Below are 144,179 nucleotides of genomic sequence, written 5' to 3'. Positions count from 1 at the left end.
ATGTCCTCCCTAGACTGGGTGATGATAGACTTACTACAATTGCATTCCTCACTTGAATCTTGCTTCCGTGACACTCCCAGGCATCAAAAAATGGTGGAAATGTTCTTTGCACTTATCCTTTTTCTCCTGGTAGCCTCCTGCTAAGGGGAAGCAAAAAGCCTCAAGGAGAGAGAAAGTTCATGTTCTTAAAGAGGCTACTTAGGGTTAGAGAGCCATTTTGGTCAAAGCCCCAAAATTTGTAAAAAATAGTACCAAATGAAACATAACTTCATGGGGAAGCTTCAATTAAAATTTTAGCACAATTATAGATGTGGATAAAAGTTATTGATGTTTCGATTTGGAGCATTTTGGGGTGCTCAACCATCTTTTCGTTAAATAATCCACCTGATGTGACATGTGTCGTCCTCTGATCTGGCTTAATAGTGTCCTCTATTTTTAACTAAAGGTTAAAACTCTATTATAAATTTTATAATGCAATGTACTTTCGAGACTTTGTGGCACAGTCTATTATCTAATGGATACTCCAGTGTACCTTCAATATTTTGCAGTACACACTCCATTATTGATTGGATAATGCCATGCACGTCCAATTTTGTGTGTTTAACTCTATTATCCATTGGATCATGCCATCTAACATTGTTTCATGTAATTTTTTGTTAAAAAAAATATGAAAAATTCCTGAAGACCCCTGAAAATTTGGATCCACATATCTCTCTTATTCCACGTCCTTTTTACTCCAAACCTTTCTCCATTAGATCAAGAATTCATTCCTCTGTATTCCTGAACCTTAAAATATATAAAATCATGAAGCAAACTAGGGGTTTAATTAGATTGAAACCAACCTATAATGGATTAGGCTCTGACCTTGGCTCCTCTCTACCGATAGGAAATTGACAGATTTGACTTCCTAGATGCATGGATCACCATAAATAGATATCAATGATCCTTAAAATATTTGCAAACCTGATTTGATACTGCACTGAAGTGGATGGCATGTCCAGCCCTCCTAATCCTCATCATTATTGTTGCATCCACACCATGATCTTTTTCTATTCCCTCACATCCAAGTACTCATCTAAAATGTGAGAAATGAACCATTTGACTATAGAGAAGTTAAATAGGGTTAGTATCCAAAAAATAAATATACAAAATGATGAATTTATGTAAATGTAGTATTTCATCTTAAGGTAATCATAATTGCATGATTTCATGATGAATTATCTAAAATAAAATTTTGATCCTATGTCGATAACAGATGGGAGAGGAAGAGAGGAGAAGGTTCCCCCGGGGTAAAAAGAGAAGAAATGGGAATGGTCGGGGTAGGGTGGATGTCGGCTCCGCAGTGAAGATGGCGCGTCGACCTACGAACCATGAGAGAGATAGTGAGTGAAAACCTGGAGAGGGAGGTAGGGAAGGAGAATGGAAGCCTTACTATCTGAATGCCTAGCTCCCCTTGTCACATGAGAGGTCCTTAAGTAGGCTTAGACGCGGGCTGGGCCGGTGCTTGCAAGATGGGCCCGGCCCGTGGCTTCCTCCGAGCATAGACCCTTGCAGGAGCATATCAATACTCCCCCTTATCTCGAGCAGCTTGTCCTCAAGCTGGAAGGAGGGAAATTGATCCCAGATGATGGACGCAAGCTCCCATGTTGCTTCGGATGATGAAAGGCCCACCCAATGAGTGAGGACTTGGCACCCCGTCAAGGAAGGGCGTAAGGCAGTGATCTTGAAGGGCACCACGTGCCAAGTATGGTCTTCAGTGAGTAGGGGGGAAGTGGCTTAGGAGGCACGTTGCTGGGCATGATGTGCTTGATTTGGGACACATGGAAGACGGGGTGAATGTGTGTGTCCTCTGGAAGGGTGAGGTGATAAGCCACCAGACCGATGCGCTTGAAGATGGGGTAAGGCCCAAAGTAGCGCAGCAAGAGCTTCTCGAAGGGCCGTTTGGCCAAGGACTACAAGTGGTAGGGTGAAGCGTGAGGTAGACCATCTCACCAATCTGATATTCCACAGGGTGGTAGCATTGGTCAGCTTGGGCCTTCATGGTGGCCTTGGCACTGTCCAAATGTTGTCGCAAGAGATCCAAGTGGGTGTCTCGGTCGTGAAGGAGATGGTCTACTTCATCAAGCGGAGAGGGTGACGACCCGTAGTGAAGGAGGGTGGGCAGCGGCCTGCCATAAACCACTTCGAACAGGGACATTTTGATGGTCGAGTAATGCGATGTGTTGTAGTTGAACTCGGCCCAATGTAGCCAAGTACTCCATCGGCGAGGTTGGTCGCTTGCAAAACAGCGGAGGTAAGTTGCGAGGCTCCTGTTGACCACTTTCGTCTGCCCATCCATTTCCGGGTGGTAAGCGGAGCTGTGGTGGAGTTGGGTACCTTGGAGGGTAACTCCCGCCAAAACCCACTCATGAAGATGCTACCCTGATCGGAGACGATGGACGTCGAAGTCCCGTGCAGTTTAATGACCTCCTTGGTGAACTTGTCTACCACCTCCTTGGCCGAGAATGGATGACAAAGACCGAGGAACTGGGCGTATTTGCCGAGGCAGTCCACCACTACCAAGATCGTGTCGAGGCCATTGGACTTGGGCAGGTGATAAGCCTAAAAATGATGTGTAAATACATCATTGTTTGGGCTTTTACACTTGTGCAATAAAATTTAATAATACCCTTAATCACTAAATATAGTGTATAGAGCAAGCAAGGGGTTGAACCACAGGGAGGCAACAAGCAAGAATTTTTATCCAATTTTAAATATATTAATTCAAGAATGAAATAATTTTGTAATTAGTAAACCTGAATTATATTAATTATGTTTTTAATTAATCAAAATTAAGTAAAAGCTTAATTTTGATTTTAAATATCTTCAGTCAAAACACTCAAGATAGGATAATTTTAATTATCAGATCAGATTACTTCAGATTACTATTTTCCCAATTATTATAATATTTTAAAAGATTTTTTATGAATTAAAATTGGGAATTAATAATCGAGAAGGGGGTTTTGAAATTGGACTTCAAGATAGACGAATTTTTGGATGAAATTTTATATTTAGGTTTTTTATATATTGAATTAAATTTCCAAACAAATAATTTTGAAATCTAGAGAGAGAAAATAGACGAATTAACCTAGAGAGAGAAAGTGAAGAATTTGGGGAAAAAGTGAAATCCGACCCTAATTGAAAAAACTAAAAACGCAGAAATGCTCCAAATCTATTTAAACTAAAGATTAAAAATCAGATCTCGAATCAGAATGGAATTGTAATGCTAATTTCATTCAAAACAGCTTATAGGGCATGTACATTGCGTTTTAGAATCTCTCAAGAAGAAGTTCAAAATACAAATCAGAAATTTACAACTTTGAATGTATAATCAAGCTCAATCGACTTCCAAAGCAACCCTTGTGTCCTTCCTGGCCAAATCCTTGGGGAGAGCTTCAAAAAGTGAATTTCAGACTTCTATTTAAATATCCAACTGTATGGATCGTAGAGGGGTAAAAGACAAACATACCCTCAAAAATTCAGCTCAATCGGACATCTAGATCTCAAGATATTGCCATTTTACTCGCGTTTAATCTCAACCATTGGATCTTTTATCTCTCTTCAAAATATTTCGTAAAATGGTGTTTTATGATTGGTTGGCGCATTTTTTTCTCGTTTTCCCCCTTCTTGGATCGCGTTCTGACACGTTGCTGTGCGCGTCTACAGCGTGCAATCATTGGAGAATGATTGTTGTGTTTAAACGGCTAGAAAAGCGCCACGTTACCTTGTATTTTTTTTTAAAAAGAAAAAGACAAAACAGCTTGCGTTAGAATTAATGACACGAATCGATTTCCGCGTGCATTTAATGCACGTGGCAAATTGATTGCGGGCGTATATTAAATACGCGTTCTTTTTATTAAAGTTCGTGCATCAGTAGTCGAGTGCAATCAATGCACGCAGATACTTGACTGTACGAGGATTCCTTTTGAATAAATGTGCAAAAAGAATCACTATAAAAAACTTTCTCTTGTTCTCGCCTACCGCGCCACGCATATATGATTCGCTCATTATGGCATCACAATGCACGATGTCATAATGAGCCTACCATTGATAAATTCGGCGCTTCCAATCATTCGCCCAAATTTTCGGGTGAATGACGTGGACGCCACCTATTTACTAAAAATGTGTATTTAAATATTAAATAAATTAATAAATATCAATTCTTTTAATTCTAAATTCATTTATTGACTAAATAATGGTCAGAAAATTATAAAAAACATGGAAAATTCCAGAAAAATTAGGAAAGCCCTTACCAACCTTTAGCCAAGTATTTAAGGCCCTGTAAAAAATATTTATTCAATGAAATGAGGTTAAATACCATGTAAAAAATAATAAAAAATTAGAAACAATAATAAAATCAAAGTGTAAGTCATTTATCTTTATTTATATATGATAACATGCAAATATGGCCATTAAAACACATAAATATAATGTAATATTCATCAATTAAACATGATACTTTTCAAGTTATCAGCAGGCCTTCCACAAAGTCCATAGAGATGTCTTCCCAAATACACAAGGGGGTGGGTAGAGGTTGGAGGAGCCCCGCCGGAGTGAGATGGGAACCTTGTTCTGCTGGCAGACGTGGCAGCCGTTCACAAATTATTTGATGTCATGCTTCATACCCAGCCAAAAGAACTATTGAATGATGTGTTTGTACGTCTTGAGGAATCTGCCATGGACCCCCGTGGGCGTGGAGTGGAATTCCCATAGGATGGCCGAAATGAAGGTTGAGGTCTTGGGAAGTACCACCGTGCCACCGTAAAGCAACGTTTCATTGGAGATGGTAAAACGTTGCTTTACGGTGGCGTTGATGATGGTCGCTAGCTCGGGGTCTTCCAAAACCTCATGACGTATCACTGGTAAGTTACCCCAATGAGACCACGATATGGCCCCAAAAGCGAGGTGGTCGTGGGTGGGGATGCGGGACAAAGCATCTGCGACTACGTTGGAGCGACCGGCCTTGTACTAGATGGAGAAACTGTACCCCAAAACCTTGGAGAGCCGTTTGTTGTAGTTGCCTTGAACTTCGCGTTGCTCTAACAAATGCTTGAGGCTTTGTTGATCCATGGGTATGACGAATGGTTGGAAGAGCAAATAGTGGTACCATTTGCGAACGGCTAGGACAATAGCCATAAGCTGTCGTTTATATGCCGAGCTAGTACGGGCACTGGCCGGAAGAGCTTGACTGAAATAAGCGACATGCCAGTTGTGCTACATTAACACAGGGCCCACTCCAGTATTCGACGCATCTGTTTCCAGCACAAATTCAGACACAAAGTCCGGTAGAATAAGGATTGGGGCAGTGGAGAGAGCATGCTTGAGCTGGTTGAAGGCAGCTTGAGTGCCAGCCAACCACTCGAACATGCCCTTCTTGAGAAGGCATGTTAGGGGACATGCAATAGTGGCAAAACCCATGACGAATCATCGGTAATATCCCCCCAAGCCCAGGAACCCGTGGAGGTCCCTTAAGGTGAGGGGGGTCGGCCAATCTTGGACTGTGCGTACCTTGCTTGCATCCGTGGCCACACTCTCCAAAGAGACCCAATGACTTAAATACTCAAGCCGGGTTTGGAGGAAGAAGCACTTTTTGGCGTTGTTGTAGAGGGTATGGTCGTCCAAAAGTTGAATGACTTGTACAAGGTGTTCCATGTGTTCGTCTCAGATGCGGTCATAGTGCAACAAATGTGTCTTGAATACCATCTAGTCGATGTCACCATCATGCATTCGGATCTGATGATAACCAGATTTTAGGTCCACCTTGGAGAAGTACGACATGCCATGTAGTTTCTGGAGCAGTTCATCGACCAACAGAGCTGGAAGTCGGTTGGGGACTGTTATTGTGTTCAAAGCTCGATAGTCGATGCAAAAATGCCATTGGTTATCCATCTTGCCGACCAAAAATGTCAGGCTTGAGTATGGACTGCGTGAGGGCCAGATAAGGCCCCCATCGGGTTGCTCTCGGACCAACCGCTCTAGCTCATTTTTTTGACAATGAGAGTAACGGTAAGGATGAGAATTGAGTGGGCCCATACCTGACAGCACAGTGATTCGATGGTCCAACGTGCGCTGGGGAGGTAGGCCCCCTGGATGGTGGAACACCTGAGGAAAACATTGCGCTAAGAAGGCATGGGCGTCCGTCGAGGCGGATGATGTTAGCAGGGAGCTAGATGGAGAGATGTACATGACGTTCAACGTGTCGGGCGCTTGGGTGGGCTGATGTCGAGCCTCAAGAGAACTGCACTTGGTGGGGTCCCCTTCCAAGGTATGCCATACACCATCGACCTGAAATTTCAAAAGGAAAAAGTTCCAATGCGCTTGGGTCCACCCAAGCATGCATAACAAGGGATATCCCAGAATGACGTCAGTGCTGAGGTTGAAGACAGGTAGAACAGTAACGACAACAGTGTAGCATTGGAGGTCAATGGGAACCATTGCCGCTTGGACGTTCCCTTGTGTGACGGTGTTATTTCTATACCGAATCTGATAGGATGGCCCACTACTGAACGGGAGCCCCAAATGGCGTGCGAGGCGGCAGCAAATGAAGTTAGACATCGTCCCGATGTCAATGAGGACTCCCATGGCGCGTCCCCTTATTGCCCCCTGTATCTGAAGAGCATGTAGGGACGTGATTCCGAGGGCCGCCAAGGACTCCAGGCACACCACATTGAGTTGGGCATCCTCGATGGGGACTTCCTCCTTGTAGTCTGAGTCCTCCAGCTGTAGGGGAGCTTCTTGGTGAAGGTGAAGATGTGGATGCGGAGGTACTTGTGGCAATGATGACTCGGGGTGAAAGCTCGTTACATAGGAAGCACATGCCCTGAGCGCGATGGCAAAGGAACTCCTCCTCCGTAAGGTTCAGGTGGCGAGCTAGAGGAGGTCTTTCTCGCCTCCATTTGGCCCCCTTGGTGCAGCAGCTAGTGGACGGGGCGGCACAGGCTTGTGAGCCCTATAGGGTCATGCCACTCGAAGAGCATAGATTCCACTTCGAAGGCACAATCAATCAATTCTTCTGTGGTGCAGGGTCAGAGCCACTTCACTTCGGCACGGAGGGTGGGACGAAGGGTGGGACGGAGGGCGGCATGGAGAGCAAACATGGTGGTGTCATCCACGAGGGCCAATAAGTAACCTTGCAGCTCCATGAAAGACGCCACCAGCTCATCCACTAGCCAGTCTGCTGGAGGCGGACTAGACGTCGATACGTCACATGGGGGTGGAGCCCAAAACTATAGTTGAGCTGTCGTTTGAAGTCCCCCAATCTTGGAAGCTAGTGCGGTCATCGATGTAGCAAAACCAAGTTGCCGCCTTGCCGTCCAAGTATGATGATGTGATATCTAGGTGCTCATCGTCCGCGGGCACGGAGCGGAAGTATTGCTTGAGACCAAGCAGCCAACAATACAGGTCTCCCTTAGAGAACACGGGAGGTACCATCACACGGGGTCGAGGCTGACCCTTATCACGGTGGCCCTTAAAGAATCTCGAGAGATCCCGCTGAAATTGGTGGGGCAAGGGGTGCCAATACGCGTCCAAGGTTGTGTCAAACTCACCCTCTGTGCCCCCCCACCCAAGGTCTACTAGCTCATCATGCCAAGGAAGTAAATGTGGTAAACAACGAGGTGCAATCGCGGCTTGATGTCCCCCTTCATCGGTGCCAAAGCCCTAGAGGGCGTGGCCATTGGGCCATAGGTCTCCGTACTGGCCAAGGTGCCCCGTCTTGGTGGGGCCCCATTGGACCCACTTGGGCTTCGTGTTGACCCTCCCCGACCCATGCAAAAGGGTCTCGTTTGGGCCCAAGGCAGGTCGAGTTGGGTTGGCACGACCTGCCTAGGTAAAACTCGAGCCCGCCCCAAGGGTAATGGGCCCCCCCAAAATGGGCCCGACCTCCCACAAATGGGGAATGGGCCCATCTCCCTGGCCCGAGAAGTTTGGCCAGGGTCGCAGGGCCCTTTCCCCCTTGTCGGCATGGGGAAGGCAGATCGGCCCTACGGGCCGACTATGGAGGTGGCAGGGGCAGAGCCTTGTTCTAGCGGGCCATCGGCTCATCCATGGCCAGCGAAGCTGGTGGCTGCGTGGCCGTAGGTCGCCTGCCCGCCCCCCAGCGCCATCAACAAATCCATGATTGTGGAGGGGAAGCAACGACTACAAGGTGGCGGTAGCAGGCTATTGTCCTCGTCAGAGAAGGAGTCTAACACAACCAAGTCTGACGTGCCCAGGGGCAGCTGTTCCACGCCCTTGTTGGTCGCTGCTGTGCAAGTGCCCTCGTCTCCCCGCAGGGCCTACGGCAGCCATGGCTGCCAACACTGTGTGGATTGTTGCTGGTGAGCCACAATGAGCAGCTGCAACTGAGCGGTGATGGGCGCTAGGACGTCAGCGAGGGCCTTCGCCCATGGTTCATTGCTGTAGGCTGGGGATCCCTCCTCCAACGTGGGCTCCATGACGATGGTTGTGATACCAGTTGATATGATCCTACTCTGGAACGTATCCTAGAACTCTTGTATCTCAATGATCAATAGAAATTGTTCAAGACCCAATGTCGATAACAGATGGAAGAGGAAGAGAGGAGTAGGTTCCTAGGGTAGAAAGAGAAGAAATGGGAATGGTTAGGGTAGGGCGGCTGTCGGCACCACGATGAAGATGGCGCGTCAACCTACAAACCACAAGAGAGAGTGAGTAAAATCCCAGAGAGGGAGGTAGGGAAGGAGAATGGAAGCCTTACTTTCTAAATGCCTACCTTCCCCGGTTACAGGAGAGGTCCTTTAGTAGGCTTAGATGCGGGTTGGGCCAGTGCCTACGTGCGTGATTGGCCTTGCCCGTGGCTTCCTCCGAGCATAGACCTGTTGCTGGAGCATATCATAACCCCACTTGATTCCCTTGAATCGGGATTTCCTTGAAGCTTTAGTTATAATAGGACTTAGGTAATTGGAATATTAATTATGGAGAAGAGAGGGACCTAAATTACAATCAAGCCCATTATGGAGCAAGCCCAATCTTGATCCCAAAAGGAGCTTAAGCCCAGTCAAAGGAGATATCTATTTTTAAGGAGAAATTCAAGTACGTTTTTTATGTTTCTTTCCGATACAAGGGGTCATAAAATTGACTGGCCAAATTACCAATTCTTGGCTACATATTCTAGGTCTATCACATTGGGAACCTAGGATTCTTATTTATATCCCTTTTCTCCCACATTTTTAACTATCCCTGAATTTATGTCCCTAACTTTATTTTGTCAGCCTTGAGCACAGCAGTGTTTTTTGGATTCACTCAGTTTGAGTGTTAGGTTGAGTGAATAAGGGAATAACATCCCAGGTTTGGAGGAAACTGAAGAAGAATCCATATTTGTCCCAAAAGGGAGTGACACCAGAGGTTTGTGCATTCTCGGAGGTTGCTGCCTTCCACACTCAATTTTTCTAGCTTGATTATTCCAAGTCTTTCTAATGCCGTAAACGATGCTAAAAAAATTTTCCTACAGCTCAAGTTATTGTATTCTCGGAGATCCACCAAATGTCAAGTCCACGGTGCTCTTGTGGGAAACCCTAGCGTCCACTACCAAAACAAATACTGTAAGATATTTGTAGTTATTCTTTTATTTCTTAATATTACAAGATTCAAATAAAGTTTATCTTTGAAGTTATTCTAACCATTATTTAGGTTTTCCTTCATTTCATTTGCTAAAAAACAAGAAAACTATTGATTCTCTTAGAGTTAGTTTTTGTTTTTATCTAAAAAACTATACATATATAATCATATGGATAAATATTCTAATCAATTTCTAGCTCTCTGTGATTAGAACCTTACTGAAATCAATACTTAGTAAGGAAAAGAATATAAATTTATTTTTTAATCCAAGAATTAATGACAACTGATTACTATTTTTCTAGATTATCTCTAGGCAGTCATACCCAAGTTTGTTAGTATCAGATATTGCAAGATTCTTACATATCTAGTTGAAGCTATCCTTTTTTTTAGTTGAAGCGGAGACAGCTTTTACAACTACACATACTCAGGACACTACCTCCCCAAGGGAGATCATGCTACGCAGTATGATGAGTCTATGGAATATATGTATTCATTAAAAACCTAGTTCTCTCTATCCATTTTAATCACACAAATGATAGTAAGAACCGCTTGCACAAGCATATTCAAGACATGGACCACACATGCCATATGTTGACCAATATTGAATATAAGATTCACATGATGTGGTCTAATCGCCAAGCAGCGCATCATCATTAGATTGTTCACAGTGTTATCAATGGTGATAGTAGCAACATACATGTTTGTATTTGTTGAGATATTCATACTTTCTTGTTCATTAGTATTCATAATAATATTTTATTTCACCTCCAACTAAAGTTTGAAATGTTCTATGACTTGTCCAATGAATTGTCTCATCGTCTCCCCATTGTGCACATCTTCAAGATGTCGTAGGCCAATGACCTGCTCTTGAAGCCATCTAGCATCATTCCAATGGGTAGTTATACCCCAAATGGCACAGACATTCTCCATTTTCAAGTGTCAACTATGAGGGACATGCAGGGCTAATGATTAAACCTAATAGAAAATTTAGTCTTTAACTGACTGGACACTTTCTTACCAGTCTCTTAAATTCCCTTCCACCTGCCTCTTGAATCATCATGTCCACCAAAATCCCTTTAATTCATCAAACGGCCATGCTAGAAAATTTTAAAATTAAGTCATATAATCTCTTCCCATCATCTAGTGTGGCACAAGTATAGTACTTTGAAAATTGATGTCCAACAGACCATTGTGGACTCACTATGCTTTTGAGATCATCATGTAGCTTATGATGAACTACATGTAGTTATCGCCCAAATGAATTTGTGCTCCTATCTTTACATTATTGAAAGTAAACTTTGTTCTGAAATTTTATGGCACCACATATTTTACATGTACTTTGAGTTGATGATAAGTCCCAAATTTAGAAATTTTATATTGTTGTTTTGATATAGACTTAAACAAACATTTTTATGAGAATTTTCCACTTTGATACTCTATAATTAATAGAGGGCAAGTAAGGGGTCAATCAACAGAGTTGCAGAAATTTAATTTCAGAATTATTCTCAAGCTTGGAATGAAGGAAGCGAGTTTAAAAGTGAGATTTATAATTTCTTGATTTTTATGGATATTTAATCAATTTATATAAATTCCTATGATCTAAATTGAACCAGAAATACAAAAAAAAACACTAAAATTTTCATACTTCCAATTAACACTAGAAATAGGACATAAGTTTTTTTTGAATTTTCTTGAATTTAATTAACAACAAAAAACACTAGACATTAAAAATGAGAGTTAAATACTTTTTTGGAATTTTTGTAGATGTTAAAATTATTGAATATTGATTATATCAATTTTACGAATTTTTTGATTTTTTTGGAAATTTTTAATATATAAAACAAGAAAAATACCTTTTCCGTCTATCGCCGGCGGCGGCGGCGGCGAACCGGATGAGCCGGTGATCCATGAGCGGCCCGTATAGGGCTGGCCTTAGTGGGTCAGCCCACTAAGGTTCAGCCCAATTCAGCTTAGTCAAGACTTAGCCCAATGGGCTAAGCCCTATTGGGCTTGACCCAATATGGTTAGGACTTAGTCAATTTGACTAAATCCTCCACTCTCCACTTTTTTTGCCCTAAATGATGGAATTCAAACACGATTTTTTTTTGAAATTTGAAATGAATAATGAAGGATGATCTAGAGAGATACTGGAATTGATTTTAGAGAGAGAAAGAAAATTTTTAGAAAGAGGAAATAACTAAAATGAAGAGATAGAGAGAGAAAATAAAGAGAGAGTGAAGAATACTTTTTATGAAGGTGAAAATGAAGTTTCAGATGGAATTTGAAGGTGAAAAGGATGGATACTTTTTATGAAATTTCTATAGGATGAACTAGGAATATGTATGAAGATCTAGAGAGAGAATGAAACAATTCTAGAGAGAAAAAGTAGGGAAATTGAATATTTAGAGTGAGAAATGATGAGTTTTAAGGGTAAATGGATGGATGATGATGTGAAAATAGAAACCTAGGTTTCTAAAACCTCAATGTAAGCCTGGAGATCCCTAAATGCTTCCTCTCAAGTCTAGATCCTTATATTTTGCCAGGATCAGACGTTTTTCAATGCAAACAAGAGATGAGATTGAACGAAAACTTTAACAAACTTACATTAAGCAAGTTGAACAACCTGGATCCTGAAATATGCCTTGTCCTTCTGGCCAGACACTTGCTAGAGCACACCCAGAATGAGGGGAAATGAGGGAGATAAGATTATTTATGGATGTGATCCGTGGAAACGTACCTTGTTTCAATGTTTTTGTTGATGCCATTCGATTCGTTCAAGTCTTCCGTTCCAAATCGTTTTCATTTATTCATCCATGTCAAGGCCTCTAGAACCCAACAGACACCACAATTCATCAAGATTCAGGAAGTTAATGAGAATGTGATCAACAAGAAATTATTCATTGAGCTCTCACTTAGCTCTCAATGAGGGGAAATGAGGGAGATAACCTGGATCCTGAAATATGCCTTGTCCTTCTGGCCAGACACTTGCTAGAGGACACCCAAAGATGAGATTGCATTCACGGATCGCATCCAGCTCGACTTGTCTAAGTAGGATATATATGTAATTATATATTGTGTAAGAAAAACAGATTCAACATTCATTCATACAAAGCATATACATTTTATTCATGTGGGATGCTTTTACTAAAGTCTGAGTATTTGTGCAACGCTATGAAAATTTTGATAAGATCATAATATAATAACTATGGATATCTAAATACATATCCTGAACATTCCTACACAGAAGATATTCAATTTAGACATAAAAATCCAGATAGAGTACAACTATCTTTGCTTGCCCTTATATTGAGTATGGTTGATGAATCTCTTGTACCTTCTAGAGAAAGTGATATTACTCTCCACCTCATGTGTTGGTGACTCATGAAATGGATATAGGTAATTAATTAGGATATTCATTACAGAGTTATTGGATTGATGGATTCATTAACTAGACTTGTACATGGGACTTGAGGGTCACATGCATAAGGTTTATTAAATGTTGGAAGATATACTGAAGTGATAAGATTTTATTTAAAATATCCAAGCAGAACTGAATGAAACATAAAAAAATATGACCATTCCAGTCTTTTTATTTGGTCTCTCCCCCTCCATGTCTCCTTTGCCCTTCTACCCTTGAATTTGACTGAAAATGTGAGAAGAATACGATGAGATATGACATGTTGAGGACCACATGTATATGTTTTGGGCCCAGAAATGTATGGCTTATGCTGACTCATCCAAAGAACCGAAAATGATGGTGGATTCGATTATACACAAGATGATATGATCATTGCGTTTTGACTTAGACATAAAGACTGATATGATTTTGTTTCAATTTTTATATGTGAATCTCAACAACATTAACTCCAATTAATCAATAAATATCTTAGAAAAATGATTTTCAAGACACTCGTACATCGTTCTAGAGGTGAAGGAGCCATTTTGAATGGTCCGCAGAAAAAAGATGCCTTGGACTGCATGTTGGAGAAAAACTATGTGATCGTAGAACAAAAATAGCATCAGGTCTGCCAATTTTTCCCGAATTCCACATGTCTATAGATAAGCTTCTGATATAATATTACATTCAACATGTGTCACAGAAATAACAATTTCATTATTTATCAAGGTATTCCATCATCGTCTTGGATAAAATATTTCCACTATCAGTCAAAGCCACCTCTTCCCCATTGGTTTTATTCAATGATTATTAGTAGGTTTCATTCAAAATTTTAAAATATTAAATGATCGCCTCTTGTAAAAGCAAAAAAAATCAATTAGTTCCAGTTGAAAATCAATCAGCGAGAAGCTCTCCAAGTACAGAGCCTAGGCTTTGAGATAACATGCATTTAAAATTTTTGAATTTTTAGATTTGCAAGTTATGTTGTACCAATTTCACCAGGAGACTATGAAGCACTACTTGATGATAGTTGACAACTTATACCTCATGGTTCTTACAAGGATAACTGAGGGCATATGGAGGTAAGATTTATTTATAATAGCGTGCCTCCCAAAACCTTGTCAATGAGAGCTCTTAGGACAAAAAAGGCTTCAATATTTCAAGGCTTTCACTGGTTTTTTTCCAAGAAGCACTCAGCCAAAAAAATCAATTGGGCATAAAATTTAGGTATACTTACATATGTCTGAAGCTCTTAATGACACCCTGATGATGTGGCAACGAGATGAATGCAATTACTTGTGTCAAAGGACTTCATTTCCATGCTCTTAGAAACATTTTGATGTTTAATATCAAATTAAAAGAAAACATTGTAATAATGGGTTTGTATTATGAGAAAAACATTTGTGTGCGAACATGAATCAATAGATGTATTTTTGTTTGTTTTTTTAAATATCTAAAGTCTCTCAATATATTCTTAAACTCTTTCTAATGATATACAAAACAGCTTGTATTAAGGCCTCACAACTCACCAATATATAATTGTGGGCAGGTTGTATCTGTTGTATATTGTATTAAAAATTTTCAACCACAATGTAGTTGGCATTTCATCAGTAAATGGTTTCTCAATTAAATAAATGGTTTTTCTCATTAAAAATACAACACCTTTTACTAAATTGAGATTGGAATTATTTATTGATAATCATTCTGATAAACTGATAATCACTTTGTATATTGTAAGTAGGAATATCTGGATAAATCTATAATTACCCTTACTAGTTGAGGAGCTATCTGTCTTTTGTAAACTTATTTATGACATGCTACATTTGGTCATCTTTTTTCTGAATTTATATGTTTTAAAATATGCTACAAATTGGGTTTGTGGGTTTTTGGTTTTGGTTTTGTGAGATCAGCTAAATGATATTTAATTTGATTTTTCAGTTTCTTACACTTAACCGATAAGAAACTAAAAGATACATACATTTAACTCACAACCAGCTATTTTGAATATTTTATTCAGTAAAAAATTAAAATATGCCTATGTTTAACTCGTGAACTTAATAAAAATTGATTGATTATCTTTTCAATGTTATGATTGAAAACAGATGGGTTAGACTTTTTGGATTTCATATTATAGTTTTTTGAGACTTTATTCATATTAGTAAATTTTATATTGAGTTTTAAAATACTGACTGATGGAAACAAGGATAGTAAACTTGAAAAAAGAAAACTTCTTATCATGAATAGATAAATCGGAACGAGCTAATTTGACTTTTGAGATTAAATAAGACACAATTGAGATAATATTTTTTATATTTCATAAAATATAAATAATTCAAATAATAAAAAGAATAAGTGAAAGAATAATGAAGGAGAAGAAAAGATAATCATGACCCAGCCCATCAATCCAATATTCAAGTTGCACACATCCATATTTGGTAGTTTGAACGATATGGACTGCTAATAAAAGTGAGAATCATTGGTTTTAATGACTACATGAACTTGTTCATGGATGAACCATGGATATCAATTCTAAGACAACCACCAAATATCTAATACACATGTTATACTAAAGTAAGATCACATCATTCTAGTGCAAAGTATCAGGATATGACAGAGATATCTTATAATCATAAATTTCTTTGACACGGTATTTTAAATTTTAAATTTAATGTATGCATAAGTTTATATTCATTTAAAAATCCTAAGTGTAGGCTATTTAACCCGAATATAATATACTAATTTTTTCAATGAAGTTCTGATTTTCCAAAGTATCTTGGTATTTTTTCCATATTTTTCAAAATTAAATTATTTTTTAACTCGGAATAATAATTTTGCATTTATCTAAATACTTTTAGCAGTTTATTATGTGTTTAGAGTTGTATTCTATTTTTTCCCCTGATCATCTGGTATTTGGAATTTTCTGACATTAATTTATAATTTATTTTGTGACATTAAGTTATTTTATTTTTCCTCATCCAAAAATGTCATGCCACTTTCGCAATTTTCTACAGTTATCGAGGAGAGAAAATAAGCATGTGATAAGGATTATAATTCAAATAGTATGCCTAGTGCTACTGGGGTTTCTGCGTGAAATTTTTGGGGTTACTACATCTCCCTTCCCTCTAGTCATCCATAACCTTTGGGCTTTAAATAGACACATCCATCTATTTAAAAAATTAACCTTGTATTTTTTTCCAATTATGATTAGTAGATTAATTAGCTCATCAATATCTCATTTTGATCAAGACTTGAGAATAGAAAGCTCCGCTTGGCCCATTGGTCAAATGATGACAACTTTAGTGTGATGTTCATCATTTTTAGACTGACATATTCACCCTTTTCTTATAGTATCATCATTGAGTATAGCCTTGGTCTTCACCATCACCAATGCCACCTCTAACACCCCCACTCGTTTGTTGATAATTGCTTTCATCTTCATGACCCATGAATGATGGTGAACCCAAACCACTCCCCTGCTTCTTCGTCCTTCGACACATGTATGACACCATCTTCCTCATGATTAGTGGTGGTACTTATTTCATATGCATTTACCCATTCATACCACAGTGATCAACATTCACCCAGCACTTAAAAATGTGGCTAAGATATTTTATTATATTTAATTGTTAGTGTTGTCATTCCTTGCTTCAGGTATCCCCAGTTTTCTCCTATGATATTTCCAAAATTTCCTCTCCAAATATGATAGTTTAATTCAGTATAAATAACTATCATTGACTGTATTCCCATTGATAGATGATTCTATATTTAAGAGCTTTAATTTTTTTATTTATAGTGTTGAAAGTTCACTGACAGAGAATCCAAGAACAATCCAGCGAGCAAAAATTCAAATTTGAATCAATATTGTAGACCAATTTGAGTAAATTTCATATTGGGTTCAGTAGATGGTATTTCAAAGAGTAAAAGTTAATATGTTTTTAATGAATTAAAATTTTGTATTAAATTCCTATTTAATAATTTCAAAAATATTGCATTAGCTAATTTCAAGTTTAGTTTTTCTGCTGACTCAATGCCTGCATATGGAAATTTTAAGAAGAGATAATTTACAAGGTAATTAAAATTTTCATGAATTACATAATATTAATATTTGATAAAATCAAAAAAAATGACAACATCAGATTTTATCAGTCTTCTGAAATTAGTAAAAGCTTGATATGTGGTAGAAATTGGAGAGATGTTATTCCACTAAAGAATCATTTAAGTTACTTTTTCAATAAGATTCCATATTAAAGAAATACCTTGCGCTCAATCACAATGCAAAAAATAAATACATATTAGAGAAAATCAAACCATAAAATACGTATAAAATAAATACATATTATCCTACAATATAACAAAGAACAGAAAATCAAACCATAAAATTTGTTCCTGGTTGTGCATCATCTAGGGACAGTTAAATAAAGAGTATAAGATCTTACTTGAGAGCAGATCTTTAGAAATAAAAGATCATGAGGTGCAATAGACTGTCGGAGAATAAGAACATTTTAAGAAACAATGAGAACAGGTTGTGATAGAAAAAAAACAGTTTGTGAGGGAACAAAAACAGATTGCTATGAAGAAAGTAATGTGTAAGAAACAAGAACAGTTTGAGATAGATCAAGAAAATATTGTGGGAGACATAAGAATAGTTAGAGATATATCAAGAAAATTTTGTGAGAGAAGTAAGAATACTTCAAGAGAGACCAAGAAAATTTTTTCAAGAAACGCAAACAATTCGAGAGATATCAAGAACAGATTGTGGACTCCAGCAACTCACAAAAGAGAAAACATAGATCATGAACTCCAGAAGGTCGTGAGCCCCTATAGGCCATGAACCATAAAAATGTGGATCATCAACCTCACAAGATCATGAGCAAGAATATGCAGTAGCACCCTTTCCTGAGGCGTGCCCAAACAAAGAAAAAATGCCAGGAAGCAATAGAGAGAAAAAGAAGTTACAAAACACAGTATGAACATACTGATAGGTTCTTACACAAAAAAGATATGCCATTTAAAAATATATAATTATTTAATTTTTTTGATATGGGTGTTATCAGATATTAGGAACTTCTCATTAAAAATAATGATTCATTTTAATTATTTTTACTTTTTAAATAACCATTTCAATTATAAGATTCTAATGTTTTAAAATCCTTTAAAACTTGTTATTAACTTTCTCAAATTTAATCATTTTCTTCATTCTACCCTGAAAAATCAACTGAGATACAATTTTATTTTTTTCAAAATGAGATAATTCATGTAGTCAAAATACTCAAAATAATAGAAATAATCAACTAAATAATATCATAAAAAATAATAAGTAATATCCACAACACTAATCGTTTTTTTAATGTAATTGGATAAGATTTCTTAAATTACACAAATATCTCTCATTTCCACTATTATATAAATGTATAAATAGTTCTCACCGTGCTGTAAAAATAAAATAATAGAATCTTATACCAATTCATTTGAATCTAAAAAAAATCAAAGAATATATGTTTCTCATGTTAACTTCTAAATTTGAGTTTGTGTTTCCCTATGGACCATATTTTGGTCTTCCTTTTAGAGACCCTTTATTATTTATAGAGTATGTTAAAGCATATTTTTCTGATTTATAAAATTGCGGCTAGTACAAGACTATGGCTATAAAATAAGATGCATTATTATAGTTATAGAAGTAATCATATCCATTTGTCATTTTTATAAGGCCAAAATTAGACAACTAGGTTTTTAATAGAAAATGAATATTGAAAATCTCTGAAGGGAACTTGTGGATTATATAGGAAAGCAGATCCTTTAATAAAATTTCATTGATTTTGGCTCACAAATTTGTTCCATCCATTTGCTCTCCAACATTGTTTTTGTTTCTTGATAGAGAAGAAGGAAATTTTCATAAAACTTTCCTCCCGCTGACATTGTCTTTTTTTATCGGTAAAGACATTCTTCTATAACCATCTTGCCCAAAATCAAGAAACATCTAACAACAGAACAGGCTAGCTGAAGATATGTCGGAAAGCACATGTAGGAAAGCATTTTTACGTTTCTTATTTTTGAAATTGCACATGTTTCAATATGATTTTTTGAAGAGAAATGGATATCAACAAAATATAAATTCCTCATATTATTCTCAGGCTGAGTTGGGAGTCAACCTGGTTCATAGATGTGCCAACATGTGTACTTGAACAGTTGACTAAACGTGTAGTTAAATCACAAACTGCTTGAAATAACTGATCAATTTTATAAATTGGGTTCAACTGCACTTCGATCATCCCACCTCTTATAGGATTTATATTTCTTACATGGAGGTTGAGGGCACCATAATATGCATCAATTTTTGAAAAAGTTTATAAGATTTTGAAGGATTCATTCAAATATTAATGCATAAAATTTTATATCTACTTACGGCATTGATCATCTCTTGTTCCTTATCTCTCAATCCTGCATAAATTATTTGGGAAATTTCCCGTTCTCGTATACCATGGTCCAGAAATTTTCTAGGGCATTCCATCTTTTTTCTAGCACTTCACATGAAGATTACAAAGAGGAAAAGTTTTCCAAATAAGAGTGAAATCTTTTAAATGTGGTTCTTCCAGAGATAAACCATTAAAATTCAGAAGGGATAGAATCATATGATGATACATTTGAAATTTCAATCCTTAATCAATAGGAGTATTATTTTTTGTCAGAGGTTCATACCATAAGGAAAATGAATATTCATTTAATCTTTGCCTTTAGTTTAATGCCCTTGTTCTATAATTTATCGTGTTATCTTCTGCATGATCATCAGTATCTCTATCATTATAACTGTTTCCCCTATCCTCTTTATTTCTCAAATCATAATGTCTAAGTGGTTGTCTAACATTCATTAAAAATGTATATAGTCAATGAAAATTCAATAAAGAGATAGGAGCACAAATAAATTTGAACAAAAAATTCCTACCGCTGAAGCTTTTCAAAAATTTCATGTACTGTTTGCACTCTTAGAAGAATTTAGTGGAATATAGGAAAATCACAAAATCAGGATAAATATAATCCCTTATGCCTAACCCAGCAAAGTCGCCAACTGATAGACTCAAAAGTTGAGTTTATATTATGTCGCTGAATCAACTTAAGGCAAGAGTACTCAACATAGGTCCTTATGTTTTGACTGGGCCATGGTGACTTTCTGTTGTTGAAAAGCCACTCCTCTTCTATGATGATCTTCTCTAAGCACTCAGGGAACCATGGGACATTTGATGTATCTTTAAAACCTCACTATATTTTAATCATCCTATCATAGGAGGAAGGCATTACAAATAAGTTCATACAAAGCTCAATGGCCCATCTCATAGATCCAACCATACAGATGGACAGAAGATAGGATGATGAAGGTTGCCTTAAAATTTCAGCTCAATCAATCCTCTGGGTTGTCAAGTATCAAGCCATGAAATTGGACAGATGTTGACTATTGATTTAAGGTGATATTTCTCTCTCCTCATCATCATCAATGCTAGCATGTCTCCTCATGGGTTATTCCTTAACCTCTCCAAAACTCCATCAAATGGCTCAGATTTTTACACATCATTCTCAATCAACCGTTCACATTATGCCACATGTCCTTACGTACAAAAAAAATAAAACATAATAATAAATACCATCTTTTTGATGGGGAAACATGATAATACTCTCCATTTCCACACACTTTTATCATGCACCAATAAGATTAATATATGTATGTACCATGTATACATGTGTGCTACGTGTATAAGTGATGGTGTTACCCCTGTGACACATAGTCAGCGCCCTCATTTTCTACCTTTAATTGCTTAAAATAAATAGTTTGACATCCATCCAAGAGACGTAATTAATTGCAAATAAATTCTGTCCTTTTCCATTGAACCACATCATCCCTGTAAGTAAAAAAATTAGAATGCTTTGGTGATAATAGGTCACTATTGTGATGCCTCAACTGCACATTTTTGCAGTGGTTTGTGGCACCAATCATAAATGAAATAACTTGTGGTCGCCGTTTGATGGATCAAAAGGTGACGCATGCCGCCGTAGATGATTAAACCCGAAATTCACTTTATAAATTCAAAATAATTAAATATAAGTGAAAAAATTAATTAAATGTATTTTCTGAGTGGATCAAGATCATGTTAAAAGAATACAAATTATGATTTTAGATAGCATGTATGAGATTCCCCAACCGGTGAGGATAACTAGTGGAATGAGTTGGGTGTTGAAAAATCAAAAGGTTGAAATTTTATGAATAAGTACTGAAGATATTGATTGAAGTAGCGTAGGAACACTTTCACCCCACATGATGGATAACCAATCATGTTTACGAGTCTAATCTCATCATTAAATTGCATTCTAAGTGAGGTGCGGATATACAGATGTTCATGTCCAAGGCATAGAATCACCTCTCTTTGAATCACTTTAAACCATTTTATTTTCCTTTGTGACCTATTTTTTCCTATTCACCTTACAGTCTTGCACTATAACCTTTAGGTCATGCTAATTCTCTGCATAGAAACCCATCTCATTTTTTTTGTTACTAAGAATATGCTTTACTCCCAAGTCTCTCTCTTATTTTGAAGATGTTATGACAATGATATATTTTTCTTTTTTGTTCCTTTTTCCTATTCTATTGAGGATCATCTTTGGCACTCTTTTTATCTTTCCACATTCTCCTTCATTCTTAGGAGTAAGTTATCTATGTAATCTTTTCACCTTTCCACCATCAGCTATAACCAGTTTTTGCCCTTATTTTCTTATCCATGCATCCTTTCTCTATATTCTTCTACCCTAGAGTAGATAGGAAACTGATCATCCACATTGTTTCACATTTTTTCTCTCGTGTTTAGATAGTAGGAGAAGAATAAATATCCCCTACTCTCACCAAGTAGGAAGACAGCAGAGATGTCTAGTTATGAGTAGTGACAATTGACATGGAGTGAACTTGTTGACGAGGCGGCCTATTTTTCCCCTGAGAGCAATGATATCATAGAGTTCACTTATATTTTAAATGCATGTATCTGAATTTTTGTCAAATTTATTCATTCTTGGATTTTTATTGATAATTTAAAACACTCTTTTCTCCTAGTTTTGTATACTAAGTGATGCAGGACGACGTTCGAGACGAAGTCCGGCCGGCTCCGAGGGTTCGTACTCGGTGCCGGGTAGACGGTACACGACGAATGCCGGGAGTCGTCGGGCACGGTATCCTATCGGGGCGAGCTAGAATGACGATGTCGGGTAGGAGTATAGCACGTGCAGCTGCCGACGAGCAACGGGTAGCCAATGACCGGGGTCGACGGGGTCGCCCAGAGATGGGAGGGGACCTTCCGACCCTCGTCCGGTGGGACGAGGTTGCTAGGCCGCCGAGCGGGAACTGCCTGCCGGAGGTTGCCTGCACGCGACGGGCGAGCCGACTCGTACCGGAACCAGGTGTGACACTCGGTATAACATGTGTTTTCACTCGTCCTGTCTCGCTCACCTACGTCTAACCCGAGCGCGGTAGAGGCAATCAAAAGCGTACTGAAAGAAATAAGAGACGAGGGAGGAGCGGCGTACCTCGTCGTCGTCAAACCTCGTCCGGACGAGTTACGGCGAGTTCTGGGCGATGCAGGCCGAGGGGCGTCCGGAAACCTCGCGGATACGACGGTGTTGCTGTGCGGATTCTTGCGGCGGCGAGATCGATGGCGGCTGGCGCAACGCGCTGTGGGGCAAGGCACGGCACGCGAGGGCGCACGAGCGGTCCAGAGGGGGAGGGGGAACAACCGTGCGGATGCAGGCTATTCGTTCCGACGGCAACCGTGCGGCGACGGGCGGTCGGCAGCAGTCCACGAGGTCGCAACTCGCAGAGTCCACCGCTCGGGCTCGTGTGGAATTACCCGGACCAGCGGGGTGCAGGACCAGGAGTGCAGTACAGACCATAGCGGGGAGCAGGGGCACGGCGCGGAGCAAGGCTCGTACAGTGCTGGGGGAAGGGAGACGTCGCCGCGACTGGCGAGCAGCCAGGAGCAACGCTCGCCCGCGAGCTTAGTTCCGTCGCACGCGCGCAAGTGGATTCCGCCCGAAGGTGGGCGGGAGTAGGGCGTACGGCGCAACCTCAGCCCACCACGGACGCAGCAGGGCGTCGGGACAAGGGGTGGTGCACCCAAGTCGTCCACCTGCGTGGAGGACGGCAGCGGCGCGCCCGTCGGCGCTAGACACCAGGACAGAGTTGGGAAATAGCGTGGCGCGGGCGCGACCGACTGGCGGCGGGGCGCTCGCGCGGTGCAACTCCGCAGGGGCGCGGTGCAACTCCGCAGGGGCGCGATGCAGTTACGGCAAGACGACTCAGGAGGAGTCTACGAACAAGTGACGGGAGCAGGGGGCACTGCGAATGAACGGCGTCCGGCGAGGACGTGACCCGCAAGCGGAGGCACTGCGAGCTTAGCGGCGCGGTCACGGGCGCGGCGCGGGAAAGCCGTGTAGGCGCGCGCGGGCGTCGGTCGACGCGCGCGCGGCGCGGGGGCGCGCCCGGCAGGAGCCGGGGTGATGGCGACCTCCTTCCGCGGTTCCCGTCAGCCTGGGCCCTCCTTCCCGTCGACCTTTCTTCCCGTCGACCTTCCTGGGCCCTCATTCTCCGATAATCCAATGAGGGGAATAATTTTCCTTTCAAAAAAACAACCGTCCTCTTTAGGGCAACCCCGCTTCCCTTATATAGGGGGAGAAGTGGGTTGGCCCATTAAGCACAAAATAACCATAAAATGAGAAAACTAAAGCACTAAACCTAGGACTTCTAGGAGACGAAAACGACTCGGAGTCAAGGGGCAATAGCAGGGGGAGGGGAGATCCTTATAGGATGAACCTCCCTCCTTACACGCGACCTTATGGTTAAGCAAAACAACGAACGACGATGACTCAAAGCAAAACAGCGAGTAAAACAAATACGTAAAGAAAATGATACGATGTCCCTTACCCAGAGTACTTGAATCTGGGTGTGCGTACCGATGCCTTGGCTTGCCGGGCGGGCTGAACGCGGACGGCCGGCGCTGTCGAAGGCAGCGATGACGTCTCCGGGGACGTATCTGGAGCTGGAGCAGGTGCTGTTGGGGACGGTGGTGACGACTCCGACGGCGTGTCTGGGGCTGCGCCATCACTAAGGACAATTGAAATTTCAAGTAGAACTTAGAGACATTGCAAAGTTACTAGCAACAATATGAGTTGGGGGCATTTGATGCATCAAATTAATAGCGATAATTTTTACGATTATGCAATATTTAATTTTTTATACTTACATATCATAAAAATATACAATTACTAATTTACAATTGAATCCAAATTTATTAATTTATTTTTTTTGAGACAACCCTGAATTGATTCTCTTGAATCAAGTCAATTTTGCTTAGTACTTTCTCGGAGATTTATTAAAATGCATGATTAAGGTAAATAAAATATTTAAATTATAGATTAAAGTGGAAGATAATCAGAAGACTAAACTATTAAAATTAGGATCAAAATAAGATGCCCGATATTGAAGAAGGGGGAGAAAAGGCCCAATTTAATCCTTTGAGTGACCATATTAAAAGGAGGCATGATTTCTGGAACTAACTCCATATATTAAAATTTGGAAACTGCATTCCTATCTGAGGATAAGGGAAAATGTATATCAAGTCTGGATTCCTATACTTTTTTAGGTTGGCATATTTAAATATAAATACTCCACATCCGTTGAGTTGAAGAAGAAGAAGAAGAAGACGATGAAAAAAGAACACCATATTGGACCTTGGCTATGTGACATAAAAGTTTTGCTTTATTTTTTGCATTTCATGTTTCTCTTTTAATTTTTGCTCATCCTGTAGGATTCCCTAAATTCAAATATTTCTAATGCATCAAATCACGCAAAAAAAAAATTCATGTAACAAATGTGACAACCTTTTTGTACAACCCTTAAATGCATCCCAAGTTTACCACACTCAGGTTACCGTGTCAACAATGGCCACTCACTTTGCACAGTGACACCCAACATCTGTCTGCAATGCACAGGTTAGGTTAAATAAATGTTTTCTAATTCAATTCTTACTTTAATTATCCCCAAACAATCCTTAAAATATGACAGCTCTCATAGAATTTATTGAAAATAGGAGTTATTTTCCTAAAATTAGTTGAGTTTTCGTTTTTGATTGAAATTATTTGATAAAAATAAAACATACCAAAAATATAAAAGTACTTCTAAAAACGTAAAAATATTGTTAACTAAAAAATGACTTCTTGAATACATACGCTATATGAAGTCGACACTAAATATGTGCATAGTAAGGAAAGTATTATAAAATGTGTTTCATAAAATAGAACCCCACAATCGCATTTTAACCCTAAATTATTTTAATCGAGTTCATTTGATACAATGATTTTCAAATTAACAAAATGAGTTAATGAAAATGACATATGTTTGGGTAATCAGGTATTGCAAAAATATTACTTTTTACTTACAAGAGTAATGCCTTAAAATATATTTCGGTTATACAGTAGAGAAGGCAAAAAATGTAAAACTGGATAAATTGTATTTCAGAAATCATGGAAAAATAAATTCCAACATTAAATTTTTTGAATTTGGTATAACTTAAATCTTGTTTATGTCAAAATGGATATATTATTTATGTTTTATTTATTTTAGGATATATCGAAGATTCCACCTAGTTGATATAAAACAAGAGGTGTACCCGCCATCGAGAAAAATCTACATCTTTGTGGAACTTAAAGATCTCAAGATGATGAAACTAGATTAATATGATCTGTCAGAGATTCAAACAATTAATTTTGGAGATATTTTAGTATATAGGTCAATATTTTTCAAGGGATGAAAGTTTAAAAAAGATGTTAAATAATCTATTTTTTCTGGAAACAAATATTTGAATATCCATTACAGATTTCATGGAATGACCACGTGGTTCATTAAGTGAGTATAAAGAGAAATATAAGGGTGTAATCAGAAAATTTCCTAATCATAAATTTATTAACTAGTTGCTAATGAAAATATTGATTCAATAAATGATAAGTATAGAAAGATGATGCAACTATAAGTATATAAATGTTTAAATAAAATATAATGAAGCATATAAGTTTTATGTCGTATTCTTTAGTCTAATATGTATACATAGACTGAATGAAAATTTCAAGTATAAAATTAGGCACTTTGTCATAGAAACATGGTATTTTAATTGAATTTATAAATAATTTTCAAAACTATGTTATAAATATGAAATAATATAATTTATATCTAATTTTCATGCTTAGAAAATGCTACCCACTCCTTTATGTATACATTCTGGAGATAATTTCGAAAGTGTTCAATAGTTAATGATTATGAAAATATATCACAAAGCCCTTTATTGCATGAATTTTAGGCGGAATTATTTAAATTATGTTTGAAAATGTGACCAAATTCATTCCAACCATAGCCATACTTTCCTCAAAATTTAGGTTTGTATATAAATTGTATCCTAAAAATTGGGTTTGTAACCAGTACCTGTGGATATGGCCTCACTCTCATTACACATATATTTGAGTGAAAATATATTTTAACAAATTTATTTTATTTAGGCAAATTAAAATTACAATGACAGTAAAAATACACAAGCAATTTGCCCTCATCAAGGGCTAAAAAGTTTTTTTTTATTTTTTATTGTTTCACTCCCTCTTCTCACATCTTTGACTTATTTTTTCCATCCGATGAGACTCCTTCAGACTCCGATAGAATTGGCTCTGATACCATAGTAGAAAACAAGAGTAGTATGAATGATCAGACGACACTAAGAGAATAAGGAAAGACAATGGTAATAGTTTTTCTATCTCTTTCAGAACATGTTTGTGCAGAACCTCTGACTTCACAAAATTTTATGTTGAAACATCAAAACTTTCTGGCTTCATACGTGAATCTGAATCTTCCTACCTTTTGTAACTGATACCAGCTACAAGCCTATGATATCACCCAATATGCTGATAGTTCACTAGGAATCACAAATGATAATGATATCTGATCCCTAAGATAATCTAAGAAATTCACAAAGTCATCATAATTTAATGGTAGTTAACATTCCTCAGTCCTTTTTCATTATCTAAGTTGATTAAATTAATAAAATTTAAATTAAATTTATTTTATGTTAAAATGAACTCTTAAATATTCATTAGGTACTATGTTAAACATAAGGAAGGAAACTTGAGCAAACATTTTGAGTTTTTTTTTAAGATTTATGCGATTTATCTGAATTTATAAATATAAATATCATGAAACCATTTTACATAAATATTAATATATACTTATCAAGCCATAAGATTATAGGTTAATTAAATTCACAATACTGGAAATATGACTCAATTTTAAATGATTAGATGAGATTACTTGCACTGGAATCACTACACTATCTACTTTATTAGGATAAATATCCAAAATCTTATTAACAAAGGACATAAAAGAGACCTTGTGCAATATGCAATGGAGGAGTTTTTCCAATCAGACCTTGTGCTCATGTATGCGCTTCAACAATGGAACAAGGTAGGTATCATTGAGTGCTGAGATGATTTGAAGGTGGTGGAAATGCTCCTAAAAGATATTGAGTTCCCTCAACATGAATGAGAGAGAATCATTGGTAAAAAATAGTACATTTAATGTGAATTTTGACTTCCGTACCATGGGATCATACCGCATAAATGTTGACAGAGTTCTTTAAATGTTAGATAAGTGGTTTAGAAGACTGAGTTTTAATACTTAAGATGACTGTTTTTTTCTTAGCACAAATTACTTGTTTTATTATATTTTGTAATTCATGTTTTTCTTTTCCTCTTGTTTTCCTCATTTTTTAGATCAATAGTTTAATGAGAATCAGAGACTAAATATTTTATTTTGATAATATTTCTGGCAGCGCCCCTTAAATAATTTTCCTCTTTTAATAAACTAACATTGAGTTGAAGGTATCTATTAATTCATTCCTCTATTTATTTTTTTAAACTCAGATAGCTCCAATCTTATACCTTTATTGTCTTTCAAAAATTGACCGACAGTATATTTCTTAATTCTTATTTAATATCAAAATTATTTTTATCGTAAACATTTAAATTTTACCTGAATTTATAGAATTAAATATTCTATTAATCCCATAGTTATTTATCAAATTCATTCTCTCAAACCAAATTCTGAATCATAATTATTTCTGTCTCAATTTGTGGTATTTTACTTATTCCTTTCAAATTTCCATTCTAGAAAATTTCTATTTTCAAAGTCCCATTGCATTCAAATGCATATTCAAATAAAATAAGTAAATATTCTCAACCTATTAAATTTATTCTCTCAAAACAAATTGTGAATCTTGATTATTTCTCTCTCAATTTGCGGTATTTTACTTATTCCTTTCAAATTTCCATTATAAAAAATTCCTATTTTCAAAGTCCCATTGCACTCAAATGCATACTCCAATAAAATAAGTATATCTTCTCAACCTATCAAATTCATTCTCTCAAACCCAACTGTGAAAGCTTGGCTATTTCTCTCTCCATTTATGGTACTTCGCTTATTCCTTTAAATTTTCCATTCTAGAAAATTTCTATTTTCAAAGTCCCATTGTATTCAAATGAGTATTCAAATAAAATAAATCTATCTTCACGACCTATTGATGGCGCGTCACCACCGGACGTCATCGAGCCAGCAGCAGAGGAGCAGCAGGACTTCCCCGACCCAACACCCGAGGAGCCGGCACTACCCAGCTCGCCACCGAGACGAGTCCAGCCACCACGGCGAGCCGCCGCAGCAACACGGGATTCCGCATTCCGTTACTCGGCATGACGCGGACGCCGACCACCGGAGCACACCGACACCTTCGGTTACCTTATTCTATAGCTTTTCGGTTTTATCGTGTTGTCGTGTAGCGGGGAAGGCTCCACATGAGGAACTCTTTCACCCCCCCCTCGTTATGTTGGGCCTGACAAGCCCATTTTCATTATTTCCTTTCCTTACTTTGTTTGTTTTGCTGTTTTTGGACTTAAGGAAGGGCCTATCTTCACCCATATATAAGGGGAAGAGGTGGGCACTTCCCCTTACTTTGACCTAAATTTGAAGATTGGTATTTTGAGAAGAAGGGTCAGGTCGTGGAGAAGAATAGAAGAAAGAAGAAGAAGAGGGGAGGAAGAGGAGAAGGGGGAGAGGAAGGAGGAAGGGCAGCCGCCGCCGCCCGCCACGCCGCCGCCGCCGCCGCGCCGCCCGCCCGCGTGCCGCGCCGCCGCGCGCTGCCGCGCCGCGCCGCCCGCCGCCCCGCCGCCGTGCCGCGCCGCGCGCCGCCGCTGCCGCAGCCCGCCGCCGCGCTGCCGCGCCGCGCCGCGCGCGCCGCTGCGCGCCGCCGCGCGCGGCCGCCGCGCCGCGCCGCGCCGGTCGCGTGCCGCCTCGCGAGCTCGCCGCCGCGCGCGCCCATCGCGCGCGCCGCCGCCGCGCGCCGCCCCGTGCCGACCGTGGCCGCCGCGCGCCCACCGCCGCGCCGACCGCGGCCCGCCGCCGCGCCGCCGCGCGCCCGCCGACGCGCGCCCGCCGACGCGCGCCCGCCGCCGCACCGACCGCGCCCGGTCGCGTGCCGGCCTCGCGTGCCCGCCGCTGCGCCATCGCCATCGCGCGCCGCCGCCGCGCCCGCCCGTGCCGACCGTGGCCCGCCGCCGCGCACCGCCGCCGCCGCCGCGCGCGCGCGCTGCCGTCCGCGCGCCGCTGCGCGCTGCGCTCACCGCCGCGCGGCCGCCGCCGCACTGACGCGCCCGGTCGCGTGCCGGCCTCGCGAGCCGCCGCGCGCGCCATCGCCGCGCGCCCGCTGCGCGCCCACCGCTGCGCCCACCGCTGCAAGCGCCATCGCCGCGCGCGCCGCTGCGCGCCACCGCCAGGCGCCGCCGCGCCGCTTGCCGCCGCGCGCCCACCGCCGCGCCGTCGCTGCTGCTACGCGCCGCGCTGCGCGCCGCGCCGCCGCGCCGCGCCGACGCCGCGCCGCCGCGCGGCCGCGCGCCACGCGCCGACCGCACGTCCACCACCGTCGACCACATCTCCCCGCGTCGCTCCGCGCTGACTGCGCACGACCGCCCCTCCGCACCAGTCAACCTCCGGCGCACCCGACTACTCCCTCCTCCGGAATTCAGTTGGTGCGAAAATCCTGTCGCCAGCGCGACGAAGGTACTCTGCTTTACCTAGCCTCTTTACGTCATTTATTTCCGTCAGTATTCTTTCGTATTGCCTCCACCGCGCTCGGGTTAGATAGGTGAGTGGGACAGATTGAGAGAACGACGAAACAAAGACGAGCGTCTTACCTGTCCGATGCAGTGGGACGCCCGACGCGTGTGAGCATTCCAGTGGGAGTTGCCCCATTCGACGGCGTGCGCGCCCTCGACCCACCTCGGACGACTTGGAGGGCTGGACCGACCCAGCTTGGCGACCCCGTCCCCGCTCCGGGTTGGCTCTCGTAGCTTGTCGGCGCATTGCACGTACCGTTGTAGAATCATCGTCCTCGTCATCGTCATACATATATTTCTGTTCTCCGCATATCCATCGGTTGACGTCGTGGACGTAATCCGATCAGTTAGCGATACGACACCGAGTTCCTTCCTTCGGTGGCGGTCGGACGCCGTTGAGACGGCGTCGGCATCAAATTGGTATCAGAGCCAGGCTGTGGTCGCCCACAAGACGCCTCCGACCGCATCGCATCGCATCGCATCGCATCTAGTGCATCGCATCCATCGATTTTACGTGCATCCATATCGGTACCCAGGGAATGGCCGTAGAGACGCGATCCGCACGGATGGCGCAACGCGGAGGTTCTACCTCCCCGCGACGAGTCGAACCGTCGCGAGACGAGAGAGGCAACGAGATTGACCTCTCGGGACCTCAACCGGCCTCGCCGGTTGCGGAACCTACCTTACCCCATATCGAGGACACGCCGGTCCCACCCGACGTCACGGGTGCTCCAGGCACATCGAAATCACCGGCATCGCCCGGTGGTTCACGCCGATCCCAGCACTCCCCACGCGGCACACCGCGCGTCCTCGACGACTCCCGGTCGAGTGACTACGAAGACCGGGATACTACGAGGCGACGACCACGCGGGAAATCTCCCGTCGTCGAATACTCCCCTAGAGCGACCCCTGCACGGGGTAGAGGACGAGGACGACGAAGCGCCACTCGCCAGTACCCGCCAAGAGAAGAACCTCCGGAAGACCAAGGAGCTCAACGTCGTGCATCGGCAGCCAGGACGGAGCGCTTGGAGCGGATGCTCGCCGACACCCGAGTGTCCGAGCACGGAGTTGAGGCGGGGCCGGTTGCACGAGGCCCCCCTCGCCCCCCTTACGGGGCTGGTAGACCCGAATACCGTGGTCACCCCGACCCGGACCTTGCTGATGATTACGAGGCCCCTGAACGCCCGTTTTACGGCGTACCACCACCGTACGCCAGCCAGGAGCCCATACGCGACCCACAGGATGTCCGCGCTTGGGACATGCATCGCCCGCGGATGACTACACTGCGCCACGACGGGTCCCTTATGCTCGACCTGATCTCCCTATACGCCAGTACGAGCGACCGAGCCGTGACTATCCGGCCCGCCGGTTCGACCCGTTCCTCCCGTGGTCCGCGGTTCGACGAGCCACCGGCACGACGCGAGGTCTACCTACGGCCGCCGCCCCCGCCATATTACGGGGTTGACGGTGCATGCCCACCACCACATCACCCGGTGCCTTGGGACCGAGCACCGCGGATGGTCGCTCTACCACGGACGACGCGACACGACCCATTCCCGCCCCGTCGCCCCATGGACCCGCGACGAGGAAACTACCCCGTACCCGAGCGGCACTATGATGACGACGAGCGTCGGCGTGAGGAGCATCGTGCACGCATCCAGAGGAGCGTGCGCGCCGACGCATTCGCTCACGAGGGCTCGAGGAAGCCCAAGGAGTTCATTGACTGGGAATCAAAATGAACTCGTATTTCAGGTGGTACAGGATGGATGGCGACCTTTGCGCCGAGCACGCAGAGACACGGCTTGACGGACAAGCCAAGATCTTCGGGAGAATGAGCAATTCTCGAACGAGCAGGACAGCCCATTATGTCATGGGCAGAAACGGCGCGGAAGCTAAGCAACAAGTACGTTCCTCGTCAGTACCAGATGACACTCTTTCTCTCGTGGCTCGACCTTAAGCAAGGTCGACTCCCGGTGTCGGAGTACATCGAGGCTTTCGAGGACTGCCGGATGCGTTGCCGTTCGTGGAGGACCCCGCCATCATCGCCGGCCTCTTTGCCCACGGCCTTCGCCCGCCTTGCGCAGCAGCAAGGTCCTTGACTGCCAACCGGCAGAGGTCGATGAGGCATACCACCTAGTGGAGCACATGGATCCACCTGTCGAAGACACCCCGGCGCCCAACGCGCACACCACGCCGCGAGTTCCTACGGTTCGGCTTGCACCCGCTCGTTCCACCCTACCCGCGACCACTCGGGTCGCACCGGTCACCGGGGGCCAAGGAACGACCCCAACCACCTCAGTGGGGTCTACCCCGCAAGCCCGGGCCTCGACCGGCGATGCCCCGGCCCGTAGCGCTGCACCAAGTCAAGCACACATCACGTGCTACAAATGCCAAGGACGAGGGCACCGGGCACACCAATGCCCATCTACACTTTTGATTGATGTCGGGGAAACCGAACAGGATTATTGCGATGGAGCCGACGCACCGTGAGGACCACTATCACGGAACGAGGAATGCGCCTGAGTACGAGGAGCCCGATGGACAGATAGGGTTCATCCAGATCATCGAGGCGCGAGGAGCCCCACCCGTGACAGGCCGTCGTCCGTCCGGCCGTTAGCCAACATCGCTGCCGACACCCCGCAGCAGAGAGATAGGATATCACCGCGGGTTGACAACTCCGCTAGACTGCCACGGGCCGCTCAACAGCCGACACCGTTCGATGATGCGGCCATCCGTACGTCGATCTTCTACACGTACATCAAGATCAACGGCAAGGCATGTAAGGTGATCGTGGATAGCGGTAGTTGCATCAACGCGATCTCAAATACTATGGTCAGCGCTTAGGTTGACTTCGATAGAGCACCCCACGCCGTCGACGTTTCATGGATCGACGCTTCATCACTATCTGTGAAGCGTCGGTGCGCGGCCCCCGAAGGTGAACACATACGCCGAGGACGTGCTACGTGATGTACTACCCATGAAGGTGGGTAGCATCATCCTCGGTCGGCGTGGTTATATGATCACGACGTCACCTTAGCAGGCGGCGTGAACACCTGCTCCTTTATGCACCGGGCGACGAGTTACGTGGCACCCGTACACCACGGCCGGCCAGCAAGCCGCCGCGACCCGACCAGAGGGTTAGTGATAGTCCGAGGACCCTTATTCACTCGCGACCTTGGCCGCGAGGGTGACGATACACCTATGTGTCTGCGTCACCCTGACGCCCTGCTGACAGTGCAGTGACCTCGCACCCCAGAGGTTGAGGCTCTCATCGGAGTTCGAGATATCTTCCGGAAGAGCTACCAAGCGGATTACCCCGATGAGGAACATACAGCATGCCATCGACTTGGTGCCCGCGCGCCGCTCCGAACCTACCGCATTACCGCATGGAGCCGCTGGCACGAGGAGTTGCTACGGCAAGTGAGGGAGCTTTTGGGGAAGGGCCTCATCCAGAGAGCATGAGCCCTGCGCTGCACTCCGCCTCCTAGCGCCGAAGAAGGATGGCACGTGGCGCATGTGTTGCGATAGCCGTGCCATCAACAAGATAACGGTCAAGTACCGTTTTCCCATTCCGCGTGTGCAGGATCTATTCGACATGATGGCGGGATCCACTATCTTCTCCAAGATAGACTTGAGGAGTGGGTACCATCAAGTGCGGATCCGTCCCGGCGACGAATGGAAGACCGCCTTTAAGATAAAGGACGGTTTATATGAGTGGAGGGTTATGCCTTTCGGCCTCTCCAATGCGCCCAGTACCTTCCAACGTCTCATGAACGAGGTACTGCGCGCCTTCATAGGGAAGTTCGTGGTCGTCTACTTCGACGACATCCTCGTCTATAGCAGATCCAGAGACGAGCATGCAGACCACCTTCGGCAGGTCTGCACCATCCTACGGCAGGAGCAGCTCTACGCCCACCCCAAGAAGTGTAGCTTCCTAGCGTCCGAGGTTGCCTTCTTAGGGTTCATCGTGTCCGCCCAGGGCGTAGCCGCCGACCCGGAGAAGGTCCGGGCCATCACGTCGTGGCCGACCCCGGCAAACATGCACGACGTTAGGAGTTTCATAGGACTGGCGACTTTCTATAGACGATTCATACGGAACTTCAGTTCCGTTACAGCCATCACCGATCGCCTCGGAGGAGTCGTCGCCTGACACCGTGGCAGAGAGCTTTCCAGCAGATAAAGCTCATGATGACACAGCGCCGTACTACGGCTTCCGACTTTGGGAAAGTGTTCGAGGTTACATGCGATGCCTCAGTATCGGCATCGGAGGCGTCCTCACCAGGAGGGCCACCGTGGAGTTCTTCACAGAAGCTGAACGATGCCAGGCTTCGATACTCCACGCACGACAAGGAGTTCTACGCGGTCATCCAAGCCTTACGGCATTGGAGACACTACCTCCTATCATCGGAGTTCGTGCTCGGATCACGAGGCGCTCAAGTACCTGCACTCGCAGCAGAAACTGAGCGATCGGCACGCCAGGTGGGTCGAGTACCTACAGGACTACACCTTCGTCATCAAGCACAAGAAGGGCAAGGACAACGTCAGAGCCGACGCCTCACCGGAGAACTCACGTGCTCAACGCCATGAAGGTGACAGTCTTGGGGTTCGAGACCATCCGAGATGGGTACGATAACTGCCCTGATTTCGCCCCATCAACGCCGAAGTCCGACGAGGACCATCCCACGATTACAAGGACTATGTCTCATCGACGGATACCTGTTCTTTAAGAACAGATTGTGCGTACCTCGCACATCACTACGCGGACTTCCTCACTTGGGAATGTCACGCCGAGGCCTTAGCGGTCATTTTGGCCGCGACAAGACGATCGCCGCCATGGAAGGCCAATTCTACTGGCCTTCCTAAAGCGCGATGTTGGCAACATAGTTGCCAGTGCCGTATGTGCCTTGGCCAAGCAAGTCAAGAAGAGCGCCGGACTTTATACCCCATTGCCGACGCCGAGGCGCCCTCGACGACGTGAGCATGGACTTCGTCTTGGGACTGCGCACCGCGAGGCACCACGACTCCGTCATGGTAGTCGTGGATAGGTTTTCGAAGATGGCCCACTGCGTTCTCGCGCGAAGACGCTCGACGCCGTGAAGGTCGCCAGATCTTCTTCCGAGATCGCGCCTCCATGGCTCGCCATCCTCGATCGTGTCCGATCGTGACGTGCGCTTCACGAGTTACTTCGAGGACCTGTGGAGCCTCTTGGGCACGGCTCAAGTTCTCGATCGCCTACCATCCGCAGACCGACGGTCGACGGAGGTGGTCAATCGTAGCTTGGGCAACCTACTACGTTCCTCGTGAGGTGAACACCTCGCGTCTTGGGATCTTGTCATACCACGCGCTGAGTTCGCATACAACTCCTCGGTGAACAGAACCACCGGGTTGAGCCCTTTGAGATCGCCACGGCCAGGCACCCCGTCGACCCCTAGACCTAGCTCCCATAGATCCTCATGTTAGGGTTTCCGAGGACGCACTTGCATTTGCCCAGCATGTCTCTGCATTACATCATCGCATTCATGATAGGATCACGCAGCAAAATGCATTGTACAAGCAAGCCGACTTGCATCGCCGACCCTGCAGCATTTGACGTGGGAGACCTAGTGATGGTCAGACTCAGGCCGGAGAGATACTCTCCGGACGCAACGGCTGCATGCTCGCAGCGCCGCCCGTTCGGATCCTCCGTAGAGTGGGCGACAACGCGCACGTCGTCGAAATTCCTCCTACGTGGGAATAGGCTCTACATTCAATGTGGCGGACCTAGCTCAAGATCGGGCCCCTTCTTCCCCACCCCCAACCTCTCTAGACCCCTTCAACGTGAGTGAGTTTGCCGACACCACTCCCAATTGTTTCACTCGATAGGCACGAGGCAATCGATTGTATCGCAGGAGGTAATTGACCATGCAGGTGGGGAAGCATCGAGAGATTCCTAGTACGTTGGCGGGCCACACTGCGCGGGACGACACGTGGGTTCTGTAGCAGAGCTCCGACGCTCCGTCCGACCTACTTCCACCGTCGCCGATCCTCCACCCCGACTCGCCGAGTCGAGTCCTTCCCACCCCGAGGATTGATGGCGCGTCACCACCGGACGTCATCGAGCCAGCAGCAGAGGAGCAGCAGGACTTCGACCCAACACCCGAGGAGCGGCACTACCCAGCTCGCCACCGAGACGAGTCCAGCCACCACGGCGAGCCGCCGAGCAACACGGATTCCGCATTCCGTTTCGGCATGACGCGACGCCGACCACCGAGCACACCGACACCTCGGTTACCTTATTCTATAGCTTTCGGTTTTATCGTGTTGTCGTGGTAGCGGGAAGGCTCCACATGAGGAACTCTTTCACCCCCTCGTTATGTTGGGCCCGACAAGCCCATTTTCATTATTTCCTTTCCTTACTTTGTTTGTTTTGCTGTTTTTGGACTTAAGGAAGGGCCTATCTTCACCCATATATAAGGGAAGAGGTGGGCACTTCCCTTACTTTGACCTAAATTTGAAGATTGGTATTTTGAGAAGAAGGGTCAGGTCGTGGAGAAGAATAGAAGAAAGAAGAAGAAGAGGAGGAAGAGGAGAAGGGGAGAGGAAGGAGGAAGGGCAGCCGCACCGCGCCGCCGCCGCCAAGACGCCGCGCGCTGCCGCCATGCGCCCGCCGCGCGCTGCGCCGTCGCGCCGCCGCCCGCCGCCGCGCCGCCGGCGCCGCCCGTGCCGCGCCGCTCGCGCGCGCCGCCCGCCGCGCGCGCTGCCGCCCGCTGCCGCCGCTGCCGCGCGCCGCGCCGCCGCTGCCGCCGCCAGCCCGCGCCGCGCGTGCCGCTCGCGCCGCTCGCCGCCCGCGCTATCGCCGCGCCGCCGCCGCCCGCCCGTGCCGACCGTGGCCCGCCGCGCACTCCGCCGCGCCCGCCGCCGCGCTGCCGCCCGCTGCGCGCCGCTGCCGCCACGCCAGGCCGCCGCCGCACTGACCGCGCCGTCGCGTGCCGGCTCGCGCGGCTCGCCGCCGCGCCATCGCCGCGCGCTGCCGCGCCCACCGCCGCGCCACCGCCAGCGCCGCTGCGCGCGCCATCGCCGCGCCGCGCCGCTGCGCCACCGCGCCGCGCCGCCGCGCCGCCGCTGCGCCACCGCCGCGCGCGCTGCCGCTGCCTCGCGCCGCGCCGCTGCGCCGCTGCGCACGCCGCCGACGCCGCGCCAGATCGATCGCGTGCTCGCCGCCGCCGACCGCACGCCCACCACCGCCGACCACATCTCTCGCTGCCGCTCCGCTGATCGCGACGACCGCCCCTCCGCAGTCAACCTCCGGCGCACCCGACTACTCCTCCTCCGAATTCAGTTGGTGCGAAAATCCTGTCGCCGCGCGCGGCGAAGGTACTCTGCTTTACCTAGCCTCTTTACGTCATTTATTTCGCCAGTATTCTTTCGTATTGCCTCCACCGCGCTCGGGTTAGATAGGTGAGTGGGACAGATTGAGAGAACGAGCGAAACAAAGACGGCGTCTTACCTGTCCGGTACGAGTCGGACGCCCGACGCAGCGTGTGAGCATTCCAGTGGGAGTTGCCCCATTCGACGGCGCGGCGCGCCTCGACCCACCTCGACGACTTGGAGGGCTGGACCGACCCAGCTTGGCGACCCCGCCCGCTCCGGTTGGCTCGTAGCTTGTCGGCGCATTGCACGTACCGTTGTAGAATCATCGTCCTCGTCATCGTCATACATATATTTCTGTTCTCCGCATATCCATCGGTTGACGTCGTGGACGTAATCCGATCAGTTAGCGATACGACACCGAGTTCCTTCCTTCGGTGGCGGTCGGACGCCGTTGAGACGACGTCCGGCATCACCTATAATTTGATGGAAATATATATGTGGCTGGCGAGCCAATCACACGTTCCATAAATAGAACATACTAGTTTTAGTACATGTGAGATCCTCGTAATGAAGTCCACAAATACATGATATGACTTAGTGAATTATGATGAGATCAGAATAAAGAGATCACTAGTCTTTAAGTATGTGTTACAGACATTCTGATTCAAATGATCTTGAGAAGGACATCGAAGTATCATGATAGAATAACATTTTCTAGCCTCACTCATATGATGAATATATCCGGTCCTCTAGTCATTAGTGAGGACCCACTAAGGGTAGATAATGGGTGTTTTTTAGTAGAAATAGTTCACTAAATTGATATGTAAAAATCCCTGAATGGTATGATTCCAAACCATTAATCATGTTGGTTCATGTCATAGTTGTGTAAGTGGTCCTTAAACTTGAGACACCAAAGACATCTTGTGGACAAACAGTTGTACTTTGACTATGACTTACGAGTCTCCAATCATAGGATTTTAAAGAGTCTTAGTTCAGGTGCATCAAGAAGTTCATGAAGACGATTGAGTGGTCAAGATGGGCTCATCCACCCTTGATAAAAGAGATGACAACTCAAGGAAGATGATGCGATGAAGTCCTTGGCCAAGGCAGTTAAATATTGTAGAAGAGTTCTGCAATGATTTTTGAATGCATCAATGCTAACTCGAATGGCCGATTAGGGTTTGACAGTTGATCATACCCTAAGTCATCCTAGGATCATCAAGTGGATGAGAGACTATAAATACACGGTAACTGATGATGTGCACCTTCCTTGAGTGAGTCGATACACACTCCTTTATATCTTCTAGAGCACAAGGTGTAGCTTCGCAACCCACGTAGGCCCAACCTATCGATTGGGATAAATCAATCCAACTTTAATTAATATATATGATGATATAGTTAATTCGTTTGGAAGGCCACTAAAGATTATTAGGCCGTCGGAGTTATTATCTAAACTGATATATAGGCCTAGTGGGTCACACGCAAATAGTCTTTGGAAGTTAGAAGATATACTTAAAGTTTGAGAGTTTAATGAAAAATACCCACTTAGTATCAATGGGGGAAGGCCTTGAACAAAATTACCCCAGACCAGAATTTCTCAAGGGCCTCCTTCCTTCTCCCCATGGCTCTCTTTATTCTTGATGTGATCGAAACAATGTAACAACGATGATAAAGGTTGAAAGGGGTTCGTCAAGCAAAGGAGGAGATTCAACATGCCATGGACTGTGAATGTCTGGAGGGTGCACACAGTAACAACTCAACTCTTCTCAATCGAGGATCCAAAAAATCACAGATATGATCAGTGCACAAGGGATTTGTTTCATGTTGTAATGATGTCACAAGGATTCTGTTTAAGTCTTCCACTATGAATCATTTTGAATTCATATTCAAATATATATCTACCCTTATCTTATAACCAAGATTATTGCCAAATCCATTATTTTATCTACATGTGCGCCTGTATTAAAAACAAAATATCTCAATTCACATTTTCTCAAAATAAAATTTTCTTTATAGAAAATGTTTTAAACATATATTTTTAGTGTAAACCTGCTCTTTTTCACATTTTTGTCTTATAGTTTTACTTATATTTTCACATACAACTTAGAGCCATATTGTAACACATAGTCTCCTTATATTATTTCAAATTTGTTTCCAAGTTTAATTTTGATTAAATATATAACATGATGATCACTCCAGAGTATGGAATTTTTGTCATGGCATTTATCATTCTCTTCTCATAATCTCTAAAGTCTCTACAGCTTAGGTGCTTAGAGAGTCAAAATTAGTTTGAATGAAATTATTAATTCATCTATAATAATGATTTTTCAAAAAAAACACGGAGATAAATTCTGCAACCTCAGTTACCAATTACTACTTTTCTGATGGTTATGGAATTGACTTGGCCTTAGAAATTTAATATTATTTGTTTGTCTTTTTTGACTTCATAATGTTTGACTGTTTCTTTTTATGTTAAAAATAACATAGCCTTCCCTAATGAGCACTGAGATGAATCTCATGCTTTAATTAAAGGAATGACTTTTGGAGTATTCACATGCGGGACCAAAGACGACATAGATTAAAGGTCTGAGATTAAATTGTCGAGAGGATTTAATAAATAATGTTATCTAGAGGATAAATGAAAGAAAAGTATCTTGAAGATAATGCACAATCTAATGAGTGGGAGTAGAGCAGAAACGACATAGGGAATGAGATGCTAATCAACATTAACTAATGGATAACTAAAGCTCAACTTGAGGATAAAATATTTCTTCAATGTGAGACTTTAAAAGCAGATCAAAAACACAAATTTACAGGGGCAATATTTTATGCCTATTGGTTCAACGTTTTGGACTTCCATGCAAATTGATGTAACACTACGATTGGGATAGAGTGGCTCATTTTACACTGTAGGGGAAAGGCGAATGGAGGGAATGCAATGAGTTGGGTGAATGTGGAAGCCGTGAAAATTTAATGATAAATTCATAGAACCACTAACTAATTGATGACCCGATAACGGTGTGGAGGGGTCTAGGCAACGGTCAACCTCCGAATGATCCAATAGTTCAGCTAAAAGACCAGCGAAGTGGGGGACAACTAGTGTCCAAAGGCATCCACCCCCTTCTCCGAGAATAACCCTAATTCAGTACCCAAAAGAAAGTCCTATCTCTCCATAGAGGTGACTAATCCTAATTATGTTGTAATATATAGGCAGCAGAGCAATCGAGGACGACACTGAAAGAAGTAATGATACTACGATAATAAAGGGGAAACGATGGAACCCGATGGGTTGAAACCTTGAAGTCCGAGGCGATGGGGCGATGTTGTTGAAGCCACAATCGTTGACGACGCCGAAGTTTGGATGATGTTAGTATGGAGCACGGGGACACAGCTCGAACATTGTTGCACCCTGATGAGTGCAGTTAGCGGTGGACACACATAGTGTGCAGATCTTGGTGTGGGGGGGGGGGGAGGTGCACGACAGACGTGCGGTCGCGCAACGACCACGATGGCACACGGGCACACAGTAGTCACTCAAATGTGAGACGGGTACACAGGTGCACGGAAAGCGCACCATGCGCAGGTGGGCGCAACTGGTGGAGGGATGTATGGCGGTCGAGCGAAGCGCAAGCCGGCGCGATGCTCGGCGGCCACAGCTTGTGGGTGGTTGTGGCGTGCTGGCAGGTGCACAACATCGTTGCATCAGACAATAATTCTGGCACGAGGGGCAGTGATGCCGGACGTCATCGATGCATCATCTGACGGGTAATTCACAAATGAGAATGTAACTACGTGATGCGATGAAACCCTAGATGTGAGTATGTGCAGGCCTTGACTTGTGGAATTTGTCTAGTTCTGAGCTCCTAGGCGGGTGATCGATGACAATGACGATGACCTTCTGACCCTTGTCAGGGTGACGACGATGACTACGATGCCTAACAGAATAATTCTGAAGGGGCTCGCATGTAACGGATAGGCTCGACCCGTACCTAGGGAACAATCAATTCGTAGTTTTCTCATTGTTTTCTTTCACCTAATTCTAACCCGATCGAGGTGGAGTGATGTCAAAAATATACTATAAGAAGTAATATAACGGACAAGCAAGGGGAACGACGTACCTAATCGGTGGCGGCATTTGTCGTTGGTGTCTTTGGCGGAGCACGGACCAGTGCGGGCAGGTAGGTGGAAGCGTGTCATTGGCAGAGGGCACGGTGAGGCTCTACCGGCAGCGGTGTCACTGTGCAGGAGTGAAATGATGAAGATCTGAGGAGGATGAAGAGGCGAGGCGCACAGCGGTGAGGCAGCTCAATTGGTCAGTTGAGCGCGACAGACACGGCAGATTCAGGCGGTTGCAAAATGGCACTATGGTTTAGTGATGCGACAAGGGCTACGGAGTAGGGCAACACACAACCAAATAAAAGATGCACATGCAGCTAGAAGTCTGGGTGCGGAAAGTCCACAAGTGCAAGCAGAGGCGGCAACATCTCATAACTCTCATTGATGTGTACGCGCGCAGGGACAGCACTATCTACACTCGAGCGGAGCATACGATCACAGTGATGCGGCTCACGTGCGACTTGGCGGCGCGTTTGGCACGCACTGGTGGTTGTGCATCTGATAACAAAGTGCAATCGTGCACAAAGGCTTGGTGACGCGCTGAGGAAGCCCGAGGGGTTTTGCCGGCTTGCAGAAGCGAGAAAGGGCGGCTTGCGGCGTTGCACGCTCGCCTGGCGACATGCAAAGTTGAGTGTGGCTTTGCAAGAAAGATCACAACTCCAGCATTGTCACGTAGCTCTAGCAGTGCAACAATCGTGCCCCCCCCCCTCGCGATCATGTTGACTGTTGTGGACTGAGAGTGTCAACCAAGGATCGACGGTCTGACAGATTTCGAACAATTCGGGATCCATCAAAAGATTCCTCGGGCGAGATTCAATGAATGGAGTCGGTGCCTTCAGGTCGAGTAAGGGTATTCGGATTGTCCACGGCCGAGTGAACCCTATGATCGATACGGGAGAAGCAACCCTAGCACCCGAACACATGGTTTGCCAGGGATTTTGGCATCATGGATTGACCTATAACAGTTGGCAGACACCTCCTTTCTCTTCTCGTGCTTCTTCCTCCTCGTGCTTCTTCCTCCACTTCTTCTTCCTCTTCTCCTTCTCCTTCTTCCTCCTCGTGCTTCTTCCTCCACTTCTTCTTCCTCTTCTCCTTCTCCTTCTTCCTCTCTTCTCTGGGGTGAGATCTGAAAACGGGGAGTAACTGCAACAAAACACTTCTAGATCTACTCTTGAACATGCCCATCATGGCCTTATATAGGGCCATGATAGGCCCCTTTATATAATGGTTCAATAGGGGGGCTAATAAGGGACCCCTTTTTACAACACTTAAAATGAAAAAACAAGGGAAACAACCTAAAATGATTCGAAATAAAATGACGGGTAAAACACGATGATACTCATGCGTCATGACGAGTATAGTGAACTCGTCGTGACAAACATGAAACATGGAGTAGATGAACGAAAATGGAAAGTTAGAACATGAACATGTGTGCGGACGTGCTCTACCTGGTGTATTTAAACCCGGGCGTCTTCACGGACGCTTTGGCGTGCCGGTTGGGCTGGACACGGACTGGCGGTGTTGCTGATGACAGTGAGGGTGGCTCAGATGATGTATCGTTGATGTCATTTGGGCGTGCTCCATCATGCGGACCTCCAAGATCCAGTGGTGGCTGGTTCTTGAAGGCAAGGGAGTCGCCCAAGATCTTTCGGAGGATGCAGATTGGCGAGGATCAATTAGTATGACAAATCGGTGAGGGCCAGTCGATGCCGACTAGTCAGCGAATGGCGAGTCGGTGACAGTGTTTCCAACAAAGGTGAGTTGGCGCTGGCATTTCCGTATGGCGACCTAGGATGATGACGTTTTTGGAACTGATCCAAGAACTTCAAAGAACAGCTATCATAAGTAAGAAGGGGCAAAGATGGTAGTGATTGTCGTTCTTCCGGCAGAGATAGTTGCTTGACGACGGTGAATCTAACGGTTGCCGCAACATGCAGCTTCCTTCACAAATCGATCTAGAAAATGGTAAAATAACTCCCAAGGGGAGAAGGGTGGGAGCCCAATTCAAGAAACATCTCATCTTCAATGTCAAATGAACTCTAATTGTCCCCTTTGGGCATGCCTCCCTTTATATAGGGTAAGGAGGTTTCTCAAATGGGCTAAGTTATGGAAAAACGTCATGTGATGAGGGTTTCCCCCTAAAGCTCCTGATGGAGCGCGCCCAAACGACATCGACAAAACGTCATCGGAGCCATCATCACCATCATCAGCATCACCGTCGGTCCGTGTCCTGCCCGTCCGGCACACCAAAGCGTCTGTGAAGACGCCCGAGTTTAAATACCCTGGGTAAAGCACGTCTGCGTCCGTATCACCGTGTTTTAATTATCTGTTCTCAGTCGTTTGATTTCATGATCGTGTTCGTCATGACGAGTTCACCGTACTTGTCATGATGCATCCGTATCATTGCATTTTCATCCGTCACTTTATTTCGAGTTGTTCTATTATTGCCCCATGTTTTTTTTTCATTTTAAATGTTGTAAAGGGGTCCCTTATTGGGCCCCTATGTGTACTGTGTATTGGGTCCATCATGGCCCTATATAAGGCCATGATGGACCACGTTCTTGTTCAGATCTGGACTTGTTGTTTTGCAGTTACGTTTCTTACATTTTCAGATCTCAAAAGAGAGAAAGGCGAGGGAGAAGAAGAGAGAATGACCACCTGGGATAGGATCGACGTTCACTTTGGCATCTGCACATGAGAAGATCCATTTTTGTGCCGTCGAAAAAATCAACCCGGTTGCGCTGGTCGTCTCCCGCTCTGCGCCAGGCATCGCAAATTGATTATTGTCGATTGTCGCCAAGTGTGTCGTGGATCATCACCATCGGTCTGACGACAAGGGTCAAAGCCCTACCGTTGGGCCCCCGTTTGAAGCTTCGATGGACATACGATCTTTGAAAGGAATCTGTTGACCGTCTGCCAGCCAACCGCCGCGTGGAGCATTTGCCCCTTGCGGTATCAACTTTGGCCGATCCGGCATCGCCCTACTCGGATCATGTGAGTAATCCAGGCTACCGTGGAATGTTCACAACGGCAACATCTGGGGCTATCGATGTTGTTGTGTCACTCTCTCAACGGTGGATTGTTTGCAACGGCAACATTAGCGTGCTACTACGTCCATCACTGGCCGATCTGCCCAGCCTCAACGTCACAGGGCCTGAAGAACCGGTTTATCGATCGGTGTTTAGCGCATGTTTGCCTTCCGCGTAGCGGTTGAACTTCTGTCATGCAACCCCGACGAATATCGTTGAGTCGGCAGTGACAGCCAACCAGAAGTGCAAAGGACTCGCCGGATTGTCCCCGCACCGTCGTCGAGTCAACCGAGACTCAGTCTGGCTCGTTGTGATACCTGTTGCGTCGACATTGCTAGGAACCCGCTGAACCGGTGCAATCCAACAGTGTCTCTCTCATGCGCATATTCCCTACGCCGTGTTAGATATTTTGCGGAGCCGCTCCACGGTTATGATCGTGAGCCCAACAGCCATCGCTCAGGCGTCAACAGCTCTAGCACACGACTATTCCATCATGCTGGTTCGCACGCGTCGCCGCATCGGATCGCTGGGACTGCTATTGCCAAAACCTATGCGCCCCGCACTCGAGTTTCGACGTCACCCTTTGTGGAACCTGAGCCTTGCTCTGGCGAACATCATTGTCTCACTCTGCCTCTCCCTCCACATACGCTCATGCGGTGTCTTCGCCGTTTGTCGAGCTATCCTGTGCTGCCGCCAGCATGTTCTGCCTACCTGCCCGCTCCACCGTTCACTATCAGAGACATTGACGACAATCACCACTACTGACAAGGTACATCGTTTCCCCTTGTTTGTCCATTATATTATGTCTTTCAGTATATTTTTTGGCTGCACTCGACCACGGTCGGGTTAGATTAGGTGAGAGAAAATTACAATTTGAGTGTCTTCCTAGCTACGGGCCGAGCCCGCCCGTTATGTGCAAACCCCTACGAAATTATTCTGTTCGGCGCCGTAGTCGCCGTCGTCGCTCTGACGAGGGTCAAAAGGTCACCGTCCTCGTCATCGGTCGCCTGCTTAGAAGCTCAGAACTCGGCGAATCCCCCACTCTTCAGCCCCTGCACGGCACATTTCACCTAGGTCATTCGCATCACGTAGTTACAATTCACTTAGTAATTTACCCGTTGGAGGATGCCATTGACAACGTCTGACATCAGGTCCAACAACATACAAAAAATAAGACAATAATGGATGGGGGCCCAAAACACAATGCTCGTCCGAACAATTCATTAAAGACAAAGTACGGAAAAGAGAATCAAACTGCGAAGGCTCGTTGTTAGGCCGTGTACTTGAAGCTGGGATTTTTGGTGTCGGCTTGCGCTTCATGCCACGGTTGCTCACCAACAATGGCTCAGTTTGCTGGATGGGTCCCCCATCACAAATGGAGCAGCCTTTGATTCCTTATCATAAACTGACTTTGTATTTCATACAGCTGATGTGAAATAACTAGATATGCATAGATGATGAACCTGATATTGAAATAAATATTCTGATTGAAGCAAAAAAATTATAACCTCATTAGTTAGTACAGTGATAAGTAAGGCTTGAAGCATATGGAGAATGTATTATAAAAATGAACTTTCATCCAAAAAAATAATTAAAAGTAATTAAAATAGATAACATATTTTACTATAATTTTAATAAAGGATACTAATTTATAAGTTTTTTATTGGAATTTGTAAGGCAATGAGTAAATTAGAAATAGCTGTTATACCTTCATTTGCATTTTAGGAGTCACAGTTGCATTGGAGAATGAACAAAGCGGGCATTAGTTGTGGGTGTAAGTGCATGGTGAGCAGAAAACTTGGACTGCATAATATCGTGGATGAAAATTTTCAAGTTGCGGTGCATCAGGAATTCTTAGGCATGGTTAGTGACATTTGAAAGGTGTGGGTTTAGATTATCTTCTTGGATGATTATCTTCAAGATGAAATGAACATGTAAAGAATAAAAAGTGCACACAAATAATTTTTCACACCGGATAGGGCACAAATTGATGTTTTTTCTTCATCTTTGGATCAACAGATCTGCCTCATTGTACGCAGTATCTGATGCAATCTAGAGAAAACGGATCAAAGAAAATATGTTTCACTAGAGAGAGCCAATAAAAGTTGAACACAAAGATCAGGGATGAGATACAAAGAGGGGGAAGAGGAGTTATAATAGAAAAGCCCTAATATTATGAGCCTGTTGATATAACTCTTCAAAATTAGAGGGCTATATTTTCTTGAATTATTCTTTGATCTGTTTTATTATTCCTCCTCCGTAGGGAATCAGCTTTCAAATTCAAATTATGAAGTAGTTCCACAAAACTTTCTCTCTTTGAGCTGGCCTTCAAAATAGGCTTGATTTGGGGTATAACTTTTCCTTGCGTATCGAGCCTTTTTTGTCCAACTTTTGACCTAGTCTTCTCCTTCTATCCCATTAGCATCCAGAATTTAATACTTTATTTTCTAAAATATTAGATTTTAATAAAACTCCACAAAATTGTAATAATAGTTGACGTTATTGAAGATAACAAGTGAATTAGGACAAAAAATTTAGTATATTAGGACTCAATAGCCTATTCTTTTTTCCCGTCTAAAACATAAATAATTGATAATATGTAGGTAAACCCGAAACAAATTATTAGATGAGACATAACAATACATGAGTACGAATATATATTTTATGTTATCAATTGAATATTGGGACATCACAGAGTAAAATATGGTTGCAAAACATTAAAATATGCTGAGCTTTACCATAAACACATTTTTTTTACATTGGATCAACACCTTTAACTTATATCATTGACTAGTTAAATTTAGTATTATTGAACTACTTCATGAATAAGGAAATCACATGTATAAACTCGAACCGATCGCTGTAAGAAACCAATCAAATTTTCTCATCAGTCTGTTGACTTACATAACTGAATATTTATACTGTGGTGCACATTCAAATATTTTCCTGAACCTGGAGTAGTTCTGTGTTCTCCACGGTACATATTTTGATGGATCGTAGATGACTTCCCTCCTTGGGATTCGAGGATTCGATGAATTTTCATTTGTGCTCCTTTACAAACTTAGAATAATCATCAGCAGGGTCTTGTGTCTATTTCTTTATTCCCTTGTCAGCTTAGATGTCTAGAATGGCAAGCCCCATCCATGATGTGTCATGTCAATAGCCGGAGCGACAGATAACTTGCACAGGCTTCTCGTGGAGGGCTGCCGAAAACCATCATTTCTAGTGTGGCAGAGGACTGGGACGAATCGTATAAAACAAGTATAAACCCCCCCTAAAACCCCAAATGAAACAGATGCGACCCTCAAAGAGAGACCTGCAAAAAAAATACTTAGCCTCGCTCAGCATCTTGAGATCTCTATTTTTATTTCTAAGGTAATATTGTGAAGAGGCACAACGTTCGAGCCAGAAGTCTCATTGTTCCAGCCCAACTAGCTACTGAGTTGAGCACTACCAGTAGTTTCATTTATACCATTTTGGCTGTGTTTGCAGCAGTGGTCTATTTTTTAATACGAATTAGAGGGGTATTCTTTGTAATAGTCCTCCGAAGGTATGAAGTTGGGACAACCTGAGATGGGCTTGCACAGTCTTCTGCTTGATGTTGTCGTGCCAGAGGTTTAGTGGGTCTCCTTCCATTTACTGGTCTCACTGTATGTCATGAAAGTAAAATTGAGAGACGGAAACAGATTTGGCCCTGTGAAGGGAAAGCTTCTAACTGATCATGGAGACGTAGAGCCAAGGTGAGACAGACTGCCGTCTTGGGTCAGAGTCACTGTAGAGGAGAGGGTGCTTACGATACTTTTCTGATATCTCTACATGAGGTTTAATGGGACGTCCGGCGTCACCTGAAATGCGTCAATCGAAGCTCATCCAGTCACGGACGAGGCCCATGATGAGACTGTGCATCCGTTGAGCGAAAATGGTGAGAGAACGAGCGAGAGACATTACTTGAAATGGATAGAAAAGAGGTACTCGATGAGAGAGAGAAGAAGTTCTGGGATGGAAAAGAAGGGACTGCCCACGCATACTCACTGGAGCGAAGAGATTCTGCCACTTGAGCGTCAAATCTCTGTTTTTAAGGCCCCTTAAAAGATGGAGAACTTCAGCAGAACCTTTGCAGTCGCCATTAATACCCACGTAAGGTTGGACTCTCTCACGTCAGCCCACGATCTCTGCTTCTCGCTCCTCCGTGATAATACCTCTCCCTCTGTGTCTACAAGATATATTCTCTTTCAGAGACCAGTCAAACAAGCAACATCAACCTGTGGAAAGAAATTTCTCAGGCTGGCAGAGAGCCTGAGGAAGAGACGGCCCATTTCCCGATGCCATCTCTAACGTTACCACATCCTTTTTCCATACTTTTCCTATCTTTCTCCTCCTATCCTTCTCTGTCCAAAGACCGGTACTTAGAGCAAGGGCAAGAGACATAATGCCATTGTACAGATATGAGCCAAAAACGAGCACCCGTCCAGGAGAGTCGCTCGATTACGCTAACCAGAGGCCACCTGTGCACGAGGGGCAGCGTAGCTCTTTAGTAGGGAGAAAATATTTAGTGGAAGCTCTTCCGTCTTCTTTTCTCTAGGTTTCTGTGCCGCATCATAGACAGCCTGCCCTACAAAGGCCGGTTCACATCAAATTATCAATATTTTCTCCCTACCCTGTTCGTAGATCGCCATGATGGTGCTCAGTCTCTTCTCCGGCAAAATTTCCAGTGCCGAAAACCAGGCACCAAATATGATGTCGCCTTCGTAATAACAAGGTTGGGAAACAGATGACGGAGAATGGGGGTTCCGTTCTGTTTCTCGTTGCTGAACGGATTAAGGAGCTTATCTGGTAAAGGGTCGCGTACCGTACCCGCTCGGAACATTTGCGAACTCATGGGATAAGGAGAAAAACAGCGAGATCCGACAAAAAGCGAAGACATGATGAGAAGTTATTTCTAGTTCAACGAGCTGCTGCGAGACCCGTCTAAGGTTCCCCTGTACACCGCGAGATGAAATTTACGTCGCGCCGACTCCGAGGAAATCGAAGAAGGGAAGCTTGGGAGGATTGCTCATCTCGTCCTGGCCTCTTAAATCATCGCAGGCGTAGGCACTGGGATCCGCCGCCGGCCAGCGCTGGGGATGGAGATGTGCGGTAAAGCTGCCGGCAAAACTCGCCGGACCCACGGCCATCATGAGCGGCGGAGCGCGATAAAGCCCGTTTCCATCCGTGCCTGCACCAACACGATTTAAAAGAAAAGGTCTCGCAGATCAGCTCTCGAGTGCGTATCTGTACGCTATCTATAGCTAACGGCAGAATTTATGTTTCATTATCCTACCGACAAAAACGTAACCGAAGCAGGGACGTCGATGAATGTATCTCTACGATATCTAATATAGGTAATGGAAAGATTCATGATTCATGTTCCTCCGACAAGAGCGCAACCGAAGATTTATAATATCTAAAGCACCGACGGACGTATCGTCCGACAAGAGCGCAACTGAAGAGTTCATGAATCAAAGCACAGAAATTAAACGTACCGACGAAAGATTCGAGCGGCGAAACTGGCTGGAGTCGGTGGCGAAGACCGTGGAAGAACATCCCCTGACCGGGCCTGTTTGACGAAGAGTTTAGGGAGAGATCATTTCCAGTAGAGGCCGCCGACTCGTCTCTGTTGCTGGTAGTGGTTGATTCGCCGCTGCATGCGTTATTGTCGGGCAAACACGCCTTTCTTCGCCTGTAAACGCTGGACTGCTCTCGGTGCTTCCTGGCCATGATAACATGCCAGTGGTTCTTCACCGCGTTATCCGTCCGGCCGGGGAAAAGCCTCGCGATAAGCGCCCATTTGTTCCCGTATAGACGGTGCGCGGCTAACAGTCTATCTTCTTCTTCCTCGCTGAACGCCCTACGGTTGATCCGCGGGTCCAGCTGGTTGAACCATCTCAGCCGGCAGCTCTTTCCTGCAAAGCATCACTGCCCGTTTAAAGATGAAATCTTTAGGCGAGAACTAAAGAATAATTAATATGTCTAACCTGATCTTCCTTCGAGCTTCTCGGCGATCAGATTCCAGTTCTGGGGGCCGTAACGGGCGACGAGTTCTCTAAGCTTAGCGTCCTCGGCAGGCCTCCAGTGGCCTCGGGCGCAGAGCTTGGTCTGCGATTCTTGCTCTTTAGTCCCAAGTGAACTCTCCCCTTCGTCTTCTTCTAATCCTTTCTGAAGAGATATCCGTCCGCCATTGATGACCTCAATGAAGCTCATGCTTCTTTTGGGATCTTGAAAGCCCCATCCTTGGCAACCAAGCGATGGCTGTTCAATGGCGAAGCTCGGCGGCGGTGAAGAGAAGAGACCCATCTGCTCGTTTAACTCGTCTGTGCCGCTGTAAAAGAATACTGAAGATGAGCGTGAAAACAACGAGGGGGCTTCTACACTGAAGAAAGGAGTTGCAGAAGCGACAGAGAGAAGAAGACAGATGTTAAAGAGCAGGCGTCCCACATGAGGGGGAAAGAGGAAGCGGTTAATCCCTCTTCGGCGGAGAGGCCAGTTACGAAGGGGAAACGCGTGGAACTGTCGGAGAAAGAGGTGGTGGAGATTTCAAACGGGGAAATCAGCGGCCGATGATGGGCGAGTGGGCGATTGGGGAACTGGTGGAAACTGTCCTCAGGGAGAGAAGAATAACCGCAGGCGTAGGAAGAAGACGACTGTTCACTGCCTTTCTCTCTCTACACTTCCGTTCCTCACTTTTTTTCTCTCTAAAGTTAACTTACTTTGAGAATGATCGCTGCGCCTCAAGTCGGAAGAGAGGGAGTCTTGGTTTCTGCAGCATGTACCAGCGCCGATATAGCCCCTCTCGTGCGCGCAGAGAGAGAGAGAGAGAGAGAGTTGAAGAGAGAGACTGAGAGAGAGAGAGAGAGTTGAAGAGAGAGACTGAGAGAGAGAGAGAGGAAGAGAGAGAAGATAGGAGGTAAAGACGGAAGTGGAAAATAGTGGGTGGGGGGTAGTCCTCTTATACCATCGCAGCTGCTGTCCCTCTGGGCATTGACAAAAACACAAGAACCGAGCTTGTCTGCTAGCTACGCCCCACAGTCCTCTCTCTTTCTCTCCCTAAAAATCGCAGCATAAACAAAAAACGAGTACAGTTCTCCACCCAATCTCTGTCCAGAACTTGGCCCAACCCATTACTGTTTCCCCTGCAACAGCTTCTTTCATCGTTGCTTTCCGCCTTCTGCGGCCCTCTCTTCCCTCCCTCCCTCTTTCTCTCTCTCTTATTGATTGTGCGGACCCCACCCGCCCCTCTTCACCAGCTTTGAATCCGCCGGGCTTAGGTTAGGATCCCAAAAGGACGCCCTCTCACTGTTCTTCAGGAAGTGCTGATTATACTCTGCTTGAGTTAAGGTCCGTCTCTCGACCCCGTCCTCTCTCCGTTCCATTAATTCACAGATGGGTGTCTCTCTAACGGCGAACGGCGGGTCAATGTTTTAATAATGCGCGACGTGCCATCAGATTCTATCGCCCTCGCTTCTGCTCCCACGTTTTCTGCTAAGTATTCCGCTGAAGGGTCCTCCTTTCGCTTGGACTTGTCCACAGTAAAAGGCTAATTGCCCCCGTAGCAGCCAGCAGCTACGAGAATCCGATGCTCTCTCTTTCTCTCTCGCTGTCTATCGATCTATCTATCTTTCTTTATTTCTTATGTTTTCGAAATAATGGCGGTGGCTTTCTTTGAAAGACGGGAAAGAAGAAGACCAGGCGCCGGTAACGGCTGCTGAAAGATAGAGCATTTCGGGGCTCCATCGAAGGAGAAAGAAGGCAGCTTGCATAGTTGCATGGGCGATGTTGACGGGACGTGACGACGAGATGGGACGTGCCCCACGAGTTCTCGGCCGCCCGTGTGCAAACCGGCGGGTCTACCGGCTCTACGCAGGAGGAAGAGGAGGGGTAAATTAATTAATCGCGATTGCAGAAGTATTTGTTTAATCCGTAGTCGGAGAGACGTAGACGACGAAATAATGTTCTCCGGCGACTGTTCGATACTTGACCTGCCATGGGGAAGTTTTTGGTAGTAAGACTGTTTGCTCGGAAGAGGAAGATTCGCAGGCGGCTCTCTTCTTCGTCGTGTGCTTCCTCCCCGTGGCGGTGGGGCTTTCTCGGCTGCGTAACGGTCGCTGTTCGCCTGAAAAGGACGGCGAAAGCCGCCCCCGCACGTGCATCCCCTCCGCGTAGAGCCATTCTTCCGACCACTACCCCCTATCTGGCCTGTGTAGTGTAGGACAAAATACCACGCACACGGTTTACAGGGAACTGCTTTCTTTCTCTCTTTCTCCCCCCTCTCTATCTCTCGCTCCATCTCTACTTTCTCTATCTTTCCGTCTTTCTCTCTCTCTCTCTCCCTATTTTCTCTACCTTTGCTTCTCTCTAAACTTTCTCTCTCTTTCTCTCTTATTTCTCAGTCTTTCCTTATCTCCATCTATTTTCTGTCTCTCTCTCTCTCTTCTCTCTCTATTTTCTCTACCTTTCCTTCTCTTTCCATTTTTCTCTATTTTTCCATCTCTATTCATTGCTTCTGTCTTTCCTTCTCTGTCTTTCTCTCTCTCTCCCCGTCTCTCGGCTGCGGTCTCTCTCATAGTTTCGTCCTATCTCTCTCGCTCAATCCCAGTCTCCTTCATTTTATCTCTTTCTCAAAATCGCTATATTCCTCTTTCTGATGTTACCTCTTTATCTTGCCCTATCTATCTTTTTTATATCTATCTATCCATGTATCTTTCTCTGTGTATATCTATCCATCCATTCATCTATCTATCTTTCTTTCTTTCTGTCTTTCTTGCTCTACATCTATCTATCTATGTAGCTAGCTTTCATTCTTTCATTATTTCTTCTTATCTATGTATCCATCCATCCATTTATCTGTCAATAATATTTTATCTATCCAACCCTTTGCTGAGAGCAGCAACGGAGAGAAAATTCGCTCCAGGGACCAGTGGGATTGTACAGACTTAACTTCGCTTTTGAATTTATGGAGTAACAGCGACGGGTCTCGAGTCTCATCCCCTTTGATGGTCTGCTAACGGACGCGAGCGTGACAGCTCGTCCATTGACCTTTTCTATCTAACTCTAACATCATCCGGAGAGACCCGCCATTAGGGCTTTCCTGTCCGGCAACGAAAACGACGTCCAAGGTCACGTTGTATTTGACATTAAACGCAAGCTTGACTAATAACTTTCACATCGTCTCCGCTTCCCGAAGTTTTTACTGCTCCTGCAACGTTTTCCGCTTCTCTGCCTCAAGTGCTTGCCTCCAATATCAACGAAGATGTCAATATTTAATTCACGTTATTTTTTACGCCATCCGCCGAGGCTCTGCTGCAATCGTTCGTCTCCATAAATTTAAAAACGAGGATATTTAGGTCCAACTAGAATCGACATATTAGGTTATCATATGATGAAAACCCTACCCTATCTTCTTTTTCCAGCGGAAAATAGATCTCTCGGGTGTTTTTCTATTTAACTTGCAACGATAACTAATGAAATAGAAAATTTGCCCTCGGTTTCTACGAAACTGCTTTGTGGCTGTTTCAGTTCAGTCTTTAACCTCCGTTTGAGACTGGGCTCGCTAAATAACTCGAATTAATACATAATGCAGGGTGATTTCTCGAAGAAGACGACGGGTCATAAACAGATGTTGAACAGTCGACATGGTGGCGGTGAAATAGTGGCCGTCGGCAGCCACTTATCCAGTATCCACAGCTGTCGGATTCCGCGCCGAGGACATTCTTTAATTAGGTGTTACAGCCCGTCTCTTTGAAATGGAGATTAGCTTAGAAACGACTGTGATGGATAACCCTTGAAAGCGAAGGAATTGACTGAACATCAACGTGTCGGAGGATGCTTCAACATGGGTCTATACACTGAACTGAATGGACGATGGAAGAGACGATGGCTGAGACTATACCTCATACGTCGGTCCATGGTGAAATCGACAGCCAGTGAAACATGGCGAGCCATTATCATTTGATTGAGACAAACATCAGACCATACCCCACGTTCGTCCCCAATCAGCCCAGGAGACGATGGGGATATTCCAACTCTCTCTTGGTCTCCCTACTTATGTAACTCTCTTCTTTAATATTCCTATCTCTCTCAATTGACATAGTTTTCTAACTATCCTTCGCTTTCCATCTACCCACAGGATCTATCAAATATTTTTGTCGATTATGAAATACGTACGTATGTACGTATGCAACTATATAGCATCTAACAGAGTAACAGCTATCGGCACATCACTTATCCGCCTTCTTCTTTTCCATAAGGTATAACCTATTTATCTCTCTTTTCCTTTTCCCATTTCTAAGTTACATCGCTACTATTCCCTTCCCATGTGCTCATGGGACTCTATTGATTTACATTTTCTATTTGTGTATCTTTCTGTCTACAAGTAGGCATGTATGTTATGCCTAAGAATCTGTCAGTCAACCATCTATGCATCTTGGTATCATCTGCGAGAGAGGATGGCTGTAAGACAAGAAAGTTAGCCCACGGGAATCGATTGTAGGGACACTATGAGGGCTTGGAAGATAAATCCGACCACTGAGGCGCAGACGTGTCCTCTCCCGTTCTCCCTGACCATCTCTCTATCCTTCTCAATCTCTTTCGACGACCCGGCATCAACCATTCCCGTCAATTTGTCATCTCCAACTCTGGTCCAATGACTTCCACCCATTTTTTCTGACGACGGGCATAGTTTACAAGAAAAAAAAAAATCAGCACAAAGGAATCTACATCCTCGCGTCTTCAAGCTTCATACCAGACCAAGAGTTAAGAGCTATTGGAAGGCGAAATATCCGGTCAAAAAAAGCAAAAAAAAAAGGAAACACCCGGTCAAATGGCGCACGACCCACAATTTCCCACGTCCCCTTTGCCAGACCCGCGCAGTCAAAATCGGATCTTGTTCGCCGCCCATGCCGTTGCCGGCGTCTGTCAGGGCGGTACAAGAAGAAGGCTTCGCAATTCGCATCTCTGCATCCTTCCAGGAGAAAACCCTAAACGAGAAAGAACAGTGCCGTACATCGTTAATGAAACTACGTAATGGAGAAACGAACTGCTAGATCTTCGTCCTTCCGAGTGTTAATTCTATGCCTTTCGATGGATGGGCCTCTGTTCTTTCGGATTTGGAGGCCCATTTGTGAAGATTTGCCCATTATCTATGAAAAGATCTTCAACGATAACGTGTGGCCATGGGAGGAGCTAGCTGGAGGCCCAGCCGGGACATTTTGGGCCCGGCCATTATCCATAAGTTATCTGATGATCTTCGTCTTCCGAGTGAACCCCCATGGCGGCGACAGCACCGGCTACAGCGGCGGCGCTCCCTCAGAGTCATGGAAATGGGTGGTCTCTACGGCCGATCTCTCTCCCTTCCGTTGCGGTTTCATATTTTTCTCCGAAGATTGCACCGATCTGTCTCGAATGTTCCTGTTCAGGGATGCAATTGGGTAGAAATCCCAAAGCCAGAATAGGGGGCCTGCGCGGGCTTACAAGTGTCTCTGTTGCGAATTCTTCCGATGCTGAAGCAGCGCCGAAGGATTCTGAGAGGTGGCTTCTGGAACCCGTGGGTGAGATTGCCTTCTTGTATAGCAGTTCTTCCTTGGCGAGGCCATCTGTTTGTGGGGATTGGTGGAAAGACATCTCTTTTCCTGGTTACCTCACCCATTTCTTCGGCCGCTGAAAATGTTTTGACATTTTGGAATATTCATCAGACCAGAACTTATGAATTTATGATTCTGATTCTTTTTTTGCTCTTCGGTTGGATTATTGCTTGAGTTATTCATGTTGAACGTTTCTTTCATGCCGAGGCTTCTCATTCTGGTGGTCTGTTTGGTTGGAATTGGTTGGAAGAAGATAATGCCTTCTGATATTTCCTACTTTAACATATGAATGTATGCTTCTGATCTCGCACTGGGGCCCCCTGAAAATGTTTTCCATATTTCACTTTCCCTCTGTTTGTTTCAATAATTTGATAAGAAATCATTCGAACTGACGATCTTAGACTCATTAGTTGCACATCAAGGGATAGTGATTTTTCGATTAAAACTAATTTTCTCCCGTGTCTCTCATGCTCATTGTCGTTCAGGCGATGGGGACACAAGACACATTGGATTTCGAGTACCAATGCCAAGCGCGTTCGAGATTGTTTCAGTAAGCGCGTCTCACTTCTCCCGACTAGTTGCCTCCTTTGATGGGATACTACCCAACATAGAAATACTCTATCTCAGGATGTGGTGACAGTCGGTCGCCTTCCTGAAAAGGTAGACACGGTTATCGCCGTCGCCACAGGTAATCTTACTCATCATGATCTCTTAACGTGCATATGTTTTCTACCCGTGTCTGAACGATTTCTACTTTGGTCAGTTTCTGGCATCCACGCGCGGCTGGAGAAGAGAGATGGGCTTCTTCTGGTCACCGACTTAGACAGCACAAATGGAACTTTCATCGACGAAATCAGGCTAAGGCCCGGGAGAGTCTATTCAGCACCACCTGGCAGCCGTATCACCTTCGGTACGCGTACTTAAGTCAAGACTTCTTCTTTTGTGGTAGCTTTATCGATAAAGTAACTTCTATTCTGGGGCAGGGGATACCCATTTGGCCATGTTCCTCGTCTCTAAGCTTCAAGAGGAAAAAGCTGAGGCCGAATCTTCAGTCGCAGAGGTCGAATCTGCGGTTTCAACTTTCAAGGATTGAAACCGGAGCTCCGCAGACTGCGGCATCAAGCTAAAGATGGTGCGCGTAATGTGCATCGATCTAGTTGCGTTGACCCTTTTCCCTTTTTTCCGTGCAATTTTTCTGCATGCCTGCCTGGAGATACTTGTCTGATCGGGTAACCTTCTGGGCGTGTCGTAGAGATAGAAAAGGAGCGGTAAAAAAGACCAATATCGTGGTGAGAGAGATATATAAATATAAAGAAAGATAGGGAGATATAAAGAAAGAAAGAAAGTTAGTTAGAGATAGATACATAAGTGTATATATATGGAGAGAGAAAGTGAAAATTAGAGATATTTATATGTATGTATTTGTAAAGAGAGATAGATAGATAGATAGAGAGAGATAGATAGATAGATGGAGAGAGGGGGAGATAGATAGATAGATAGATATATATATATATATATATATATATATATATATATATATATATATAGAGAGAGAGAGAGAGAGAGAGAGAGAGAGATATGTACGTGGGCGATTTTGTAAGTCTTTTACGCTTTGGCTTCCCAAACTGCATGAGCAAAAGGATTGAGTCCCCATATAGATCGTGTTTGGTTAGCTGTCAAAGCACATCCTCTTACTGTTTGGAGACGAAACTTTTGATGTGCGTTTGAGAAGGTTACTTCACATTGAGCAAGTGCCAAGGCCAATGCTTAGCGAGACAATCAGATGCAGGACTGCCAACCTCGCAATGTGAGAAAAGGCCAAACAGAGAGAAGAGATAATGTTCCTTTTCATGAGGCCAGAATATAAAAATAAAAAAATTAAAATTCTGAAGCAATAGAGTCGACCACACCCATGGACCCATACGCGCAACTTTCTCCACTCCCATTGTAATCCAATTTGGGAATTTCGCTCCAATTATCGGTTCAATAATTTTCTAATACGTATTCATTTGATAATTGATGTGTCTGATTCTAGTCTAGTCCCAATTTGAAATTTGGCTCCAAATGTAATGTCAAAATCAACTATGTTAAAATCAATGTGACCAATGCTGAATGTTACCTATCTTTTGGGCATATGATCTGTTCTATTTTAAGCCCACATGAGTATAAAAGCTATTGAACAAGTTTATTACTAATGGGTACACACTGATGGTTGAATTCATTTTTCATTAACTGTTGTGAAATTTAGGTATACATTCATATTTATAATTCTCAATCGCTGTAAGAAATAACGGCTCTTTCTTGATGGCAAGTTGACGTCGATCCGCATGGACATTGGCTAAATCTTGATCATTTCATGCAATTTTTAAGATTGGATGACATGAATACATGTTTGTAAGGTAATCAAATTGATATGCGAAACTTAAATGCTCGGTTGGAGGTCATCTAATGGATCGCAAGATCAGGAGGTCGAAATAACAGAGAGCAGATTTTTTGCATGACTACTAGTCTAATTGGTTTCTAAGATAAATGATGGTTCACAATAAAACATAAACATAAACTATTCTCAATCAATGTTGAGCCATTGATTCTCTTAGTAAATTCACCTCTGATTATTTGTCAATTTGCAAGCCTTGGACTCAATGGATTCATTTCAATATTTGATTTCTAACGTAGGTTTATTATATGATATATCGCTGGGCCGAGAGGAAATAGGGATATGAAACTTTACAAAGTAGGCATTAGCAATCTGATTTTGAGCAGACACTAGGAGTCACCATGTATGAGTATATTTTTCGGCAACTAACCTCACAATCTTATACGTGGGTTGACTCATTGCAGATTGAGTTTGCTCGGCTTAGTCTACATCACCAAGATGGCGTACATTAATTTGATTCCCTGGCTTATTAATGATATCGAGATGATGCTTGGATATCGGGTTGATGCCGGACCTCGTCCGGTCGGGTATGGATCTACGGAGATGTGACTACGTGATGCGAAGACTCCTAGGCGGATGTACGTGTAGGCCCGACTCGTGGGGTTCGCCAAGCTTCGGGCTACGGGGCAGGCGACCGACGACAGTGACAGGGACCTCCTGACCCTCATCGGAGCGACAACGGTGTCTTCGGCGCCGAATGGACCGAGTCCATGGGTGCTCTCACACAAAAGATGGGCTCGGCCCGTACCTAGGGAAGCTAGTCGGTAGATTCTCTCGTGTTTGTTTATCTGCTCACCTACTCTAACCCAATGGCGGTCGAGTACAATCGAAAGATATATGACAAAAGATAAATTAACGAGCGGGGTGAGGGGAGCGATGTACCTCTATGGCCCGGGAACCGGTGGGTGGGATCGGTGGAGCTGTGCCAGAGATGGGCACAACATCGCTCAACTCTTGGTGTGATGCGGCTCAGGAGTCGTGCCGTAGGAGGGGGGGAGGCGAGGCAAAGGTGCTTCGGCGACAGAGACAGGCGACTAAGGCAGCTTGGTAGGGGCGTAGGGGTGGTGCGAACGGCGGTGACGCGGGCGGCGACAATGGCATCGTGAGTGATGACACAGGCGGCGGCACGGCGGTGTCATCGGCGTCAGCACGGGGGGTGGCACGGTGGAAATGGCATGGGCAGCGGCGCAACGGCGGCGGCTGCACCGCTGGCAGTGGTGCAACGTCGCGGGAATTTGCGTGGCGATGAGGGAAGCGGCGAGCAACGGCATGGCGGCGGCTCCTCAAGCGGTGGTGTGGGTGGGGGCGCGACGGCGGCGCCTGGCGGTGACAGCTGCACCATTGCGGCAGCACGGCCACGCGGGTTCGCGCGGTGACAGCGCGACGGTGATTCAGCGCTGTGCAGAAAGCAACGCGATTGACGGCGGCGCGATGGCGGCATCCAGTGGAAGGCAGCGGCGATGCGACAATGGCGTACGATGGAAGGCAATGGTGGCACTCTCTCCTCCTTCCTTTTTTCTTCTCCTCCTCCCCTTTCTTCCGCCTCTTCTTTCTCTCACCATCATGAACGATCCCTTTTCCAAAAATTCAACTAGACTTAAAAAACTAGGGCACTCCCTCCATCACTTATATACGGATGGTGATGAGCCCAAACAAAAGGTCCATGAGAGGGGGCCCATCAGCATAGGGCCCCCTCTTGAAACAACAAAAATAAAACACATATAAAACAATGGTTCAACGAGGAAAAGGAAAGGCAGTGCGTGGGGATATGGCCCAAAAATTGAAATCACTTAAGTACCTTCGCCTTCCTCTTGACGCTTCGCTCTGGCGGAGCTCAAGCTGGCAGCTGTCGCCAGCGATGACATGGACTTTGACGTCGTCCTTGATGGAGTGGGATCTCCTGCTCCATCAATTAGCCTGCACCCTTATAACCTACTAGCCTTCTCCTGTGATCTTTATGAAATATGTGTGGCTTAAAAGCCAATCGTACATTCGACATCTCAATACATATTTATCGACGCAATATAAATTCATTATAATGCACATGTGATGCATATAAGTGAAGTCGATGAATACATGTAATGACTAAAAGGATTGTAATGAGACCATAATAAAAAGATCACTAACCTTTAAACATGTGTTCTAAACATTCCTATTCAAAAGACTCGAGAAGGACATCAAAGTGTCTGGATAGAACAACGCTATCTAGTCCCACTCATATTATGCGTATGGCCGATACCATATTCATTAGTGTGGAGACATCAAGGGTAAATAGAAGGTTCTCCTTGGGCAAAGAGTTCACTAAATCGGTCCTTATGCATATTTGAATTTTATGATACTTATGATCAATTAGGTTGATTCGTGTCATATTTGTGTTAGTGGTCCATGAAAATTGAGGCACCGAAGATGCTTTGTGAATTGGTGTTTGTGTTTCTGACTATGACCCATGAGTCTCTAATTAAGGGATTCCAATTCTTCCCTGCTCGGATGCTTGAACTAGCCTGTGAAGGTGATTATGTGGTGTAGACGGGATCAGATGCCCTCATTATTAGTGGAGATTGACTTATGGAAGATGATCTAGTTAAAGACCAGTCTCTATGGGGATGACCTCACTCCTAGTGTACATATTAATGTGAGTTTTCTATAATTACAAAATTATTTGATTCAGGAAAACTAAATTTACAATGACACTGATATTAACAATTTGTTTTGCCTGCATCGAGGGGAACCTTTATTTGATATCCAAGCGAGTTAGTTTGAGTTCCCCCCTCTTTCTTCTCTTCCTCTTCCTTGAGTTTTGCTTCCAATGAGGACTGGTTGAAGAGGATATGGGATTTCCAAAGAGCTGAAGATATATAGAAGAGGTGATCCAGAGATCTGAATATCGTGTGGATATGTCTAGAGGCTAGATATCTGAACCTCTTCAAGATGCTGACATGAGGAACCAAGAAATGCCTTCTCCAATCTATGCAAACGTGATGTTTTGGTTTTTCCATCAGAATTGTTTTCAATTAAATGTTTGATTCTATTATGTTGTGGAATCGAGTTCAAATTCTGTCGATCGAAGCCCCAAAATTTCCCAACACTTTAACCTAGAAAGCTCACCTGAAAATAAACCTAGTAATTCTTTAAAACATATAATCCACCTTTAAAATAATTCTTCAAGAAATAAATACCATTTTTAAATTTCATGCACAACATTTAATATGTACTGATCATAAACTAATAAAATTATGACACAATTTAATGTAAAAATAATCTTAAAAAGTATAAGATGAAATGCAAGAATTGATAAGAAATGTAATATACATGCAAAATATTAATTTCAGTGATCATATTCCCTTTACTGATTTGTTGAAAGTCCTTTATCAAGATATGAATATAATAAGCCCTAGGAGTTATTTAATTATCCCATGAGTTGAATATATAGAGGTTATACGAGTATATAACCTCGAAGTAACTTCATGGTCTGTGTTAAAAGTATCCACTTTACTTCAAGGCCCAGGAGAATTCCCTCAGTATATATGTTAGTCTTGTTTGTGACCATTAACAGGGATATCGACGCTTGAGGTACTATATTGGTAACTTTACCAAGAATAATTCACCTCAAATCAAGTCTAAAACAAAATATACCATCCACTACTTAGGATGGTGCAATGTAGATGGGTTTAAGTATATCACTTTAAAATAGATGGGTCGAAGTTTCGCATGCACGAATCTATTCGATAGGGTAATATAAGATTTATATTTGTTTCCTTTGATTTTATGGATTTATTAAAACTGGGCATTTACAAGTAATATTATTTATATGATAAATGATAATTATTCAGCCCATGTGTTGCATTTTAAGACATGTATATTATTCCTTGGGAAGGTTTTGTAATTGAAGGAGCTCACTTTGTAAGTAACAATATTTTCTGAAGGAATGACACATGCACTAAAACTTGTGATAATGTGCAAGGAATTGTGGACCAAATTATGTGAAGATGAGAAAAAGTAGGTTTGAGAAGTAGACCAGTGTCTAATAGATGATAATGATTTTTTGTTCTTAGAACCCCTATAAGTTATTAACTCACATTAAGGGAACACAAGCCATATACTCTATTGACCTTGGTATTGCTAATGAATAGAAGCATGATTGTTTCTGCAGACGTAATCTTCTTCTTGAATGCAACTGATCTTTTATAAAATAAGTTTATAAAGAGTTTACTCACCCCATACTTTTACAGAGCATTGAGTATAATGTATCAGTCTGAAGGATTAGATGGCCTATTCACTTACACGAGATGAAGGAGGTGATATCTCTGTATTTATACATTATTTGTTATCGTCTCTTTTTTAGTGGCAGACATCATCATGCACTTGGGATAAAAGCTCACCCACATTGGCCATGATTTTGGCATGGGGTGGTGAAAGCTTCAAATGTAGGACATAAATTTGAATTTGAACTGCCTATCACCCAAATATGCTCCCACCGCAATATTAAAGATGAGCACAGGGCCCCCATGGGAGAGCCACAATTGATGAGTTTATTTTACTAAATTTAATGACGAAAAAATATGAAAAATATGGGATTTAAAAGGGCAACCTCAAATTACACATCTTTCATGTCGGTCATTTTTTTTTTACCTGCATGAAAATTTTGGACATAGAACCATTAAAAATATTACGAAACCTTCTCCCTATGGTCAAGACTTTGTTTTAACCCAGACACTATGCGGTCGGGGAGGTGACTCTTTACTATGATGGGCTAAGGAAGAGTTGAATGATTTGAATAAAACCAACCAAACTTTCCAACCACCCACCGAACATGGTTGAGACCCTCTCTATTGGTGATTACGATGCTATGGTCTCTAGTTATATCCATACTAATACACCTAACATTAAAAAAATACTGAAGGGAAAATCATCATTCTCTTATCGTGGAGCACCACACAAAAGAAATAAAAATGAGATAGAATCTAGGTTTTGTAACAAAAAGTTTTGGGTTTTAGTCAGATGCATGGATATTCATTAGTGATGACATGATTATCACTGATGGATTTAGGAATCCATAAGTTCATAGAAAATTTTATTTGGTGATACTTCCAAAGTGAAGCATGGATTCATACTTGTATGTAATGAGTTTATGCTATTTATCTTGTAAGTTTCACGTTCTTGATTTTATGCAGTCATTGATTTCTTAGTCTTTTCAAAAGTTTATTATCCAAAAGTGTTGCGCTGTCGTTTTGAATTCCACTTTATTCCAAGAGACATAAGTTTTTTTACGCCACTTTGATGTTTAAAAATGTAACCTTATTTAGTTTACCCCTTAGGGCCTACTTACTATCTTGGTGATATAGTGCAGGCTTCCTATAAGATTTTGTCCCCAATTAAGCATAGGGATCATATTCTTCATGTTTTGTAACCTTATTTTGAATCCTTCTCTAGATTCTTAAATTTTAATATTTTTTTCTAAAATGCTCTTGCTATCATGATTACTGATGAGTTTTTCTTTCTCTTCTAATGGATAATCTAGAGATATATGTTGATATATATAAAACTCTAAAATTTTGATGGTGGAGTCTATTAAGGGAAAAATATTAATGGTGGAGTCTAAAATTTATAAATTTTACATTCACCATGTATGGAAGTTGGACAAAAAAAATTCAATCCTCCTGCCTAATCAACCCTTATAAAGTAAGGATTTTACTGATTTTCTGCTGGATAGGTAAATAAGCTAGCTAATGGGATTTAGTGAAGTGATAACAGTTTCACATAATGTTTTAAAAAGTGAGATAATATTTACATAACTGAGTATGACATATTTCAGGTTTAGTTTATTCTCCAGGAAATGTATATGTATTTCTTTGACAAGAGTCTCGGAGGTAAAGCCCATACTTAGTAGTTCCTTTGAGAAGTTCTTAAATCATTATCTTATCCTTTACAAACCACATAAAGAAATTCAAAAGCTATATATTAGTTGAGTTTTAACTTTTGAATGCACATCAAGATTTTTGTCATGCTTGAAAACATGCATTATGGTCTGATGTGCCATCCCACTAACTGAATACCAGGTTCATAGAACACATGGTTCTGAGATAGTTCCAACAACATTGGTGGTGTTCCCCATATCTTGCAGTCTGCGGTGAGTAGTGATGCACAAGACGTGCTTTGGAGTGCATTTTTATGAGGTGTTATTGTTGTACTTGATCCCCAACAAAGATAAATTTGAGAGTGTCACTCATCACATTATTAGGTTTTTGTCCTTTCTTGAATGCTAAAAAACCTTTCCATGAAGTGGAAGCCATGAATTTATATAAAAATATTCCGTAAATGTTAGATAACCACATTTCCTGATAGAATGACTCTTTCATGGAAACCTTTATTATCTCTGTTCACCATATATTTGTAATTCCTTTATTATAATTTGAGAACGACTTATCCAACATCTCCACTAACTTGGCAATGGACTTAATGTCTTCTTCCTTGAGTCAAACTCCTCCTATATTGAAGGCGGACAATCCCATATTGACCACTCAATCAACTTAGTGAACATCTTGCAACGTCCGAGCTAAGACATGTATGAATCATGTGCTTAAAAAACTCATACATCTTAGTAAAAATATAGCTGTCCGAGAAAACTATGTCCTTGCCATCTCAAGTAAAAATGACCACTTATATGACCATGACATTAATAAACCTGATTGACCTTAAGTTGTAATACCATTCAGAGATGTATATGGATCAACTAAACAAACTTTTTCTCTAAAGAGCACCCACCTTCTATCTTTAGTTTCTCTACAATAATTGACAAAATATTATCCATACTTACCATATATGTGGGTTTAGATTATGTTATTCTTCTCGTATGGTTTGGCGTCAAATGGCTCTACTTTGATGCGTGGATTCAGACACATTTTAGGCTACCTTGATGCATTATATCGATATTATTTATATTTTTATGGGAAACTAATTTTATGTATTAATTGGACCATTTTAAAAAATTATACATTTATTATGAATTTTACATGATTTATAGTCCCAATAAATAAATATTATGACTTTAAGAGGTGGAAAAGGTTATGGAATTAATTCTTCTCTTGAGTGTCTTCTTTATTTTGAAATGTTTAATTTAAAGTAAATAATAAAAATAAAGAGCAATACAAATGAGTTATGGTTGTGGTGCCTAGTGGCAGAGCTAGCTAGGCGTAGTAGCGTTAAAACCAGTTGTAGGAGACAAAGAGTAGAACAGTCAAGCCAACAACCAGAACGCATATTTGCACAAGCCTGCTAGCAGCCTGCGAGCTCTAAAACACAAGCAGTTAAAGTAAAACCAACACAGGAACATAACACCTAAAAAAACCTAGGTAAATTGACCCCACAGTAGACTGAGTAAAAGATGGTGCACAACTTGTGCACGTGGGGGAAGAGGGTATTGAAATTCAATTTAAATATGTGTTCATTATTAATAAAATCATTTTATTTTTTATTTTTATGACATGGGATTAACACATTTATGTTTTAAGTTTTAGTGCGGATTGGGCTGGTAAAAATTAGATAGAATAAAATGACAAGACTTCGAGCCTACCCAGTCCAAAGTCTGCACTACATTACATCGACTTACTATTTGGGAAATAATATCCTCCAATCAATCTTATTTAAGAAGATAACATCGTGAGATTTAAACTATATCGGTGATGCTTATTTTTTTGCTTGTAGGTTCCCATTGGTCATAAACTCTGACGAGGTTGACTGGACCATGCTAGAGGTTAATCGAAATTCCATTTGCTGATGGGGATGTCTGCTAATGAGGATGGTTTTTTATGAGGTGGGATGTACCAAAAGTAAAATGTTCTATGGCTAGAAATTAATTCAAATAATTAGAGATCCTATGAAGGCAAACATATGGCTTGATGTAGATGCGACACTCTAGCCTTGGCTTCCATTCTCTGCCATCCATGCATCAGATTCCAACATGTGAGAAGGGCTAGGCCATCCAAGGGTCCTTCTCATTCCCCAAAAGGAGGTGATTTAGGTTCTGTTGCCTTAATTTAGATGGAATCATAGTGAATCATACAATGTAATAATGTGACAGAATCAAAACATCATTAAACACTATTTATGAAATCATGTGAGCACAAGTCAATCATGTCATTTCTTGGATCATCAATTGAGACATTTTAAGCTTCTTGAGTGAGCAGCTTCTAAAAAATCCCTGGCACCTTGATATGCCCTATTCACATTCCACCATCGTCGTTATGTCGTTGATTGCATCGTGAATGAAGAGGAGACAAATGAAGAAGGGAGAAAAAGGAGGACCCTTAGGACGTCTAGCCTGGGTGACTTTGATTTAGGTGTCCAAAAGACCATTTGCGTGTGAGGATTATCTAGGCCCACATACTAGTTTAGTTTATAGCTCCAATGGGCCAATAACCTTTATTGGTTTTCCAAATTAATTATACATATATGATCATATAGGTTAATTAAGGAGGAGCAGTTTAACCTAATCAATAATTTGAGTCTCTATCTTGTGAGCTACCAAGCCACTGACGTAACATGAATGCCGTTAAAAGACGGAACGTGTTAGGCCCAAATCACGATGCCATGCGATGTAAATGACATGTATGTTTTAAAGAATCAATGAGAAGTAAGGCAGAAGTCAGATGATACGAGATGTAGTAAATTGATGACACGTGATGGGTTTTGACACGGTCGAGCTCCCAATGATCCACGAGATCGAATCGAAGGGACAACGTAGTGGGGGACGTTCTTCATCCCAGAATGTCCACACTATCAAGAGAGTGACCGGATCTAATACCGACCAAGACAATTCTCTATCGTGAACTTTGGCTAAACCTATAATCAAACTTTAAACTCTTTCGTGGCAATGAACAATTTAGAGATCGGCACTGAAAGAAATAAATAACACGGTAAAGAAGAAGAAGAAACATATGACCTATGGGTTCGACGGGGTGCGCAGAATAGGCCAAAAAATTGATCAACAATAGGAGGGGTTAGGAACCACAACAACCGTTCATCAACGCGAGTAGGAGATGGTTAGAAGTCTATAACCAGCACACACAACCGGGTGGCAGCTCAGTTGCGGTTTCAATAATCAATGATCGTTGGACTGGGCATTCACGTGGATTGACTGAAGCAGGTAGCAGGGTCCGTTATGGGACGATGCCGTCAAACACCTATGGAAAGATGGAAGGAGAGCTGGCTGACTTCCACGAGTTGTAGTAAATTGGCTAAGCACTGGACAATGTTGCCGGTGATTGTTAAATACATGACCCACATGCTGATACAACGATTGTAGCTAAGTCTTGATCATCAAGGGAGACTCGGCGGTCAGATCAAAAAAGGTGAACTGACAACCATAGCAGGGTCTATGACCTAAGCAAGAGGGAGAGACCAAGTGGCATCTGCGAACGGAGATCACAAAGAAAATGTCGCCTTGAAAAGTTCCGGAACCTCCAACGACAACCATTTAGTAGCAGCATATTGTCGTCATCAGTGGTTGAAATTTGAATAGGCATTTGTTATTTCTGCAGACGATCAATCGATGGAGGATGAGATGAAGCGTAGCTCCTCCCCCATAAATTGGAAAGCTCGGCCCCTTGGTCGGGTTGCCTTTCTTTATTTTTCTCTTCTTCGACTGGTTGATCAATTTTCTAGACAATGTCGACGTCTTATGCCAACTGTGCAAGACTTCAGGCAATAGAGGCCCTATCGGCCGATCGACTAGAGGGCGCACTTAAAGAACCTTCTCAACAAAGCAAATTCACTCCCTTCTTCCCCACGTCCACCCCTCCCTCTTCTTTATATAGGAAGAGGGACAGTTGTGGGATGCCTAATTGGGCTCCCTTTTAAGGGGAAAGATTGTTGGGCTTCCCCTTAAAAGGGCTCTTTAGGAGGAGAAGAAGCCCAACATGGACTTCCTCCCCCTAAAGATGTCAACTAACATAATTAAGATAAAAACACACACAGGAGGTCGGTACTCACGTAGGAGGGGCCTCCCGATAGTTCAAAGATGACGAAAAAGAAAATTACATAAAGACACATGATACAAAACAAGATGACGATGCCGCTTCTCAAGCCTGATAGTTGAAGTGGGGGTTCTTCACGTCGGCTCAGACTCTGCGAGGTGGCTAGTGACAGGTTGGAGCTCGGTCGACTGGATCGTCCTCCATCAGCCACACTTTGTTCTATAGAAGATACAAAGGATTGTATTGACCCACTTGTGGGTCATGCCTTTCATCAGTTACCATGCATGTATGGTCCGACATCAGCTTGATACTCCCAGGATGACTTAAGGTGTGGTCAAGTTTCAAACCCTAATCAGTCATCCAAGTTAATATTGATACATTCAGAAATCATTGTAGAACTCTCCTCTAATATTCCACTGCTTTGGCCAATGACTTCATCACATAGTCTTCCTTGAGATGTCTCTTATACTAGGGGAAGAAAATCCTATCTTGACCATTCAATCAACTTCGTGAACTTCTTGCTACACCCAAAATAAGTCTGCTTGTAATTTCGTATTTAAAAACTCGTAAGTCAGAGTCAAATTGCAATCGTTTTTCCTCAAGACTTCTTTAGTGTCTCACATAACCATGACATGAATCAAATTGATTAATACAATGTATTCATTACAATGCATGTGTGATGCTTATAATAAAGTACATGAATACGTGATATGACTTAGTAATATGATGAGATCATAATGCAAAGGTCACTTCATCTTCCCCTCTTACAGTATTATTACATTTTTCAGTGCCATCCTCGTCTGCTTCTCTGTTGAGACTTTTCCAGTCGTAGGACTAGGCAACAAAAAATGTGTTAGGAACTTTTATTTCTTAGTTTCAGATCTGCATTGTTCTCGGCGACAGTCATGGATGCTAACGGACAGTGATTGTTCCCCACTCTGTTGGTCTTCCAACGATCATCCGAGCCATTGGGAGCCCGTCTGTTACCAAGACCCCTCGCGTCAATTACATGGACTATCATCCAGGGTCAGTAGGTTTCCGGCCGTACTTCTCTTTTTTTTCTAATTAGCAAAATACACTGTGCCGGGTACGTCCAACCTTGCGGTTGTGCCTGTAGACCGATCGTGCCGTGCCCTAGACGCCACCTAGGGGGAATTTTATATGTGAATTGGTTTGTTTATCAGCGTTTATAGGTGTGGAGAGAGCATAAATTTCCCAATTACACTCAAATCCTACTCCTCCACGCCCATGGTGCACGGTTTCCACAGATGTTCCCAATTACACTATCGATCCGTCGCCACGGTTGCCGTGGATCTTCCATTGCCGCGGGTCCGTCACTATGGCTGATAGGCCGTCGATGCCGTAAGGACGTGGCTGCCACCATCAAGCCTCAGCCGTTGCGGATCCGCCACCGCTCGCACCGTCGCACCGTCGCTCATGTCATCATCATTGTTGTCGTCACTTGCAACATTGTCGCACTGCTGTAGTGCCACCTCGTCGCATGCGCCGTCATTGCTCACGCTGTCGATGCACCTTGTGACTCCGTCGGAGGCCACCAAAGTTGAGCCCCGCGCCTCCGCCGGGCACCGCTGTCACGCCCGCGCCTTCACCAGGCACCGCCACTGCGGTCCGCGCGTCTTTCAGGTGTCATCCCCGCTCGCACCGTTGCGCCCACGTCTCCACCAGGCAACACTCATGTCGTCGTCGTTGCTTTCGTCACTCGCGCCACCGTCGCACCGCTGTAGTGCCACCTCATCATCCGCACCGTCACCGCTCACGCTGTCAATGCACCCTGTGCCTCCGTCGGATGCCACCAAAGCTGCACCCAGTGCCTCCACTGGGCATCGCCGTCACGCCCGCGCTTGCACATATGCCGCCACTGCGGCCCGTGCATCTGTCGGGTGCTGCACCGCCACACCAGCCACCGCTTGTGCCGCCATCATGCCACCCCAGTGCTGCCTAGCCGTCCCCACCATCGCTGCTCTCGCCGTTGCCCCCCGTGCTCTACGGCCCTGCCCTCCCAACTCTGCCCTGCATCACTGCTCTTGAGCCGCGCCATGCCGCCAGTCGAGCGATGCCGTGCCCCCTCTGGCACAAATCCACCAACCCCGTCTACCGGTATCTCTACATCGACACAGATGTATGACTCCAGGATGAAGTTGCCAAGAGGTACCTCGCTCCTCTAGCTCGCTCATTAATTATCTATTTTCGTATACCATTTGATTGCACTCCACCGCACTCGGGATAGAGAAGGTGAGAGTATTAACAGACACATGAGCATTCAAAGAGTGTCTTCACTAGGTATGGTTCGAGCCCGTCCGTTAAGTTAGAGCACCCACAGACTCAGTCCGGTCCGACGGCGTAGACTTTGTCTCTCTGACGAGGGTCAGGAGGTCACCGTCACCGCCATCGGTCGCCCGCCCTGAAAATATGGAGCCAGGCGAACCCCATGAGTCGGGGCCTGCACATACACTCACCTAGGATTGCATCGCATCACGTAATGCATCTCCGTAGGTCCACACCAACGGACGATGACATTGACAAAGCCCGCATTAAACCCGGTATCAGAGCATCAACTCGGTACCCTCGGGATGATGTCACCGACGTCGTCCTACATCATTTTGGTATCAGAGCATCGTCTTGATACCCGACTGGACGACGTCATTGACGACGTCCAGTATCAAATTGGTATCAAAGCAACGTCTCGATACCCAACCGAACGACGTCATTGATGACGTCTAGCATCAATGTCCCAACATGCAATGTAGAACTCCGCAAAAAACACATTCGGTCTTGCCTTGTTCCAACTAAAAGAGAAGACCACCTCCTTGATCTCTGCTCGCGTTAGAAGGGCCGTAAGTAGGGTATTTTCCTGGTCAGTCACCAAGTGGGTGATGGAGCACCATTGAGAAGCTCCTATTCAAGCCCGCCATCAACCGCGATGTGACTCCAGAGTCGACGCGAAGAACCCTACCTTCAAGTACACGGCTTGACAATCGATCGGGTAAATCATGCATCTTATTTCAAGCATTTCAATATGTGTAATGACTTTTAAAGGGGCCACCTGTTTAGGCCTTGTTTTACTTTGATGTAATGTTTTTTTTAATTGGCTCAATAGGGGAAGGTCTCTCACTTGGACCTTTTCCCTAATGGCAAATTAAGGCATCTACTTCTATAAAGGGGGGAAGCCTTAATGGAGAACTAGATTGGCATTTGGGAAAAACCAAAATTTGAGTTGTGTTTTCTTCCCTCTTTTTTTCTCTCATCTTGGGTGGGTCCCACATTTGATCTATCAAAAGGACCAGTTACCGACTAGAAGAAAGTTGTCGATTCCCAAACCTTCTTAGAATTGGCATTTTGAACATAAAAAAAAAGGTTGTGTTCTTGTTCAACTCTTTATGCTATTTGGTGAATCCATTCCAATGCAGATCCATCGAAAGAGCAATTACAAGAGAGAACAACAGTCGTCGTCCCCAATATTTCCATCGATTCGCTGTTGTGAAAGGAGAAGAGATCAAAATGTTTCCCCCTATTTTGGTGATCTCCATTTTTTTATGTTCTTAGTGTGTGGAAAAGTGTTTTGTTCGTCAAGAAAGTTTGACGGTGATTCAGAGACTGAAATTATCAATCTTTGTTCTTACATTGGCTTCACATAAAGGTTCTCTTCCTTGTTTGCTTTCGATATTGAAATCAACAGAACCCTTGTCTTCTTCAGTTGGGATGACTCTTAAAGATGGTCAATAGTTGCTGATCTTCGCCTTCCACTGATTAATAGAATGACAAAGGCTTCTGCCGAGATCTGAAATCTTCTATGTCAAGTGGGGTCTGTATTTGATTTTTGCAGTTGATCAGATCCAAGATTCTGAATCTTCTACCGATGGATTTGGTCCACGGCATATCAGCATGGCCACCAGAAGCCTCAACTGACCGCCTGTGAACCTGACACCTCCGTGAGTATGCCTTTGATCGACACCTAGCCTTGAGTATTCCAGCATCTTCGTTGACACCATTTTTACTTGATCCATCGCGAGTCTAACCGCGGTTGACTGGTGAACGTGCTCTCCTAGTTGACATCTAATCGATCAAGAAAGGGGTTATTAAATCAATTCGGGCATTTTGACCGCCCCTCTTAGTGTTGACCAAAAGGGGTCCGTCCATTCCTTCTGTTCGGGTTTCTAGACTCTTGCAGAAGTGGTCTACCATCGTTAATTGGATCATTGTTGATCAAAGGGGAAATCATTCCCTTCATTTCAGCTATTGGAATTATTCCATAGAGCTCATTAATCTGCACCGTCGACCCATCAGGGTTGGACTTGCACCAGGTCTTTTCCTTTCCTTCTTATTCCCTTTTCAATTTTTGACTTAATTATCTTTTTCAGTGCTAATTTCAACGCTCCTCTACCTATGAGATTATCAATACTAGCCACTTTGATTACTGAGATTTTAGTGATTCTTCATATGTGGTGTTGGATTAGTGTCGTCATCAACGAAAGCTGGAACACCTTCGGGTAGTGATTGCTTAGTCTTCTTTGTCGGTGTTCGTGCAGATCAACCGGGCCATTGGGAGCCATCCAACCCTAGACCCTCGTGTATTTAGATTGTTTCTATTAATCCAGTCGATGGTTTTATGAGTATTATCGTTAAATTTCTTAATTAATCATATCATTTATCTGGCATATCACTCCACGTCTCTGTGGCGTAAATTGACACGACGACTTCGACGTGTCATTTTACATCAGTGGGGGATAGAATCCTCACTCACAATAGTCGGTTGTGAAGCAAGTAGTGTACTATAGTATGCGACACCGGCTTCTGCTAGCTAGGCGGGGTCTTGAGTAAGTATGCCTAAGAGGTTTCATAATTAGGATGATCTCTGTGAGGAATCAAGGCATAAATGAAACGTGTGTTTCTGTCACCTTCTCGTAGCCATTGGATACGCAATATCTGGTGATAGAAAATCTGTTGTCGTCGAATGGCATCCTCAAGCTGTTCACTAAGCCTAAGCTTGTGCTTCCCGCTTTGTTTGTCCAAGCATCCTATAGCTGTCGCTCTATAGTTGCCAGCTTCACCTTGAGCTCTTCGACCGGTGTGTGCACATCCCCAAATACATGTTTGTTCCACCATTTCAAGTGGAAATTGAGGTTCCTCGATCTTTAGCTGAGGTTCTCATAGGTGATGTTGAGATCAAGCCATGCTAGTGGTGATGCATAAAGCTTTGAAAAGCTTCATGTTCCAGTCACATAGCTTGAAATCGAAAAGGCGGCTTGCAGATATGAATACCCGTGTCCGGGAGAAGGATAATTGGTGAATGATCAGAGTGATAATGTGGTAAAAGATTGATAATAATATTGGACTGCATTAGTGCAATACTATTTATGAAGCATCGGTCAAGTCGTTCATACATATGTGCATATGCTTGACGCTCATTGCACCACGTCCATCTCTTGCCTGTAGGGGGGGCTCAACTAGTGAAGGCTGATGAAGAAAGTTGTTGAACGTTTCCATGGATCTCAACCTAGCCAGCTGACCTCCCTAACGTTCATTGACTGCTTGTAGGTAGTTGAAATCCCCCGCTATAAACCAGGGGAGATCGATAGGATGCGGATGGGTGTGTATATGCTGGACAAGTTCCTCCCAAAGGGCCTCTCGCTCGAGGTACCTATGCAATGCATAGACTATCGTGAGCGTGTAAGGGCATTGAGGAGGACTGAATGGCGAATGTGACATATTGGGTTCCTTCTTCAAGGAGCTCCAACAAATAGTCTCATGTCCAAAATAGCCAGATCTTATTCGAGGAGTGGTAATAGACGTGATCCATTTTAAGTTTCCACATAATGGGGTGTGTGCTATCAGGGGTAGTCATCGGTTCAATAAGCCCAACTGTTCCTAGTTTGGGCTTATTGATAATTGACAGGAGGTGAGACTGGGTAAGAGGGTTGCCTATTGAGGTGAGATATGGACGCATCGTCCTCCTCGCTTGTGGAAGCAAGTTCACTAGTGTCCCCGCAAGTGTCATTGCTTGGGAGAGAGTGATAAGCCTAAAAATGCGCGTAAAGATGTCGTTGATTTTGGATTTAGACTTATACAATAAAATTTATAATTTCCCTTAATAACTAAATATGGAATATAGAGCAAGTAAGGGGTCGAACCACAGGGAGGCAGCAAGTGAGAATTTTATCCAATTTCAATGAATTAATTCAAAGATGAATTAATTTTTCAACGAATAAATCTTAATTAGGCTTAATAATGTTTTTAATTAATCAAATCAAGTAAGACTTAATTTTGATTTTAAATATTTAGGTTAGAAAGCTCAAGATAGGAATATTTCAATTTTAAAATCATATTAATTTAGATTATTAATTTCCCGATTATTATAAAATTTTAAGACAATTTTTATGAATTAAAATTGGGAATTAAATAATCAAGAAAGGGATTTTTAAATTGGACTTCAAGATGGATGAATTTTCGAATCAAATTTTATTTTTAGGTTTTTTATATATTAAATTAAATTCCTAAACAGTAAAATAAAAATATAGAGAGAGAAACTAGACAATTGATCTAGAGAGAGAAAGTGAAGAATTTGGGGAAAAGATAAAATCCGACCCTGAATTAAAAATCTAATGAAGCAGAAATGTTATAAATTGATGTAGGATTAAGGATCAAAAATCAGATTGTGAATGATAATCAAAATCAAGTGCTAATTTCATTCAAAACAAACTTCTAGGGCATGTACATTTCGCCCATGCCTTGGCGTTTTAGAATCATTCAAGAAGATGATTGAAATACAAATCAGAGACTTACAAATTTGAGTGCAGAAGCAAGATCTGTCGACTTCAAGAGCCCCTCTTGTGTCCTTCCTGGCCAAATGCTTGGAGAGAGCCTCCAAAAAGTCAATTTTGCCCATTTCCAGACCTCCATTTAAAGATCCAACCGTCTGGATTGTAGAGGGGGTAAAGACGAACCTACCCTCAAAATTTCAGCCCAATCGGACGTCTAGATCTCAAGATATCAAGGTTTTAGTGAGGATAAATTTGGGCCGTTGGATCACTTTCATCTTTCTTAAAAAATCAGATTTTTCTATTGGCTGGCATTGATTTTCTCGTTTTCCCCATCCTCGGATCGTGCGCTGCCACGTTTTTACGTGCTTGAAAAGGTCGTAATCATTGTGAAATGAGTGCCTCGCTTGAATGATCCAGAGAACGCCACATCACCCTGTTCTAATAAAAAAACATAAAAAGACAAAAGAACACTTTACCTTTTCGTTGAGCCACAATATTTGACCGCGTTATTCTTTAAGAAAATAATAAAAAACAAAGCGGTAAGCTTACCTGCGCTGTTTTCTTCTTTAAAAAACTGTGGCGTTGATTTTCGCGTGCATTAATCGACGCCACATGCATGAATAATAATAAAAAAAGAAACTGTTTGTACGTGCCTGTCGGTTGCCGCGTGCATTAAATGCACGCGGCAACTCGACACCGCATGCACGATGCTTAACGCACATGCATGTCGGTGTCTTTATATAATCGACTTTTTTTCTCTCTCTCCTTATTATTTGATAATAATCATCCAATCGTTCGGCCAAATTTCGGGCGAATGATGTGGATACCCTTTAGTATATATATAAATACATTATAAAATGCCCAATAAATTAAATATTTATTATTTAAATATATAAACATCATTTCTTGGCTATATAGAGATCGAAAAATTATAAAAATATATGGAAAAAATCCAGAAAAATTTGAATAGCCCTTACCAACATTTAGCCAAATATTTAAGGCCCTGCAAAAAATATTTCTTCACTTAAATGAGGTTAAATTCCATGAAAAAATGATAAAAAATAGAAATAATAGTAAAATGAAAGTGTAAGTGATTTATCTTTATTTTAATATGATAATATGCAAATATAGTCATTAAAACACATAAATATAATGTAAACTTCATTAATTATTCATGTTAATTTGCAAGTTATCAGAGAGGCTTGATGTTTTGTCAAGCATTCATCCCCTATCAAATGGGATATGAGATGGATGGAGATCAGGTAGGGAGTGTGGATGTCGGGCAGGGGTGACCTAAAGTTGTGGGGTAGTGGAGGAGGTGAAGGGGGTGGAGGGGATGGAGATGGAGCAACCAAGGAGGGGGAGTGGGTTGGTGGAGGGGACCGAAGGGATGGTTGAGGCAATGAGATGATAGACAGTGATGGGGGAGATGGAAAAAGTGAAGATGTAGGCTGAGGAGATGATGAGAGACGGGAGGGGGTAGGCCTAGAGGATGTTGAGGGGCATGGGGATGTAGGCCGAGGGGATGGTGAGGGGCGGGAGGGCGTAGATCCAGAGGGACTCGGGGCACTAGATCGACCCCACCCTATCTCCGTGTAGTCTCATGTGTTGGGTCCTTCTGGTAAGTCCAAAAGGACAAATGAGTTCAAGGTCAGTGGGGGTGGCATAACCTTTTTACCTTTGCCCGACCGGTTGTTAATAGGTACATCTGTAACTCGAGTAAGTGTTTTGGGGCACTTGTTATTAGGTACTACCACTTCACCCATTGTGAAGTGGTAGTGGTTGGCTTGGTCGAAACACTAGTCATAGCCGACACAGAAGCACGAGGTAGGGGAGGCGAGACACTAGTCGCACCATGCTGTGCGGTGGTGGCATGTGTAGCCGGAGACTATCTCAGGTTAGGGTGGCACCCTTAGAAAGTGAACTTTGACTCTATTATGTAGTCACTATAGGGCAAAGCGGGAAGGTAATCCGTTGAGGGTGCCAAGGAGGCCTGCATCACCTTTTGGCAACACGTGTGGATGGTGTGCCCCAAAAGAGTGCAATGTGTATAGAATTGTGGTAGATTCCCGTGCACAATAGGTTGTTGGGTCATTGTCCCCATTTCCAATAAGAATCATGCGATGAATTGGAGCTAATAGGTCAATCTCTACACAAACCCATGCGTATCCAGTCTGATTGAGCAGATGTACTTCTTTGTCAAGACATATAAATGTTCCAATGGCGCTAGCCAATGACTCCAACGCGGTGGGCATGAAAAGATGGTTTCCCATCTTGTGAGGTGCTCAGGAAGCCTATCCACACTGGGACCGAATGCGGGGAATGATCTTGTGAGGTGCTCATCTGCTCTCCCATCCATCAATATGTATGCATGACAGAGCCACTAATATTCCAGGCGGTGCGACTCTAGGCTTTCTAAAAATCAGCTTCCGGTTGGAAGCGAATATAGACACTACAGTGATTGTGCGTACTTATGACTATCTGTCCATGAAAGTGTCCTTGGGCTAAATAAACCTGTGTAATATCACCAATAAGGAGACGCTTGGTAGCAAATCGCCCTATCAAGGTGTATGCGAATGGCTCTGCCACCTTCGTAACCTCCTCTTTGGAGAATGCGACAAGTTGCACTCCCTCAGATTCGGTATATCCCTGCGACAAGATCCTGGCATGATAGAGAGGAGGGAGTGTAGGCTTTAGAAGTGCTGGAGTAGTAGCCGTCTGTGTAAGTCCAGCAACCCTCATCGCCCATGTCATTGATGGTATATGTCAGATTGTTTGTCCATCTCTCTTGGTCTCCCCTCGTGCGCGTCCAATCTATCCAGCATTTTCATTTGTCTATTGACCAGTTATACTCGTCTGCCACCCAGATCATATGGAAGAACAACTGTATCAGTCTCAGCTAACTCCTCCCACCCGATCGCCTTTGGATCACGTCGTCAGGACGCTAGTGCGAGCTATTTGGGCTCAGTCACTTCCACCTAGCGCCGCTCGATTAGATCAACCAAAGACGGGCATACTCAACCATGGGAGTCGGGGGGCCCGGTCGAAGTCAGTCGATTTGATCAGATCAAGCTCGATTGAGATGCTCAGTTCAACCAGGACGGGGCCCCCTCCTGTAGTCCAACATGACCCGATTGGTCCTGACTGGTTCAAGTGGGTTCAGAATGGTTAGTTTGACTAGGTTGGAAACGGTCGGTTTGGCCAAATAGGGCATATTTGGTTCATCCAGGTCAGTACCGATTGTACTTCTCATTGAATTTTCTATCGAACGCATCACACATTATCGCATGCTCCCTGTGGTGTGACACGAGCTGTTGATCCTGGCACTTAGTGTTACTTCACATATTATTTAGGTCTTTGCTAATAGAAGCACATGGCAAGGATCCTAGGGTCAACCCTAGCTCCAAAGAGGGTATTCCTCCTAGGAGGCTCAGCCACTAGGGCTTCACTTCAACCAAAATGCCCATGAACTAGGCAAAATATTTTTCATATCCTCTGCTGACCATCTAGTGATGTGAGAGAATGCTAGATATATGGCAATGATCTAACATAGTTAAGATCAAATATAGGCCTTGTATCAAATATAGAAAGGTTGGATAATGATGGTTGTCATTAAAAGAGAGAAAGTATATTATAATGGCTACATATATTTTAGTATAAATACAAATCCATCTGTGCTGATATAATTTCTGGAATACATAGTAGCTGAACTGCTCTTATGTGTTTCTTTCTTCTCCTCTCTTGCCTATAGTTTTTCCTTTTCTCTATTAAAGATCTTCTACATTTTCATGGTATCATAGCCACCTTTGGCCCCAATCTATGAAAGCATCCACAAGAAGAACATAAACAATGGGAATATCAACAAATCAAGTTTCAAAGGAAACCAATGGATAGGTCACAACTATCTAAGAAGATGAACAGTGACAACTACCAATTTCACAGTTGAATGGGTATGATTTATTTTTGATTTTTTGAATAAGTGTCTCCTCTGATTTCACATAACTGATCCAAACGTGAATATTATTGAAAATCCAAATTACAAGATTTAGTGGATGACTGATCGGCAAGTTCTTGGTTTGCTAAATTCTACTATTTCTGACTTATTTTTTCCATGCATTAATACAGCAAATTCCTAAATAGAAGCATGATAAAAACTTGAAAATACCTCATCTACAATAAATCAGACAATTATGGAGTTTTATTGACAGTTTCATGACATCAGTAAAGGAAATTCATCTATTGATGAATACAAAGTACACTTCTGATCTCTTTTTTAGTCTCTAGATATGGCTTCCTAGAAAACTGGGGAAGCTGAAATTCCTTTTATGCTCATCATAAGTTTTAGATTAAAGTAGTCCAAAATTTATGTTAGCATCCATGATAACATCAATCATATGAAGTTTCAAGATATAGTGATTAATTTGAAAGCACAATACACATACCTGTCCTTCCAACATAGTAAAAGTCTGAATAGTTTTCCTCTTGCTAAAAATTTTCAAATCAATGGATGGTCATCAATTGATGAATATTCATGCCCCAGTGGATGGACATTCAAATCAATCTTATCAATTAAATCAAGGACAATGAACAGGCAGGTTCAATAGAAGCTTCTAGCCTCAATGTCAGATTTTCTCCCAATTTAGATCCAGAGAATGTAATGACAGATATGCCAAGGATAATCATATATGGATGTTATTTGGGTAGAGAACTATAATATCATCACATATACAGCCCCAAGCATATGTAATGAACTCAGCAAGCTTGTCACACCATGAGGCCTTGCATCTAGATAGTGATGCAACTCACCGTGTGACAACTGCACAAGGGTTGGTCAACCTTCTCGTCAACTATCAAATAAACAACCACCTGAATCTAGGTAATGGAACATGTTCAAAATTTTTGTCTATTGTCACTTCGAATTTTTTTTCATTTGATAGGAATGCATATTTCAAAGATATACTACATGTGCGAGATATCACTAAAATTTTGTTTTCAATTCATTACCTACTGAGACCATCAAATTAGATCAATAAAAGTATGTTTTATACTTATTTTTTTCCACATATTTTTGGATTTTCAATAGCATTATTCACCATTCAAGGATAAAATGAGAGATTTATGATTTATTTTCCTAAGCTCTATTTTTATATATTTTATTGACTTTTGAGACTAACCCCACTTGACTTCTTATAGTCAAGTGGATTTCTCACATCTTCTTGGAGTTTTATTAAAAAACATGACTTTGTAAATACAATGGTGAATTTGAGATACAAATAGTAGGAAAGTAGAAACTTAAGTCATCTGATAGATAATAAGAAGATACCCAAAACACAAGAAGCCCACTCTAGAAGCCCATTCAAACCTCCATAAGGACTGGGTCAGCTAAAGGCAAGAATTCTGGAAATAACCCACAATATGAATTTGAAAGGCCTGTTTTCAAATCTGGGAAGCAGAGAACGTGGGTCCAGGTTGGAAATAAGGAAAACCTAGCCCTCCAAACCCTTGGAATTAAATCCAATGGCTGGGAGAGAGCACTTCTATTTGTTCTCTTCTTCCCTCTCTTTGTATCCCATCTTGGATTTCTGCTCCCAAATTATTGTTGGAGGCATAGTGGCATACTCAATTTGATGCATGGAATTTAAACATTTTGAAGAGTATATGATGTCTAAATGATGGAACTAAAATACTTATCTCATAATATCTGATGAATAAATTCTATTTTATGCATGAAATTTTAAATTATATAATTTTCCTATTTCTAATGAATTTAGAATGAATATGACATAATAAGTACATTGTTGATGGAATAAAAGACTAATGATAATAGTATTAAAAAATGGGCCCGAAGGAGCTGCCAGGGGGCTATGGCCGCAGCTGCAGCCTGAGCGCTAAGAGCCCCAAAGGACCACATTTGCAAGCACAACCACGACCATATCTTCACACGACAGCACCTCAGGTACGCAAAGATCATGGCCCGTGCGTGCGCCCGCACATGGGCATAAACAAGGTAAGTCTCTTTCTCTCTTCCTTTTAATTTGAAAGTTATATTGTTTTGCCATTTATAAACCAATGTTAGATTTTAAAACTTCTGATATGGTATTGCAATGATTGGAATTTTCAGAGAAAGTTAAAGGCTGAGCCACAGCAATGACAAGTCTTTACCGGGCTCGTGGTCTGTCACATGCAAAAATTTAGAAAAAAACAAATTACAGGCTTTAGACGGCCCAGGCCAAAGCCTATGTCGGCATGGGCTTTTCTTAAAGTGACGTAAAAATTTTGACCATTGATCTTCTGTAATAAGATCAAATGGTCAAGATATTTCTATTTTTTTTTCTTTACCTTACAGGCAGCAGATCAGCGACAAGCATCGACATGGACCAATGAAGCAAGAACAAGTGGCGATCTGCACGGACGTATCTATGTTGATGAGGAGAGGACCACCAAATCTTAAGGGTGTCCATGACTACGATTTAATTGTAGCGGTTGAAACCCCAAGACACAGATCCAACAGTCAAGGGGTAAGATTGACCTCTTCTATTCCTCGCCTTTGGCTTTGTCGCCAATGACCAAATTCCGACGATGAGGAGAAGCATCTCTACCCATTCACTGCCATAAAGTGCTGGGAATAGTCCCATATCAACGAGGAATATAATAGGAGTATTCCCAGTCTTGTAAACCCAAATTTTCCTGCCCGGAGAAGATCTTTTTCAAAGAAATTGAATCTGAAATTTGAGATTAAAATGGAGGAAATCCTCTTGTTCCGTACCTTTTCTCCTGGTTATCTCTGGCAACGGGTGTGACAGGCCCCTGACCTAAAGAGAGATCGGTGAGAGAGTGGAAGAAGAGGAGAGAAATCAAGAAGGAAGACGAATGAACTTACCTAGATGATAATTCTACCACGAACGGAAGAGCTATAAGAAGCCCACTTTAATGACCTCTCTAAAAATAGAAGGAAAGAGGAGAAAATAAGAGAAGCCCAAAATAATTAAATGGATGGACGTCCCTTACATTTTTATTTTGGGAGGTGAAATATGATTGAAGGAGGCCTTGATCACCTGGATTCAAGGCTGCAAAAGTAAATTTGGCCATCCATTCCATTTGAGGATCCAATGGCCAAGATCAACCTAACTTCCTCTACTTATATCTTTCTTCTTCTCTTGTAAGATTGTCTTGATTTTTATGAAAGTTTTGTTGGAGGTTTTCGTGAAGATCCTGACCCAGAGTTGAGTGAGGAAGAACCCCTTAGAGGAACAGAGATAGCCAGAAAGTGAGGGAGCCACCCTTGGAGATCAATAATCCCTGGTTAGGTGTGATCCCAAGAAAGTGAAAAATACCCCTTTTTACAGATGCCTTTTCTTTAATCAAATCTTATCTGATTAAGACTATTATCAATCATTGGAAATTTCTGTCTCTACTCTTTCCAACGCCACCAAGGTCGCCCCAATCGGAGCTCTACAGCTTGAGTTATGGTGGCTTGAGTGAAGCATCCTTTGCGGCTCAACAACCGCTACTGCCTGAGCGCCCGACGGGAGCGGCCTTCACCTTTGGCTCCGGATTTAGCCAAATTTTGGCCAAGTCCTGAAGCAACCCAGTGCCCACCACAGACCTCCACTTGCCCGCGCTTGACAACTACGAGCCTGCCCCAATCTGCCGCCGCTGCGCCCCTGGACACTTTCGGTGCTCCAGTAGAGGTACATGTACTTGTTTTAACCGTTTCTCTAATTTAGAACTTCTATCATTTAATCCATAGAAACCACTGAAGATTATTTTCCACATTCTAGATATATTATAACTATTTATGTTAGTTCTTCTCAGCTATAGTTATTTTTTGCTTAGAACATCAAAGAGTAAATAGTAGAATCTATCTGAAATTCCTAAAAAAATGGTAAATCAACTGAAATTTCTACTTCGATAATTCCTGCTCCCTGTGGATCAACTCCTCACTCCTGCTATATTTTTTTTCATATAGAGTAGTTAAGGGAATATAAATTTTATTGCTTAAATCCAAATAGTAACAACGACATCTAAACCTATATTTGGATTTATCACTCCAATAAAAGTCGAAGAGTCTTGGTAACTCCATGTCTATCCATTCTTGATAAATTTCTAAACAAATCTAGATAGTATTTTCATATAGTTAGGACATGAACATCTAGTTTCAATGAAGTTTTCTTTTGTGCATTCAACAAACACTTGGTCAGCATCGTTTCTCAAAACAAATTCAATCAATTTTTTAAATATCTCTCAACCGATAAAAAATCTCTAAAAATACCCAATACTATAAAAAATAACATATCTCATTTTACTGATTTCTTAGATATAAAATACGCCTAAAAATCATTTTTGCATCTTATAGAAACATCATATAACTGGTTTCTTTCATTCAGACATTTCGTTGAACACACCATATCCATAGTCATTTTCAAATGTTCACTCTGGATGTTCTACATAAATTGACGTCTAGAAATTCTATAAAAATTACCTAAAATCTCTACTATACATATACCATCATCACCCAAATTTTCATTTTCAAGTAAAATCACTAAAGTGAATTTTGTTTATTAAATCACCTTTAAATTCTGTTAAACATTTCTACAAACATCTAGTGGTATTTGTTCATTCCCTCGATTGTGCCATATTTCATTGTTCCTTAATAATTAAGACTTCCCTAAATGTCTTTTAATACTACACCTAATCTTATTCTGAGATTTCTTCCAAATTGTCCTATTTGGAATTCAAATAACCATATTAATAAAATAGGTTATGAGTATTACAATTCTAGAATCCCTTCTCTCTACTCCCTAACTCATTAATTAATTCTAGCTCCAAGAACCAATACTTGAGGAGATAACTTTACTCATAGCTATACATATTTGAATAATATTTGAAATTTATTAATTTTATTTGATAGAAGTGAAAGCAATGACAACTACATTGATACATCCATTTTTTATTTATCGCCTAAAGCATCAGATTTCTTTGATTCATTCTTGTTCTACAAGAGTGTGTGTGAGAAAGTTCAAAGGTCATCATGATTCTTAGAGAAAGAGCACCACTTGGTCCTTGGGGGAAGTGATAACAGGGTTACTAAGATCTCCTGAATGTTTGATTTTAATTTTCTCACCATTTTGTCTACATACATATTCCATAGGATAGCCTAGACTTTGAAATTTCCAATGAATCAAAATATACTAAAAAATTCCTCTGGTAGCAAAAGCTACAGCATTTTTCGTCTACTACTCATTTTTGCTCCAATTTCACCACAGGAAGTGCGACCTAAGGTTTTATTTGTCCGTAAAGTTTATTTCTTGCCCTTAAAAAAACCCAAAAATTCTTTAAAATCATAATAAATTATTAGAAACATCATAAATATTTTTCTCATTTATTTAAAATAGTTTTTACTAGTTTTCCATCATTTAGTTGATTTTCTCTATAGAAAATAGTTAAAAATATGAAAAAATATGAAATTACCAAAAACTTATTTTAAAATATATTTGAATTAAAATCTAATCTCTCATTACCTTGTTCTTGTGGATTCCACCCTTACCCTGTTTTAAGGAAAGATTTTAAATATTGTTACATTAAGCAGATCCTTAAAACAACTTATTTAAACCCAAATTCTGGTTTATCAGCTATTAGTTGATAATAATGTTTTTTTTACTTAATCATTTCATTTCCTTTTTAAGGGCAAGAAAACCAACAAAAGCCTTGTATAAGGATCAATTCAGACAGGGCTTTACTACCTCGAGCCTCAAACACAAAACCCAGAATGTTTATTGGAGAGGAAGATTCTTTTGAAATGTGCGTACACATCTTGGGGATCCATATTTCAAAATTGTTTAGACTTAAATAAAATAATTTTCACTACCTACCATTCATATTAATAAAACATGTTGTGAATCCTGTATTATTTCAAAGTCTCATAAACAACCATTTTATTTTGTTCAAGTTTTCTTTAAGAACCACTAGAAATTATACTCTCATTTATGGGGCCATCACCTGATATTTCTCATTCAGTTTCATGTATTATGCTATCTGATGATTATAGCAAGTTTTCTTGGTTTTATCCTCAAGAAGAAAAGTGATCTTCTATCACTATTTACTATTTTCAAAAATGTGTGTGAAATCAAATTTCCAAAATAATCAAATACTTTTAATCAGATTGGGTGGAGAGTATCAGTCTCTTCATTAGTTTTTTCAAACAAGGGGAGCCACACACTAGTCTCTGTCCACATATATTAGAACTTTCTGGGAGGAAACATGGACATTTAGTGGAAACGGCTATAACTTTACTACATCTAACTAGCATGCCATATTTGGGATGATGTTGTATCCCTGTTGCTTTTCTTATAAATGGATTTATCACAGCTGATCTTGGAAAATCTGTATATGAAGTACTTCTTAAATTACAAGTGGATTACAATTTTCTTAAGACCTTTGGTTTTTTATGTTATTCCTCTTTGAAGTTAGATGAAATATCAGAATGCTGAGTCTTCTCGGGGTACAGCTTGATGCACCTTAAATACAGATGTCTATCTTTGAAATTTGTTGTTTCAAATCATGTTATTTTAATGATCATATTTCACTTTCTCGTATTCTTCAAAATTCAATGAAACCTCTGAACTAGTCGACAGCCATCCTAAAATTTAAAATCATACTGAGAATGATGATGTATAAAATATTTCTCCTACAAGTGTAGCATTCAAACAAGACCAGACTCAAGGAGACTAGTACCCTTATTTTCTAGTTTTCCTTGCATCGAGAAGAAGACTCTCTAAATGACCAATTATTATCTGATGACTTACCATGCGGTACAGATAATTTATCTTGTCTTGATAAAGGACAGACTCAATCATCTCTTCTCATCGAAGACAACTATTCATGAATTGAAGTTATCTCTTTCACTTTAGATTGGTCTTCTAAATGAGGCTTCGAATAAATAATTAAACATCTGACAGATGTTTATCTCTAAGAGGTGTAGACCTAGGAAAATGTCATAGAGAAACAGCCAATGACTCTCAGAAAGGACAAAAACTAAAACATTTATTTTATGCCCCTGTCAGACATCCTATGCCACAGTGTATCACAGCAGCAAAATCAGACATTATTGAACCAACATCCTTCACTGCTGCATCCAAAGACAAAAATTGGATGCAGGACATTCAAAATGAAAATATAAGGTTAGGAAAAAATCTAAAATGATGTCTAGGCCCCTGAAGTCTTAAATATCACATTGTAGGGATGAAAATGTGTTAACAAGGAAGCCTTAAATGTCCCCAGGGCCTGGTTTTTCAAAAATTAATGAATATCTCCTACAACTTGGGTTCATAGGGTCCAAAGCAGACACCTCATTCTCTTTAAACCACAATCGGCTAACCCAGTTTTCTTATTAATCTATGCCGTTGATATATTAATTGTTTCTCCAATTTATTTGATATTGATCATCTCCAGCATACACACGTTATTTGGGACATTGTCCCAGCTCATTATCTCTTACATATTGAGAAAAATACCCAAGAAAATGGTGATTTTCTCTCTGATTGAAAATATGTAGATTCCTTGTTAAAAAAAATGCAAATGCAACATAGAAAACCTTTAACCACTCCATGACCAGTAGCTCAACGTGCATCCAATAGCACTTATGTGATTGCTTAAACCAAGTACATGAACATAGTGGGATCTCTCCATTATGTCACATCCACTTGACCAGGCATAACCTTTGCAGTCAACAAGGCATGTCAAATAATAATGCACAGCCCCAATGACACCGACTCGAAAGCACTGAAACATTTCCTATGCTATATAAATGGAAGTGTTGTTCATGGTCTCTTACTCATAAAAAAATCTGACTTCTCACTACCCGATTTCAGTTATGATGATTGGACCGGTGATCATCTTGATCACCGGTCAATAGGAGCATATCTAATAAGAATTTTATCTCATGAAGTTCAAATAAGCATCCCGCCGTGGTATCCAGTACCTAAGAAGAATAAGGCGCTAGCAAACACAGCCTCTGAAGTCATATTGGCTCACTCTCTTTGCAGTGAACTTCGAATTTCCAAACAAATGACCACTCAGATTCTGATGTAACAACATCAGAACTTCCTATGTAGCAGCTTTCTTCATGCCACAATAAAACATATAAAATAAATTTTCATTTTGCTCGTAAACAAGTCACAGCCAAGAAGGTCCAGCCCAACTTTGTAAACACCAAAAGGCCACTTGCTGATCTTCTAACAAAATCCCTTCCAAAGTTTCATTTTTATGCTCAATGTCGTCGCTGTCACCATCTCTGACGCTTTACGTGAGAGGTTTGTTAATTTAGCAGTCACGTCAGCCACGCTATCTGCCTCGGGGATTAAATTATGTGAGAAACTAGTAATAATTGAACAGGTACCCTCCTCATTAGACACTAGCGGCTAGGATTAAAAATAAGTTTAAAGATAGATAGGATTGAACATAGACGTAGGTAGGATTAAATATGGCCCATGGATCAAATATAGAAGTGTAGGTCTATAACGGTTGTGATTAAAAGAGAGAGGCCGTTAAAACGACTTTATATATTTTAATATAAATACAAACCTTCCTGTATTGATCTTATTTGTGGAATACATTCCAACTCATCCGATCTTCTCTATGCATGTTTCTTCCTTCTCTTCCCTTTCCTTGGTCCTCTTCTCTATGCATGATCTCGGATCTTTTCGAAAGTGATGAATCTTGTATCTGAGAGAGAGAGAGAGAGAGAGAGAGAGAGAGAGGGAGATAGAAAAAGACATGTGCGAATGGTTTTCTACTGTGACCGAATGAAGAAAATGACCATTTAAAAAGCCTAAGCGGCACACTGGAGCATGTCCATGAACTCGGAGAAACAAATCCTTCCATCGCCATCGTAATCATAAGCGTTAATCATCAACGCGCAGTCATCGATCTTCCAGCCCTCGGAAAACCCTAAAGCAAGAAGCACGAAACTCAACTCCTCAGCGACGATGAACCCATCTCCGTTCTTGTCGAAGACTGAAAATGCTCGCTGGAGCTCCTCCACGCTCGCAACCTTCTCTTCTAAAAGACGAGAAGCTCCTCCAATTAGCCTACATTTTGTACAGTCACCGTCTTCCTCGTCTCCTTCTTCCTCATCGCTCGATATTTCGAGGCCAAGCTTTCCAATGACCGTCTTCGCATCTTCTACCGTAGGAAAATCACCGCTTGAAGTTTTCTGGCATGATGGGCAGTCTTTTATTTCTTCTTCCGGGGAGACCGTATCGTAAGAGGCGGTAATCGGCTTGGTGCAGCGGTGGAGACGGACAAGGAGGTGGAAGAAGCCCCAGATCATCATCATCATCTCTTCTCCAGAAGATCGCTGAGGAGAGAGAGAGAGATGTGATGGAGACGGGAGGAAACTTAAGATGAAAGGGAAGGACGAGTCATGTGTTGAATAAGAAGTCGTTTTTGGCGGTTGCTTCACGGAAGGGTGTGAGAAGTTTCGACGTAATTGATTGCCGGCCTCGATAACTTCCTCCCGCCTACGTCTTTCTGGAAAGGGCGCTTACTACGAAACGTCACGAACTCCGTTTTTCGTTCAAAAAGTAGCACAAACTTTTAGTTTTGTTCAAAATATAACACGCGCCAATCAGAAGACGCCATTTGGCGTCTTCTCTTTTGCCAACGATGGTCCAGAAGCTGACGTGGAGTCCACCTGGTAGCCAGGTAGACTCCACGATGGCATCCACGCCAGGTGGACTCCACGTCAGCTTCTGGACTTCGCTGGCCGTTGCCGCCGCTGCCCGTCGCGGGCGGCCACCGCGGGCGCCCGTCGCCGCCCGCCGCCGCCGCCCCTCGCCGCCCGCCGCCGCCGCCCCTCGCCCTCGCTCACCCTTCCCATTTTCTCCCTCTCATCGTCTCTCCCTCTCTCCACTCGTTCTCTCTCTCTCGACCTCTCTCCCCCTCTCCTGCTCCTTCTCTCTCCCTCGTTCTCTCTCCTCTCCGTCTCACCCTCGCTCCCACTAGTTCTCTGTCTCGCATCCCTCTCTCGTGCTCTCGTTCTCTCGTGCTCCCTCTCCCCCTTCTCTTTCTCGTTCTCTTGGTCTCCCGCGGTCGTTCTCTCCCCCAAACTCTTTCTCGCCCTCTCTGTCTCTCATCCCCTCTCTCTTTCTCGTTCTCTGTCTCTCATCCCCACTCTCTTTCTCGTTCTCTCTCTTTTCCCCCCCTCTCTTTCTCGTCCTCTCTGTCTCTCATCCCCTCTCTCTTTCTCGTTCTCTCTGTCTCTCATCCCCTCTCTCTTTCTCGTTCTCTCTCTTTTCGCCTTCTCTCTCTTTCTCGTTCTCTCTGTCTCTCATCTCCTCTGTCTCCCTCGCTCTCTCTCCTCTCCGTCTCACCCTCGCTCCCGCTAGTTCTCTCCCTCTCTCTCTGTCTCTCATGCTCTCTGTCTCATTCTTCCACTTGTTCGCTTTCCCTCTCCCCACATTTCTTAACACCTCCCTCTCGCCCTCTCCCCCGCTCTCTCCCTCTCGTTTTCTTTTCCTCTCTGTCTCTCCCTGTCTCTGTCTCTCCCCCGTTCTCTCTCTCTCTCTCACGCTCTCTCTCCCCCGTTCTCTCTCTCTCTCTCTCACGCTCTCTCTCCTCCGTTCTCTCTCTCTCTCTCTCACGCTCTCTCTCCCCCGTTCTCTCTCTCTCTCACGCTCTCTCTCCCCCGTTCTCTCTCTTTCTCTCTCACGCTCTCTCTCCTCCGTTCTCTCTCTCTCTCTCTCACGCTCTCTCTCCCCCGTTCTCTCTCTCTCTCACGCTCTCTCTCCCCCGTTCTCTCTCTTTCTCTCACGCTCTCTCTCCTCCGTTCTCTCTCTCTCTCACGCTCTCTCTCTTCCGTTCTCTCTCTTGCACGCTCTCTTCTCTCTCCCGTTCTCTCTCCCTCGCGCACGCTCTCTCTCTCTCTCGCTCGCTCTCTCTTCCGCTCTCTCTCTAGCGCACTCTTCTCTCTCTCCCTCTCCCTCTCTCTCTCGCTCGCCGTCTCTCTCTCACACACTCTCTCTTCCGTTCTCTCTCTTGCACGCTCTCTTCTCTCCCATTCTCTCTCTCGCGCACGCTCTCTCTCTCACGCTCTCTCTTCCGTTCTCTCTCTCTTGCACGCTCTCTTCTCTCTCCCATTCTCTCTCCCTCGCGCACGCTCGCTCTCTCTCTCTCTCACGCTCTCTCTTCCGTTCTCTCTCTCTTGCACGCTCTCTTCTCTCCCTCCTGTTCTCTCTCCCTCGCGCACGCTCGCTCTCTCTCCCTCTCACGCTCTCTCTTCCGTTCTCTCTCTTTTGCACGCTCTCTTCTCTCTCCCATTCTCTCTCCCTCGCGCACGCTCTCTCTCTCTCTCACACGCTCTCTCTTCCGTTCTCTCTCTCTTGCACGCTCTCTTCTCTCTCCCATTCTCTCTCCCTCGCGCACGCTTCTCTCTCTCTCTTTCACGCTCTCTCTTCCGTTCTCTCTCTGGCACGCTCTCTTCTCTCTCTCCCTTTCTCTCTCCCTCGCGCACGCTCGCTCTCTCTCTCTCCCTTTCTCTCTCCCTCGCGCACGCTCGCTCTCTCTCTCTCTCCCTCGCGCTCGCTCTCTCTCTCTCTCTCGCACGCTCGCTCGCTCTCTCTCTCAAGTTCTCTCTCTCTCTCAAGTTCTCTCTCTCTCTCTTTCTCTCTCTCTCTCTCTCTCTCTCTCTCTCTCTCTCTCTCCAACTCTCCGAGCCCCTCTTTCTTGCTCTCAGTCTCGAGAATGTTTCATTAATCCTATTTTCTTTCTCTCCTCCAACTCTGTCAAGTCCCCCTCTTTCTTGCTCTCAGTCTCGAGAATGTTTCATTAATCCTTTTTTCTTTCTCTTCTCCAACTCTGTCAAGTTTGCTTCATTATAGGTTTACCCGCTTCTTTTTCTATCTCTATCACCCTACATGCTGCAATGTCAAGTTTTCTCCATTTCTTTGTCTTCTCCTCTTTTTATTTTATTCTTCTTTTCATCATCCGTTCTTATTTTATTATCTTTTTCTCCTCTTTTTTATTATTCTTTTCTTATTTTATTCTTCTTTCTTATTCTGTCCATTTCTTTTCTACTTATTTTATTCTTCTTCTTCTTCTTCTTCTTCTTCTTCTCCTCCTTTTATAGTCTTCTTTTACTTTTTCTTCTTTGTTACCTTTCTCCCACTATTTTCCTTCTTCCTCTTTCTCCTTATTCTCTTATTTCTCATTTTGTTTCTTTACCTTCTTCCTTTTCATCTTCCTTTCTTCTTTAATTCTTCTTCGATTGTCCCACCATTGTATTCTTATTTTCATTTTTCAAAATGGGCTTTATAAGTGACTTTGCAATAACTTTTCCCTTTGATAAGGTCCATACTATTTTTTTTATCTTGAGTTTTTGTTCTTCAACTTTGACTAGTCAACATGGCTGAACAGGGACCGGACGAGACCGGACCGGAACCGGACCAATTCTTAGGTAAGGTATAGATCCTTGCTAAAAGTACGGACTGGACCAGGACCGTCAAACCCTAGGCATGTTTACAACATATGACCCAGGATTTATTTTAATTTGTCTAAAAAAACTAACGTTTCTGTTTGCTGGAAGTGAGAACATTTTGCATTGGTCACAGAGCAACATTCATTCCCGATCGAAATAAGTTTCATCTAACATGATGCTGGAAACAAACTTATATCCGATTCTTCATTGATGTCTTTGTCTCTCTATCAATTTCGTTCTACTGAAACATAACTACAAATGGCGGACCTTAATTTTTTTCTGACGAGTCAAAAAATTAATGGAATAAATATCATAAATCAATAAGAATTATTACATGAAAAAAGAAAGAAAAATAAACTAACAGAGTCATATTTCTACTATTTAGTTTCAACAATAAAATACGAATATTAACTTCAAATTTAACGTTGTACACAAGATAATATTTTATCTGTTATAGACAGGCGGAGAGATAAGAGAATTGGCCTTCATTTATAATTGAAACACAGTGTGGTCAGGCATTGACTTTATAAGTCCTTTGCGGAAATTCCTCTTGTATTCTACACAAACATCAAATACAAATTTTTCATGGGATGAACGCCAATTTTTTGCTCAACCTAAGAAAACGACCACTATCCCACGAACTGGGTGTAAATGATTTATTATCGAATTCATCCACACATATTGTAAAATATTATCATCTTTCTTTCGGTTTTGAAATGTTAAAAAAAATTAGGCTTAAGAGAACTTAAAGTTAATAGATGAGGGGATCTATTCAATAAGTGAGGTCCTCACCTGAAACTAGTTCCATGATGAATATAAAAGTATAATAAGGAAATTATAGAAATTTTTTTTATAACTGAGAAAGGAAGAGACAAAAGAGTAAAGAGTCGTCTGGAACTGGCCCGATGGAAGAGCATCATTCCAAAAAAGCATTAGGTCTCGGAGAATTATATGGGATTTTTGGAACTGGGGAGGGATGCATCAAAAACAGAGGGAGATGCTTGCTGGCACATGGTTCTGATACTTATCCATGAAAAGAGATAGGATTAAACACATTAAGGTAGTTCAACTGCATGAGGTATCAACTTATATATTGTAAATGAGCTTCAGGCCGTGTCTAAAAGATAAAATGGGAAATGACAATGAATTGGGTTGTTGACCATACGAGTGAGCCATCCAGAAATTTTTCCGTGTTAAAACACCGAAAATACAAGCTTCACAACTCTACAATTGGATCTTTTGGATCTGTCTGAAGCAGAAAAAGTGGCCTGCCACAAAGGCAGACATGTTTTGGGATCTTAATAGTCTCTTTGAACTGGAATTGTGGTATTGTGTTCCCAAGTAATGAGTGGATACCCTGGTTATCCCCAATTTGATCACCCAGCTCATCAAGGGCTTGAGGTTCGGTGGAAGATCATTTAGCTGAGGTGGCACATTGATAATATGAAAATTACTGCATAAATAGCATGAGTAATACATAACTATCTGCATAAAATAACTATGTTTGCATATTATCATGTTTTAAATTGATTAAACTAGCATTTACTGTGGATGTATGAAATTTCCTAATTTTTTGTTGTTTTTATTTCATTTTTTCTGACACTAATTTCATGATGGATTTACTCTTATAAGTTATAGAACTTTTATTTTCAATTACTAAATGTACTTATTGATTTTTTATGTATTTTTCGTATTTTTTAGAATCTTGAAGTGATAGATTCACACCATAGTTATTTTTTTGTATGTAAATAGTGCTATTGATTTAGGTAAGCATTTAATGCTTCATTGAGATTTATTGAAAATAATTTTTAACATCTATTTATGCAAGTCAATTTATTAAATTAATAGCTTTCTTCATCTCTTGATGAAAATGATACTAGATGACTAATTAGAAGATTTTTGATTCACTTATATGAGTGTAAGGTCTGAATATGATCTAGGATTTTAAAATGAAAAAATATAATACTATAGGTTTTATTCTGTTATCTTAGATAATTTAAGGGATAATATGAGGTACACTAGTTTGGGAAATTCATACTGGGGTCCCAAAAGTGCTTCAAAATGCGTCATAAAAGTATATATCTCCACAGATGAAGAAAAAATTTAGTCAAACCAATAGATAGCATTATAAAGTTGTATTTTTCAAGTGTGACAACATTTGTCACTACCATTTTCAATCATTGTTGCCATCGTCATCTGAAGCTTGAGTGATGATGACAACTTCATCAAACTCAATCTCCAATTTATGAGTTATGATTTCAACATTGTCTCTCCTCGTCTAGGAAATCTTAACAAAGAGAAAACAATGATTTTTCCAATCATCATCCTGGGGAGAAAAATGATAGTTATAATAAATATTTGTCCATGTCTTCTCATCATCATCAATGATGGTGAATAGGTACTGAAAATTATATATGTGTGCAATTTAATGAATATTCCTAAGTAGTTTGAATAATGTTCAAATTCATATATGTTCCTTAAACTCCTAGTTAGTGGGTTTACCTACATTGAGTGAAAGCATTGATCAAATCTTTCATCATCATGTAGGAATCTGATCGTTGGTCATGTTGTCAATGGTTAAAATAGTTGAACACAAAATTGCATGTGGAATGTTTATATACATATTCACTATCATTGACAACATAGCCGAGTAAATCAGACATCATTCAACTATTTAAATTTTGAAGTCAATGCACATGTATACACATTAGATATTAATATCTAAATTTATTGATTATTTTCTCGATCATAATTAATAAATCATAAATTATTACTTATTTCAAATATTTAAACCTAATACTTTCAAAAAAATACCAGAATTCTTGGAGCAGAAGATATTATTGACTCTATCCTTTAGGTTCAAATATAATTTGTTACAACTTACCCACTTTCTCTGTCATTTAAATTTTATCAACTATTTGATAGTGATTTCTCTTGATTATTTATGAATTCTATAAGTCCAGATTTATCCCTAATTTCATATCATGTGTTTCCTCTTGGTCTTGGAAAGATATTGCAGTAAAAAGAGAAAGAAAGAGATCTTGCATTATAAAGAAATATGCAAGTTTCTTACTTCTTCCCAAATCTACAGTAATGGGTGCGGGCTTGTGTAACAGAACATCTGATGTAATGGAATGGCTGGCATGATGGAATGGAATGACTGGTATAGCAGTTTTAATGTTTTTTGAATATTTTATTTTTAATTTCATTTGAAATTTTTCACAATAAAAACTATACAAGGCCCTTTCATTGTTTTGGATATTCTATAAATTTTGCCATTAGATCATCAATGCTTCTCATATCTGCCTCCATTGTTGATAAATCAAGTTTATGTGTGTTAATATTGTTGTTACTAAATTTAATCAAATGATGTGTTAATGTTTAATCTCACTCTAAGATGTACAACAGAGAGTAAATTCGTCTACTCAGGGATTGGTGTTTGAAGGTAAAATTATTTAGTCATTTAGAAGATAGGGATAAAAGATTCTATAATAATAATACTTGTAGGAATTTTATTATTATGATTGTTTAAATTCCAGATAGGAAAACTTGGGAGGGTATCTTTGAAGATAGTTAAGTGGAATGAAGATTAACAAGAAGCAACTTAGAATAAAATCACAAGTGATGAAAATAAAAGACAGCACTGCGTGTTCATAGAAATACATAAGGGGAAAGGAGAGTTTATATATTTTTTATACACAACTTTTACTCGACTGATGTAATTCGAAGCTGGAAAACTTTATCATGAGAATATATGTAGATTAGAGATTTAAGATAATTTTTATCTATTTTAGAAGTCAAATTACATTAGAAGCTACTGAATAATCTCAAAAGACTATGGGTATAAAGTGATTGAGGAAATGCCAAAGTGAATGAGAGTATTTATATAATGTTTTTCATGCTTAATGCAGATATTCAAGAAATCAACAGAATACAACGTGTGAATTCAATGGTTTCCAGGTATTTTTAGATATTTTAATTGTATAATAAATATTCTAAAAGAATTGAATAAAATTTATTTCAAAAGCAATGCAGACCAACAATTTGATGAAATGCACAAAAGAAAAAAAATTCACAGAAGAAGTGAAATTTGTGCTTTGGTTGTATGTGATTATCTCCCAAGTTTTTTTCGAATCATATCAATTTTAAAGTATTAATTTTGGGTATATGTTGACTTACTAGAGTTATCTCCTGTTTTGGGGTCGATGATCGCTGTAGACCTTCCTTCAGGCGATTCTTCCTCCAAGTGAGTCATCAGTTTTTTTTCTCGATTCCATGCATATGTTCTTCTCTCTTTATGCCAAAGAGCTGTCACCACTCCAACTGAGATCTTCCAAGGAGAAGAGAAACATCTTAGGGAGTTCTACTCTCTATTTTCTTGTTCTGGGATTCAATTTCAACAGTGTTGAGCAAGATCCATTCGTGGAAGTCTAATTCAGGTTTTATAGGTGAGAACTGATCCTAAAATCTTCCTCGTCATTATGGAACCATTCCTTACTGCTTTTTGTCAACGATTGGGCAGATATTCATCTTTGTTGGGTTCAGTGCCTTGGTACATGCATGGACAACATCATTCCATGGATGCGGAAGCATGTTAATCAATTCATAATCGATCTTTGAAAACATACATCAAATGTACCTTGTGTGGAACTTTTTCCACCCTTGACTTTGTCACTTTGAGATCGTTCTGAAGCTTTTCATGTGCTCTGCCTTCTTCTTCAACTCATGCATTATAATGAATATATCATATTAATGAAAAATGAAAAGATGTGGAATCTGTCATTGTTTGCCGATCGCATATATGTCCATCACTTTGCATGTAAAAGTTACACCTAATGATTTAAATATGCTTAAAAGCAGTGGGAAACATCACACTTTTTGTATAGAATACTTGTAAATTTTTTAAGTGATTTTTATTTATGAAACTAAAATGAAGTTGAATAAAATTTATCCAAAACTATAATTTCTGGATTAATAGTAGTGATGATGCAGAATAGGAAGAGAAACAGATACAGGACCTGTAGTGGGCGGGAAGTTGCACCCACATGCATCCACCTAGCTTTGATTTCCTTGTGTCATCCCTGTCTGGGCATTGTGACTTCACTGCTCTTGACGAGGTTATAAACTTTCTACAAGTCTTGAAATCAATAATTATTGAAGTAAAGTATAGCTATTCCTTATCTAGTTATGGAGAAGGAATTAATTTTATATCTATATTAGATACACATTTAAGAAAATTGGACTCAAAATTAAAAATATAAACATAAATATATCCAAACACACCACTATTAGACCCATTAGTGCACATCTTTACATGGCCACCAAGGCAACTTGATCCACCAATGCCAAAGGTATTTGACTACCACACAGTAAAGGGGGTCCCATGGTGTCATTATAATATTATCAAGGATATCTACACATAGCCACCTTTTAAGCGCCTTAGTGGGGGTTTGATTATCTGCAAGGATCCTCCAATGCCAAAGGTATTTGACTACCATACGGTCAAGGGGATCCCATGGTGTTATTATAATCTTATCAAGGATATCTACACATAGCCACCTTTTAAGCCCCTTAGTGGGGGTTTGATTATCTGCAAGAATCCCTTAACAAGCTAATCAGCTCTGAGTACATTCTTTGCATTTGTTTTCTGTCATTTTGTATATTAAATACCTATCGCTTCAAAAATTCAGTTCAAGATGTTACAAAAAGTTGTGCACAGATAAATAAAAAGTTCAAAGTTTCAAAGAACCCTTTAACCAAATTTCATCTTAAAATTTAAAGAATAAATAAAAGGTAACATATTTCACCCTCAAGATACACAACACAGGTGTGAATAGCTTCAAGTTTTATATAAAATAAATTCAAGAATAAAATCTGAAATCATGATGGTATGCATTCATCTGACATCAAATATTATGTAGACATGACCCTCTCAATAAATAAAAACTCAAAAGTTAATACAAAGTATCATTTTAAATACAACACCTGAGCTACCTCAATCTCCCATGGGAAAAACAGTCACACTTATGAAACAGATGCAAGAATAAAGTCCAAAACATGTGGCTACACATTTTTCACGTGGCACTGAATAAACATTACTCAAAAATCACTCTCTCAATAAATGAAAATTCTAAGTGTAAATCCAAAATCTCATTTCAAATACGCACCTGAAATATTTAGAATACATGTTTAAAGATGAGTTATCTCAGTATTATGATCCCATATGATCTCATCGTGATTCACTAAGCTTGATCATGCATTCTTGTACTTCATCATAAGCATCACACAAGCATTAAAATGAATAGATTTTATTAAGAAACAATTAACAATATATGAAATTTGTGAGTGGCATGTCGACCGCATATATTTCCATAACTTTGTGTGTAAAATTTACATTAAATAATTTTATAATAGTTAATAAAATCATTTATAATACTTAAATGATTTTAGAATACATTAAATTCATTGTGAAAACAACCTCACTCCATATCTTGCGTCACAATTTCAGTCTTTGGAGTAACTGTGAAACTAAAAATAAGTGGCAAAATATTGATCCAACAGATTAATAGTAGTAATGAAAAAAAAGAGTCAACACTGTGAAACAAACACAAGAATAGAGTCCAAAACATGTAGTTACGCATTTTTCACACAGCACGGAACAAACATTATGCAAACATCAGTATCTCAAAAACAAAAATTCAAAGAACAATCCAAAATCCCATGTCAAATACAACACCTGAACTATCCCCAATTCCCACAAGAAACATTCACACCAATGAAATAGAAGCAAGAACAAAGCCCAAATCAATGCAGGTTTGCAAAATAAACATCACCCAAACATCACTCTCCCACCAAAAAAAACCCAAAGGCCAAAAATCCAAAAAAACCCACTTCAAATACAACACTAGATCTAAGTCAACCTTCCAAAGGCCCAAAAAAAAAAGATGAAAAAAATAGGTGAAATGAAGCTGCGACCATAGTGCATGATCGTCCAGGACATGGAGGAAGGACAGTTCCGAGTTTTGGAAGTTCATGCATCCCGCCCAGAATAATTTCGTCCACGGCCCATCCCATCCGGAAACCGTCTCGTTCAAGACATTCTCGTCCCGTCCCACATCCCTGACGCCGCAATATATTAGGTCACTCGGAATGACACGTCGCACAGCACGTAGCCAAATTCCAGCTAGAGCCCTCAGGCGGATATACGACTCCCGCAGGACGCCAAAACTGTCTTGTTCATTGTCCAAGGCCCTGGACGACACGGTAATTTCATATAAGGATGAAACAATCATCCCATCAGAGGACAATTTTGCCAAGATTACCGTCCCGTCCACATCTGTGCACTACAGATGACAAGCTGAGCACAGAGCAAAGCAGGCCGCCGATGCGTCTTCTTCCTCTTGTTCCCAGAGAGCCATGGCTCCAAGCCCTGCTGAGCCACTGCTCGACTTCAAATACAACAACAGAGCTACCTCAACCTTCCAAAGGCCAAAAATCCAAAAAAAAAACCCTCTTCAAATAAAACACCAGGGCTACCTCAACCTCACAGAGGCCCAAAAATCCAAAACAAAAAAACCCACTTCAAATAGAACACCAGATAGCTACCTCAACCTCCCAGAGGCCAAAAATCCAAAAAAAAAACCCACTTCAAAAACAACACCAGAGTTACCTCAACCTCCCAGAGGCCAAAAATCCAAAAGAAAAACCCACTTGAAATAAAACACCAGAGCTACCTCAACCTCACAGAGGCCCAAAAATCCAGAACAAAAAACCCACTTCAAATACAACAGCAGATAGCTACCTCAACCTCCCAGAGGCCAAAAATCCCAAAAAAAACCCCACTTCAAATACAACACCAGAGCTACTTCAACCTCCCAGAGGGGCCCAAAATCCAAAAAAAAAACTTCAAATACAACACCAGCGAAATGAAGAGAAAAAACAGAGCTACCTCACCTCCCAGAGAGTCCAAAAAAAAGAGAAAAAAAAAAAAACTCAAGTGAAATGAAGCTTGGTCAAGCAGAGCACAGAGCAAAGGAAGCCATCGATGGCTCCTCTCCCTCCTCTTCTTCCCGGAGAGCCATGGCTCCGAGCCCTCCTGAGCCGCTGCTCGAGCCACGCCCACCTGGCCCAAGCCCACGCCTCTCTCCTCCGCCGCGGCCTGGACCAGAGCAGCCCCCATCTCTTCCTCAGCGCCTGCACCGCCCTCGGCCTCCCCCTCTACGCCCTCTCCGTCTTCTCCCTCTCCCCCCATCCCCACCCCCTCTCCTTCCCCCTCGCCCTCAAAGCCGCCGCCTCCCTCTCCGACCGCCACGTCACCCCCCAGCTCCACTGCCACGTCATCCTCTCCGGCCTCTCCCCCGACCTCCACGTGTCCTCCGCCCTCCTCCTCGCCTACTCCTCCTCCTCCCTCCCCTCCGCCCTCCAGCTGTTCGACGAAATCCCCCACCCGGACCCCGTCTGCTGGAACACGATAACCGCCGCCCACGCCCGCCGCGGCTACATGGACCGCGCCCAGTCCCTGTTCGACAGAATGCCCCGCCCCAACGTCGTCTCCTGGACCACGCTCATCTCCGGCTACGCCCGCTCCGGCGCCCCTGCCGCCGCCCTCGCCGCGTTCCGCCACATGCAGGCCCAACCCGGCCTCCGCCCCGACACCGTCTCCGTCCTCGCCGCCGTCTCTGCCTGCGCCAAGCTCGGGGACCTCCGCTCCGGCATCTGCCTCCACCGCTACGCGCTCCGCGGAGAATTGTTCAGGAGCGTCCCCCTCACAAACGCGCTGATCGACATGTACGCCAAGTGCGGCAGCGTAACGACTGCGATGGAGGTTTTCGAGGCTATGCCCGAGAGGAGTGTGGTGACGTGGACGACGATGATCGCCGGGCTGGCGAGGCACGGGCTGGGGGAGGAAGCGGTGGCCGTGTTCGAGAGGATGGAGAGGGAGGGGCCGGCGCCAAATTCCGTGACGCGGCTGGCGGTGCTCGCCGGCTGCAGCCACGGCGGGCTGGTGGAGGCGGGGCGGCGGGTGTTCGAAGCGACGACGGCGCCGACGGTGGAGCATTACGGGTGCATGGTGGACGTGCTGAGCCGGGCCGGGCTGCTGAGAGAGGCGAGGGAGTTGATAGAGGGGATGCCATTCGAGGGGAACGCGGCGGTGTGGGGGTCGTTGCTGGCCGGGGCAAGGAGCGGCGGAGACGAGGAGTTGGGGGCGTTTGCTTTGGGGAAGTTGACGGAGGTCGAGCCGGAGAACTGTGGGAATTATTCGCTAATGTCTGATATATATGCTGGGCAGGGGAGATGGGGGCAGGTGGGGATGATGAGGAAGATGATCAGGGATGGAGGGTTGAGGAAAACGCCTGGTGGGAGCTCTGTGGAGGTGGATGGGCTGGTTTATGAGTTCACCTCTCGTTGTTCTTCTCACCCTGAGCTGGAGGGTATAATGAACACGCTGGCGCATTTGAGTGCCCACTTGAAAGAAATGGTAATGGGAGATGCGCAGTTTTTCTCATGATGATGATGGTTATGATGGGAAGAATGCAGATGCTTTCATTTTTTTGTTTAGGAAAAATGAATGACGGTATGTTTAAAAGAGATGATAATGAAGATGCTAAGAGCATTATGGTGATGATTATCATGATACTTGTGAATGAGAGAGAGAGGATATCATTGTTGAGAATTGCTTCTGTTTGGAGATGAGGGCGAATCAGAGAATTTTGCGCTGTTAGTGACTCTCAGCCATTATCATGTATCATGAATTAAATTAGGGGGTGGGCACAAAGATTATGAATGAGTTTACCTCTGAAATTCTTCTAATGGAAATGCTACTAAATACTCACTTGAAAATTTTATGTCTTTTGCTGATGGCAAGAAGAAAGACGAGGCTGGTCTGAAGAGCGTAGGAAAAGATAGAAGAAATTAGCGCTTGCCACCTCCACCGCCGAGTTTGGGGCCTTTGGGTGCCTTGGGCACGGCTCCCTTAGCTTGACTTTTCTGGCTCTTGGCTACCAGCTCAGCTTTCTTGGCTTGCTTCTCATCCTTAGTCTTCTTGATCCTCTCCTTGATCTCGCTGTAGAGAAGAAGAGATTAAGCTACTCTGCTTAGTAATGTAGTAACCTTTTTGTAACGTTTTAATAATGTAGTAATTTATAAAAATGTACTTAAGCTACTCTACTTAAGAAGAGATTAAGCTACTCTACTTAATAATGTAGTAATTTTTTACTAATGTTTTAATAATGTAGTATTTTTTTAATAATGTACCTAAGCTACTCTACTAACGTTTTAATTATGTAGTATTTTTTTTCACACTTACCGCAAAGCGGCTTCTCTGGCTGCGTCCCTAACCTCTGCCTTCTCTGTTCTCCTCTTCTGAATCACTTCCAAAGTGGCGCCGACGATCGACCTAGAGTAGGGCTTCTTGGTTGCCCTGCGTCTCTTCTTCACAGCTTCTGCGTGGATATCCTGCACGCGTCAAGAGATTTAACAGAGATTAAAATGAGATTAAAATGATATAATCAATGACGTTATTGTGGATCAATGGAGTTATTTAGTGTATTTCAAACAGTTGTGCAGTGAGAGACTGTAAAATTGTATACCTTTTTGTGCTGCTTTCTATAAACTGCTGTCCATGAAAGCTTGGCGGGCCTGAGACGGTTGTGGAAGTATCGCTTGCACTTTGAGTTGGCGAAAAGGAAAACCTGAAGAACAAAAAGAAGTCCTTAAAAAACAATAATTGGACTAATAAATAGCAAAGACAGAAACAGGGGAACAAAAGTAACACCTGAGAATCGGCCCTAATGAATCGGATGCCCTTCCCGGGGTAGATTTTTGCGCCACTGAAGCGGCATAGCTCCGTTCTGTTGATTTTTATACAAGGGAAATACGGAATTAGCATTGGGAAAATTATGTTTTGAGTATAATAAAAGTAAATATTGGTTGAACTCACTTGAGAACCATCTTGAAATAGAACCCTAAGGACTTTCCTTTTACCTGACATCAAGGTGGGAAACGAAAATGGTGTTTAATAATTCAGCAGATTAGACGACAAAAACACAACTATGTAACACCAGACGCGTACAGATTAAAAGAGGATTTCATGTGGGAATCAGATGTTTGGGAAGCTTACTGATGCTTCTAATAGATAAAAAGGGGAATTCACAGTTATTTCAAAAAAAAAGGGGAATTCACAGTAACATTAAGCGACATAAGACGGTTGGACGAGGTAATCATACGTGTCATTAAAATGTTTAATTGGTCTACGCAGATTCCTTCCATGAATATTGGCGTAAATCAAGAAACTTCAATTGATACTTTAATCAGGAAAATGTTTAATTAGGAAAGTCGAGCTCAACGGGTTCTAGGAGTGCAGATAACTGCATTAATCGAATAATTTAACGTAGGAAACTTCAAATGATAGTCCTTGGCGACGCAAACGTTTCCATCAATTCCAATATGAATGAAAGGTGAAGTATGATTAAACAATTGCTTCTCATCGATCAAATAGTTTAGCACACGCACGTTCTAATTATTTAGTTGAAATCACTAATATCGGGTGACAGTAAATATTGACGAAGTTGCTGAAGCCAGATGCCAACAATCCGAAAATGGAGATCAATCGCAACAATTAGACTGAAAAAATGCACTGGCAATCTATATTCGATCCACGCATGAAGGTATTATAATCTTAGTGCATCCAATACATTTTTCACTAAATCAGCCTATCACAATACGGCTCCTACCAACAGGATGGCTTAACCGGACATTCACTCAAATCATGTTCAACCTTGAAAGAATTCACTCGAGTACAGAGATTGAAAAGACGCCGAAATGGCGGCGAAATAGAGATTTGAAATTAAATCACAAACTAAAAATGGAGAATGATAGAACGACGCACTGTCAAATCGACGAAAATCAAAATAATAACATGGAAAAACAGCATTAAAAGTATGAACAAGGAGGAGTTCAGCCGTTCTACCTCTCGCCGGAAGACGGCGGCGCCCCAAGAGAGACCGAACACCCGCAACCCTAATTGACAAAAATGAGTTTTAATACTATCAGTCCTGTCTCTGCGGCACAGTTTAGCTTAACATGATCCCACCAACTGAACTGTACTGCGTTTCGGTTCGGACAGGATCCGATCCAATAGAGCATCCATTCACAGCTGCTGAAGCTCGGAAACAACTATATGAATAAATAAATAAACTCCTTTACTTTTGATTTCATTCACATTAATTGTTCGACTTTGTCTTAAAGATATTTGTAGTAGACTCTGGGAAAGTTTTCATATATGTTAGTATAAGCGTTGGCATTAACTAGAATTATCCCAAATGATGTTACTATTATATTTTATACTAAGTATAAATCTGCATCATTGTTTGACTGTCTAATTAAAAAAAACGATTTTCTGGCAAGTATTCATAATTAGTTTAATGACTAAATAAAATATCCAAAAAATGCAATTTATTGATAATTATTATACATCATCTTCCGGTCATCATTTTCACAGTCACTTGTCCATGGCCAGGGAGGATGCTGATGCATTTGAATTCTCATCTTATCGACGAAAGAAGAGAATGAGGATAATAATTCTAGACAGCCGATGAGTTTGAATGTGATTTAATTTGAAAAATATTAATGGGAACTAAAATAATATTCAACTTGGGGTCTACTAATTCAAATGTTTTGTAAATCAAAATTCAGTGTGGATATCAATTTTGATGAAAATTCAAAATTTTATTTATTCGGTATTGGTGAACCATTCTGTCTAATTTAGAAAAAATATTATTTACTATGTCGATATAATAATATGAACAATTAAAAACATATAAACAAATGTTTGACATAAAGTTGTGTATATATTATTAATTAACAAAAGACTGTGATCTACTTTGACCAGTAATCTAATCTCAAAATATATTGCGTAGGAAGTGTCTATATCCTATTCAGAACTATGTCTATATGGGAAACATAGCTGGTCTGAACCAAGCATTTATCTCCAAACTCCGGTGCATTAAGGTACCTACAAGTCTATCAGAGGCAATACAGGACCTGAAAGGGAAGATCCCCATGGATACATGATAAAAACTTTGCCTAGAAATAAGACATGGCCACTTGTCTCCTTACTTTTTGGAAAGAATTATGCACGTTCTATATTAATTTTCACCTTTAAGTATAAAAAGAATGAGTACATTTATAGGTATCAAAAGAATGGGGACAAAACAATGGGGACATAGTTATCTAGCTACGAATGAAATATATTCATTCACATGTCAAGGGGGAACATTAGAAGTCAGATTCATGTATCATTTTTTTATTTTCATTTAACCGTTCTTTCATGCTACTTTGACCATACCCAGAGGTTTAACATCTAATTTCATGATTGATATTAGGCTCTTGGTTTCAGATCTTATGATCTGAACCAATTATGTACTCTATAAGGGGTGTTTGACCAAATAAATAATATATGGAAGTCTTTTTGTTTCTATTTCTCTCAAACTCTCTTTCTTCCTTAGTTGGCCCTAATATTCCCCAATCTGCTCCCACAAGACTCAAAGACACAACGAATTCATAAGAGTTTCCTTCAGTGAACATGTCCTTGTCATAATATAAGGGCATTTGCAGTAATTAAATGATACATTATGTTAATAGAAACATGGTAATAAAATGATACATTACGTAATTAAAAGGTTGATATAATATGGAAAAAGTAAATATGAGCACAATAACCATGTAATTAGACGTACAAATGGAAATTTCTAAAATCAAATTTATTTATCAAATTATTCAATTATTTGCAAACACTATACCAGATTTTTATAAAAAATGCTTCTAGAAATTTTCAAGTTTTTACAAATTTACAAGTTCATTTTGAACTCAATTATTGTATATTTATGACACTATTTGAAAACTACGACTACTGATCTGTATTATTTATTTATATATTTTTCTATTTTGTAATACTTTAAAAATGAACTTTAATGATAGCATAACTGCATTAATATTATTGATTTTTTTTTATTCTAATCATTTTTACATAATTTATTTTGAATAAAAATAGCCATACTTGCAAGGTTCATACACATACATTAGGGGGTTTGAGACACTATTTTGGAAAATGGATATTTAATGCCATGTTATCTTTATGAACCCCATATATAACGAAGTGTATATGTTAGAATATCTTATCATGCTTTATAACCATCGTTGACCTTGTACATCCATTTTAAAATGTTTTAAATTACGAGTAATTGACTTAATAAAGTCTGCCACGTCACACATATGTCAGTAGCTAGACATCTATCAAGACACATCAATAAATACACTCTATGCATAGCATTATTCCCAACCAATGCTCACGAAGCCAACTGTCACATCATCATCAACCATCATGACACCCATGATGTGACAGAAGATGGGGGTTGATGATTGCATAACCATAGTTGCCCATGAGTAGACCAAAGTTAAACAATTGAACAAAGGTTGACCACACCATTTAGGACTATACTTTTTGAATATTTATCAATGCACAGTCAATCATTTTCAAAAAAATGATTGACTCTTAATCAATTTCTCAAAAAAACGTCACTTTATCATATAGATGTCTGACAATGACTGCCTTTTCCAATTGTGTTGGAGATCATTAGCAATAAATTATAAGCATTATCAATGATTATGAAATAACTGAATCAGGATATCAACCAATTGCTCTTGGGCACAAAGCTGAAAACAGATGTGTGCAAAGAAATATGATATATTATATAGCCCTTTAGGGGGTTATATAATTTCTCCTATAATATGATGTGTGCATAGATAATACCACCTCCTCAATGTAATTTTGCTCTCGCTGCCCACAGCCTAAAAAGACGGAGGGTTCTATTAATCTTTAATAGTAATTCTATTTATGGGTTTATATGGGTCCAATGAACCTTCTTTTAAATCATGAAACATTACCCGTTATCCTTAAGTTCCCTACTGGTTTTAATGTCAAATTAACGATAATACCCCTATAATTCACTTGATACACACAGTGAAGGACATTATAGTATGCTTATACTTCTATAAAAAATATTGTCATAAAATGGGAGCATAGGGCTTAATTAGTATTAAAATGGATCTTTTATCCCACGCCCATCCTCAATTTTCACCATGGCTGGTAACTTGGGGAACTATTAAAATAATTGTGCCGATTTAACCTCTTTTGGTCAATGAAATTCAAGATGCAATTTGCAAATAAATCCGTATTTTATGTCGTCCATGATTTTAGGAACTTGTTTGTTAACCAAAACAAGGATTTAAATAACTATTCTGAAACTTCTCGCCCATGAAATTTTCAGTGTTGTCATAACATTTATTTTATCTCGACTAAACGGGGGGAGTTTCAATTGCTATAACAAAAGTATTATGATTGTTTTCCCATCAAGTTACCAGAATCAACTGATTCAAAGGAATCTTCAAAAGAAATAATTTCATAAGCTTCAATAAACAAAAATTATTTTCAGATCCAGTCCCTTACGTGAAAAACATAAAAATTAGAACATTAATTAGCCAAATCTTTTCATATGAAAATTCCAAACATACTATTAACGATTTGAGAATACCCAAAAATTGAGGAATCAAGAGTTTGGATCAAGTTTCTACCCCCCCATGAGAAAATGGAGAGGTTTTATGTTCACCAGCCCAAACTTTGCTGGTTGAGGCAGATTGTCAACGATGGGGTATCAACACAATTTTATAATCAAATTAATTCTACCATGTCCGATTGGGCATAGCTCTATGTTCTTTTTCTTGAGATTTCTCTTCACTGTTAAATGGGCACATTCGAATCACACGGCCAAGATTAGTCTCAGTTCCTAAAACAGCAATTTTTGGCATCACAGAAAACAAGGAAGCCTGATCCTCAAGGGCAAAAGAGATAAGATGCCCAGAACATCGAAAGGAAACTGGAAACTATCGCCGCTTCTGTCTCGCTGGAAACTGGACAAAGTAGATCAACCAAGGGTGAGAACCACAAATTCACAAACAAATCAACTACCCATTTATGCCCAGATCATTGACCGGCTCACTCCCAGTTAGCCTGGTTCATGAAGAAATTCCAAAGCTGAGGCTTCATAAAAAGTGAAATAATCCAAAGGTTTGCTAATATAATCTATATGCATTTTGGAAGATGAACTTGTTTCTATTCTCTAGTGGGGTCTTTTTCAGGGTTAGAGGAATTCATAATGGGCAAGTTCCTTTTGTACTGGGGGGAGGTGAGTCTTCTCTCCATGGGTGTTTTCCTCTTGCTAACGACGAACCGGTTGACCCCCTTCCTAAGTGGCATGATTTCAGGGAAGTCCTCGTCCGGGATGTTACTTAGCTCGGAGATGTCTTTAATCTGAGCGACTCTGCGGAACCATCTCTGGGTCTTGGCCTCCTCCGACATGTCCAGCGGATCCGGGTCCGTCACCGCCGAGCCTTCCAAGCTTTTCCCCCCAAATCCGTAGCTGCTCGCTCCGTCTACCGATCTTTGGCTTTGACTGGTTTGACCAACAGTTTGACCAGCAGAGAGCCCGTGACTGCTCATTCCGTTGACCCTTTGTTGCGTTTCGCGAGTGAGGTCCCCGTATGTTGGTCTAAGGTTTTGACTTTGACCTGCAAAACCCGTAGTTTCCTTATTATAGTGACCATAGCTACTCATTCCATTGACCCTTTGTTGCATTTCCTGATTTGGGTCCCAATCTCTGGACCTGTGACTTGAACTTTGACCCGTTACAGCCGCAGTGTGGTTATTATAGAGTCTGTGGCTGCTCATTCCGTTGACATTTTGTGGCATTTCGCGATGTGGGTCCCAATCTTTCTGTCTCAGGCTTTGACTTTGCTCGCCATGACCTGCAGTTATATTATTTGGGAGTCCAAGGGTGCTCACTCTGTTGGTCCTTTGTTGCATTCCCTGATGTGGGTCCCAATCTCTGGATCTCTGGCTTTGACTTTGACCGAGTTGACCAATATGTTGATTATTAGAGAGTTCATGGTTGTTCATTCCGTTGAACCTTTGTTGCATTTCCTGAGGTGTGTTCCATTCCTTTGGTCTCAGGCTTTGACCTCCCTCACTTTGACCGATGGATTCATTATTATAGAGTCCATGGCTGCTCATTCTGTTGGCCACCCGTTGTTGCATTTCGCGAGGTGGGTCCCGGTAATCTGGTCTCCTGCTTTGACTTTGGTCGCTTTGGCCCACAGTTTCACTATTAGACCATCTATGTGTGTTCATTCTGTTGGCCCTTTCTGGAATTTCCCGAGGTTGGTCCCTATCTCTGGAACTCAGGCTTTGATTTTGCTCATTAAGTCCACCTTCCTTGATTCCTGATTTGGCAAAGTAATCCGGAGGGAAAGGCACAAAAGGAATGAAGTTGGGGTTGTTGGCCTGGTCAATAGCTATCCGTCTCTTGTATGGCGGGGCCACCACAGAATGACCTTCTTCCCTGCTGATGGCGAATTGATTCTCCGTCTTGATTTCTGCTGCAATCAAATTAGTGGAAAATCCTGTCCTTCCAGGGGATGATTCTCGAGGCATGGTTTTATTAGCTTCATGTTGGGTTGTTTTTTCAGAAGACAGATAATTGCTTACAGCTGGTGATGTGGACGTGGAGGGGCTAAGAATCCTCTCTAGGGTTTGGGTGATCGCCGACCCGGTCATCTTGTCGTTTCCCATGTACTGGGCATTCGCCAGCTTTCTTTCCAAAGGTGTTTTCCTTGTGCTAACTACAAATCTGTTCATGCCCTTCCTCAGAGGCATGATCTCTGGGAAATCCTCATCTGCAATGGCAGCGTTAAGATCAGAAGTGTCATCCAGCTGAGAGATCTTACTGAACCACCTTTCTGCTTTCTCGTCATTTTCAGCGAGTTTACGCTCTATCTCGGCTTTGTTGACGCTGCCTGAATGAAGAATATGATCTAGGACTTGACTCTGACTCTGACTCGGTTGAGTTCCTTCGGGCCTTTTGCAATCACACCTCAGGCATTTCAAATTCCTTGCATAGTTGAAGAAATCGCACCTAGAACGAATGGTTATGGGTGAAAAAATGCGTTTATGAAAATTATGCAAATGAAAGAGGTAGCTAAGATGTTTGGGAAACTTACTGAGGGCACTCCCAATCGCCACCGGTGAGCTCTTTCTTTAGGCGTGCTTCATTACATCCACGACACTGCACATTCCTAGCAAAGTTCATGAAATTGCACCTGCGACACAATGAAAGAATACAGCAGTCAAAATTTAAAAAATTTCATCCTCAAATTGATGTAAATCAAAAAAGCAGACGGGGGAAACAATTAAAATTAAAATATGGTTCAGTTCATGGATATAACTGTAAAAAGACCAACTTAAACGAACAAATGGACAAACTGCCGAAATTAATTAACTTTGACTAATAACCGCTTTGTTAAATTCTGATTACGCAATAGCACATTCTTCAATTATTTGGAGTTGATCGACCTAAAAATCAAGAGCATTACTCACGTTTTGTAGACTTTAACAGGCAACCTGTCTGACACTTTTGTAAACTCCTGTGGTATTCAATAACCTCCCAAACAACTACTGGTTCAAATATTTGTCAAAGGAGAAACATTGAAATTTTGAGCAGACAAATATTGTGAAACCTCCAGTGAAGAAAGATGCAAGAATTATACACACCCCATCATTACTTTCCCGACCATCTTCGCTTCATCCTGTTCCTCTCCGTCAGATTTTTCACCAACCCTTTTATTTAGGCACATCGATATAGACATCACACGACCCTCAAGAGATTAAAGAGCCTCACGCAAACTTATACTACATTGTTTTATTGGCTCTGTCTTTTCATAGGGGAACCATAACTAATCAAAAACCTAGTCAAACATTCACGTTTGATCCAATTCAGTGTATTATCTGACTCTGAGTTTAATTATCACAATTAATCACGCAAATCCAAGAAATTCGACGAACATATCTATCATATGATTCGTAAATAAGTATTATGCTAGAAAAAAGTGTGAACAAACAAAGTTAAAGTATTCCTCGGAGAGGATGTTAGCTTCAGGTAGCGTTCAACATCCTTGCTGGTGCTGGTGAGAGGAAGACAACAAGCCATCATTGTCCTCGTCATTTGTCTGGGCCATGATGATGATGATGACGAGGTCATCATCATCACTCGTCCACAGCAAGGGATAACAATGATGAGCTGTCATTCTCCTCTATGCATCAGATGATGACAAGGACAGCAGCAACTGAAGGATGAATCCGTTGCTCCTTCCAACAACACCTCCTCATGCCGTTGCCAGGGATCAGATCATTGCCTTCCAAATTAGATAACTATATTGCTGTCACTAGCGTTCTTGACAATCCCTGCCGCTGGGAAGGCCTCCAAGCTTCTCATTCTTGATGAAGATGACAAGAGGACGAGGAGTACTTGTCATTGTCATTCTTCTGCATCATGATGACAAAAGGACAACCATGACAAGCCATCATCGTCATCATCACACATGCTTGAGAAGATAACAATGACTAAACTGTGGCTGGCACTGACGATTTTATAATCGTCCGCTGAAGCCTAGCTTCAAGTACTCAAATGCGACCGAAAGGAAAAAGGGAAAAAAATAACAATTTCACAAGGAAAAACCTGTCTTAGATCCAGCAATGAAATAGTACACAACTTTGATGAAAAAACTCTGATTCACTTCATAAAATCAAAATGATGAATGGTAAATTCTCAGCTCAAACCACAATATACTGGTGAACAATGAATGCTGTCGCACAAGAGTATGATGGCAACGGAGAGGTAGCCAGTAGAAAAAAAAAACCCAAGAAGCATAAAAGATAAAAAGAAACTTATTTCTTACTTAGGACAGAACCAATCGCCTTTTTTCATTTCGATAGATTGTTGCCAACTCTTTTGGGGATCCTCAGAGCCGATTCGAGCATGTCTTGCAGATGACTCTGTAGGGTCCGGTTGAAGACTCCCATTGCTGATCTTGACTATCTCATCTAATACTCCTCTAAAGGATATTTCTATGATATCTCCACTCTCACCGTTACTTCCTCCAGTCAAATTTACAAACTTCCACGCATAACTCACCAAATATTTCATTAAATCAGTGGTGCATGCCTGCTCGGATGGAGTCATCTGAAATAAAACACCAAAAAAGATTACATCCGAAAAATATCCAACCTACAATACAATAGATTAACATATTAAAAAACCCACATCGCTGTTTTGATGCCCAACATATGAGTTCATGCGTCTAACGCATTCCATTTCATCCTTAAACAGGAAAGGTGATCCATTCTCCACCAACGCCTTCACACGCCCCAAAGAAATCGACCTGCACGATTTCAGTAAAATAGCAAAGAACAAACCCGTGTAAAACACTAATTGCCGATGGTTAAACCATGAAAATCTACGGAAAACAAACAAACAATCTTTGATTTGGGCTCATACCGTAGAACATCAGGCCGTTCACGAGCAAAGTAAAGACAAGAAGCTGCCGTTTTTCTGAACTCTTCTGGCATCCCAACTAATTCCGACGACAACCCTTCGCCGATCTGTCGTGTGTAGCCACAACCAGCTAAGTAATCCACGAACTTCAACCACTCGGGCAATCTGAGAACGGGATCATCATTGGGTATCCTTGTTTCCCAATGCATATGAAGTGGGTTTTCAGTTTCAGAAGAAAATCTGCGCCAGGGATGAAGAAAAAGGGAGAAGAGAGAATGCTGCGTATTTGTATTGGAAAGAATCGAATTCACTCGAATACAGGCCATATTTCGGAGGAGGAAGATCGATCGGCGGCTAAACTTTGATCGAGCGAGAAGCAAAGAGGAGATCTTTGCAGCTCCACCCATGCCGCCTCTCATCTTCCCTTTGCTGGAGACCGTCTTGGGATTTTGGCAGGGTTCTCCAAATTTATACGGACCAAATCATTTCCAGATGCTTGAGATTATACTCATAAACTATCATTATTCTAATTACATTATTATAAGGGAATTTAGCACCCTGCAGGCTAGAACTTTCAAAGTTTGGCACATACATGCCAAACTTTGAATTTTACATCCTACAGTCTAGATATTTTTAAACTGCCAGATCTAGGACATCTACCCTTACGTGGACACCGCCTGCCTGCCAGGTGGAATCCGGAGAGTCCACGTAAGACGGGATTCCACCTGGAAGCCAGGCGGTGTCCACGTCAAATACCCGATTTCTTACGGGGATTGAAGGGAGAAGGGAGAAGGGAAAGGGGAAGGGGAAAGGGGAAGGGGAAAGGCCTCCGGCGGGGAAGATTTCCGAGGCTGGCCGGAGGCCTTGCCGGAGACGTCCCACACCAGGCCTCCGGAAAGGCCTCCGGCGACCTGGGAGGGCCTCCGGCACCAGGCCTCCGGGGGGCCGTAGGAGGCCTTCACGATTCCTCCGACAGATCTTTCCCCGGAGAAGAGAGAGTGTCGGGCAGTTCATGCTAATGCACAAAAAAAACTCATCTTTTATCAAGACAACGAGCTCTTTACATCCTCTGGTAGGTTCCTCGTCAACCAGTGAAAAAAAAGAAAACGAGGTAACAGACTGCAATGAGCAACTATCCGCTCTAATCTCCGCCGCTTCCACTCTTCAAAGATCGAGGGCAAGGCGAGAGAGGGTCCTTGCCCATTGCCAACTCCTGACTACACCTAGATAATCTAAGTAAAAGACACTGACTGCTTCCCTATTCACAGCGAGGCTCAGCCAACGACGGGTTTCATGCGCCGGCCTTCCCGGAGGTCTCCGGCGGCCCGTGAAGGCCTCCTACGCCCCCCCGGAGGCCTGGTGCCGGAGGCCCTCCCAGGTCGCCGGAGGCCTTTCCGGAGGCCTGGTGTGGGGACGTCTCGGCAGGCCTCCGGCGAGCCTCGTAAATCTTCTCACGAGGCCTTTCCCTTCCCTTTCCCTTCTCCTTCTCCCTTCGATCCCCGTAAGAAATCGGGTATCTGACGTGGCCACCGCCTGGCTTCCAGGTGGAACCCCGTCTTACGTGGACTCTCCGGATTCCACCTGGCAGGCAGGCGGTGTCCACGTAAGGGTAGGCGTCCTAGATCTGGCAGTTTAAAAATATCTGGACTGTAGGATGTCAAATTCAAAGTTTGGCATGTATCTGCTAAACTTTGAAAGTTCTAGCCTGCAGGGTGCTAAATTCCCTTATTATAATGGCGGTTGTTGGGGCGTTATACCAGTTAATGGTTAACATATGGTGCAGGGATGCAGACGGGACGGGACGCGGATGGTTCGGGATGAAATTCGTCCCGTCCTACGTCCCATGTTAGCGTAGGGACGAAGGGCGGAGTTTTTCGTCCACCGACAAAAAATCCGTCCCCTCCATTAATCTCGTGACGGTTTTTCATCTCGTCCCAAAGCAGAACCGTCCCATCCTTCGTCCCGGACGAAAAATTATAATTAAGTAATATTTTTAATTATAAGTTGTAAGCTTTCCTATTTGAAACGCATAGTTCCCCGAAGGAAGGAAGAAGAAGAAAATTTAGGGCATCCTCTGGAAGTTAGAAGGAAGAAGAAGACCACCAGGGCACCAGGCGCAGGACGATCCTCCATTGGCAGCCTGAGCGTATCCGAAATCCGAATATTATTACGCATCTTCGCCTTACTCGACACCCACTTCCCTGATCGGCCCAAGCCTCCTTATCCTCCTCACTGCTTCATCAGAACCAGGGAAGAGGATCTCATTCCTGGTACATCCATGCATCTCTCTCTCTTCATCTCCACATCCATGCATCTCTCTATCTCTCTATCTATCTCTCTACATATCTTTTTATTCAATATTTATGGGTTCCTTCACGCAGTTCATTTTGCCCAGAACTTTTACATCTGAAGTGGCGTTAACACGTCATTTGACCTATTGTTTTTCTCAATTTTTTTGTTTTGGTGGGGTTCTGTCGATTAACTTCCTCCATGGTCCCTCCCACATCCCAAGTTGCTCCCAGCCCATCAATCAATGCAGATCTATCTTTCATCCATCTATCCATCCAGTTGTCCATCTTTGTAACTATCTATCTATCCATCCATGAATCTATGTGACTATCTATCCACCAATCCATGCATCTATGTAATTATCTATGCATCCATCCAAATCCATCCATTTTTATAACTCTATCCATCTGTCCTTACATCTTTGTAACGATTCATCCATCCGTCCATCCATCTTTCTAATTATCTATCCATCCGTCCATCTTTCTAATTATCAATCCATACATCCTAAAATCTGTGTAACAGTTTATTAGTCCATCCATCTTTCTAATGATCTATCCATCCATCTTCGTATGTTCGTAACATATTTCTAATGACATCCGTGGTCCAGATGCGGTCAAGGCGACGACTGAAAGAATGTACAGAGAAGTCCAAGGGAAGCTTGTGGAGATGTTTGACGACGTCTCCAGCGTCTCACTTACCATGGATGCTTGGACATACCAAAATAACCTCGCCCTTCTAGGAATCACTGCCCATTGGATCGACAGTGACTAGAAGCTATGTGAGCTTCTTCTTGGATTGCGACAAATCAAGGGACCCCATAGCGGCTTGAACCTAGCGATGATCGTCGTGGAAGTTTCACATCAATACGGCATCGAGTCGAAGCTATGTGCCATCACGACGGACATTGCATCCAACAACAGAACAATGATGGCCTCCATTGTGGATCAACTGAAGACAGTAAACCCCCAATTCACCATGGACTAACATGTACCAAGAGTTTTCCATGTACTTAACCTAGTAGTCTAGGCCGGACTCAAGGTCATTCGTAACCTAGAATCTCCTGGAACTAATACGCTACGTGTCCGAGATATTCGCCCAATAACATCGTTGGACACAGATGACCCAACTGACTCACAGATCGATGAAGATACTACGGCAACAATTGCACCTTTGGGAGAAGCAATTTCACGCGTGAGAGTCATCGTCAATGCCATTCGGGGATCCACATAGCGTTTGGAAATACATGTTGTTATGTGCAAGATGTTTGGCCTACCGGATTCGAACGAGATGAAGATCGATTGCCCAACGCACTGGAACTCCACTTTCACGATGTTAGAGTGTGCTCTTGGTAAGAAAGATGTTCTGGACCACATGGCTATGAGATTCTTTTCGACGTCCAACAGAGATTATGGCCTATGTCGGGAGGACTGGGAGTTGATAGACGAATACCTGTGCGTCCTTTGACCACTATGCCATGGAACGGACTTTGTGTGCTCGGCGAAGAAATTGCCAATAACTGAAGTAACATCATTGGTCGCGGAGCTGAAGAATCACATTGAGCATGCTATGAACAATGTAGAGGCAGTATTGGATGCTGAGCGATGGAATGCCCTACAGGTAGCGTGTGGTGCTATGCATAACAAATTGATGCAGTGTGCAACGGTACTTTGGGGCAATAATACCATCGCTACAGCAGTCTATTGGATTATGCAGCTATGAAAAAAGCAGCTGAATGTGACTCAGAGCAGGAAGTGTCGTCGGTAAGTTGCCATCCGACTCAATATTCGTCCAAGTGGCAATATACGCGTCTGTGTAGTCGTCAACGACCATGGTCAACGCCGAGGCAAGAGCTTGATAAGTATCTTGACATCCCATGCAGTGAGGAGGAGGACAACCCTCTAGGTTGGTGGAAGGATGTCGAGATGTGGTACTTGTCAATTTGACAGTAATTGCTTGCCAATTTCTCGCCATGAATCCGACCAGCGCACCGGTGGAGCAGCTTTTTTCAGTCAGCCGAGGCATCACAATGTACCGAAGATCACGCCTTGATATAGAGAGCATTGAGATGTTGATGATGCTTCATTCGTTGTGTAGAGCGGGACTCCTCCGACTCCGATGATGATTCCGACGATGATGACAGCTCGGGTGCTGGTGCGTTACACTCTATCACATTCCACCTTTTCAGAAACATGTTTCTTTTTACTGACTCCCTACATTCCATGTTACAAAGTAACGGGGGGACAACATGATCACTGTGGACGGGTCTCATTCGCTCATACGCTCTAACGTTCAATGTGTAAGTTATGCTTCTTCTTTACTCTCTCTATTTCAATTATTGTTTCAATTTTGATTAAAAATGAAGACTAAGATAAACTTGACTCAGATTTTGTTCTTCAAATTTTGACGATGATTATAAAGGGCTGTTCAGAGATAAGGAATCCAAGGTTTAAGAAATAAAGGGTTTCTTTTGCTTTTTATTGTACAATTAGTTGCGACAGTTTGATGGATTAGCTGTTTTTCTATTTCAAAATGATGAGCTAAATGACCATTCAGAATTCTGGAATCTAGGGTTTAAGAAATACGGGTTTCTTTTGGTTCTTATTGGACAGTTAGTTCAGATGGTTTGATGGATTAGCTGTTTTTCTATTTCAAAACGCTGATCAAAATGGCCATTCAGAAATAAGGAATCTAAGGTTTAAGAAATACGGGGTTTCTTTTGTTTTTTATTGGACAATTAGTTGATATACTTTGAAAGATTAGTTATTTTTCTATTTCAAGATGCTGATCTAAATGGCGTTTCTCATGTTCTTTATTGAACAAGTAGCTGAGATGGATTAATGGATCAACATTTTATAACTCAAAATGATTATCTGAATGGCCATTGAGATGGAGTCCAGGGTTTAATATAATAAGGCAATGTGATAATGGGATTTCTTTTGGTTTTTATTTAAAAATTAGGTATGGTTTTCACAGGGTTAGTCGTTCAAATTCTTCAATTTGTTCACATTTTGTTCATCGAACTTTGACAATCAGGCTACAATTTCTAATTCCTGGTCTTCAATTTATTGTGAAGATTAATCTTTCACCGACTATTTGTGCCGCTCTGGACTTCAAAAACATTGTAGCATGTTACGTTCTAGAATTAATTTCATTTATTTGCAGGATAAAACTAAGTTGAGTGATAATTAGGTCTCACTTCTATCACTCTATTTACCTTCAAGAAGTGGCCGACCTTTGGTCATGGAGGAGGCGGCTACAGTGCGGCTACCGTGCTTACCGACCTCGTACTGAAAATACTTAATAAAAGTAATCATCAGGATTTTCTGTTCCCTTCTCCATCGTATTGTTCGTCTAATTTCCTCGAACTGAAAATACTTGTTTCACAGGGTGTTTAGCATCTTTTGTTAGTCTTGCCCTTTCATGTAAGATGTTTCTTACTCTTCTTAAATATCATTTATTCATAATCTGAAGTCAGGTATATTATCAAGAGCAATACGAGAAAAGAGTTGACATCTCCGTGACTCTCGCATTGCAGTATTTAAAGGGACTGCATGAACATTTAAGTAAATTGATGTCTAGAAATTAAATTAATTTGAAAAATTAAAAGTATGACATTTTATATTTCTTTAAATACTCAGATCGAGTAATTAACCTCTAGAAAAGCACTATTCAATTTCTTAAAGAGGGAACCGATTTTTTAGGTCTCGGTTTTCCCTATTCATTTATTTAAGTAATCAAAATTGAACCCATAAACATAATATTGTAATAAGTAGCGCAATATAATAATAAGTAATAGTGCAATTTCTTGTTACCTTCAGAGATGCTAGAATTAATTTCTCCATATCTAAAATTAAGAAATAAAATTAATTTTCATTTATTAAACTCCCCAAGTAAATTTGATTAATTAAATTGACTCAACTGTAATAAAAAAATCCTTACCCTGAAGTGGGGATTTTAATTTATTTGAAAATCCATACATTTTTTTTGGAACTAAAAAAAATTTTGCCAATTTTTTTTCGTCCACATTCATCCATCCACTGTCCAGGATTATCGGACGGACGAAATTTTCATCCAATAGGACAAAAATCGTCCCGTCCCATTGTCCGGTGGACAATTTTTCGTCCGCAAGTTCATCCGATTCCCTTGGACGGGACGATTTTTTTCGTCTCGGGATGAAAAAACCATCCCGTCCGCGTCCTTGCACTATAGGTTAAATCATAGCCCTAGTTTGTCTTCTTTTATCTTAGGATTTATCCCTGCTCCCCTCAGCCCTTTTTCTCGTCACGTCAGGGGCATCTGCTACTTTGGTATTTTGAGTTCTTTGTCTGTGGAGTAAATATTGATATTTTAACCATCTCGACTATCCATTGAAGGACTCAAAAGCAAGGGCAGATGATCCTCACTACCCTAGCCAGGGATTTTATGCATCATCTTCCTTGAGTTGATCTCCTCTTATACCGAGGACGAATAATCTTGTCTTGACCACTCAATCATCTCTATGGGCTTCTTACTATATCTGAGCTATGACTTGTTTGAATCCCATGATTAGAGGATCATAAATCATAGTCAAGATGTAGTCGTCCATTCACAAGATGTCCTTTGTGTCTACGGTCATTGGATCACTTATACTACCGTGACATGAATCAACTTGATTTACGTTTAGGTATAATACCATTCAGGGATTCATACAGATATATTCAATGAACTCTTTCTCCAAAGAGCATCCACTATCTGTCCTTTGTGTCGCCACACTAATAGCCATAGGATCAGCTATAATTAATGTATAAGTAGGATCATCTAGTGTTATTCTATCCATATAATTCGATGTTTGTCTTGACTATCCATCGAATAGGAATATTTGGAAGACATGTTTAAAGGCTAGTGATCATTGTATTATGATCTCATAATAATTCACTAATTCATTATGATGAGTATTTTTTGAATGTTACCAATAATTTTTTATGTCACCTTAAAATATGATTATCAGAAATTTCCAAATGATGATCTTCAAACCACTGTTGCTGATGATATGAATTATAGCGCACACTAAGTTTCTCACTATAACTTCTTTAAATCTGCACCAAAAATATGATTCTAAAGTCTATGGATTTGGGATGATGTATTAAAAATATGTGATTTTAAAATATTTCTGAAAGCAGCCAGTAAATTTCTGAAGAAGGCCAAATTTGGTGCTTTCTCTTTGTAGTGAGATTTTTCATCCAAAAAGGGAGAGAAAATTCAAAATTAGGGATTGATCTACATATATGGATGTTGAAGTTGAATGCGCCAACTGTGTCATTTATAAAAAGAAAAAAGTCAAAAGTATTTAATATGATAAAGGAAGATAAGTCACAATAACTGCTTCAATTTTCAATTCCCAGATTTACATTTGTGTCTTTAATTTGTAAGCCATAAAAGGTAAATTGAATATTGCATTTTCTCAAAAATATAAAAAAATGTTTTCTATATCTGAAACTATTTCATTCAAAATATTATGAATATTTGATTTTATGTATGTATATTTAAGCTCTTAGAAAAGAATCCATTAATTTAGAAATAAATATTTGACACATGACATAAGAAATGGTAATAAACATGCCATAAAAAGTATTGAGGCCTAACTCTATGATTTTATCTATTGACTAGATAGTCAAAAATAACATATCTTAATATAGATGAAGGTATTCAGTCACCATGCATGAATTGCATAGTTTTTTGAATCACATAAAGTTGGTATCTTCATATGAAGAAGACCTAATATGAATAAACATATCTTAACTAATAAATCCATTGAATGATGGGTGACTTTGCATAATATACTTTAAACATTCATCAAAACACATACTTAAGCATTTTATGAAAACACAGTAAGCCTTAATCTTCACTCCTTTTCATCTTCCTTTCTTCTTCTTCTCTTTTTTTATTTTCCTATCATTTCCTTATTATTTTTCTTATCATCTCCTTCTTCCTCCTATATTTCTTATTCTTCTTCAAGTTGAGTTTAGCTTTGATTTTCTTATTTCTTATTCAGTTTCATTTCCTTCTCCCTTTTATTCTTCTCCTTCATCTCCTTCTTCCTCCTATATTTCTTATTCTTCTTCAAGTTGAGTTTAGCTTTGATTTTCTTATTTCTTATTCAGTTTCATTTCCTTCTCCCTTTTATTCTTCTCCTTTTTCCTCTTTTTAAATACACTTAAAGATATATTTTACCTTGTAGGGTTAATTTGTCAGGATTACAAAATATTCATGCATATCTCTAAAAGAATCAAATTCCCTTTTCTTGAACCTCGTGTGATTGTGGATCTACCATTCTTGCTTATTGACCATTCAAAATTTTTAAAAGTTTTAGCATTTTATGCACAAAGTGATGGTACATATATTCCAAGTATCACGACCTGAAAATTTTGCTCAAGCCAATAGAGAAAGTGTCTCTCACGATGGATACATAGACCACCTAAAACCAAGTCATTATGCATCAGATTAATACAACATGGGCAATTCATGAATGAGTTCTTGTTAGTGTTTGACCATCTGATATCTTAATGTAACAACTGATATCCAATATCTTGCTAAAATCAAGGCGATTTCAAGTACTGGATATCAGATATCGGATATTGGACTAATATCAAATATCCATCTTATACCAGATATCAAGATGGATATTGTAGTCATTTGGACCTGGTGGATGAAAATACTGCTTATCAAATCTGATATCTGATATCAAAATCCAAAATCTGGATATCATATATTGAAATCCGCACCTAAAATTGGAATCTAGATAACAATATCTGATATCAGGATACCGGTTTAACAAAATGCGCGCCCATTGTCCCACATTGAAAAATACAAAATTTTAAGAAGTATAAATATTTCTGAACATATTGTAACTGAAAAACTCTGTGCTCTAACCACCCTGACTCAAATATGTTTGGCATACAATGTCTGTGCTCTAAGGCCCACTTTGGAATAGGCTAGACTATGTACGAAGTATTAATTGGAAACCTTTGACACATACATATAATAAGTGCCCAAATATACTATATAGATAGCTCCCTATGGACATGTTATGAATTTATAAGTTATTTATAATATATTTCCATTCATATATTGGATATTTGAAAAACTGATATACGACACCGTATGTGATATCCTTATCCAATCCTTGAGATGAAGATGAATGCTAATATTGGGATGGATAACGGTATTGGATATTGCACTATAACAACGATATCTGATATTGTCATCCATTATACAGATATCAGTAAAGTCAGGTATCAAATATCCCATTTTTAATATCTGGTTCAGTATTTGTCCAAAACTGTCATCCAATACTGAGCTTGGGACAGATCAACACTAGTTCTCGGTGAGTGTCAATTAATTGGTTATCATAAAGGTGCATACTTTGGCACAAGTACTAGAAATTGTGATGAAGGTTTATATAAAAAACAACATAACAATTCATTAATAAATTATTATGTACTGATGATTAAAATGTACATATTTTTCCTCCATTTTTTTTGTGCTTTCTATCACAACTTAAAATGCTAGTAATAATAGAACCATGGTTGAAACTTTAGAAACGTTCATATTGGGTTCTATCTCAGAATTCATTGAAAAATATAACACACCCTGTATGACACATGCTCTTAATTTGATGGCATAACATGATTTGAAGGAGCTAATTTTTTAAGCATATTAAATTTTAATAATTCAAAATGTTATTTCAAAAACATTTATTATATACTTTGACTCGTATTACATGGGAGACCGGCTCTCTTTGTGAAGACAATGAGGACCAACATATTCTAATCATTAACACAGCTTTGATTTAAAGAAATTATATATAGACTTTGAAAACTTGTCAATAGTTCACCACTATCATACTTAATACCATGACAATGATGGAAATATATGTGGCCGGCAAGCCAATCACACATTCCACATCTCGTTCCATGTTCATTAATAGAACATATTCATTATAGTGCGTATGTGATGCGTATAATGAAGTCCATGAATACATGATCGGATTTAGTGAATTATGATGAGATTGTAATACAGAGATCACTAGTCTTTAAACATGTGTTCTAAACATTCTTATTCAAAGGATACATGAGAAGGACATCGAAGTATCCGGATAGAATAGCACTATCTAGCCTTACTCATATGATGAGTATGGCCGGTCCCGTAGCCATTAGTGTGGAGACATTAAGGATAGATAGTGGGTGCTCTTTAGTGGAAAGAGTTCACTGAATTGATCCGTACGAATCCCTGAATGGTATTATACCAAACTGTAAATCAGGTTGATTCACATCACGGTTGTGTAAATGGTCCTTAGACCTGAGACACCAAAGACATCTTGTGGACGGACGGTTGTACTTTGGCGATGGCCAACGAGTCTCTAATCATGGGATTCTAAATGGTCTTAGTTCGGGTACATCAAGAAGTTCACGAAGACAATTGAGTGGTCAAGATGGGATCGTCCACCCTTGGTATAAGAGGTGACAACTCAAGGAAGATGATGCGATGAAGTCCTTGGCCAAGGTACTGAAATATTAGAGAAGAGTTCTCTGATGATTTCTGAATGCATCAGTACTAACTCGGATGATCGATTACGGTTTGACAGTTGACCATACCCTAAGTCGTCAAAGGAGCGTCAAGTGGATGAGGGATTGTACATACATGGTAACTGATGACGAATAGGTTCCATGAGTGAGACGATACACACTCCTTTGTATCTTCTAGGACACGAGGTGTAGCTTGGCACCCCACGTGTCGGAGTCTCGACCTATCGATTTGGGTTAAATCGATCCGATATTAATTAATCTATATGATGATATAGTTAATTAATTTGGAAGGCCAAGAAATGTTATTGGGCTGCTAGAGTCATTAACTAGACTGATACATGGGCCTAGAGGGTCACACAGATATGGTCTTTTGGACGCTGGAAGATATACTTAAGTTTTGGGGGTTTTTATGAAAAATACCCACTTAGTATAAATAGGGGAAGGCCTTGAACAAAATTCACCTAGGCCAGAATTGTTCAGGGGCCTTCCCCTTCTTCTCCACTCTCCTCACAACCTCTCTCCATCCCTGATGTGATCGGGACGACGAAACGACGCCGACGAAGAAAGAACGGGGCTTGTCAACGAGAAGGAGGAGATCCGACGTGCCGAGGACCGCATGGATACGTCTAGAGGCTGCACACTTGAGCAGCTTGACTTGTCTCGCTCCGTGATCGAAGAAATCACAAATGAGATTCGTGCAAAGATACCTCGTTTCAATGTTCTTGTTGATGTCATTCGATTTGTTCAAGTCTTCCGCTACGAATTGTTTTCATTTATTCGTCCATGACAAGGCCTATAGAACCCAAAAGACAGGGCATGTAAAATTAACACTTGCTCATTAAAGATGAGCTCAGTAGATGGAACTCAACGTATGAAATGGAATAAGTAGCTTGTGAGAAGAGAACTGTGGTATACAAGATGGCGAGTAATTATGTAAATACAAACAAAATATGCTATTTGATCAGGGTGAAGTGTTGGATCTTTTATGAAGGTTTTCAAATGAACAAGAAGGCTTTGATGATCCTACAATATATGTTGTTTTGAGGTCTCATCGACTTTTATTAGATCAATTGGACTACAATTTGTTAGCTGGACAGTCTGCCTCTCAAACTCGCCTAACAATGAACAAACAAGGTTGCTTAAAAGTAAATACTCTACAATGAAGGGAAATATGATAATTTATCAACATCACTTGATGTTGAAGCTTATGCTCCCTGTTTCAACTATCTTAGACTCAATAAAGAAGCTCGAGTTTATCATTAAGATTGCACATTTTTTATTATCTACACTATTGTATTATTGTTCAATAAAATACCCATCTCTTCAACTTAAGCCGACCAGTGAGATATTGAATATTAACATCTATACTTGCAAATCACTAAAAATTGATGATTGTATTGATGGAGCTTGAGAAGAAAAGTGCAAGTCCAATCTAAAGATCTACTCTAGCTGAACTAGAAGAATAATTAAAAGAGCCTTGCATTAGTTCTCGTGATGACCCGCTCAAATGAGGGTATGAATTTGGGTCTTCAAAAGGAGTTCCTCTTTATACGTGACTCTAGTGCACCATCATAACATATTTTTTCAACAAAAGAGGTATTGTCAGTTTAAAAAGATGACTACTATTTGTAGAATCTATATTTCATATTCAAAACTTTAAAATCCTGAGCTTACAAGGCCAATGATGAATACAAACCGGAAGATGGTGAAGTGGAGAAAATAGTAGAGGATGCCATTGAATACTTAAAAAACATCTAAAGTCCAATCTAAAGATCTACTCTAGCTGAACTAGAAGAATAATTAAAAGAGCCTTGCATTAGTTCTCGTGATGACCCGCTCAAATGAGGGTATGAATTTGGGTCTTCAAAAGGAGTTCCTCTTTATACGTGACTCTAGTGCACCATCATAACATATTTTTTCAACAAAAGAGGTATTGTCAGTTTAAAAAGATGACTACTATTTGTAGAATCTATATTTCATATTCAAAACTTTAAAATCCTGAGCTTACAAGGCCAATGATGAATACAAACCGGAAGATGGTGAAGTGGAGAAAATAGTAGAGGATGCCATTGAATACTTAAAAAACATTATGATAATTTTTGGTTGTATTATTATTTAAAAAGTGTGACTTTTGTTTTTTTTAATTTTGCATCCTTTAATTGTAGCGTATCTCTATGCCTCTTTTAGGTGTCCCCCAAGCAATTGTATGTTGGATGTAGTGCGACGATCAAACATAAGCAAGCCAGGAAGCAACATCTAATATACTTTTTTATTTTCCAAGATAGAATTTATAGATTCACTTTTAATACTAGTCAGCATAGAGACTAGTCAGCATGACCAGGCGGGACTGAGCAAGACCAAACCAGAACCAGACTGAACTTTAGGCTAGGTTAAGGCCGTTGCGAAAAATTGGTGTAAGACAAGATCGGGACAAGACCGGAACCATAACAAACTTTAGGCAAGGTTGAGGTCCTTGCTAAAAAAGGGGACCGAACAAGAACCATAATGAACTTTAGAGGGGGTTGAGGTCCTTGCTAAAAACTGGGATCAAACAAGATGGGGGCCGAACCAGAATCATACTGAACTTTAGGCACGGCTGAGGTGCTTGCTAAAAAGGGGGGACAAGACTGGCACCATATCTGAATCAGACTGAACTTTAGGGAAGGTTATGGTCATGGCTAAAAGTAGGGATCAGACTGGGACCGTCAAACCCTAAACAAATCAATCAATATCTGCCCTTTGATAGTGTCCTTAATATAGACGGCTTAATTGCTCGTAATCGGATCATAGATTCAGAAGAGGACTCAATATCAGACACGAAGGTATCTCTCCCTCTACCATAGTATAGTGGAGCGAGATTGGACAAAAAGTGGGACGGGAATTCATCCCGAGACGAAGAGACAGGGCAGTTTTCCTATCGTCGGATGAAAAAAACATCCCATCTAGGGGTCATGGACGATGGACGGTGAGGGATGGACAAAAATCCGGTCGATTCACTTCCGACGGTTGATATCTTGCCACGTGGTATCGCTATATCAATTCCTTGACATTTTGCATCAAAGTCCTTGCTTTTTTTTACGCGCTCAAACTGACGCCGCCCAAAAGTAATTGTATATATGTGGCTCCGCTTTCTCTCTCCTCTACATTGCCATAAAAAACTTAGAAAATCCATATTAAAAGTATATTAAAAAAACTAAAATGAGATTTTTTTCATCTGGGATGAGGGACGGGACAGTTTCCCTCCAGTCGAGATGAAACGGGTAAAATTGGGACAAATCCCTAGACGGGGAGCCTCAAGTTGAAGTATCTGGACGTCCACGTCCATGTCTCTGACGATCTGGATCTCTAACTGTTAGGCCCCTAATTAGGCGGCATTCCCTGCCCAAAGGCCTGCGTGCTTATTGAGAGGGCATGTCCGTGTAATTCGGCTCACGACATTAAAGGACTGAGTCATTATAGGTAGCGATGCCCAAGTACCTGATCTTTCAGGCCATTGCCACTGTCGGTGGTGATTCACGGCAGACTGTGCACGTGCCCGTCCACGCCCAAGGTGGGACAGATCAAGTATGGTTCGCATGTGCTGGGCGCGCGGGCTGATCAGTGTGTGCGTGCGCCAACGCCAAGCGCCACGCGCGGGGGCCAACGCTACGCTGGGCGCGAGTGCGGGACGCGCATGCGGGGCGACGTGCCGCGGTTGCAGCGCGCGGAGTTGTGCGGGGTGCCACGCAGCGGCTGCGCGGGCAGCGCGCGAATTGCGTGTGCAGGGCGCGGGGTCGGGAGGCATTCTGCCAGGAGACTAAGGCACGTGGCGCACGGAGAGCGCCGAGACGGCACAGCGGGCGCGTAGCGCTCCTGCGGGTAGTGCTGGGCGCACTGCGCCCAGCTCGGAGGCGTCAAATGCAGTGGCGTCGCGCAGACTGCGCGCGAGGGTGTAGACACGGGCGCTGGTGGTGTGTGTGATCGTCAAGGCAGGGGTGGCGTGTGTGATCGCCACGCCCGTGGGCGTGCGGCACCCGGCCCGGCGCACTTGTGTAGCGGCAGAGCTGGCGTGCGCGCGCGGAGCGGCGGCCTTGAGGCGGTGTGGCGACATTACCTCGGCGCAAAGTGCCTCGTCATGTTCCTTGTATCACCCCTCGTCTTCCCCCATGTAACGATGATGTACTTTTGATGATATTAATGCAATGACCCTATTCCCTATGGTGCTGAGCACCACCATCTCCTCTAACCCCTTCTATGCGATCTTAAGCAATTGCAAAAGCTTACGCTGCAAGATATCAAAGCTGCTCAGTGTTTTGCCCTGAACATTAAGGCCATGTTTAGCCAAATTCGAGCAAGAGTCCTAGCTCGGGATTTGACCGTGTGACACTAACTGATAGAGGTTAAGAAGGATGACGGATGACGTACGATGCAGTGGCTAGAACGGATGAAGGATTGTCACCGGCATGAGGCCCTATAAATAGAGTGTTGGTGTTCAAGTCTTGAAATTTGAATTCTCAGTTGACTGGTTGTGGGGAGAAGGATGGAGGAGTCGGATTTGGCCGGCGACGCGCCGCCGAAGCTGGTGGCGCGGGCGATGGATCGGCTGGGCCGAGCGGCGCGGCTCGTTGCAGACATCCGACTCGGCGCCGATCGCCTCCTGGAGGCGCTTCTCGCCGCCGAGGAGCCTCGGCAGCTCAAGAAATGCCTGCAGTTTGTTCTCGAGGAGGACGCTTCGATGCGTCAACGCCTTCACGATCTCCGGAATTCTGGTTTTTTTCTTACTCTTCCTTCTTTTTTCAATTCGTTTTGGTTGATTTTTCGATCGCGGTGAAGTTCAGGAACAAGAATCGTAGGTCTTTGTGCTCGTGGTAACTCGTCTGTGCTTGATATTTCTATCTGATCGTCCGGCATTTCTTTGAAATTTAAAGTTCAGACGGTTTGCCTCTGCGGCTTGTAAGACACTAAGTTTCTCCCGGAAACGGGAGCGTATGCCGTGTTTTTTTTGAATTTAAAATTATTTTTCAGTCAGAAGCTTTGCCGTTGCAGCTTGTAAGACACTAAGTTTCTCCCGGAAACGGGAGCGTATGCCGTGTTTTTTTTGAAATTTAAAATTATTTTTCAGTCAGAAGCTTTGCCATTGCAGCTTGTAATACACTAAGTTTCTGTCGGAAACGGGAGCGTACGCCGTGTTTTTTTTGAAATTTAAAATTATTTTTCAGTCAGAATCTTTGCCGTTGCAGCTTGTAAGACACTAAATTTCTCCGGGAACGAAAACCTGTGACATTTATTTTGATTTGGTTGTCCAGGAACGAAAATTTGACATATTTCTTTTTTGAAATTTCAAACTACTTTGCTTTTAGAAGCTTTACCTTTGCAACATGTAAGAAACCAAATTTCTCCGGAAAACGGAGAGCTTTGACTTTTATTTCTATGTGATCCTTGGAAGTTCTCTGGAAAAGGAAAATACAGGACATTTTTCTTGAGATGGAAAGTTAGTTTGGTTGCAGACTTTTAGCCATTGCATTTTGTAAGACATTAAACTTTAGGCATTTTGTTCCTAGGAAGGCTACTGCAAGAGTCAGGTGTTCTTGATGGTTCTGTAGAATCGTCGGGCAATTCTTGGAGTCTTCAGTTGCCCCTCGTTTGCCCGGACGGTGCTGTTGTAGGCTATGCTTGGAGACGTCAACTTGCCGGCCAAGCTGGAACTTCAGCTGTGGACAGGACAAGGTAAGTCTATGTGATTTGATTGCATCCTTTGTTTACTGTCTTACGACCTGTGCACATGACGAAACTATGATAAACAGTGTTAAGTTCAAATTTCATGGAAATAAAATTACTTTTGATTTACTAAACCGGCCCATTTGTATTAATTCTGGTACATAAGGCGTTATAGGTTACATGTGGGCTTCGGGGCATTAAGGAAATTGAAAAAAAATGATCCTCACTTTGGAGGCAGATTTGATAATGAACCGCCTATTATGATTTTCGTATTCAAAACGGTAACCTATCTTTTATGATTGTCAAGAATGAGGTAGAAGGATATAATACTGGGGGCTGCCTTTTAGTTGAAACTTTTTTTCCTTAAACATTGAGCGAGCTGTTTTCAAGTACCTTTTGGATGGATCAGTCTGTCAGGAAGCCATTACGTTTTCTCAGGATGTCAGAATAGAGCATGTCAGGAGTGGGACAGTTCAGGTCATTATTTGGTATTTTTCTTTCGTTTGCGTCAAGTACATTCAAGTAAATCATTAAGGCAGCATACGGTAAAGACCATGAACCCCTCAGGAAAAGAGAATAATACATACTTTTTTCCTGAAATCTCATGAAACAACTTTTGTGAAGCCAGACTATATTCTCCTTTTCATTTTGTTGCGAAGATCTCGCGGAACCAGTTTTTTGTTAAGGGTTATCTGTTTTGGCATTTTCTTTCGGCTCCATAGGCTTGCGCTCAAGACATTTCATGATCAGAAGAGGCGGTATTTTCCACATCTGGAGGAAGATGAGCCTGTTTACCAACCATCACCAGATGAGATCAGAGTCCCCAAAAAACTTCGTTCCTATGCAACTAATTCTATTTCGACAGGAATTCTTCCTGAAGGCAGCACTCTTTTTGATATACTTGTCGAGTTTTCTAGAGAGATCCCTGGTGTGAGAATCTCCACTTATCGGCGCATGGAATGGTTGGGAAGAGCATCTTCTCAGTCTCTATCTGAAGATGGAGAACAGTTTGGTCACAATTCAGATATGTATAGTGGTGGATCTTTAGATGCTGCCGCATCAGGACAAGCCGTTGTTATCGAGTTGCTGGCTCCGTCTGTCTTTCGAGCTATTTTATCTCTTCACCCTGCTGGCTCCACCATTCCAGATGCAGTTTCCTTCTTCTCTCCAGATGAGGTATGGCTCTCTTGATTTTCCTCTCAGAGGGACTACTTTTAGAATATAACTGTTATTTTTTAGTTTCTATTCTATTACTGGAAATTTTTACATCATTAGGGTTGGCAATAGAACTATTCATCTGGAGTATTCAAGTTGAACTCTCAGTTGTGCAAACTCTCAGTATGTCAACTTTCTAATTAGCCTGTGATACTGACCTTTTTAAACTAATTTGCCCTCTTCTCCGAAATAATCTTGACATTCGGATGCAAGGGGCTATTTACTGGCTTTCAGTTCCTTCTCCCAGTCCTTTTACACTAGTCTGTGATGATTATATAATTAACAAATATTACCCTCCCTGATTCTAAATGCTTAATGGATATGGTCTGGTTTACCTTGTGGGAACCGGATTGATTTCACTGCGCGATACTGTTTGCTTCACTATGCTCTCGGGGACTGCTTATGTCCGCACATCATCTTCCTCAGCTTGCAGATGATGGTTCTTGTTTTTGCACTCAGTTATTGAGGTGGGTCCACGTTAATTTCTTCATTACGATGTCATGTGCAGAAGTCCACTTGTAGTGGGTAGAAAGCAGAGGTGAGAGACAAGACAGGGAGAGAAAATCTACGGGAGGCCCGCCGCCCTGGGAGTTGGTCAAAGTAAAAAATCCAAATAAAAAGTTAATTTAGAATGAAGGGGTTCCTCGTCTTTAAATAGGCGGAGAAGCCCTTCGTACGAATGATATTCAAACCCCATCTCCACAGCATGAAAGAAGGGATTCTTGATGAGCTACTGACAGAGGGAAGCAAAGTTTTTCGGCTTGAGAAATTACACTTTAAATCATATTTAACTTTTCACAATGCAAAATTTCTAAGTTAGTGAACACCAGGGGATTGAGGGAAGGCCTCTGTCACTCGTCTTGCTTTAAAGTGACCCACTTGGGGCCCGCATACTTTTGAATGTGGTGACACCGCCAATTCTCATGCTCCATTTTTTTTCGAATCACTCCATCTCGAACTATGTTGCCTTCCTCCTTTCTTGATTAATCATAGCGTCATTGACCTTTAGGGTAAAAATACACCTCCTAATTCGGGCCCCCTTTAGGGGAAATGAGTTCCCCAACCATATAGATTAAAAAAAAAGTCATTTTTCACAATTAATCGCATTAACCTCCGAGCGATCAACAAAAGATGCTCTCGACCAACCATGGTAATTAATGGATTATCATGCGGGTTTCAAAAGTCAATCCGGGATTTCCAAAGGTTCCGAAGTTCTTGCAGAACCTGCAAGAACAAAAGCGAAGTGGTCAATCAAAACTGAAATGTAGATGAAAAGTTGAACTCTCTAATAGACACTGATTCCGAATGGTCTCTAGCTGTCTCTTTAGTTATTACTAGTCAGATTGTTTTTGTATACCTAGAAAGTCGGACAACTTGCTCTATGCGACTGGGGCATGATTACCAGATCTTCCTCACTGAAAAGATAGACATGCAATTAACTCTGACCTTCATCAAAGGTAACATCTGCTGAGACGAAGAATCTTCTTGGGGCTGGATTGAGATATTTCATACACATTTCATACCCCTCTGGACTTGCCTCGGAAATTATTGCATCAGAAATAATTTCCTCGCTCTTCATCAGAAATGCAGTTGCTCTCTTCCTAGACCACTGTCTGCATGGCTTTGTTGGAAGTAGGGTTTTTAATGTAATTTTCTTAGCACTATACAAGGTTAGGAAACCTCTAGCATAATTGTCTGTTGATAGGCTTCTTGTTTATTGTTATTGCCTGACTCCCCAGGCAACGGTTCCTCCTGCCTCCTTGCTATCTTCTGTTCCTCTCTTTCCCTCTCTCTATGTCTTTCCTCCCCTCTCTATTTCTCTCTCTCCCTCTCTCTCTCCTTGCCTCTCTCTCTTTCTCCCTATCCTCCTCTCTCTCTCTCTCTCTTTCCCCCTATCCCCCCCCTCTCTCTCTCTCTCTCTTTCCCCCTATCCTCCCCTCTCTCTCTCTCTCTTTCCCCCTATCCTCCTCTCTCTCTCTCTGCTCTCTCTCTTTCCTCCTATCCTCCTCTCTCTCTCTCTTTCCCCCTATCCTCCCCTCTCTCTCTCTCTCTTCCCCCCTATCCTCCTCTCTCTCTCTCTGCTCTCTCTCTTTCCTCCTATCCTCCTCTCTCTCTCTTTCCCCTATCCTCCTCTCTCTCTCTCTCTTTCCCCCTATCCTCCTCTCTCTCTCTCTCCTCTCTCTCTCTCCTCCTATCCTCCTCTCTCTCTCTCTTTCCCGCTCTCCTCCTCTCTCTCTTTCTCTCTCTCTCTCTTTCCCTGTCTCTTCTTCCCCCCCGCTTTCTTTCCATCCCTCTTTTTCTCTCTCTCTCTCTCTCTCTCTCCCCCCCGCGCATCTCTCTCTGTCTCTCTCTCTCTTTCTCTCTATCCTCTTCTCTCTCTCTCTCTCTCTTTCCCTATCTCTTCTTTCCCCCTGCTCTCTTTCCATCCCTCTCTCTTTCTTTCTCTCTCTCTCTCTCTCTCCCCCTCCCTCTCTCTCTCTCTCTCTCCCTCCCTCTCTCTCTCTCTCCCCCCGTGCCTCTCTCTCTCTCTCTCTCCCCCCGTGCATCTCTCTCTCTCTATCTCCCCGTGCATCTCTCTCTCTCTCTCTCCCTGTGCATCTCTCTCTCTCTCTCTCCCCGTGCCTCTCTCTCTCTCTCTCTCTCTCTCTCTCTCTCTCTCTCTCTCTCTCTCTCTCTCTCTCTCTCTCTCCCTCTCTCTCTCTCTCTCCCGTGCATCTCTCTCTCTCTATCTCCCCGTGCATCTCTCTCTCTCTCCCCCGTGCATCTCTCTCTCTCTCTCTCTCTCTCTCCCCGTGCATCTCTCTCTCTCTCTCTCTCTCTCTCTTTCCCCCTCCCTCCCACCTTATATATCTCTCTCTCTGTCGCGTCTGTGCTCTAACTCCTTCCCTATAGAGTTCCACGGGTTTCATCAATGTCTGGGACTTTTTCCCACTTATGAATCTGAGCCGGTAGATTCTCATTATTAGTATTTAGTCCAACCAATAACTTTTACAACTGATTTTCTAATTACGATGCTGCTCAAAATATGGAGTTTTAACTGGTCCACGTTGCTGAATTTCCTGCAGTACGATCCGTAGTCGGTATATCTTCCATTTAATCTGCCAATTAATATTTTGGTTGAACAAGAATATGCCTTCATTCTATCTACCTTTCGGTTCGAAATATTTCAGATAATATGCAGTTTTTTTATAACTTACGTGCACACTTAAACTTTCCAGTGGGGTAATCACGTCAATGCAAGAGGTGTGTCATCTTACCAAGTCTACAGATACATTACGGTACTTATATTCTAAGATTTACTTTTATTTTATTTAGCTTACAGTGGTTGATCATATGGATATAATACTCGCATTTTTTCTTTCCGTGGCAGGAGCACGCAGGAAAGACATTACAATGTTTTCTGAGCTCAGATCCTGACATAGCTCTACACTGCCTTTTGGTATCCCTTCATTACCTAAAAATTAATAATTTGAATTTTATTTTCTCTGGACTCGCTAATATAATTCCCCCTGTTCTTCCCTGCAGCGTTGGGTGTCCAGTTACCAGGCATTATTTTCAGAGACATGCAGGTTAATCTCTGGAAAACCATCAAAACTCAAATTTCACGCTATTTTCCGAACCCCTCGTAATCGGTTATTCGGTTAATGTCTTACAGAAAATGCAAGAAACTCCTCTCTAATGATAGGAACTTAAACCTGATCCTCCCCCCAGTTCTTCGTCCTTGTCGGAAACTAGATACAAGCGTTGCGCTTGACGAAAAAAGATCTGGCGTGCCTGCTTACCACGTAGGCTGCGACAACAACGAAGTCTAACTCAGAACCAGTTCTTAAATGAATCTGGATAAGTAGTCTCTTTCGGGAGATTATTCCCTTGTATGGTAGTATTTTACGCATGATAAATTTTTAGAATTATTTGGCGAAGTCCTCGTTTCTTTCTTTTCCTTATACACTGGGAAGATAAATAAGAGAAATTCTCAAGAAGTTAGCTACAATACGAATGCATAAAATTTTGTTTTGTTTTAAAACCTATAATGAGTGCTTGCATATTTTTCATTTCAGTTTTCTGTGTTTTGATTGTTCATTTATTGCACAAATTCCTGCAAATTATTATTGTCTACGATTCATCTCTTAGAAATATGCCAGTTTACTATTTCCCCATGGCTGAATCACTTGTTAATCATTATCTGAAGTTAACGACGTATTATTGATCTTCTTAAGCATTTCCAAAGTGCATGGCATTGGTATGTTATTTGAGATGAGTCATGACATGCTTAAACCGGTCATATTTGATCTTTAGGGTATTTTGTCTTTTTATAATTTTCAAATTTATGTATTTTTTATGCCTATATTATATTAACTGATATCTTTTCATTTATAATTTAAATATTGTCATTGCTTCCATGCATTGTAACATTTCGGTTTGTTTGATAATTGCATGTAACTTATGATGTATTGTTCAATTATGGATTTCAGTGCAATGAGTTTTCATGTGGATATATTGTTAATTTAGTTTCAGTTATCTTAGCTAAAAAAACTATCATTTCTTCCATTCACAGATGAGACCTGATAACTATTTAGAGAAAACTAGATGAGATCTCTCATATGACTTAAAACTTAATATTATATTGATAGAGTTAGTGATGGGATTATATGTTTATGCGTTGTAAAAAAATATCAAATCCTCAGTGGATACGAAGAAATAGGCGGTGGATTAAAACAATATAATTATCCTTGTGTTTTAATTATTAATCCATTCATCAAATTCTTAATCACGATATCACTCTGGAAAATCAGAATTTTCTATCAAAGCTATATTATTTGTAATTCTATAACAATTTATATAAAAAATAAATGCTATATTTTTAAAATTCATTTAAATTATAATAGCCCATTGAGAATTCCCGAATATTTATTGGGCTTAAAATTCATGGATATCATTTGATTTAATTATATTAGAATGACATTATATTAAGAATCAGTGCCTGATGCATAAACACAATAATCAATCTTATAGGCCTGAAACAGATACTCCGCATTTATGAATGTTATCAGGGGTCATGTGATATACAGTATCTAAGATTAGTTCATTTGTAATTGAAACTTTTGCTTTCTGTTATCAACCCTCAGCTTCGGATGAAGTGGGGACTGATAAAGGACTCACAATGCAGTGAACTGGATGTAACAATTCTCCAATACAATGTCAGTAGAAGGGGTTGGGAGAATCAATGATCAACATAGAAAGAAAAGAAAGGAAACGGAGGACTCCACGCCCAATCTCCCCGAATCTGGATGGCAGGTCCGACCCTGATTCCCCAGCCTCTGCCACTCTTGGCAACCAATTCTTGACAATGGTTGATGCTTCCCCTGTCGTCCCATTCACCTTTATTTATACCTGACTCACACGTGTATAGTCAACGCTACGTCTTCACATGTGCCGATGTTTCTTGGAGAAGAAACGTTGTGTATCACTTTCACATCATCATCATCAGATCATTAGGATTCAAATAGCTATCTCAACTATCCAGAATCGTTGCTATTGTTCTCTTATATGTGAGGTAGAATAATTTAGATAATTTGTCATCCCTTAATATTTATATTTACTTAAGTCTTCATGGATCGATTATTTGAAATTAAATTATTTTTTCTAGCAATGCCTACTGTCTTATGAGCCATGTTATCATTTATACTTGTCCATTATTTATTCGGTAAAATTGTAAAACTTAATAAGTAACATTGGAGAAGACAGTCAAATAAGTTTTTTCGCATGTGCCAGTTTGCATCTTAGGTATTTTCACTGAACTCCTGGGAGCCTTCAATCTTTAATCTGATTTGTGGTCAATGTTGTGTGATATCAATTTTATTATGGTGGATGGGACAGTTTTTATAATTTCAACCGAAATGTATCAAAAAGCCCATCACCCCAAGGCCTCTTTGGAGACTGACAATAAAACGTGTAAACTCTTTCTGGACTAAAATGTGCTGCTTTATATATTCCTATCCATCTATCCACTAAAGACTTATTCTTATTGTTACATATTTTTTATTACTTTAATTTAAATCTTATTTAACTTTGGAACCCAACAAACGGTGAGGGATAATATTTATTTCATTAATATTAATGAAAACTAAATCTTGTTCACCAATTGGATTATCTTTTACCTTTGATACCACTTAACTGCTCATCTCCCACCTTGCATTTGTTCTTCGTACCTCATTTATCTGTTGATTCAAAAATCATCCATAATTTTGTCCATAAAAGTTGCGATAATAACACATTGCGCCTTTGTGAATTTACAAACAATTTAATATAACTAACTATCATATCTTCTCTGCATCTTGTAAAACAAATAATAAACAAAAATCCACTGTTACACTAAATCTAGAGCTCTTTTTATTTCCGGAGTATGGGGTCCATAAAAAATCCAAACTTGCATTATGAAATAATATAATAGGTCTATGATTATACTTACTTTAGAATGTAGAAATGATTGAAAAATATATTTATTTATCATGTAGACTTCCAATTTTTCATCATTATTATGAATGCGCAAGGCATATTTAAAGAAAAAGTTCCATGAATTTTCACTTAGATAAATTAAAAAGTATTTTCACGGAATTTTAAAATAGAGGAAACTTGTCAGAATTGGTGAGGTCTAATCGGCCGATTTACACCTATTTTATGTACTTATTCTGGAGGCCACTTGATATTTTTACAAAGTTAAACTATGATACCTGTTACTTATACTATCTATACGTTGAAGTGGGTTCAAATAGGCGTCTACAGTTTGAATTGCTTTTTTGTGATATATATTTATTTGTTTTTATCTTAAAATTCATCTGGTCATATTTAATAGGTTTAATCAACAAAATTAATTTTTTGTCCTCCCAAAAATGTTATCTTGATATGAGAAAGCTACTAGGTACGAGTTACAGAGCCAAATAGACTTTGGTCCTTAAAGTTCAGTGTTTAGGACAGAATCTACGAGATATTGAAAGTCAAGCCAAAAAACTTAGTCAAATACATTATTTAATAAATAATAAGTAGAAATAATTAAAAGCTGGATAGATAAATTTAAGTGGAGGACAGGTATCTATTCCAAGATGGTACTTACTGAGTCATCCGATCAATATATATCAAATACTTAGTACCTGGTAGTGTTAGATGCGAAGTTTTCCAATATGTACATAGTATCTAACCTCAATACTTTATTTTTATAACACTAAGTATATCCTAATAAATTTCATAATGCAATATAATTTACTCAAATAACATACCATATTGTTTCTTGATTCAGACGATCAATCTATTTTGGAAAGAGTGAGATATTAAAAAAATATGTTTGAATAAATAATGTCATGAATAACATAAATATAAAATGGAATGATATATGTATAATTCAACGTTTAAGTAAAGAAAATAGTGTAAATATTTCAGACAAAATAAAATTTAATAAAAATATAGATAATGATAAAGTGTAAGTTAAGAGTGCCTAGTCAGTGCACACCCGACATTTCTGCCTTTGGTGGGCATTCCATCAATATATGCACTTATATGGATGACCTAGATGGAAGAATCCCATGCCTAGATTATCTGATCTGTATACATATTTTAGTGGCGTTAACATCTCCTAGGCCCGTTGGTCTAATAAACCTACTCTTAGATGGGGTGATCCAAGTAAAAGTCCTCATCAAACATTTTCTCTTTTACTCCACTTCGTTGCTAGGTCATGAAGCATTAAAAACCCTAAAGACTTATATACTTCATCACATGAATTCTATGAAGTCAATTTGGGTAATTAAACATAAAATATTATAATTAAAATTTAGAATTATGATTTGGGAAAAAATAGAAGATGAATTAAAATTAATGAATCTAATGACGGCATGCATAAAATATAAATAATTGTATCATAAAAATATGTCTATATGACAAGAAAACTAATTTAAATGCATGTTACCATAAGACTCTCAATTCTGAAGAGTTATTGAATTAATCATGTTTCATATAATTAAAATAAAGTGAAATAGTTTCTATATATATTATTATGCCATGTTTTAAAATACAGATGTCACTTTAAGAACCCTTTTGGGCCCCAGATTGCTATTGGGGGAAAATGAAAGAAACTCGTGTTTGGTATCATATTTTAATAGACTTGAAATACTCACATGGTCTAGAGCCATGGTTTTGGGTTCTACGGACGTGATTGACATGAAACCTTGATGATACGTGGAACAAAAAACATGCAAATTTTTTTTTGGCAGACTTTAAAATTGAGTTAGCAAATCTTAGATTTATCAGTTCATCAAGTGAGACGTGTTAAGCTGACTCAGTGTGCAGCTGATAACATGGATATTTTACATTCGTTTATATTATCATTCAATACTTTTAAGGCCTAATTCTCATGATTGTGATGCATATTATCATTATTTTATCATATTTTCATTTTACCATGTCATTTTACTAGTCTTAGTTTTTAGATTATTTTAAGGTTAAATATATCATTTATTGATGCTTGACCTTTCTCAAGGGCAAACCATTTGAAGTTAACGACGTTTTTTATGTTAGTAAGAAACAGGTTTGGATTCATTAAAACACACACATTTTAAAGTCATTACATGCATCATTTTATTGATCATACCTGTATTCAAGTATGAATTCCCATTTCATTCATTCATTTTTGAGTAAACTTAAGATCAACCTTCTTAATGAAATTTCTACCTAATTTGTGAAGGCAATACAGTCTCCTATAGAACATGATCCAATATCATTATCTTCATGGAATTCAATATCATTATCTAGCACAAGCAGGCATTTTAAATTTTCCAGGCCAAAAGTTTGATAAAAAAATAAAATTAATTGGTGGTTTTTAAGAGGCCAAGAGCCAGCAGCCGAGCATGGTGCAGGTAGAGCTCAAGCCTACCGCAAGAGGGCAAGAGCAGTGCGCTCAAGTCCACCTGAAACTGGCAAACACTGTTATGCATTGAGCTACTCAACAACGTCTCTAAGGTTGCATAGGGAGCCACTGAAGGCTCATATTCATAAGGCACAATGTGCACGAACTCATGGCCCCTTCACATGCGCACAAGAGGGGAAGTATTTTGTTTGTTCAATTCAGATTCTACTCAAAATTTAAATACTTGTTTATCTTTAAAAAAATTTGATATGGGATAATATGCGACTCATTTATTTCAGTGCCACATCAGGTGGGGTGGGCAAAAAAGGAAATGGATCGCAACCCGTTGGGTCACGATCTTAAGAAATCAAAAAGACAATTATGACCAGGTTTTGAGTGGGTCGGGACGTCATATCTTCTTTAGGAAGATTGGACGGTGAGGTCTGTTTCAAAAATTTTAAACTTTCTTTCTTTGTTTTTCAGGCTCTTGATCGGTTTACATGGATGGCAAGGCCCAGCGATGGGCAAATCAGAGCATGAGGAGCTGATGAGGTGGCTGATTGGGTAAGTGATGGTGTCATTAACATGGCAAAGATGGGTACACCAGGGGAAAAGTTGGTCCACGGCTGCGACCAGGAGTTAACCATTTGTGAGGGGGCATCCAATGACCAGGGGCAGAACACATGATCTGCACTCTTGGTCATCATCCTCCAGCTGAATGGTAGTTTCTAGCTGGGGTGGCTGCTACACGTTGGGATTGCCCGTCCGGATACCAGTATCAGGATGGATGCTGTATCGGATACTGGAAATAAAATTTCTGATATTCATCTTTTCAGATATCCAGATACGGATATCGATATCAGATATCAGTTGCCACAGTAATGATATCTGATATTGATACCCATCTTGATGTCGTCATCCGCCTCCGTCTCAGGGGGAGGATGACGATATTGGATATCGGTATTGGATATCAAATTTCGATATCCAACATCTATAACCTAATTACTTAATTTTTGTTTTGAAAATTTTGGTGCCTTGGTAGATGGCAGACGGTGCTGCATCGACCAACGGTAGATGGCGGGCAGCAGCACGGTGGTCACAGCGGCATTATCAGACAGCGGTGAGTTCGCTTCTCTTTCTTTGCTTCTTCTTCTCCTCTTGCTCCTTCTTCATCTGCTTTGTCTTCGTATTCTTTTCGTTCTTCCCCATATTCCCCTTCTTCCCCCCCTCCGTCTTCTTCCCATTCTTTCCTTTCTTCCCTTCTTCTTCCTGGAATTCTCTCTTCTTCTTCTTCTTCCAATAATTCTCATCTTCTTCTTCTGCTAATTCACATCTTCTTCTTCTTCCGCTAATTCTCATCATCATCTTCTTCTTATTCGTTGTTGTAATTCACGTGGGTTTGGTTCTTTGTAAGTAAAATGTTGAAATTTCCATCATGATTACGTGTTTTTCAAGAATTCTATTTCAAATGATAGTATCTGTAATGATAACTTATTTATATTCCTCAAGGGATTTAGCTTTTGTGTTTGAGTCTTGTAAGTTTGAATTTGTCTTTTTAGTTTGATCTTTTGACCCATTATATATTTAATTCTGTGTTGATTAGTTAGTTATTGTTTTTCAATGCATTTAAGAATAGGTAAATTTCTATAACTCATGTATCACACACTATATGACTCATACAATTCATGTAACACGTTTCTAGGAAGAAGTTTTATGTTGCATTTTAATTTATCAATTTTTATGATTTTTAATGTTCAAATTGACTGTGTCTTCGTATTCTTTTCGTTCTTCCCCATATTCCCCTTCTTCCCCCCCTCCGTCTTCTTCCCATTCTTTCCTTTCTTCCCTTCTTCTTCCTGGAATTCTCTCTTCTTCTTCTTCTTCCAATAATTCTCATCTTCTTCTTCTGCTAATTCACATCTTCTTCTTCTTCCGCTAATTCTCATCATCATCTTCTTCTTATTCGTTGTTGTAATTCACGTGGGTTTGGTTCTTTGTAAGTAAAATGTTGAAATTTCCATCATGATTACGTGTTTTTCAAGAATTCTATTTCAAATGATAGTATCTGTAATGATAACTTATTTATATTCCTCAAGGGATTTAGCTTTTGTGTTTGAGTCTTGTAAGTTTGAATTTGTCTTTTAGTTTGATCTTTTGACCCATTATATATTTAATTCTGTGTTGATTAGTTAGTTATTGTTTTCAATGCATTTAAGAATAGGTAAATTTCTATAACTCATGTATCACACACTATATGACTCATTACAATTCATGTAACACGTTTCTAGGAAGAAGTTTTATGTTGCATTTTAATTTATCAATTTTTATGATTTTTAATGTTCAAATTGACTGTGTCTTCGTATTCTTTTCGTTCTTCCCCATATTCCCTTCTTCCCCCTCCGTCTTCTTCCCATTCTTTCCTTTCTTCCTTCTTCTTCCTGGAATTCTCTCTTCTTCTTCTTCTTCCAATAATTCTCATCTTCTTCTTCTGCTAATTCACATCTTCTTCTTCTTCCGCTAATTCTCATCATCATCTTCTTCTTATTCGTTGTTGTAATTCACGTGGGTTTGGTTCTTTGTAAGTAAAATGTTGAAATTTCCATCATGATTACGTGTTTTTCAAGAATTCTATTTCAAATGATAGTATCTGTAATGATAACTTATTTATATTCCTCAAGGGATTTAGCTTTTGTGTTTGAGTCTTGTAAGTTTGAATTTGTCTTTTTAGTTTGATCTTTTGACCCATTATATATTTAATTCTGTGTTGATTAGTTAGTTATTGTTTTCAATGCATTTAAGAATAGGTAAATTTCTATAACTCATGTATCACACACTATATGACTCATTACAATTCATGTAACACGTTTCTAGGAAGAAGTTTTATGTTGCATTTTAATTTATCAATTTTTATGATTTTTAATGTTCAAATTGACTGTGTCTTCGTATTCTTTTCGTTCTTCCCCATATTCCCCTTCTTCCCCCCCTCCGTCTTCTTCCCATTCTTTCCTTTCTTCCCTTCTTCTTCCTGGAATTCTCTCTTCTTCTTCTTCTTCCAATAATTCTCATCTTCTTCTTCTGCTAATTCACATCTTCTTCTTCCGCTAATTCTCATCATCATCTTCTTCTTATTCGTTGTTGTAATTCACGTGGGTTTGGTTCTTTGTAAGTAAAATGTTGAAATTTCCATCATGATTACGTGTTTTTCAAGAATTCTATTTCAAATGATAGTATCTGTAATGATAACTTATTTATATTCCTCAAGGGATTTAGCTTTTGTGTTTGAGTCTTGTAAGTTTGAATTTGTCTTTTTAGTTTGATCTTTTGACCCATTATATATTTAATTCTGTGTTGATTAGTTAGTTATTGTTTTTCAATGCATTTAAGAATAGGTAAATTTCTATAACTCATGTATCACACACTATATGACTCATTACAATTCATGTAACACGTTTCTAGGAAGAAGTTTTATGTTGCATTTTAATTTATCAATTTTTATGATTTTTAATGTTCAAATTGACTGTGTCTTCGTATTCTTTTCGTTCTTACCCATATTCCCCTTCTTCCCCCCCTCCGTCTTCTTCCCTTTCTCCTCTTTCTTCCCTTCTTCTTCCTGGAATTCTCTCTTCTTCTTCTTCTTCCAATAATTCTCATCTTCTTCTTCTGCTAATTCACATCTTCTTCTTCTTCCGCTAATTCTCATCATCATCTTCTTCTTATTCGTTGTTGTAATTCACGTGGGTTTGGTTCTTTGTAAGTAAAATGTTGAAATTTCCATCATGATTACGTGTTTTTCAAGAATTCTATTTCAAATGATAGTATCTGTAATGATAACTTATTTATATTCCTCAAGGGATTTAGCTTTTGTGTTTGAGTCTTGTAAGTTTGAATTTGTCTTTTTAGTTTGATCTTTTGACCCATTATATATTTAATTCTGTGTTGATTAGTTAGTTATTGTTTTTCAATGCATTTAAGAATAGGTAAATTTCTATAACTCATGTATCACACACTATATGACTCATACAATTCATGTAACACGTTTCTAGGAAGAAGTTTTATGTTGCATTTTAATTTATCAATTTTTATGATTTTTAATGTTCAAATTGACTGTGTCTTCGTATTCTTTTCGTTCTTCCCCATATTCGCCGTGTGCTGCCGCTCCGTCTTCTTCCCATTCTTTTCTTTCTTTCCTCCTTCTTCCTGGAATTCTCTCTTCTTCTTCTTCTTCCAATAATTCTCATCTTCTTCTTCTGCTAATTCACATCTTCTTCTTCTTCCGCTAATTCTCATCATCATCTTCTTCTTATTCGTTGTTGTAATTCACGTGGGTTTGGTTCTTTGTAAGTAAAATGTTGAAATTTCCATCATGATTACGTGTTTTTCAAGAATTCTATTTCAAATGATAGTATCTGTAATGATAACTTATTTATATTCCTCAAGGGATTTAGCTTTTGTGTTTGAGTCTTGTAAGTTTGAATTTGTCTTTTTAGTTTGATCTTTTGACCCATTATATATTTAATTCTGTGTTGATTAGTTAGTTATTGTTTTTCAATGCATTTAAGAATAGGTAAATTTCTATAACTCATGTATCACACACTATATGACTCATTACAATTCATGTAACACGTTTCTAGGAAGAAGTTTTATGTTGCATTTTAATTTATCAATTTTTATGATTTTTAATGTTCAAATTGACTGTGTCTTCGTATTCTTTTCGTTCTTCCCATATTCCCCTTCTTCCCCTCCGTCTTCTTCCCATTCTTTCCTTTCTTCCCTTCTTCTTCCTGGAATTCTCTCTTCTTCTTCTTCTTCCAATAATTCTCATCTTCTTCTTCTGCTAATTCACATCTTCTTCTTCTTCCGCTAATTCTCATCATCATCTTCTTCTTATTCGTTGTTGTAATTCACGTGGGTTTGGTTCTTTGTAAGTAAAATGTTGAAATTTCCATCATGATTACGCGTTTTTCAAGAATTCTATTTCAAATGATAGTATCTGTAATGATAACTTATTTATATTCCTCAAGGGATTTAGCTTTTGTGTTTGAGTCTTGTAAGTTTGAATTTGTCTTTTTAG

At 41.5% G+C, this 144,179-nt stretch overlaps 7 protein-coding genes across 9 annotated transcripts; 3 read left to right on the top strand and 4 right to left on the bottom strand.

Annotated features, from left to right (window-relative positions):
- Nucleotides 1-49,616: 49,616 nt before the first annotated feature.
- On the bottom strand, nt 49,617-51,854 carry LOC144708203 (transcription factor MYB117-like). Of its 2 annotated transcripts, none has more exons than XM_078581418.1 (4): nt 51,480-51,854; nt 50,748-51,091; nt 50,256-50,675; nt 49,617-49,948 (listed from the first exon to the last, which is right to left on the bottom strand). In XM_078581418.1, the coding sequence occupies exons 1-4, from the start codon at nt 51,536-51,538 to the stop codon at nt 49,734-49,736; spliced, it is 1,038 nt and encodes a 345-aa protein (XP_078437544.1). In that variant the 5' UTR covers nt 51,539-51,854; the 3' UTR covers nt 49,617-49,733. The 2 variants fall into 2 exon arrangements, with proteins under 2 accessions (XP_078437544.1, XP_078437551.1); XM_078581425.1 differs by lacking the exon at nt 51,480-51,854 and adding an exon at nt 51,208-51,465.
- A 4,139-nt stretch (nt 51,855-55,993) lies between these two features.
- On the top strand, nt 55,994-57,560 carry LOC144708196 (SMAD/FHA domain-containing protein). The gene is made up of 5 exons (XM_078581405.1): nt 55,994-56,315; nt 56,834-56,898; nt 56,976-57,036; nt 57,112-57,258; nt 57,332-57,560. The coding sequence occupies exons 1-5, from the start codon at nt 56,036-56,038 to the stop codon at nt 57,439-57,441; spliced, it is 663 nt and encodes a 220-aa protein (XP_078437531.1). The 5' UTR covers nt 55,994-56,035; the 3' UTR covers nt 57,442-57,560.
- A 30,804-nt stretch (nt 57,561-88,364) lies between these two features.
- LOC144703149 (putative calcium-binding protein CML45) lies at nt 88,365-88,874 on the bottom strand. Its single transcript, XM_078575287.1, has one exon. It carries the CDS (start codon nt 88,872-88,874, stop codon nt 88,365-88,367), a length of 510 nt encoding a protein of 169 aa, XP_078431413.1.
- A 10,962-nt stretch (nt 88,875-99,836) lies between these two features.
- LOC144708165 (Pentatricopeptide repeat (PPR) superfamily protein) lies at nt 99,837-101,631 on the top strand. The gene has a single exon (XM_078581397.1). The coding sequence runs from the start codon at nt 100,054-100,056 to the stop codon at nt 101,515-101,517; it is 1,464 nt and encodes a 487-aa protein (XP_078437523.1). The 5' UTR covers nt 99,837-100,053; the 3' UTR covers nt 101,518-101,631.
- Nucleotides 101,632-101,786: 155 nt separating this feature from the next.
- On the bottom strand, nt 101,787-104,078 carry LOC144708181 (large ribosomal subunit protein eL24). Its single transcript, XM_078581398.1, has 6 exons — nt 103,978-104,078; nt 102,949-102,992; nt 102,784-102,859; nt 102,599-102,700; nt 102,316-102,464; nt 101,787-102,072 (listed from the first exon to the last, which is right to left on the bottom strand). The coding sequence occupies exons 2-6, from the start codon at nt 102,957-102,959 to the stop codon at nt 101,922-101,924; spliced, it is 489 nt and encodes a 162-aa protein (XP_078437524.1). The 5' UTR covers nt 102,960-102,992; nt 103,978-104,078; the 3' UTR covers nt 101,787-101,921.
- A 3,464-nt stretch (nt 104,079-107,542) lies between these two features.
- Nucleotides 107,543-112,886, bottom strand: LOC144708149 (zinc finger protein VAR3, chloroplastic-like). The gene is made up of 5 exons (XM_078581396.1): nt 112,454-112,886; nt 112,220-112,337; nt 111,855-112,138; nt 110,121-110,219; nt 107,543-110,035 (listed from the first exon to the last, which is right to left on the bottom strand). Exons 1-5 carry the CDS (start codon nt 112,867-112,869, stop codon nt 108,178-108,180), a joined length of 2,775 nt encoding a protein of 924 aa, XP_078437522.1. The 5' UTR covers nt 112,870-112,886; the 3' UTR covers nt 107,543-108,177.
- A 14,906-nt stretch (nt 112,887-127,792) lies between these two features.
- On the top strand, nt 127,793-134,206 carry LOC144708123 (mediator of RNA polymerase II transcription subunit). Of its 2 annotated transcripts, none has more exons than XM_078581394.1 (7): nt 127,793-128,051; nt 128,844-129,009; nt 129,723-130,176; nt 133,434-133,493; nt 133,586-133,654; nt 133,741-133,784; nt 133,871-134,206. In XM_078581394.1, the coding sequence occupies exons 1-7, from the start codon at nt 127,823-127,825 to the stop codon at nt 134,025-134,027; spliced, it is 1,179 nt and encodes a 392-aa protein (XP_078437520.1). In that variant the 5' UTR covers nt 127,793-127,822; the 3' UTR covers nt 134,028-134,206. The 2 variants fall into 2 exon arrangements, with proteins under 2 accessions (XP_078437520.1, XP_078437521.1); XM_078581395.1 differs by having other exon boundaries at nt 127,842-128,051; nt 128,848-129,009.
- Nucleotides 134,207-144,179: the final 9,973 nt, after the last annotated feature.

This window comes from Wolffia australiana, chromosome 1, assembly GCF_029677425.1.
Source record: "Wolffia australiana isolate 7733 chromosome 1, ASM2967742v1".
In the NCBI taxonomy this organism is placed as follows: Eukaryota; Viridiplantae; Streptophyta; class Magnoliopsida; order Alismatales; family Araceae; genus Wolffia; species Wolffia australiana.
Note: the sequence above shows the minus strand (reverse complement) of the source record. Positions and strands in the feature narration are given on the sequence as shown.

Excerpts from the sequence above, each read along its gene's own strand:
- LOC144708181 (XM_078581398.1), bottom strand. Across the intron at positions 102,465-102,598 it reads ATAGAAAGCAGCACAAAAAG|GATATCCACGCAGAAGCTGT; the intron begins GTATACAATTTT and ends TGACGCGTGCAG. Across the intron at positions 102,073-102,315 it reads GCCAGAGAAGCCGCTTTGCG|CGAGATCAAGGAGAGGATCA; the intron begins GTAAGTGTGAAA and ends TCTTCTCTACAG.
- LOC144708196 (XM_078581405.1), top strand. The coding sequence starts at position 56,036 with ATGGCGGCGACAGCACCGGCTACAGCGGCGGCGCTCCCTCAGAGTCAT. Across the intron at positions 56,316-56,833 it reads GTGGCTTCTGGAACCCGTGG|GCGATGGGGACACAAGACAC; the intron begins GTGAGATTGCCT and ends ATTGTCGTTCAG. Across the intron at positions 57,037-57,111 it reads GGTTATCGCCGTCGCCACAG|TTTCTGGCATCCACGCGCGG; the intron begins GTAATCTTACTC and ends TACTTTGGTCAG.
- LOC144708149 (XM_078581396.1), bottom strand. The coding sequence starts at position 112,869 with ATGAGAGGCGGCATGGGTGGAGCTGCAAAGATCTCCTCTTTGCTTCTC. Across the intron at positions 112,338-112,453 it reads GAACGGCCTGATGTTCTACG|GTCGATTTCTTTGGGGCGTG; the intron begins GTATGAGCCCAA and ends GAAATCGTGCAG. Across the intron at positions 110,036-110,120 it reads GGCGATTGGGAGTGCCCTCA|GTGCGATTTCTTCAACTATG; the intron begins GTAAGTTTCCCA and ends CATTCGTTCTAG.
- LOC144708203 (XM_078581418.1), bottom strand. The coding sequence starts at position 51,538 with ATGCTGCAGAAACCAAGACTCCCTCTCTTCCGACTTGAGGCGCAGCGA. Across the intron at positions 51,092-51,479 it reads GCGCAGCGATCATTCTCAAA|CGGCACAGACGAGTTAAACG; the intron begins GTAAGTTAACTT and ends ATTCTTTTACAG. Across the intron at positions 49,949-50,255 it reads GCCGCTCGAATCTTTCGTCG|GCACGGATGGAAACGGGCTT; the intron begins GTACGTTTAATT and ends GTGTTGGTGCAG.
- LOC144708123 (XM_078581394.1), top strand. The coding sequence starts at position 127,823 with ATGGAGGAGTCGGATTTGGCCGGCGACGCGCCGCCGAAGCTGGTGGCG. Across the intron at positions 130,177-133,433 it reads CCTTCTTCTCTCCAGATGAG|TGGGGTAATCACGTCAATGC; the intron begins GTATGGCTCTCT and ends TAAACTTTCCAG. Across the intron at positions 133,655-133,740 it reads TAGCTCTACACTGCCTTTTG|CGTTGGGTGTCCAGTTACCA; the intron begins GTATCCCTTCAT and ends TCTTCCCTGCAG.
- LOC144708165 (XM_078581397.1), top strand. The coding sequence starts at position 100,054 with ATGGCTCCTCTCCCTCCTCTTCTTCCCGGAGAGCCATGGCTCCGAGCC.
- LOC144703149 (XM_078575287.1), bottom strand. The coding sequence starts at position 88,874 with ATGATGATGATGATCTGGGGCTTCTTCCACCTCCTTGTCCGTCTCCAC.